The 139,036-nt window shown below is 52.2% G+C and overlaps 4 protein-coding genes, 1 long non-coding RNA gene and 1 pseudogene across 23 annotated transcripts in view; 3 read left to right on the top strand and 3 right to left on the bottom strand.

Moving 5' to 3' along the window:
• Positions 1-4,807, top strand: part of LOC105494611 (tubulointerstitial nephritis antigen like 1) — an 11,144-nt gene extending 6,337 nt beyond the window's left edge. For both annotated transcript variants that reach the window (XM_011763174.3, XM_011763175.3), the window contains 9 exons: positions 324-416; positions 629-743; positions 1,834-1,957; positions 2,042-2,192; positions 2,307-2,496; positions 2,596-2,641; positions 2,865-2,988; positions 3,826-3,871; positions 3,955-4,807. In XM_011763174.3, the coding sequence (XP_011761476.2) occupies positions 324-416; positions 629-743; positions 1,834-1,957; positions 2,042-2,192; positions 2,307-2,496; positions 2,596-2,641; positions 2,865-2,988; positions 3,826-3,871; positions 3,955-4,095 (1,030 nt within the window). In that variant the 3' untranslated portion in view covers positions 4,096-4,807. The remainder of the gene's footprint in view (positions 1-323; positions 417-628; positions 744-1,833; positions 1,958-2,041; positions 2,193-2,306; positions 2,497-2,595; positions 2,642-2,864; positions 2,989-3,825; positions 3,872-3,954) is intronic.
• A 14,226-nt stretch (positions 4,808-19,033) lies between these two features.
• Positions 19,034-20,024, bottom strand: LOC105495211 (dnaJ homolog subfamily C member 8 pseudogene; annotated as a pseudogene).
• Positions 20,025-37,936: 17,912 nt separating this feature from the next.
• Positions 37,937-50,295, top strand: LOC105494613 (hypocretin receptor 1). 3 transcript variants are annotated; one of them, XM_071097045.1, is made up of 11 exons: positions 37,937-38,129; positions 39,007-39,067; positions 39,300-39,640; positions 39,790-39,968; positions 41,099-41,342; positions 41,733-41,848; positions 43,760-43,986; positions 45,216-45,337; positions 47,004-48,092; positions 48,197-48,380; positions 48,521-50,295. In XM_071097045.1, exons 3-9 carry the CDS (start codon positions 39,442-39,444, stop codon positions 47,192-47,194), a joined length of 1,278 nt encoding a protein of 425 aa, XP_070953146.1. In that variant the 5' UTR covers positions 37,937-38,129; positions 39,007-39,067; positions 39,300-39,441; the 3' UTR covers positions 47,195-48,092; positions 48,197-48,380; positions 48,521-50,295. The 3 variants fall into 3 exon arrangements, with proteins under 3 accessions (XP_070953146.1, XP_011761479.2, XP_070953154.1); XM_011763177.3 differs by having other exon boundaries at positions 48,197-50,295; XM_071097053.1 differs by lacking the exons at positions 47,004-48,092; positions 48,197-48,380; positions 48,521-50,295 and adding an exon at positions 45,462-46,430 and having other exon boundaries at positions 37,993-38,129.
• On the bottom strand, positions 50,087-65,086 carry LOC105494616 (penta-EF-hand domain containing 1). Of its 9 annotated transcripts, XM_071097065.1 has the most exons (6): positions 63,798-64,246; positions 55,676-55,718; positions 55,028-55,142; positions 53,371-53,526; positions 52,714-52,857; positions 50,087-51,066 (listed from the first exon to the last, which is right to left on the bottom strand). In XM_071097065.1, exons 1-6 carry the CDS (start codon positions 63,974-63,976, stop codon positions 50,837-50,839), a joined length of 867 nt encoding a protein of 288 aa, XP_070953166.1. In that variant the 5' UTR covers positions 63,977-64,246; the 3' UTR covers positions 50,087-50,836. The 9 variants fall into 9 exon arrangements, 8 of the variants coding, with proteins under 8 accessions (XP_070953166.1, XP_011761488.1, XP_070953186.1 ...); XR_011623720.1 differs by lacking the exons at positions 55,028-55,142; positions 63,798-64,246 and having other exon boundaries at positions 50,087-50,446; positions 50,773-51,066; positions 55,421-55,718; XM_011763186.2 differs by lacking the exons at positions 55,028-55,142; positions 63,798-64,246 and adding an exon at positions 65,015-65,086 and having other exon boundaries at positions 55,421-55,718.
• Positions 64,313-73,762, top strand: LOC105494615 (uncharacterized). Of its 2 annotated transcripts, XR_011623731.1 has the most exons (4): positions 64,313-64,469; positions 64,886-65,020; positions 72,000-72,139; positions 73,588-73,762. It is a non-coding gene; the product is annotated as an uncharacterized lncRNA (long non-coding RNA). The 2 variants fall into 2 exon arrangements; XR_011623740.1 differs by lacking the exon at positions 64,886-65,020 and having other exon boundaries at positions 64,333-64,469.
• Positions 70,599-124,181, bottom strand: LOC105494614 (collagen type XVI alpha 1 chain). 7 transcript variants are annotated; one of them, XR_011623714.1, is made up of 73 exons: positions 123,879-124,181; positions 122,148-122,254; positions 120,084-120,158; positions 119,856-119,973; positions 118,566-118,689; positions 117,990-118,256; positions 117,307-117,387; positions 117,050-117,175; positions 116,176-116,229; positions 115,852-115,878; positions 115,277-115,312; positions 114,211-114,237; positions 113,163-113,225; positions 112,839-112,880; positions 112,669-112,713; positions 112,532-112,567; positions 112,085-112,147; positions 111,579-111,623; positions 111,398-111,493; positions 111,167-111,205; positions 110,518-110,562; positions 110,357-110,383; positions 109,730-109,840; positions 109,313-109,348; positions 109,034-109,069; positions 108,845-108,955; positions 108,450-108,485; positions 106,276-106,311; positions 106,123-106,167; positions 105,672-105,803; positions 104,855-104,890; positions 104,597-104,704; positions 104,183-104,305; positions 104,024-104,077; positions 103,780-103,821; positions 103,407-103,442; positions 103,267-103,320; positions 103,007-103,075; positions 101,102-101,146; positions 100,984-101,010; positions 100,154-100,213; positions 99,915-99,962; positions 99,743-99,796; positions 95,379-95,432; positions 95,128-95,160; positions 92,848-92,964; positions 92,721-92,762; positions 92,541-92,627; positions 91,768-91,812; positions 90,758-90,802; positions 88,960-89,013; positions 88,333-88,386; positions 87,743-87,796; positions 86,191-86,235; positions 86,036-86,089; positions 85,737-85,772; positions 85,327-85,389; positions 82,800-82,871; positions 82,550-82,603; positions 81,876-81,920; positions 81,631-81,675; positions 81,281-81,334; positions 80,800-80,853; positions 79,124-79,174; positions 78,700-78,789; positions 77,220-77,255; positions 76,565-76,609; positions 75,437-75,625; positions 74,923-74,989; positions 73,999-74,175; positions 73,746-73,823; positions 72,726-73,000; positions 70,599-71,560 (listed from the first exon to the last, which is right to left on the bottom strand). XR_011623714.1 is itself a non-coding variant. In XM_011763180.3 (72 exons), the coding sequence occupies exons 2-72, from the start codon at positions 122,218-122,220 to the stop codon at positions 72,798-72,800; spliced, it is 4,851 nt and encodes a 1,616-aa protein (XP_011761482.2). In that variant the 5' UTR covers positions 122,221-122,254; positions 123,879-124,181; the 3' UTR covers positions 72,651-72,797. The 7 variants fall into 7 exon arrangements, 6 of the variants coding, with proteins under 6 accessions (XP_011761482.2, XP_011761483.2, XP_070953134.1 ...); XM_011763180.3 differs by lacking the exon at positions 70,599-71,560 and having other exon boundaries at positions 72,651-73,000; XM_011763181.3 differs by lacking the exons at positions 70,599-71,560; positions 90,758-90,802 and having other exon boundaries at positions 72,651-73,000.
• Between the last annotated feature and the right edge of the window lie 14,855 nt (positions 124,182-139,036).

The raw sequence follows: 139,036 nt of genomic DNA, 5'->3' as shown, positions 1-139,036 counted from the left end.
CATTTTCTGAGAACTGTAGGGGGAATAGGTGTGGCAGATCAGGAATTCGGTTCAGGGTATGTTTCGGTTCAGGGTAGTGATGTTGAATAGCCACGAGATCCTTGACTCTGGAGTTCAGGCAGAGATCTGGGCCACAGATACAAACTTGAGAATCATGAACTAGACGTTGACATTTAAAGCCACCAGGCTGGATGGGATCACCTAGAGATTCTCCCATAGTCACTGCTACAGACTCCCTGGCCCATGTTAACCTCCGAGGCCATATTCCTTCAGAGGGTCCCCAGTCCCCCACTTACCCTTTCCTTCTCTCCTTTTCTCACCAGCACCTGCCAGGAGAACAGGCAGTGGCAGTGTGACCAAGAACCATGCCTGGTGGATCCAGACATGATCAAAGCCATCAACCAGGGCAACTATGGGTAAGACGCCCTAGAAGCACCGTCAGTGGGCACGCATGCACACACATGCATGTATACACACATGCTTTGCTGTGGGGCACATCCAGCAGGCCACTCCTACACCCAGATTTGATTGTGTGTGCACTCAGCCACTGTGCGTCTCTCCCACCTACATGCACCTACCCCAGGACCCCGAGCCTTGGCAGATCTTCCTTCCATCCCCTCTCCTTTAGCTGGCAGGCTGGGAACCACAGCGCCTTCTGGGGCATGACCCTGGATGAGGGCATTCGCTACCGCCTGGGAACCATCCGCCCATCTTCCTTGGTCATGAACATGCATGAAATTTATGTAAGTTCATCCTTTCCCACAATCCTGCCATCTCCCCATGGCTCAGAACCTCAGGGATGCTGGCCCTGTGCCCTGCTCCTCCAAGGGCCTGGACTATCCCCTACTACAAGGCTGTGTGTCCCTGGACAAGTTACTCCCCTTCTCTGGGCCTCTGTTTCCTGCTTCCACAGGATGTGCTGCACTGGAAGAACTGATGTTCAGATTGAGTTTTGTGGTCCTGGCATCAGCTCCCCGCTGATCTCTCCAGCCTGGGAAAAATGCTGTTGGTCTCAGTACAGCTGGGTCAGGGCCCAGGGGGACAGGGGGTCACCTTGGTATTTTGGGAAGGGAAGGACAGACACTCCTCCAGCTCTGGCCAGAGGGCAGCAGTTCTCGGAAATAAATGCCGATTTAGCCAAACCCCAAGGGAGGAGAGGGCTTCTCCCTTCCCACCAGTGGGACCCTCTGGGAGAGGAATGGGAACCAGGTCCAAAGTGAAAGGGTGACAAAGGGGAGCTTCAGCAGACCTGGACTGAGACACGTGCTGGAGCATTTGTCCATCAGTGGCAGGCAGTGGGGAGGCAGGGGCTGGCAGGAGTGGCCCTCCCTGCCGAGACTTCGTCCTGGGGTGACCAGACCCTGGCCCTGCCCTTATTCCCCTGGGCCTCTGGCTATTTTCTGCCTCCTGCTGTTTGTGTTGGCAGCCTGCCTGGTCACGGGACCCTACTGCCTCTTCCCTGCCCTTCCCTTTGGGGCCTGAAGCTAAGGCCTGAAGAAAGCTGAGGCCGATCAGAAGGTGCAGAGGAAAGAGGCAGGGGTTGAGAATGGAAAGCTGAGCGGCCTGGCCTGGCCACTTCCCTGTGCCTGGCCTCAGCTGCCTCATCTGGGAAGCAGGACTAGTCAACTCCACCTGATACCTGGGAGGCACTAAATGGTGCTTGGTTCTTCAGCACAAGTCAAAGTTGGAGGCAGCTGGAATCCTGCAGCAGCAGGAGGGCTCAAGATTAAACTGCAGAAGGCCCTGGACTTGGTGGCCCTCCAGTGCCAATGGGCACCTGAGGGGCAGGCCAGGGCAGAGCAGGAGGCAGACAGGGCAACCTTTATCTTGCAGACAGTGCTGAACCCAGGGGAGGTGCTTCCCACGGCCTTTGAGGCCTCTGAGAAGTGGCCCAACCTGATTCATGAGCCTCTTGACCAGGGCAACTGTGCAGGCTCCTGGGCCTTCTCCACAGCAGGTAAGCCAAGGGCAAGGGCTGGCGCCTGGGAGAGGAAGGCCAAATCCTGAGACTCCTGACAGCCCCTCTGCCTCACCCTACCAGCTGTGGCATCCGATCGTGTCTCAATCCATTCTCTGGGACACATGACGCCTGTCCTGTCACCCCAGAACCTGCTGTCTTGTGACACCCACCAGCAGCAGGGCTGCCGCGGTGGGCGTCTCGATGGTGCCTGGTGGTTCCTGCGTCGCCGAGGGTATGCAGCAACAGGGGATGTGGGCAGAGAAGAGGGCGAGGGGCTCCGTGGGCATGGCCTGGGCCATGATGCACTGAGTCTTTCTGCCTTTGCTCCCTCTTGCTGCCTCTGCAGGGTGGTGTCTGACCACTGCTACCCCTTCTCGGGCCGCGAGCGAGACGAGGCTGGCCCCGCGCCGCCCTGTATGATGCACAGCCGAGCCATGGGTCGGGGCAAGCGCCAGGCCACTGCCCGCTGCCCCAACAGCCATGTTAATAACAATGACATCTACCAGGTCACTCCTGTCTACCGTCTCGGCTCCAATGTAAGTCAGCACTTGGGTGAGGGCACCAAGGCAGGAGGGTTGTGAAAGCCTGTAGTCTCACCCCTGACAGATGCTGTCTGTCCATCCCCTGCCCTCCAGGACAAGGAGATCATGAAGGAGCTGATGGAGAATGGCCCTGTCCAAGGTAAACACCCCTCATCCAGCACCCTGGTTCCAGAAGCTTGTGCCTGCTTGAGACTGGGCACAATGGCACAGAAGGGACCTCCCCTCCCACAGGCAGCGCCTGGAGGGAGCACTTAGAGCTTTGGTACGGAGGGACCCTGGTGCCTGGGCACACCTCAATAGACTCAGGCACCAGTGCCTGTGCCAATGAGCTGAGCGGACCCAACCTTGACATCTGCCCACAGCCCTCATGGAGGTGCATGAAGACTTCTTCCTATACAAGGGAGGCATCTACAGCCACACGCCAGTGAGCCTTGGGAGGCCAGAGAGATACCGCCGACATGGGACCCACTCAGTCAAGATCACAGGGTGAGGGGCGTGTGGGCAGAGACGGCTGGGGACAGCAGGGTTTGTGCTAGGGGCTCTGGAGCCTGCCTTGGGTTCTTACAACCTCTCTAAAGAGCCAGGACTACTCATCATTTCAACAGGGGGAAAACTGAGACTCAGAAAGAGAAAGGACTTGCCCTGGGTCGAACTGGAGGTTGGGAGCCTCTGAAGGCTTTTTGGGAACTGTTCCTTCCTGACATTGGGATAAAATAACCCCAATGAAATATGAAGAGAGCCTCAAGAGTTTCTCAACCTCTCCCCACCTCAACACCTGTCCCAGCTCTGCCTGACCCACCGAGTGACCTGTGAGGTCGCTCCCCTGGCCTCAGTTTCCCTATCCAATTTAGGGAATATAGATGTCAGGGTCACTGACTTCAGTGAACTCAGTGAAATGTGCTTTACGGTGGGAGTTGGGGGTCTCTAAGATACTCATATATTCTCAGAGTGTCTTCCTTCTGGCCCTTGGCACCTACACCTTCCTGGATCCCCAAGTGAGGGAGGGCAGGTGGATATGTGGTTCCACAGAACTGGCCCCCAGGAGGTGGGTCTCTGGAGGACCCAGGTTCCCTCCTCTTCTGCTCACCTCGCCTCCACTTGTACCCTTGGTGCCCCACCCCCTCCCATGCTGGGCCTGGGTGCACCGACCTACAGATGTGAGAGTGAGGGAGATGCAGAGAGGTACAGAGACCTGCCTGAGCCCTAAGGGTGTACCCAACCCTCCAAAGGCAACTGGGGGCTGGATGGGGCAGGTTTCCGGGATTGGAGCTCCTGAGAGCAGGTAGACCCAGCGCCCTTCCCCTTCCGCTGCTCTGCCCACAGATGGGGAGAGGAGACGTTGCCAGATGGAAGGACGCTCAAATACTGGGTGAGGCCGCTGACCCTTTCCCCGCCCCCTCTTCCCCTCGCCCCACTCCCATTCCCCTTCTCACCACCCCTCCTTATTCCCAGACTGCGGCCAACTCCTGGGGCCCAGCCTGGGGCGAGAGAGGCCACTTCCGCATCGTGCGCGGCGTCAATGAGTGCGACATCGAGAGCTTCGTGCTGGGCGTCTGGGGCCGCGTGGGCATGGAGGACATGGGTCATCACTGAGGCTGTGGGCACCACGCGGGGTCTGGCCTGGGATCCAGGCTGAGAGCCGGCGGAAGAGGCCCCTATGGGGCGGTGACCCCAGCCTCCCCCAACAGAGCCGGGGCGCAGGCCGGCGCCAGGGCGCTAATCCCGGCGCGGGTTCCGCTGACGCAGCGCCCCGCCTGGGAGCCGCGGGCAGGCCAGGCTGGCGGAGCCCCCAGACCTCCCAGTGGGGACAGGGAAGGGCCTGGCCTGGGAAGAGCACAGCCGCAGATCCCAGGCCCCTGGCCCCCCACTCAAGACTACCAAAGCCAGGACACCTCAAGTCTCCAAGTCTCCAGCCCCACTACCTACCCCACCCCACTCCTGTATTCTTTTGTTTTTTAGACAGGGTTTTGCTTCCTTGCCCAGGCTGGAGTGCAGTGGCCCATCAGGGCTTACTGTAACCCCCTACTCCTGGGTTCAAGTGACCCTCCCACCTCAGCCTCCTGAGTAGCTGGGACTACAGGTGCACCACCACACCTGGCTAATTTTTGTATTTTTCATAAAGAGAGGGATCTCACTATGTTGCCCAGGCTGGTCTTGAACTCCTGGGCTCAAGCGATCCACCTGCCTCCGCCTCCCAAAGTGCTGGGATTGCAGGCATGAGCCACCGCACCCAGCCCTGTATTCTTATTCTTCAGATATTTATTTTTCTTTTCACTGTTTTGAAATAAAACCAAAGTATTGATAACTACAGTGTCATGGAACCTCTGGGAGTGGAAAGTCAAGCCAAAGTTGGGGTGGCTGTGGTTAGACAGCAGAAAGGGACTGCCTGAGGCATTGCTGGTTGACAGGGGTGGGGGGACTGGAAATCCTAACTGCCATTCAGCCCTAATTGTCGATGCCCTGGGCACTGACCCACTTGGGGGAGGGGCATGGATGGCATGGCCTTTGGCCCTAGAGAGAAACCTGAACCGTGGGAACCACCTTTCAGACGCTGAGTCAGCTGCTGCCTGAAGGGGGAGCCCTGCCCTCCTATCAGCTGAACCCGTGCCAGTGCCCAGCAGGCAAGGGGGGCACAGCCCACAGAAGCTGGAGCCTCTGTCTCTGTAGATCAGTCTCTCCAAGCCACCCAGACAAGGGGGGCCTCTCCTCCCCCTGCTCTTGGGCCAAGCTGAGCCTGCTTCTCATCCTACCTCCCCAGGTTCCCAGTGCCAGCACAATAAGCCAGGCCTCAGCCTGGCTCCAAGGCCATCAGAACCCACCCGCCCAACCTCGTCACCAGCTCCTTGCTGCCTCTCAAATGCCCGGTACACATGCAAACTGCCAGGCATTTGCTCATGCTGCTCCCCGGGCCAGATGCCCTTCCATGCCACCCACCCCTTGTCCCGCTCCAGGGTTCCTTCTCCCAGACAGTGCCTGTGAAGGGCCACTGATGTGCCAGAGGCTGTGCAAGGAGCCCAGGCCACCCCACCCCCATCTGGCGTGGGTTAGACCCTCCCTCAAATCGTCTGCACTCTGCCCTTCACCCAATATTTCAGGTATCTGGGATCTATTGACCTTCCCCATTGTGCTGGAAATTCCTAGAGGGCAGGGATGGTCTGTTTCATTAGTGGGTCCTGGTACCCACACCGAAACCCTGGTATAGGGTGACCCTCCAGTGTATGGAATGACTGAGTGGATAAGGCCCATTCTTTCACCTCCACGCCCCTCCCGAGCCTCCACTGCGTCCCTCTGGGCACAGATGCCAGGCTGGTTCTCCTTCCTTTTTGGGAGCCCAAGAGCCTGTGCCTGGGAGGGGGATCCCCGAGCGCAAGGAATCCTCCCTGCCGCCACCTCCAGCCAGCGGGGAGTCAGGGGCACCCTGAGTCGCCGAGGGACTGCGGCGGGGAGGTCCCCCGGGGCCCCTGGCAGCCCCTCAGGACCGCCGCGTTCCCCGGGCCTCACGGGCATCACCTGAAAGGAATGCGGGCGCCCGATAAGCAGCCGCCTTTGTCTCGCTTCCTGTTTGCCAGGACGTCCAGAGCCCAGCTCCCGCGGCCCTCCCGCGCGTCCCCAGGGAGCCAAGGCCGGCGGGGAGCCCCGAAGGGGCGGTGGCCCCTTCGCACCCACTCCGTGGTCCCCGGACCCGCCCCGTCGGAAAAACCCCGTTCGGAGGCCCCGCAAGGCTGGAATTTTCTATGGGGACCTTCCAAGGAAGCGCTGGGGCGCGGCCCGCCGGGTCTCAAGGCTGAGGCTAAGACTCTGGCTCCAGCTCCATCCGCCCTGGCGCTGCTGATCCGTGTTGTTACCAGAAAGGGGTCCAGATCCAGACCCCCAAGAGGAGAGTTCTTGGATCTCATGCAAGAAAGAATTAGAGGTGAATCCCTGCAGTAAAGTGAACACAAGTTTATTAGGAAAGTAAAGGCATAAAATAATAGCTACTCCGGCAGGGCGCGGTGGTTCACGCCTGTAATCCAAGCACTTTGGGAGGCTCAGGCAGGGTGCGGTGGTTCACGCCCGTAATGCAAGCACTTTGGGAGGCTGCACTCCAGCCTGGGCAACATAGCGAGACTCCATCTCAAAAAAAAAAAAAAAAAAGGAAGGAAGGAAGGAAAGAAAGAAAGAAAGGCTACTCCATAGAGCAGCCCCGAGGGCTGCTGGTGTCCCATATTTATGGTTATTTCTTGATTATCTGCTAAACAAGGGGTGGATTATTCATGCTTCCCCTTTTTAGAGCATATAGGGTCACTTACTGACATTGCCATGACGTTTGTAAACTGTCATGGCACTGGTGGGAGTGCAGCAGTGAGGACGACCAGAGGTCACTCTCGTGCCATCTTGTTTTTGGTGGGTTTTGGCCGACTTCTTTTTCTTTTTTTTTTTTTTGAGACGGAGTCTTGCTATGTTGCCCAGGCTGGAGTGCAGTGGCACGATTTCAGCTCACTGCAAGCTCCGCCTTCCGGGTTCACGCCATTCTCCTGCCTCAGCCTCCCTAGTAGCTGGGACTACAGGCGCCCGCCACCACGCCCGGCTAATTTTTTTGTGTTTTTAGTAGAGACAGGGTTTCACCGTGTTAACCAGGGTGGTCTCAATCTCCTCACCTCGTGATCCACCCGCCTCGGCCTCCCAAAGTGAGGTGTGAGCCACCGCACATGTTGGCCGGCTTCTTTCCACATCCTGTTTTATCAGCAAGATCTTTATGACTTGTATCTTTTGCTGACCTCCTATCTCATCCTGTGACTTAGAATGCCTAGCTGTCTGAGAATGCAGCCCAGTGGGTCTCAGCCTTATTTTATCCAGCCCCTATTCAAGATGGAATTGCTGTGGTTCAGACGTCTCTGACGGTGGGGGGTCAGCCTGGCCCATCCTTAGCCTTGTTCCTGGGGCCATCGAGCCCAGGCCCACCTGGGCCAGTCCTGCAGTGGACGAGGGTGCAGATGGGGCTGGAGATGCCCTAGCCAGGGCCTCAGCAACCTCCGCCAGCCACCCCTGCTCCTCCGATGTTGGGCATGGGTGTGTTGTTATAAAGAGCGAGGCTTACCTCAAGTGCCCCAAACCCGATTACTGCCCCTGAATCTGCCCCTAAAGAAACCCTGGCCCTGCAGCCCCTTGCTGTGTGTCCTGGGGCCAGTCTTTCCCTTTCCTAGGGCCAAGGGTGTGGGATATTAAGACAGAGCTGGGTTTGAACCTCTACTCTGTTCGGCTATGTGTATTATTGGACAGGTCTTTCCAACTTAAATGGGGGACAGTAGTACTCACCTACCTCCTGGAGTTGGTGGGAGGATTAAATGAGACAAACATGTTAAGCATTCAGCTCAGTGCTTGGAATTCATTAAGGGCTTAATAAATGGTAACAGCAACTGTGATGATCATTGTAAGAGATTAGACCTGATAATGTAAAGGCTTTTTATAATGAGCTAAACATTCATTGAGTGCTTAACCATAGGTTTCTGCCAGCGTGTTGTTCTCAATGCTTTACGTACATTGTCTCATTTAAGCCCCCCCAACCCAAAAAAACAAAACAAAACAAAAAACTATTTCCAGAAGCATAGAGAATAGCAAGTAAGTTGCTAAATGTCGTACAATTAATAATTGCGGCAGGATTCAAACCCAGGTCACCTAAATCCTCATACTCATTAGGTCTGTATTAAGATTAATAGTGATATTCCAGTGTCCTTCCCCAAGCCGTTTCCCTGTCTGGCAAGCTCTTATTCATCCTTCAAAACCCAGCTCAAACGTCCCCCTTCCGGAAAGCCTTTCCTGGCACCCATCCTCTGGATCTCCAGGGACCCCTCCATACACACCTGGCACAGAGGAAGCACCTGTCAACAACTTCTCCTCCTACAGAGGGATGGGGCGGCGATTTTTTTTCTTTTTCAGCTCCATCCTTTCCTGGCCACCAAATATTTCACTTGGGCATTCATTCTGGTCCCCCATGGGACTCTGCAGGGGTCCCTAGGCACCTGACTCTAATCTCTCAGGGGCTGCTAAGTTACATCCATTTCACAAGTGCTGATGCCTCACATCTTCTTGGGATCTTGCCAAACCCCCATGCCTGCCTGGTGCCCATTAAGGGAAAGGAATTCGTGCCTACCGAGCCTGCAGTGAGCCACGCTTTGGGCTATGTGCTTCACTCACTTTAGCTCCTTCGATCCTACCCACGTCCCTAGGAGGAAGTGTATCCCTAGACACCCAGTGCCAACCAGTGAGACAACTCCCAGGCTCCATGAGAGGGGTAAACCTCCAAATCGTGGGGAGGGCAAGTGGGTCCAGGCATAGCTGGAACCAGGGACCCAAAAACGGCCAGGACACACCCTCTCTGTCTCTGTCTCACTCTGCCTCTCTTTTCTCTGCTTTTCTAACTCTGCCATGAGGAAGGATTTGTGGCCAATGACAACTCCTGAGCCTCCCAACCCACAGCCATGTTCTCAGTTCTGATTCAAAATAGAGAAGTCTTTTGATTGGCCAGGCTCCAGTCAGGTGTCCACCTGTGGCCGAGGGACAAGGTCATGGAAATCATGACAGCCCTTGCCGAACCAGTGTTTAGGGGAGGAGATCCTCAAAGAAGGAGGATCCAAGGGAAAGGAGGAATGCCAAACAGATTGAGGTAGGAGGGGAGACTTAATTCCAGGGATGGGGCCTCAATGATTACTACCCCTTCCCTAGAAATTTCTGCATAAACTGCCCCTTAATCTTCATACAATTAAAGGTGGGCATAAATGTGACTGCAAAACTGCCCTGAACTGCTACTCTTTGCCTATGGGGTAGCCCTACTCTGCAGGAGCAGTCACGGAGCTGTGACACTGCCTCCTCAATAAAGCCATTTTCTTCTACCTCTGGCTTGCCCTTGAATTCTTTCCTGGGCAAAGCCAAGAACTCAGTGGGCTAAGCCCCACTTTGGGGCTTGCCTCCCCTGCATCAAAATGACAGAAATGGGTCCACAACAGCTAGGGACTATTCTTACCTCCATTCGACAGAGATGGAAGCTCAGGGAGGGGACGTGACTTGTCAAGTCACACTGCTGGTAGGCGCCGGAGCTAGATGCAGACCTCACTGCATGAAAATCCGGGGCTCTGACACCAACACTCGAGCCAGTATCTTCCCAAAGTAAAACAAGCCTGAGTCTGAAGAGGACTTCTAGGGAAGCGTCCTGCTTCCTACTCCAGGGGGCTACAGGCTGGTTCCCACCATGGGATGGGATGAGATGGTAAACCGAATATGCCAGTGGGCACAGCAGAGAGGTGGGTGCCAGGGGAGCCATACTGAAGATACTCACCGTAGGTAAGGGTTGCTATTACCTCCTTTTTACAGGGAGGAGACTGAGGCTGGGGTGGGGGAAGGTGAAGTGACGTGCCAGAGGACACATTGCTAGGAAGTCGTGGGGAACCTCATTTGTCAGACTCCAAAGCCCTTTTTCTAAGCCGTGTCTGGGTGTATACACAGTCACTCTTCATCTTGTACCCAAGCAGGCTCTTTGGCTTCCAGTTCTGTACACAAACGGCCTGGATCTGAAGTTTGGAGCTTGCAGAACTTGGTGATCAAGGTGCAACTGAGGGGAGGAGCAGTGGTGGAGGTTATGTAACACTCAGGTGGGCTTGGTCTGGGGCTGCAGGGACGTGCTAGGGTCTGCAGAGTGCAAGCCGAATCACTGCTCCTCATCTTGTCAAGTTCAAAAGCCTCCTCCTCTGAGAAGCTGGGGTTTTTTTGTTTGTTTGTTTGTTTGTTTTTAGAGAGAGAGTCTCGCTGTTGCCCAGGCTGGAGTACAGTGGCAGGATCATGGCTCACTGCAGCCTCGACTTCCTAGGCTCAAGCAATCCTCCCACCTCAGCCTCCCAAGTAGCTGGGACTACAGGCATACCACCACACCTGGCTAATTTAAACAATAAAAAAAAAATTTTTTTTAGAGATGGGGTCTCACTATGTTGCCCAGGCTGGTCTAGAGCTCCTGGCTCAAGTGATCTTCCTGCTTCTACCTCCCAAAGTGCTGGGATTGAGAAGCCTTTTTGACTCCCCAGGACAGCCCTCATCCATCACCCAGACTCCACTCTCACACCACTTCCTCCATCATAGTCCAGCATGGGAGCTGTCCACACCCTTCCTGACACGGGCCTCTGAGAGCAGGGCTGTGCCTCACCCTCTCTGCTCTCAGTGTGGCCTAAAACTATACTGGGCATGGAAGAAACACCAGACCCATTTGCTGGAGGATGGAGGAAGCCTGCGAATGTGGATGCCCACTCGGCGGCGCCTATCCCGGCAGTGTCAACCTCCACAGCAACCCTGCCCCCTGGTGGCTGAGTCCACACCTCCCCCTTGCTGCAGCCTAGAGAAGTAGTGGAGAGAAGCCACCTGTGCAGAATTTCAGACCTGAGCCCCTGCTATGAGTTCGTGTCTTACTCTTTGGAGCCAAAACTGTTCTGTGAGACCTGGAGACTGGCACAGGGGGACAAAGAAGGACTGGACAGAGCTGGGAATGGATCTCAGTCAGCCCGACTCCAGAGGCCAACTCATTGCTGTGGCCCCACGTGTCACCTCTCACCCAGATGTTGTGCTCCAGACTGTCCAGGAGAGAGTCTGAGTCTGGCTCTTTTTTTAAAAAGACAGGGCCTTGCTTTGTTGCCCAGGCTGGAGTGCTGGAATGCAGTAGCGTGATCATGGCTTGTTGCAACCTTGACCTTCCAGGCTCAAGCAGTCCTCCTGCCTCAGCCTCTCAAAGTGTTGAGATTACAGGCCATGTCACCATGCCCAGCCCCAGGTTAGACTTTGAGGCACCCTAACCTTGTGGCAGTGTCCTCCACTCGGGCCTCCTTTCAGGTTCCTCATCTCCCCCAGCACACATACCTCCCTCAGCCTCTCACTCAGAACCAGGCAGACCCAGATTCAAGTTCCGCTGGATTCCCTGGAGTTCATTTTCCACTCTAAACCTTTGAATCTCTGTTCCCCAGTCTTTCTTTGTTTACATATTTATTTATTTTTGAGACAGGGTCTTATTCTATTGCCTAGGCTGGAGTGCAGTGGTGCAATCACAGCTCACTGCAGCCTCAACCTCCCATGCTCTGGTGAGTCTCCCACCTTGGCCTTCCAGGTAGCTGGGACCACAGGTGTGAGCCACCACCCCTGGCTAATTTTTTGTATTTTTTGTAGAGACGGGTTTCACCATGTTGCCCAGGCTGGTCTCAAACTCCTGAGCTTAAGCAATATGCCCGCTTCGGTCTCCCAAAGTGCTGGAATTACAGTTGTGAGCCACTGCACCCTGCCCTGTTTCCCAGTCTTTAAAAGGAGAATAGTGATTTCCGTTATTTCTGTGTGGGAGCTGCCCTTGATTGGGAAATTTTAAGAATAAGGAAATGCGGGCCGGGCGTGGTGGCTCACACCTGTAATCCCAGCACTTTAGGAGGCTGAGGCGGGTGGATCACAAGGTCAGGTGTTCAAGACCAGCCTGATCAATATGGTGAAACCCTGTCTCTACGGAAAATACAAAAAATTAGCCGGGTGTGGTGGCAGGCACCTGTAATCCTAGCCACTTGAGGAGGCTGAGGCAGGAGAATTGCTTGAACCCGGGAGGCGGAGCTTGCAGTGAGCTAAGACCACCCCACAGCACTCCAGCCTGGACAACAGAGTGAGACTCTGTCTCAAAACTAAAAATAAAATAAAAATTAAAAAAATAAGAAAATGGGAGAAACAAGCTTGCCCACTGAGAGCTGGACTGAAGAAATCAGTATCTAGGCCGGGCGCAGCAGCTCATGCCTGTAATCCCAGCACTTTGGGAGGCCCAGGCAGGCGGATCACAAGGTCAGGAGTTCAAGACAAGCCTGGCCAATATGGCAAAACCCTGTCTCTACTGAAAATGCAAAAATTAGCCGGGCGTGGTGGTGGTCACCTGAAACCCCAGCTAGTCGGGAGGCTGAGGCAGGAGAATCGCTTGAACCCAGGAGGTGGAGGTTGCTGAGATCACACCACTGCCCTCCAGCCTGGGCAACAGAGTGACACTTTGTCTCACACACACACACAAAAAGAAAGAAATCGGTATCTAATGAATGACAACAGGGATGTGCAGAGTCACCTTAAAAGGCCAGGCTACCTCTAACTCCTGAGAAAGATTCTTTGCTTGGCCAAACTTATTCAGGCTCTTGAATCTTCTCCTAAACTCATCTGAGCATTTCCTTGTAAAATTGGGTTTTAGCTAAAGAACCCCACTTAATCCCTTTAGGCAGAATACCTCATCTTCTACACCTGATCATCCTTGATATCTGATCAGGTTCCTCGTCTTCCACCCTTCCGTAGGTGATGTCTGGTCACCCCGGCCTGTCTTCAGCAAGAATCCTGTTAGGTCAATTTACTCAGAATCCCCCTTAGTCCTGCTGTTTCTTCTTAGTAATTTTTCCATCCACTGGCCCCCACCGTCCTCCATGACTAAACTCCCACTTACCCATTCTGTATTCAGAATCGAACCCAGTCTCTCTCCCCCACTGCAAGACCCCTGTTGCCGTGGTCCCTAATACCTCTCAAAATGGTCCTGAATAAAATCTTCCTTATCATGTTTTCACAGGTATCACTGAATAATTTTTCCTTTAATGGTCCTACAGAAGTTGGCAGGCACCATGGTGGAAATATCGACTCAACTAAAATAGATGAGTCTCCGTGATCCCAAGATGCTGCGTGTTGTTCAGGGAGGGTCGGCTTGGCCATCGCACCAGTGACCAAGCTGAGCCTTGTGTTCGAATGGACGGGGGGTGTTCCTGATGGACTCTGAGGATGGTCCTTTCCCCATGGCAGGCTGGTGCTCTGGAGACCTAGGTGTGGTGGGTTTTCTTAGCCTGGGGCCATAAACTCAGGGTTTCAGCCTCTAATGCCGTTGGGACTTGGCAGATGCATGAGGAAGCCAGGAGTGTCAGAGAATAGGGAGTAACGGGGTCTGTGTCCAGCATGTATTGGAGAGTGTACGTGTGCCTAAATGCATTCAGAATCAATGACTTTTAAAAACATGATGCCATCCTGACTCACACAGGGTCTCCACAGGAAACAGATGGTGAACTCTAATTAGGAGAATCGGGGTAGAGTTTATTTTCAAAAGGATGAATGACAAAGAAGGGTCTAGGGAGGTCATCAGAGAGAGTGCAGAACTCTGGGTCTAGCGGTGACCTGGCTGTCACTTCCCCTAGGCCTACAGGGCCAAGGGGTAAGAGAGGTCACCAGAACTCTGAAGGAGTCATTTAAAGTAGAGGTGGCCTGCCAGCGAGGAAGCTGGGGAACAAACCCCTCAGCCTGGCTCTCCCCTCCCTCTCATCGGCTAGGCTCTGCACTTACCAAATCCCATGAGAAGCTAGAAGGCAAGGAATCACGGCTGTGGACTTTTACATGAACAAGAAATTAACTTCTGCCTTATTTAGACCTCTCTTTTCCAGGGTCTTTTGTAACATCAGCTGAACCCGTAACCTAACAAATATACTCATAACAGGAAACATCTGCCAAAAAGATATGATAATCATGAACTTACACATATCTCGCAGAACATGTTTATTTTGGTGAAACATATAAAGCAAATCTGGCAGAACTGCAAGAAGTTTATAGACAAAGTGGAATTGTAGACAAATTTATAGATAAAGTGGAAAATTTTAATTGAACTTTCTTAAAACCAATGGATCAAGTAGCAAAACATTAGTAAGGCTACAGAAGTTTGTACAATATAATTAAAGATCTCCAGCTACTAGATAAACAAGTTTTACACCCCCACCCACAGAATACCCATTGTTTTCAAGCTCATGTGGAACATTTTTCTAAAAATGCTGCCTACTTGGCAACAAAGAAAGTCTAAAATTTGTTCAAGGAATCAGTATCGTCAGTCACATTTTCTCATCCCAATATAATAAAATTAGAAATCAATAATAAAACGTTGGCCAAGAAAATCCAATATGTTCAGGAACTTAATGACTCATTTCTAAGTAATTCACAGGCTAGGAAGAAAATTATTAATATAATAGAAATTACAAGATATTTAAAACTGAATAACAATAAGCTAAAGTGAAACTTGGAGGGAAAACATGTTTATTAAAAACAGGAAGAATTGGTAACAAATGAATTAAGCATCCAACTCAAGACCCCAGGAAGAGATATCAGAAAACCCCAAGAGAATAAAATAAAGGAAATAATAAAGATAAAGCAGAAAAGGATGATACGGAAAACAACCTAAAGTTGAGATGAGACTTTTTAAAACCTTAATAAAATAAATAAATCATTAGCACAAAATACACAATATTAGGAACAAAAAGAAGGCTATGGCTAGAGACGCAATCAAGGTTTTAAAAAAATCACAAGATTTTTGGGGACCTCCAGTTCTGGCAAGATATCAGACTAAGTTAATATGGAAAATCTAGGAGATAAACTCAGAAGGAAGAAGTGGTTTGTAAGAAGAAGTAGAGAATTAAAAAAATCGTTAAGTGTTGACAATTCAAACAAGCAGAAACTTCAAAAAAAAATTTAAAAGACTGATTAAAAAGAAAAAGAAGGCGTGGCCAAAAAAAACCAAACAAACTGGGAAAACAATATAGTGACAGACAGGACACTATGATCAGAGTTCAAAAGCATTCTAAGGTTGTGCTAGAGGTGGAAATTGATTAACTTCAGACTTTAAAACTGAAGTATACATGTTAAAAATTTACGGATGACTGACCGGGCATGGTGGCTCATGCCTATAATCCCAACACTTTGGAAGGCTGAGTTGGGAGGATTGCTTGAGGCCAGGAGCTTGAGACCCACCTGGGCAACATTGCAAGGCCCCGTCTCTACAAAAACTAAGGAAGTTAGCCAGGCATGTGACGCACACCTGTATTCTTAGCTACTGGAGAGGCTGAGGCAGGAGGATCACTTGAGCCCAGCAGTTTGAGGTTGCAGTGAGCTACGATTGTGCCACCGCACTCCAGTCTTGATAGCAGAGTGAGATCCTGTCTCAAGAAAATAAAAATAAAAACAAAAACAAAACAACAACAAAAATACCTCAGCACCTCAGTTTGTTTCAGTCGCTGTAGTTGGCCTTTGTTTCTTGCAGCTAAATGCATCGGGCAAATACTAAGCAACAGAAAGCTGGTGTCACTTTATAAATATCAAACAACCTGAATACAAAGGTTTTTTTTTTTTTTCTTGAGACAGTCTTTCTCTGTTGCCAGGCTGGAGATCTCAGCTCACTGAAACTTCTGCCTTCCGGGTTCAAGCGATTCTCCTGCCTCAGCCTCCCGAGCAGCTAGGACTACAGGCTCACGTCACCCCTCACCAGCTAATTTTTGTATTTTTAGTAGAGATGGGGGTTTCACCATGTTGGCCAGGATACTCTCCATCTCTCGACCTTGTGATCTGCCTGCCTCGGCCTCCCAAAGTGCTGGATAAAGGTTTGAATATAGCTAAAGCAATCCTTGAGGGACTATGTGTGTTTACTCTTAAATACATACATTTGATAAGAATAAAGATGACACATTAATGATTCAGTATCCAATTTAGGAAATCAGAAAAAGACAACATAATAACAGCACCCCATCCCCCACCAAATAGCAGGAAATAATAAAGAGAGAAATCAATAAAACAGAAAACAAAGAAACAATAGAGATGGTCAAAACAAGTGACTAATAAAATAGATCTATTTCTAGCAAGTCTGAGAAAGAAAAAAAGAAGGCCCAAATAATATTGGAAATGAAAAGGGGAGGACATGTGCAGTAATGTCTGTAATCCCAGAACTTTGGGAGGCTGAGGTGGATCACTTGAGGCCAGGAGTTCAAGACCATCCTGGCCAACATGGTGAAACCCTATCTCTACTAAAAATACAAAAATTAGCCAGGCGTGGTGGTGCATGCCTGTAAGTCCAGTTACTAGGGAGGCTGAGGCAGGAGAATCTCTTCAACCCAGGAGGCAGAGGCTGCAGTGAGCTGAGACTGTGCCATTGCACTCCAGCCTGGGCAACAGAGAGAGACTCTGTCTCAAAAAATAAATAAATAAATAAATAAATAAATAAATAAATAAACAAACAAATAAATAAATAATAAAATAAAATAAAATAAAAGAAAGAAAAAAGAAATGAAAAGGGGAATTTAAGTACAGATAATTTCAATCATAAGAAACAATATCATGGCCGGGCTTGGTGGCTCACACCTGTTATCCCAGCCCTTTGGGAGGCTGAGGCGGGTGGATCCCAAGGTCAGGAGATCCAGACCACCCTGGCTAACACAGTGAAACCTCGTCTCTACTGAAAATACAAAAAATTAGCCAGGCGTGGTAGCGGGCGCCTGTAGTCCCAGCTACTCAGGAGGCTGAGGCAGGAGAATGGCGTGAACCTGGGAGGCGGAGTTTGCAGTGAGCCGAGATCGCGCCACTGCACTCCAGCCTGGGTGACAGAGTGAGACTCCATCTCAAAAAAAAAGAAGAAGAAGAAGAAAAAAGAAACAATATTACACAAATAAATTTGAAAATGCAATGTAATGGGTGTCTGTAAAATGTAACGTCAAACCTGACTTAAGAAATGGAAAAGTGGCCGGACATGGTGGCTCACACCTGTAATCCCAACACTTTGGGAGGTCAAGGTGGGCCGATCACTTGAGGTCAGGAGTTTGAGACCAGCCTGGCCGATATGATGAAACTCTGTCTCTACTAAAAATATAAAAATTAGCCCGGTGTGGTGGCATGCTCTTGTAGTCCCAGTTACTCCAGAGGCTGAGGCAGGAGAATCACTTGAACCCAAGAGGTGGAGGTTGCAGTGAGCCAAGATTGTGCCACTGCACTCCTGTCTGGGGAAAGAGCAAGACTCTGTCTCAAAAAATAAAAAGAATAAAGAAATGGAGGCCGGGCACGGTGACTCATGCCTGTAATCCCAGCACTTTGGGAGGCCGAGGCACATGGATCAAGACCAGCCTGACCAACATGGTGAAACCCTGTCTCTACTAAAAATACAAAAATTAGCCAGGCATGGTGGCGCACACCTATAATCCCAGCTACTCAGGAGGCTGAGGCAGGAGAATCACTTGAACCCGGGAGGCAGAGGTTGCAGTGAGTCAATATACCACCGCACTCCAGCCTGGGTGACAGAGCGAGACTCCACGTCAAAAAAAAAAAAAAAAAAAAAAAAAAAAAGAAAAAGAAAGAAATGGAAATGAGAAATAATAACATTAAAGAAATAGTTGTTCAGATCATTCTGTTTTTATCTTTTCAATCTCTCCTGGACCTGTAGTTATCATATCATTTGCATTCTTAGTATTTATTAATTTGTGCCTTTCCTTTTAGAAGAAATCAGCCTTGGACGTTTGACTATTTTTTTAAATCTTCTCAAAGAACCGACTTTTGGCTCATTAATCCTCTTTGTTTTCTGTTTTATTAATTTTTGCTCTGATCATTTCCTTTGTTCTGCTTTCACTAGGTTTATTCTGTTGTTCTTTTTTATTTCCTAAGTTAGAGCAATATATAGAATATTTTCATAATTCCAGTCATAACCTCCCCCATATCCCCCAGAGGTAACCACTACTCCAACTTCTATCTCCATAGATTAGTTCTGGTCCCTTTTGAATTTCATACAAATGGAATTAGAGGGTATCTGCTCTTTCTGGCTTCTTTCACTCAAAATTAGGTCTGTGAGGTTCATCCCTATTGTTGCCCGTTTCAGTGGTTGTGTGTGTGTGCTTGTGTGTGATGTGTTTTGGTGTATAGCATTCCATTGTACAAATATATTACAATTTATTTTTTATTTTTTATTTTATTTTTTGGGGGGTATAAAAATTTATTATACATGCCGGGCGCAGTGGCTCACGCCTGTAATCCCAGCACTTTGGGAGGCCGAGGCGGGCGGATCACAACGTCAGGAGATCGAGACCATGGTGAAACCCCGTTTCTACTAAAAATACAAAAAATTAGCCGGGCGCGGTGGCGGGCGCCTGTAGTCCCAGCTACTCAGGAGGCTGAGGCAGGAGAATGGCGTGAACCCGGGAGGCGGAGCTTGCAGTGAGCCGAGATTGCGCCACTGCACTCCAGCCTGGGCGACAGAGCGAGACTCTGTCTCAAAAAAAAAAAATAAATAAAAAATAAAGAATATTACCACTAACAAATGCAGACAGGCTAGGACATAGTACTGGGTGGAGGACGGCTAGCTCTTTGGAAAGTGAAAGGTTTGGGTGGCGTGGACCTCATGCCACGCTGATTGGTCAGTAGACGGGGGCACATGCCAAACACCACAGGGCATCAGGGCATCAGATGCCGCTCTGTGTGCCCTGTCTCATCTGGGCCTTCGAAGGGAGCACACCCAGAAGCGAGCAACTGAAGCGAAGGGGCATCCTAAGGTGCCCCTTCCAGGCTTGTCTCTGAAGTCACAGCAACACCATTTTAAGCAGTATGTTTAATGGATGATTTCCACAAACTATCCACGAAGTTTCTAACCATCACAATTCAGTGAAGTACAAAACACTGAGTGACAGGCTGTGGGAAGAGAAGGCAGCACCAGTGGTGGCACCTTCCAATCCTGGTTGTTCTAGGGGCAGGGAGAGGGGAAGGTCTTTTTTTTAACCAAGCCCTTCATTTCAATGTACAAAAGAATTACTCTGATCAATATTAAATTGTATTGAAAACAAAATGGACTAAAAAGCAAATTCTACTCTATGTTGGGGTGGAAGTGGGAGGAAAGAATGAGTCCTTCGAAGCAGGAAGGGAGATAGCAGGGGGAAGGTTCTGTGCCTGTGACCCCGGGTGGTCACTCACGCTGCTCCATTTTTACTTTTGGTGGTCTCAGGAAGGTCCGATTTTTCTTCTCTTTCTTCCCCTTTGTATTGGCTTGGAAGTTTCGCCAGCTGTCCACACGACCATCTCGACTTTCCTCAAAGTTTTTCTGCCACTCTCTTTCCCATTTGGCTTTTTCTTGAGCTTCAATCTCTTCTTCCCTTTGTTGTTTCCTTTCATGCATCTCTTTGGCTTCTCTCTCTTTCCTTTTAATTTCCAGCTCAGCAAAGAGTTTCATTGTCTGTTTATATACAGCTTGTTTGAACAGTTCAGGATCATCATATACAATTGTAGGTTTTCCTTCCTTCTTTAACTGTTTTTTTCGCTCTTTCTCAGTGTGTTCCACGTATTCTTTTCCTGCCTGAATTACATCCAGGGCCCTCTTCTTTTGCTCCTGATCCAGTAGCAACTTGTAAGCTTTGTCCACAGCTTCAAAATCCTTTTGTGCTCTGTCAGCATCATCTTGATTTTTGTCAGGATGCACCAAGATGGATAACTGCCGAAACCTCTTTTTTATTTCCTCATCTGTAACTTCAGGATCTATCTGAAGAACCTCAAATGGGTTCAAATTGAAGTAAGAGGAACCAGGACGGGTCAGTCTTTCAATCTGATTTTTCGATGTTAGAACCGAGTCTCTCTTCTCTATTTGTTTCACCTCACTGTAGAAGGTCATAAAGGCTTCCTCGGTGCTGTCTTCGCTGCCCGAAGTCCCGCTCTCTCCTGAAGCCGCCATTTCCCCCGCCCAGCCACCACGTCTATTTTTTTTTTTTTTTTTTTTTTGAGACGGAGTCTCGCTCTGTCACCCAGGCGGGAGTGCGGTGGCACAATCTCGGCTCACTGCAAGCTCCGCCTCCTGGGTTCACGCCATTCTCCTGCCTCAGCCTCCCGAGTAGCTGGAACTACAGGCGCCCGCCACCACACCCGGGTAATTTTTTGTATTTTTAGTAGAGACGGGGTTTCACCGTGTTAGCCAGGATGGTCTCGATCTTCTGACCTCGTGGTCCACCTGCCTTGGCCTCCCAAAGTGCTGGGATTACAGGCGTGAGCCACCACGCCCAGTCCTACAGTTTATTGATTTATTCAACTGTTGATATACATTTGGGTTGTTTCCAGAAGTGTGTTTTTAAATTTCCAAACATGTGGGTATTATTTCTCTCTTTGTCATCAACTCTTAATGGTATTTTGACCAGAGAATGTGATGTGTATCACTGTGACTCTTGAAATTAAGACTTGCTTTATGGCCTGGCATGTAGTCCACGTCTGTAAATGCCCCATGTGTACTTGAGAAAAATAAGCATTGGGTGTTGGGTTCTCTTGTGTCACTAAATCGAGCTTGTTAAATGTGTTGTCCAAATCTTATACCTTTACTAATTTTTTTTACTGATTAGTCAATCAATAATGAAAAGAGCTGTTTTGAAGCATCTCACTTCTAAGAGTGTATTGTCAGTGTGTTATTTTTGGCTTGTCTCTACCATGTTGCTTTTTTGTTTTCAATTTGTCCCACTTTGCGGTTGCCTTCTTGCCTTTTTGAAAAGCAGACTGAGCTTTTGTTTGTTTTCTTACTTCACTTTTCTGTCTACTGGTTTGGAAATTATTGACTCTATTCCTATTCCTAGAGTGGTTCCCCTTAAATTTTTGCACTGCACACTTAACAAAGCCTAAATTTAATATTTCAACCCTACTTCCAAATAATACAAGGACCTTGGAAAACTCCAACTCCAATGGCCATCCCCTTCCTCCTTACATTCAAATTTCGTTTTAGTCCTGGCCTTTTTGTTTTCAGCCCCCCAAATTGCCATCATGATTATCATTATACTATACAATGTTTGTTTAGATTTATCTCCATGTTCATCATTTTTATTTCCTCAAAACTTGTTCTTGTATCTCAGGCATTTTTTCGATCATTTTTTCCTTTCTGAAGTATATGTTTACACATTCTTTTACTGTAAGTCTGTTGGTAGATTTTATTATTATTTTTTTTTGAGATGGAATTTCGCTCTGTCACACAGACTAGAGTGCAGTGGCTCGATCTCGGCTCACTGCAAGCTCCGCCTCCTGGGTTCACGCCATTCTCCTACCTCGGCCTCCCGAGTAGCTGGGACTACAGGTGCCTGCTACCACGCCCAGCTAATTTTTTGTATTTTTAGTAGATACGGGGTTTCACCGTGTTAGCCAGGATGGTCTTGATCTCCTGCCCTTGTGATCCGCCTGCCTCGGCCTCCCAAAGGGCTGGGATTACAGGCGTGAGCCACCGCGCCAGGCCATCTGTTGGTAGTTTTTTTTAAAACTTCATTTTGAGATCATTGTAGATTGACATGCTGTTGTAAGAAATAATACAAAGATTCCTTATACCTCACATCCCCTTTCCCTCAATGGTAACATTTTGCATAAATATAGTGCAATAGCACAGCCAAGAAAATGACATTGATGCAATCTACTGATCTTATTTAGGTTTTACCAGTTTTATATGCATGTGTGTGTGTGTGTGTGTGTGTGTGTGTGTGTGTGTGTAGTTCCATGCAATTTTAGCAAATGTAAACTTGTGTGACTGTCATCACAGTCAAAATACAAACTGTTCCATCATCAGAACTGGTTACCCTTTTATAGCCACTACTACTTCCCTCCCTCCAACATCCCAACCCCTGGCAACCAGTAATCTGTTCTCTATCTCTACAATTTTTTTATAACGAGAATGTTATATTACTGGAATCATAGTACATATAACCTTTTGGGACTGTCTTTTGGCTTTTTCTCACCCCTGCACAATTCCCTTGAGATCCATCCACATTGTTATGTGTACTGACAGCTCTTTCTTTTTCATTGCTGAGTAGTATTCCGTGGTATGAATGTACGATAGTTTAACCATTCATATACTGAAACACTGGGTTGTTCCCAGTATTCCATGGTATGAATGTACCATAGTTTAACCATTCATATACTGAAACACTGGGTTGTTCCCAGTTTTTGGCTATTACAAAGAAGGCTGCTATGAACATTCATGTGCAAGTTTTATGTGAACAAAATGTTTCATTTCTCTGGAATAAGCACCCCAGACTGCACTCACTGGATCGTAGCCCTGTGCTTTCTAAATTTGCAAATGACTTTAATCCTCATTCTTGAATCATAGTCTTTACTGGGTTCATGTTTCTGAATCAACAGTTTTTTTCTCGAGGAATTTTGAAAAAATCATTCTTCTGACTTCTATCTTTAATGGCTATTGTTGCAAAATCTGCTGTCTGCCTAATTGCAGTTCCTTTGCACATAATCTATTTTTCCTCTCTGGCTGTCAATAGTTTTTATTCAGCTTTGGCATTTTCCAGTTTCAATTCAATATATCCAGGTAAAAATGTCTATTATTCTTGTCTTTCAGCAGTCCTCCATCCTTTCTATTCCCTCTTTCTGGAAATTTGCTTAGTAACATGTTAGATCCTATTATTTTTTTCCCCATATCACTTTCTTTTCTATTCTCCATCACCTTGTCTCTCTCTATTGAATTCTGGTTAATTTTTTCATATCTGTCTTTCAGCTTTCTCTTCAGCTATATCTAACCTACTGTGCTTTTCAAAACTTTTTTGTTTTGTTTTGTTTTGTTTTAAGGCAGACTCCCTCTTTCACCCAGGCTGGAGTGCAGTGGCACGATCTCAGCACGCCACAACTTCTGCCTCCCCGGTTCAAGTGATTATCTGCCTCAGCCTTCCGAGTAGCTGGGATTACAGATGCCTGCTACTACACGCGGCTAGTTTTTGTACTTTTAGTAGAGACTGAGTTTCACCATGTTGGCCAGGCTGATCTCAAACTCCCGACCTCAAGTGATCCACCCATCTCGGCCTCCCAAAGTGCTGGGATTACAGGCACGAGCCACCGTGCCCAGTCTCAAATTTTTTAAATTGTGAAATATAACACAATATGGAAAGGCATATCAAATACAATTGCACAGCTTAAACAATAATTATAAAGCAAACATCTACGTAATCCTCATGAAGTAGATGATGATAGGCAATCCTAAAAGCTCCCTGTATACATCCCATCACAATCCCTTACTTTCTCTCTTAAAGGAAACCATTACCCTCACCTTATGGTAATTATTGTCTTGCTTACTTTTTCTAGCTTTGTCCTCTCTGCATGCCTAAAGATGTGTTTTAACCTGTTTTTGGATTTTATATAAATGGAATCTTACAGTGTGTATTATTTTTGTCATGCTTTTTTATTCTACATTGTGTTTTTAAAGATTCATTCTTTTTGTTATGAATAGCTATCATATGTTTAGTTTCACCACTGTATACTATTCCATTATATGAATATACCACAACTTATACATACTTTTGTTGATAAATACCTGATTGTTTCCACCTTGTGGCTACTATAATGTTGTTTCTCACCTGATACCTAGCCCAGACATCAGGTTTTCTTTCTTTTTTTTAATGTCAGCATCTCGGCCGGGCGCGGTGGCTCAAGCCTGTAATCCCAGCACTTTGGGAGGCCGAGACGGGCGGATCACAAGGTCAGGAGATCGAGACCAGCCTGGCTAATATGGTGAAACCCCGTCTCTACTAAATTCTCCTCATTTTGTTAATTTTCTTCAAAATTACCTTGGCTACTCTTACCTATTTGTTCTTTCATATGACCTTAGGATAAGCTTGACATGTTTCCCAAGATATTAATTTTTAAAAACTCTTCTTTGAACCTCTTATTGAAGGTAAAATAAATTTATAGGTTAATTTAAAAATAACATTTTACAATTAAGTATTTTCTTCTATGAGCAAGTTATACTTCTCCATTTATCTGGGTCTCTTGAATGACCATCAAGAAAGTTTTAGACCAGGCATGGTGGCTCATGCCTGTAATCTCAGTACTTTGGGAGGCCAAGGTGGACAGATTGCTTGAAGTCAGGAGTTCGAGACCAGCCAGGCCAACATGGTGAAACCCCGTCTCTACTAAAAATACAAAAATTAGCTGGGTGTGGTGGCGGGCTCCTGTAGTCCCAGCTACTTGGAAGGCTGAGGCACAGGAATCTCTTGAACCTGGGAGGCGGAGGATGCAGTGAGCCTAGATCGCATCACTGCACTCCAGCCTGGGTGACAGAGCAAGACTCTGTCTCAAAAAGGAAAAGAAAAAGAAAGTATAATTTTCTCCATAAAAATTTTGCATATCTCTTAGGTTTATTCCTAGGCATCCCATAGTTTTTTTTATGCTTTTATAAATGGTGTCTTTTATAAATAGCATTTTATGTTTGTTGCTCAACAACTGGGATGTGTTCCGAGAGAGGATTTTATTTGTTGTGTGAACATCACAGAGCGTACTTACCCACACTTAGATGAGATAGCCTACTACATATACACCTAGACTATATGGTACAGCCTGTTGCTCCTAGGATACAAACCTGTACAGCATGTTATTATACTGGTTACTATAGGCAATGCAATGGTGAGTATCTGTGTATCTAAATATATTTAAACATAGAGAGGTTACAATAAAAATATATTATGAAGGATTTTTAAATGGTACACCTGTATAGGGCACTTGCTATGAGTGAAGGTTGCAGAACCGGAAGTTGCTTACTATACACTACTATAGACTTTATAAACTGTACACTTAGGCTACACTAAATATATCTTTAAATTTTTCTTTAAAAATAAATTAACCTTCACTTCAGTCACTTTTTAAATTTATTAAAACTTTTTAATTGCTAAAAACTTTTTGCCAAGCACGGTGGCTCATGCCTGTAATCCCAACACTTTGGGAGGCCGAGGTGGGAGGAGGCCAGCCCAGACCCTTAGCTGTCACAGTATTGTGGATGCTGGCAGAAGACTTGAGAGTCTTGGGTCAGAGACAAAGGACTTTATTACTCATGGCCCAGGAAGCAGCATCAGCTTCATGTCTGAGTCAATAGTTTCACTTGCCCCCAAGTCCCACAGTGATGTTGAGGGCAGTGGGGGTGGTATAGACGGATGACGCACATGCAATGAGTTTGCATAATAGCAGAGGAACCCTGAGTTTAGGAAACGGAAATCCCTGACCTTTGCAACTGTAAAAGTTATCAGAATCAAAATGGAGTCACTAATATGTTAAAAGTGACAAATAGAGCTGGAGAAGGTCATGAAGAGACAGCTCTCATGTACAAGTTGCCTGATCACAAGAACTATCCCAATTAGCCAGGCGTGATGGTGCATGCCTGTAGATCCAGATACCTGGGAGGCTGAGGTGAAAGGATCACTTGAGCTTGGGAAGCAGAGGTTGCAGTGAGCTGTGATGAAGCCACTGCACTCCAGCTTGGGCAACAGAGGGATACCCTGCCTAAAAAACAACAACAACAACAAACCCTATCCCAAAAGACTGCAACAACCATCACAATCTTACACACAAAATACTGCAAGGCTATCTGCCCAGAAATTGCCTGTCCATCCTCAGACTAGTGCCACCCTTATTATTGATCCTTGTAGCCAAGGATAATTATCTTGAACAATGATGGATTCCTCCTCATTTTCCCCTCAAAATCTTTTGCCTTTACCTTCATGAATATGCATATGGTTTACTATGGCACACATATTCCCATTGCAATGCCTATTCCCAAATGGATATCATTTTCTTTTAGAGAGCCTCTTTCTCTGTTTTTTAGGTTGACATCACAAAGGGAGACATTATTAGGCTGGACAGTAATCAGTCTCCTGTTCAAGAAGGAGACACTAACTATATGTTCCAAAGATGGTTAATACACCAACATCCTTGAAAAGACAGTCCAGAACAAAAGAGCAGTTGGTGCCTCTGTGTGCAGGGCATCCAGAAATGAACCAGATCCATGGAAAATTCTCTCTCAACATGAACCTTCTCAACAGTTTTAATAGTTTGCCTGTAGAATCTCTCAGATTTTCTATGTAGATGATCACATGATCTGTAAATATAGAATGACCATTTTATTTCTTTCTTTCCAGTGGTTTATACCATTTATTCCTTTTTTTTTTTTTTTTTTTTTAAGACGGAAGCTTGCTGTGTCACCCAGGCTGGAATGCAATGGCGTGATCTCAGCTCACTGCAATCTCCATCTCCTGGGTTCAAGCAATTCTCCCGCCTCAGCCTCCCTAGTAGCTGGGATTACAGATGCACGCCACCACATCCGGCTAATGTTGTATTTTTAGTAGAGATGGGGTTTCACCATGTTGGTCAGGCTGGTCTCAAACTTCTGACCTCAGGTGATCCACCCACCTCATCCTCCCAAAGTTCTGGGATTACAGGTGTGAGGCACCGTGCCCTTCTGATGACCAAGGTTTTCTGGGCCAAGCTCTCAGGTTCCTGCTCCTTGGTCCATAAGAAAAATTCTCTCTTCCAGTAGTCTCTTCAGCTCCTGCAAAAACTCAGGCCACTCTGCCAATGAGGTCAGACATACCGGGACTCCAGGAGTGGTCAGGAAAGGCATGACCGAGGCTGCGAGCCCATGACATGGGGCATGGAGTCAAGTCATGCTTGTTAGTAGGTAGTGAGGCTGTGATGAAGTTCAACTGGGAGGACTCTAGCTCTTGCCCTCCACTAAGGACCCCACTTTATATCATCAACAATAAAAGGGATATTGTTCTTCCATAATCAGTCTTTTGCTTTCTTTCCCAGCATGTCGGAATCTGGGTGAGGAGGAAAAGGACTATTTAAAGGAGACCCCCTTGAAAACTGGATATCCATATGCAGAAGAATGAAACTAGACCCTTATCTCTCACCATATACAAAAATCCAACCAAATGGGTTAAAAACTTAAATCTAAGACCTCAAACTATGAAACTGCTACAAGAAAATTCCCCAGGACATTGGACTAGGAAAAGATTTCTTGAATTAAATCCCACAAGCACTGGCAACCAAAGCAAAAACGGGCAAATGGGAATACATCAACTTAAAATGATTCTGCACAGCAAAGGAAACAATCAACAAAGTGAAGATACAACCCACAGAACAGGAGAAAATATCTGCAAACTATCCATCCAACAAGGGATTAATAAGAAGAATATATAAGGAGCTCAGCCTGGCGCGGTGGCTCACACCTATAGTCCTAGCACTTTAGGAGGCCGAGGCGGGTGGATCGCCTGAGCTCAGGAGTTCGAGACCAGCCTGGGCAACACGGTGAAACCCGCCTCTACTAAAATACAAAAGAAATTAGCCGAGTATGTCATCTTGCGCCTGTAGTCCCAGCTACTAGGGAGGCTGAGGCAGGAGAATAGTGTGAACCCAGGAGGCAGAGGTTGCAGTGAGCCAAGATCAGCCACTGCACTCCGCCTGGGTGACAGAGCGAGACTCCTTCTCTATTAAAAACAAACAAACAAACAAAAAGGAATATATAAGGAGCTCAAGCAACTCTATAAATCTAATAATCTGATTAAAAATGGGCAAAATATCTGAATAGACATTTCTCAAAAGAAGACATACAAATGGCAAACAGGCATATGAAAAGTTTCTCAACATCAGCAAACAAAGTAATCCCATCTTCATTCCACCTGCCTTGTTCTAGCTGCTGGCAGCCGACAGGATGGCGTTCACCCACACTGAGGGTGGGTCTTCCTCTCCAGTCCACCGATTCAAACATCAGTCTCCTCTGCCCACACCCTCACAAACACACCCAGAAACAACACCAGCCATCTAGGCATCCCTTTATCCAATCAAGTTGACATCTAATATTAACCATCATATCATACATAAGTACATAACAATAAAGTAGCAAGAAGATGCTACAAAAATTGAGATGTGGTATAAGATAACAAAAGTTTAGAAAATACTCAAGTAAAAGCCTATTTAGTGAGTAACAAACCAGTATTCGCCATCAACACCCCACCCCCTAACAAATGCAGACATCTGGAACATACAAGGAGGGGAGAGATTTTTAAAGAGAGGGAACTGCTTTCTGAAAAAAATTAAGTGATCTTCGACAGTCACGATGGTTCACACTTGTAATCCCAGCACTTTGGGAAGCCAAGACAGGCAGATCACCTGAGGTCAGTAGCTCAAGACCAGCCTGGCCAACATGACAAAACCTCGTCTCTACTAAAAATACAAAAATTAACCAGGCATGGTGGCACGTGCCTGTAGTCCCAGCTACTCAGGAGGCTGAGGCAGGAGAATCGCTTGAACCTGGGAGGTGGAGGTTGCAGTGAGCTGAGATCGCACCACTGCACTCCAGCCTGGGCGACAGAGTGAGACTCCGTCTCAAAAAAAGAAAAAAAAAGTGAGTGATATTTTTCATAAGGACTAGAGTGCCTACAGGGAGTGTTGATGTCTAGAGTAAATCCTTCCTTATGTGGCCCAGGGTGGAGGCTGGAGTGTCTGTTTGCGTGTCTGCCCCCCTGCCACGTACCCTAAGCCTGCTGGTTCATCCTCCCTTACTCAGTCCGTGAAAGGACAACCTAATGACATTTTCAGACATGCAAAGATTCAGAAAGCTTTCCTTCCATGTACCCCTTTTTAAAATGCTATTTGAAAATATACTTCAGATAAAGGGACATAATTCGAGAAAGAGAGACATAGTGGATTCACAAAACAGTGGAATTAACCCAGTAGCACAGTGAATAGAAATACCAGAGGTCCATAAAGCCATCCGTCAAAATTAGAACAGGAAGTCAGAAGGTTTGGAGAAGAACGTCTTTAGGAAGAAAATGGGCTCCATTCAACAAATAATGTAATTAAGAAGCTGGAAGATTTTAATGACTTGACTTAAAAGGCATATGTTTCTTGTCTCAAGGAGAAAAGAGGAAAGCAATTACAAACTCCACGAGAACAAGAAATTGTGTAAGAAAGTCATGGTCCAAATATGAAGTGAGTTAAAATGTCATATGACTCTGAATAGCTGAGGGCGTGGAGGAGAATAACTTCAGCTTGAAGCCTGGAGCGTTTCCCTTTGAGTAGCATTTAAACCATAAGATTATAGTTCCTTCTCTATGTGTCCCAGGATTCTATTTGGCTCTGTAGAGAATAATGTTTATAGAATCATCATATTATTTAAGAACACGTTATTGATTTTCAATATTTGAAATTCAGAGATAGACAATACACAAAACTAGAACATTTCAGTTATGGATATAGAACTACATGCAAATGTAGCGGTTTAGCAAAAGGAATTAGGAGAGAAAGCAAGAGTGATGTCTCATCTTACACAGTGGGGAGTTAACAGATAGCTCATGAAATTAACGGCACAAGGAAAAAGAGCTGGAAATACTTGTATCTAACCAAACTCTGGAGGAAGTTACCTTTGCTAAATTCATCTCATCTTTCTTTTCTTTCTTTTTCTTTTTCCTTTCTTTTTTTTTTTTTTTTTTTTTTCAGGCAGGGTCTTGCTCTGATGCCCAGGCTGGAGTGCAGTGGTGCAATCACAGCTCACTGCAGCCTCAATCTCCTGGGCTCAGATGATCCTCCCACCTCAGCCTCCCAAGTAGCTGGGACTACAGGCACCTGCCACCAAGTCCAGCTAATTTTTTGTATTTTTTGCAGAGATGGGGTTTTCCCATGTTGCCCAGGCTGGTCTTGAACTTCTAGGCTCAAGTGATCTGCCAGTCTTGGCCTCCCAAAGTGCTGGGATTACAGGCATGGGCATTACCGGTGGGAGCCACAACACCTGGCCATAAACTCATCTTTCATAGTAGGAATTGTTTCAGACGCTGTTAGTTCTTCAATAACCACCCCTTCCTCTACCTTTAGTCACAGAACCCTTACATCTCAGCTGGACACCACCTGACATGGCTACCCAGACAAAAATTATATTTCCCAGCCTCCATTGCAGCTACATGTGATCAGTTGACCAAATTCAGGTCAAGTTGATGTTAGCAGAAGTGATGCGCCTTTCCACTTAGTTGAATTATGGACGTGACCAGCCATCTCTGACCTAGGTCGAGAGTTTTTAAATTTTTGTGACAGAGTCTTGCTGTGTCACCTAGGCTGGAGTGCAGTGGCATGATCTTGGCTCACTGCAACCTCTGCCTCCCAAGATTCAAGTGATTCTTATGCCTCAGCCTCCTGAATAGCTGGTCTTACAGGTGTGTACCACCACACCTGGCTAATCTTTGCATTTTTAATAGAGACAGGGTTTCACCATGTTGGCCAGGCTGGTCTCAAACTCCTGACTTCAAGTGATCCACCCACCTTGGCCTCCCAAAGTACTGGGATTACAGGTGTCAGCCACTCCACCCAGCCTAGGCCAAGAGTTTTGTCATAAATATTATAGTAGCTAACAGTTACATACATGCTAAGTACCCATGGGGCACCTTTCAAAGTGTTTTGCATGTATTAACTCATTTAACTCAATGGGGATGTGTAGTCACTTCCTATTGCTGCTGTAACAAATTAACCACAAACTTAGTGGCTTAAAGCAACACAAAGTTATTCTCCTACAGTTCTGGAGGTCAGACATCTAAAATCAGTATTTCTTTCCTTCTGAACACACAGGAAAATCCATTTCCTTGCCTTCTTCATCTTCTACAGGTTACCTGCGTTCCTTGGCTTGTGGGCCTTTCCTCTTATCACCACAACCGCTTGCTTCCATCCTCACATCTCGTATCACTACTCTGACCTCTTGCCTCCTCTTATAAGGACCCTTGGATTTCATGGAGCCCACCCAGATAATCCAGGTTAACACCCCCAACTCAAAATATTTAGCGTAATCTCTTCTGCAAAGTCCTTTTTGCCGCATAAGGTAACATTCAAAGATTCTAGAGATTAGGACTCGGACATCTTTGGGGAAATATTATTCTCCCTACCACAGATGGGTGCTATATCATCCGCTTTTAGAGATTATGAAACTCAATGTTTCATGCCCAGGATCACATAGCTAGTAAGTGGCAGATCCATGGTTTAAACCCATACAATATGGTCCTAGAATCTGTTCATGTAACCACCATACTCTTCTATCCTGGCAGAATTCTGGCTTTCTGATGACCGTGGAGTCGCCCGAGCAGCCCTGGATATCCTGCAGAGAGAAAGACACTTTTTTTTTTTAAGACCAAGTCTCATTCTGTCGCCCAGCTGGAGTGCAATGGCACGATCTCGGCTCACTGCAACCTCCGTCCCCTAGGTTCAAGCGATTCTCCTGCCTCAGCCTCCCGAGTAGCTGGACTTACAGGCGCCCACCACCACACCTAGTTAATTTTTGTATTTTTAGTAGAAATTTTTTTAGTAGAAAAATTTAGAAGAATTTTTTTATTTTTGTACTTTTAGTTTCACCATGTCGAGACCAGGCTGGTCTCAAACTCCTGACCTCAAGTGATCGACCCGCCTTGGCCTCCCAGAGTGCTGGGATTACAGGTGTGAGACACCTCACCCAGCCAATAAAAACACTTTCAACTTTTGAAGCCACTGTCATTTGGTGGGGCTCTTTGTTACAGTCGCTATATTCAAATACAGGAGTTAATAGGTAATCCACAGAAATAAAAACAATGCTTTTCATTTTTTCTGAATGGTTTGAATATTTTACAAGGAAAATGTGTTATTAATTTCAAATAACACAAATTTTAAAATCAAATCTGCTTAAGTTGTGGGACAAAACTGCCGAACTGTCTACGTCGCACCTGGGTTAAACCCTCCCACCATCTTTGGGATAGATTGAGTTCAAGCACCTCAGCCTGCCCTGGAGGCCAGCGTTTCACCCATCTTTTTATTTCTCATTGCTCCTCTTCATGGGAAGACTCTCAGGCCAAACTAGTATTTGTTGCATACTAGTTTGCAACAGGCCTTTCACCATGCCCACTCCTTGCCTGTGCTCATGCTGTCCCCTCTACTGGGAATACTGCCCCTTCTTCCTCTCCCACTCCTGTCTAGCATGTCTCATTCAAAGCCTAGCTGTGAGCTCCTATTCATCCCTCAATACCTAGCCCAAATTGCCTCTGGAAATTTTTTCTGTTTATCTTGGTCTTTCTCTGCCCTGCTAAATATTTTCCTCAAATGTCTGGTGATCCAGGTTATAGTTTGAAACCCCAGCTCCCCACCTTTCCCACCATACATACAAACACACACACACACACACACACACACACACCCCTCCCAGGAAGAACCGGCCCCTCCTTCTTTGCCTTCCCCCACTTGTATGTCCCTGTGTCAAAATAATCACACCAGCACACATTTACTATGACCATTGTTTATTATTAATATTATTTATTATTTTAGGATTTAGATCTTTAGCAGCTCCCAGGACCAATACATGGCTCAAAACAATACCAAATGTCTACTTATGTCATGATGTCTGACAAATGATGACCACTCTGACTTCTTAAAATGTTAAATTATTTTTAAATATGTGCATGTGTATGATTATGTCTGTCTCTGCCCTGCTGGTGCCGCAGCTCCTGATGCCCTGCACACCTATCTGGTCTCAGAGAATCCTTACAAACTCTGTATGGCAAAGGTCCTTGTTAGTTTCCTCTTATAACCAGCAAAGTGAGGTACAGAGAAGCTGTTAGTTTTCTATTGCTGCTGTAACAGATTACTACAAATTTCGCAGTTTCAAACAACACAAAGCCGGGCACAATAGCTCACGCCTGTAATCACAACACTTTGGAAGGTCAAGGAAGGTGGATGGTTTGAGCTCAGGAGTTCGAGACCAGCCTGGGCAACATAGCGAAACCCTATCTCTACAAAGAATACAGAAATTAGCCAGGTGTGATGGTGTGTGCCTGTGGTCCTGGCTACTTGGGAGGCTGAAGCAGGAGGATGCTTGAGCTGGGGAAGTCGAGGCTGCAGTAAGCTCCACTGCTCTCCAGCCTGGGCGACAGAGTGAGGCTCTGTCTCAAAAAAAAAAAAAAAAAAAAAGGCCGGGCGCGGTGGCTCAAGCCTGTAATCCCAGCACTTTGGGAGGCCGAGACGGGCGGATCACGAGGTCAGGAGATCGAGACCATCCTGGCTAACACGGTGAAACCCCGTCTCTACTAAAAAAAATACAAAAAACTAGCCGGGCGAGGTGGCGGGCGCTTGCAGTCCCAGCTACTCGGGAGGCTGAGGCAGGAGAATGGCGTAAACCCGGGAGGCGGAGCTTGCAGTGAGCTGAGGTCCGGCCACTGCACTCCAGCCTGGGTGACAGAGCGACACTCCGTCACAAAAAAAAAAAAAAAATATATATATATATATATATATATATATACACACACACACACACACACACGTGTATACATTATATGTATATATATATGTGTATATATACACAAATAAAAACAACATAAGTTTATTCTCTTATGGCACTAGAAGTCAGAAGTCCAAAATGAGTCTTGTGGGGCTAAAATCCAGGGGTTGGCAGGGCTGCATTTCCTCTTCATCATCTTGTCTTCTCTTTTGGACCCTCCCGGCTCCCTCTTATAAGGACCATGTGATCACACTGGGCCCACCTGCATAATCCAGGATAAACTCCTCATCTCAAGACCCTTAATTTAGCCACATCTGCAAAGCCACTTTTGCCATGGAACATAGCCACAGGTTCTGGGGTTTAGGACGTGGACATCTTTGGGGGCCATTATTCAGCCTATCACAGAGATGAAGGAAGTGACCAGCCCAAGATCACCCAGTAGTAAGCAGCAGAGTGGCGGTCTAATCCCAGTCTTCCTGACCCCAAATCCTGGCTCCTGACCTCCCCTCAACACCAGGGGCGGGGTGGGGGCGGGTGGGTGGAGATGTATTTTCTGTGGTTTCCGCGCACTGTTGTTTGTGCTGTCCCATTCCGCCCCCACCCTGCCTCCACAAGCTCCATCCTGATGCATTTCACACCACCCCTGTCCACTCGTCTCCATGAGGGTCTCCCTAGCCTAACCAGGAGAGTCTCTGTATCTGCAGCCTACCCAGTCTCCGAGTTTGTTGAGTGAGTATGTGGGTAAGGGGACAGACAGAAGGCTGCCGGCTCCAGTCCCTTCTCCCTGGCTCCTGCCACTGACTTGAAGATGTTCTCTAGGCCGGGAGCGGTGGCTCACACCTGTAATCCCAGCACTTTGGGAGGCCAAAGCAGGAGAATCACTTGAGCCCAGGAGGTGGAGGTTGCAGTGAGTCATGATCATGCCATTGCACTCCAGCTTGGGTGACAGAGCAAGACTCTGTCTCAAAAAACAAAACAAAACAAAAAGGGAAAATGATCTCTAGCTTTGGGAGTCACAGAGAAAGCCTGACTCTGGGTCCCGGGCTCCTCCTCTCCTAGTGGCTGCCTGTCTCCTTCAAGTCACCCAGACCCTGAAGGAGGGGGCCCATCCAGAGGAGAAGAGGCACAAAGGCTGAGGACCTGGATATGGGGAACAGGAGGTCTCTGTGTCCCTTCCTGGGCATGAGCTCCCAGAGGCCACTGCTGTTGGCCAAAGACCAAAACACTGCAGCTGCTCAGTGGTCTCCCTAGGCTCCGCCCTCAGAATCCCCCTTTCCCACAGCACAGCCCATCTCTGCTGGCCTCCCCTCACCCACCCCACACCTCGGCCTGCGCCTGATCTCTGCTCTTCTACAAAGCACCTCTGCCTTCTCCAGAGTTTTCCTATCCACGTTCCCAGGTCTGTAGCGGCATTAGCAAGAGGAAACCCAATTACATTCCAATTACTCTAGTCTTAGCCAGACAGAGGTTACTGTAAGTCACAGCAGGATTGGGAAGGAGGAGGAGGTAGCACCTGGGGCCAGTGCCTAGGGTGACACTTGAAGATGGATATGACAGGGACCTGTGGCTCAGAGGCTCAGGATTAGATCAACAAGGCTGGGGCTGGCTGGTTCCAGGAAAGAGGTTGTGTGGGCCCCTGTTGACAGACAGCTCAAGCACAGCAAAGCCTTGAGGCCAGTCCTCCCTGGGCAGAGGAGGCGCCAGGGCTGGGAGCCCAGCCTGGACATGGAGGACCTGAGGTCCCTGGGGCCCTCCCTTAGACATGGGCATTTTGCCAGAGTTCCCAGAGCCCAGTGCTGTTGTGCTGAGGACCAAAATCCGGCAGCTTCTTGTAGGTCTTCTAGAGCACTGCTGGTTCCCACTGCCCTGCCCCCAGGATTTTCTCTGAGCATACACCCACTCTCTCTCATGCCCATCTAGGCCAAATAACTGGTCTCTCCCACCCTTAGGCTGTGGCGAAATAGGCCAGATTCAGGACCAGAGGGGCTGCGAGGCCTAGTGCCTCCAGGCCACAGCCCTGGCTCCTGCTGCGACTTGAAAATGCCTGGCCAGGGTCTGCTAGGGGAGACAGGGAGATCTGTTGCTTGTGATGGCAGGAATCTCTCAGGATCCCTTGACCTGGGGAGCAGCCATCTTCCGGGTACCAAGGGATAAAGGGTGGGGGAAGGTTAGCAATTGAGATCCCTCTTAAGTGGAGATGGGACTGACTCTGTGAAATTGTATATTGGGGGGAATTCCCAGCTATGATTTCCTCCCTACATAGACACGCACCACCCTGTATCATGACTTGGGAGAACCTGGCGAGCCCCTTGCCCACTCCAACCCGTGGTATCTGTGAAGCCCTGAAATATGGAGATCTGCACTCTGGGCTAGGTTCTAAGCCTGGGCTGTGCTGGGCTTGGCCGGTGCCTACCGCCCACACAGAAAAACATGAATCTGTACCTTCCACACCGCTGGCTGCACCTTGTTTGCCGCAGCTGTCATTGGAGTGTCCCCACACGATCTGCCTCCCATCCCCCCCACGTGCTGCAGCCCCCTCTTCAGCCCCTACATAGCAAACAGTCACAGCTCCAGGTTGGGGGGAGAATGTGGGGGATAAGATGAGTCACTGCTGTAGGAACAGATGTACCAAGTTCCACATACGCACACTCACATAGCCTTGCACACAAAGGCATGGCCACACTCACATTCCCTCACTCACAGGGAAACACACTGGGGGGCCAGTGCTAGTCAAAGCCACAGGTGAACATTCAGATCCACACTGAGAAACAGACATCTCCTCACACATACACATTCCTCACAGACACCAAAACACAGAGACAGATCAAGACCCAGACAGACACATCCCACCCAGGGTGACCTCCAGTCATCAACCCAGAGCCCATCCCCTGCTCATATGCACAGTCAGACACAAACACACTGGATTCCCTAGACACACACCACTGCCCTTACTTGAATTCAAGACTCAAACACAAACACACACGCATGCATACATATGCAGACATGCACGCACCCCCCCCCTCCACACACACACACACCCGCCCCTCTTCTGAGTCTCTTCACTCATTCTCCTACCTTGGCCAGCACCTAGGGCAGGCAGGATATCACCCACCATGCAGATGCCATACCTGCCCAAGGACAAAGTTCTGCCTTGAGTTTAGCTTCAGTCCATCCTCCTGTTCTGCAGAGGTGAAGGTCACTGGCCCCCTCCCTTAGGCTGCTCCAGTTCCTCTCCCACACCTCTTATGCCTAACAGTGCATCTCCAGAGCCTTTGAAAAGGGCTTTGGCTGCAACGGGAAAGATGGTGGTTACATCCCAGGAGTCACCTCCCAGGAGGGAAAGAGTGTGAGTTTCAGAGGGTGACGTGTTAGGAAGGTCCTATCCTGAGGTAAGGGATGGCCAAGGTGACTGCATGATGCTCAGGCAGTCACCCTTCACCTACCTGTGATTTCCAGAATCCCCAACCTTCAAACCTTTGCACCTGCTGTTTCCTGACCTTGAATACCTTCCTCAAATACCACGATCCCCCTTGCAGGGCTACCTTCTTATTCTTCAGGTCTCCATGGAGATGCCCCTGCTCCAGGAAGCCTGTTCTCATGCCCTGGCTGAGTCGGTCTGTCCTCCCGTGCCCCACAGTTCCCAGGGCCCTCACACTCTCCTCACACCACAGGTTAATTGCCTGGGTGTACACCTGCCTCCCCCAGCAGCCAGAGGGAGGGAGGGAGCCAGCAGGTGAGGGAGCCTCTGTCTGGTGAGAGAGGCTCATAGGCCTGAGAGGGGCAGAGGCTTGAAGCCCCGCTCTGCCTCTGCTGTGTGACCTTGGGCAAGTCATTGCCCCATGTGGGTCCAGTGTCCTCATCTCTAAAATGGGGACAATAACGACCACCTCACCAGGCTAATATGAAGATTAAATGAGATCAGGCATCATGTGCATTATACAAATGGTAGCTGTATTATTATAACTCATTGCCTGGCACACAGCTTAATAAATCGTTATTTGTGGAATTAACGAAACCCCACTTCTGTCCCCATCAGTGTCCTTGTTTTTTGGGGGCAACAGTAGGTATAACAAAAAGAAGAATTGGGGGCAGATAGGTTGGGGGATTGGGAGATGGGAGAGAAGGGCTCTCTGGCATCGTTGGGAGCTAGCTGTTCCAGCAGCATCTGGAGCTGGGCTGGAGGCGGTGCAGGCGTCCTCTCTGTCTCATCCCTGTGACCCACCTGTGCCATCCTCCTCCTCAGTTATGTCAGGCAGCAAGGAGAGGCGCGGCTGGGCTCCACCTCTGCACTGTGGCCCTCCGAAGCTGCCAGGCCCGCCGGCACACACTAAGTGCGCCCAGAATGCGGGGTGGCCAGGGGCATAAATGTTGAATGAATGAGGATGGAATGAATGAACGGATGGACGCATGAATGGAGGTGGGATGGAAGCGTGAAGTGGGAGACGAGAAGAAACGAGCGTCTCCCTCCGCCCTGCGGGTCTCGGGGCTGGAAGACACGGAGCCAAGACCGTCTGGGGGCTCCCACCCCGCCCTGCCCCTCCCGCCAGCCCTCCCTTCCCGCAGCGCGCAGCCCGGCGGAGCCCGCGCCGAACCACAGCCCGCGCAGTTGCCGGGGCTCGCGCTCAGCCCCGCGAGCCCAGGCAGCGCAGCCTAGGGAGGGGGCTGCCCCGGCCCCCTCCCGCAGCCCCGGCCCCCAGAGGCTCGGCCTTCCTCGTAGGAAGGCGAAGTCCCCGATGCCAGGTCCGGGTACCAGCAGCCGAGAACACCCGGGTCCCGGAGCCAACAGGTGCGGGGTGTGGGGGACCCCCAGGCCCGGGATGGGGGTTCCAAAGGACCCGCGGCGAGGGATGGGAGGAGCCAAGAGTCTCGGGGGGGGGTAACCTGGGTGCTGGGAGACTGGCTCCTCGGCCAGCGCTGCTCTCCTCCAGGCAGGCTCCGAGTGCCCTCACTCCTCGTGCCTTCCAGGAGTCCCCCGCAGCCCCCGAGGTGCAGGAAGGTCCCGTGGACGGGGCGGGCCTGCCGGAGTTCAGTGGGGTATGAAGGCGTCCCCTCACCCTCCCCAGGGGTCTCCAGGGATCCGCAACCCTCCGGCACCCGGCCGGGGTCGTCTTAGCCCAGCAGGGGGAAGGAGGGGCTGAGTGCGGGAGGAGGGAGGGGCGGGGAGCTGGGCTGGCTGGATTTATGAATGGAGAGCGGCCCGCGCGCCGGAACAGCGCCTCCTGGCGGCCGTCGGGGAGCGTCGCGGCCCTGGGGACCCAAAGGGGGCTTCTTAGCGGCCTGGACGCTCCCCTTGCTCCCCAGGGGTCATCAGTCCCTCCGCGCACCACCCACATTGTGTGTGTGTTGTATGTGTGCGTGTGCGCGCGTGCCCACCTGAGGGTCTGGCAGGTATGGCGGGTGGGGCTTGGGTCTCTTAACACCTCCTTTGGCCCGTTTTCCCAACCCAAAGTTAAAGCTTGTGAACTGGCTCAAGAAATATTTGCAATCAGGATGGCTTATCCTCTCAAATCTATGGTGTTTGATGGGTTCGAACAGACCTGGCTTAGGAGCTTTGTGACCTTGAGCAAGAGACTCAATCTCACTGAGCTTCCCTCTCATCTGCAAAGCAGGGTACCCTAATAATGGTAACCCGAAACGTCCCCTAAACTACCTTCTTGTACCAGGTTCTTGGTGAAGCACTTGGCACGCATCGGAGCTCATTACTCCTCATCCCGGCCCTGTAAGGTAAGTAGGGCTGTCACCCCATTAGACAGATGGGGAAGCCGAGGCTGAAAGAGGCCAGGTAAGCTACCCAAGGCAACTGATGTGGAATTGGGATGCAACTCAGGTCTGTCTTCTTCCACCAATTTCATGACTGTGAGAATTAAGAGGGAACTTATATGCAAAGCACCTGGCACACTCCCTAATTTCCTTCCTTCTCTCTTTCTCCACTCTCTCCTTTCCTTCCTCCCTTCAGGAAGTTTGGGGCTGAGATCCAAAAAGAACTGGGTGCAAGCCTCCAGGCACCCTGAGGGGAGTGGGCTGCGGGCTGGCCCAAGTTCCCTCCTCCCCCTCTGCAGAGCCTAGAATGCCCCTCCGCCGCAGCAGCTCCTGAGCTCATGGAGCCCTCAGCCACCCCAGGGGCCCAGATGCGGGTCCCCACCGGCAGCAGGGAGCCATCCCCTGTGCCTCCAGACTATGAAGACGAGTTTCTCCGCTACCTGTGGCGCGATTATCTGTACCCAAAACAGTACGAGTGGGTCCTCATCGCAGCCTATGTGGCTGTGTTCCTCGTGGCCCTGGTGGGCAACACGCTGGGTAGGTCCAGCGCTTGCCCTTCAGTGCTGCTGGCTTTCCCTGGGGATTGAAGGTGGGGGGTGTATGTGGGGAGGGGCTCGCTGATTGGGCAGAACTAGGATGGGTGTGGCTCTGCCATCAGCTTCACCTCACCCCGCTGCACCCTGCAGTCTGCCTGGCCGTGTGGCGGAACCACCACATGAGGACAGTCACCAACTACTTCATCGTCAACCTGTCCCTGGCTGACGTTCTGGTAACTGCCATCTGCCTGCCGGTCAGCCTGCTGGTGGACATCACTGAGTCCTGGCTGTTCGGCCATGCCCTCTGCAAGGTCATCCCCTATCTACAGGTGAGCTCTGCCCAGGCACCCCTCACCACTCCTTGTCACACCTGTACAAAAACGACGGCCTTGCGTAGGTCTCAGTGACCCTCAGACTTGCCTTTCAGACAGGTCAGTGGCTCGTGACCCCTGAAGTGTCATCCTCTGCTGCTAGCAAGGGCAAGCCACCAGATCGGACACTCCAGGACACAGACACAACCCCACACAATCACAGAGATCCCCTCCTGGTCACAGCCACAACGTATACATAGGCACGTGTGGACACATAGAGTCACCTCCAGGTACACAGGCACACAGTCAAGGAAAGAGGCATCAGCCCACAGTGACACATACACAACACCCTGGGCCTGCTCCCCAATCCCAAAGGGGCAGACGTGAGGAGCCTGATGGAAACAGCCTTCTCCTCTCCCTCCTGCACTGGCCAGGAAAGACCCCAGTGGCGGAAACCAGGATGTCCAGATGGGGTTAGTGGGGTGGAAGAAGGCTTCTCTCAGTTTGTATCCTGTGATCCACTTCCTGCACCCCAGAGGGCAGGGGGTACCCCTAGAGGCAATGCCTACACACCTGTGGCCCAGACTCATCTCCGTCTCCCAGAATGAGGGTTTTTTCCTAACAGCCTGGGGTAGGGATTGCATTCCATGGCAGAGATAAATGCCTCTTGGATTTCCCAGTTTTGAGGCTTCCCACTCAACCGGTTAACTCTGGTGACCCTGAGCATAAAGACAGATGGATGAGGGAATTCTGTGCCTGTTTCCTCATCTGTAACAGGGGGGCAAGAGCACTTACTTTGTGGGATTGCCATGAGGATGAAGAGAACAGTGCCCAGCACACAGTAAGTTACACAGGTACAAGTTATTATTCACCCGAGGGGTCCACCTACCATGTGCCAGCTCTGAAGCTGGACATTGTTTACACATGATTTCACTTACTCGCACAACAATCCTGCCAGGTAGATGGTATAAACCCATTCTGTAGACAAGGCTCAGAGACGGTGAGTGACTTGCCCACATTTACACAGCCAGTAAGTGGTGGAATCAGGATTTGCACTGCCCTGCACCTGCCGTCAGCCTCCTCACTCACCTACTCTCACATCTCTGGGTGGCCCCCAAAATGACTGACATTGTGTCCCCGTGGGGCAGGCCGTGTCCGTGTCAGTGGCAGTGCTGACTCTCAGCTTCATCGCCCTGGACCGCTGGTATGCCATCTGCCACCCACTATTGTTCAAGAGCACAGCCCGGCGGGCCCGTGGCTCCATCCTGGGCATCTGGGCTGTGTCGCTGACTGTCATGGTGCCCCAGGCTGCAGTCATGGAATGCAGCAGTGTGCTGCCCGAGCTAGCCAACCGCACACGGCTCTTCTCGGTCTGTGATGAACGCTGGGCAGGTAATGGTGGAAGCCTCAAGCAGGCATCCCCTCAGGTGGGCACTTCGGGAGCACGTACCCCAAGGACAAGCATCTAGCAGGGTCCCTTCCAAAGTGGGAAATCGCAGGGCAGGTATTTCCCCAGGGGACACCCTAGAGTGGCTCCTACCAGGGATACTCCCAGGGTGGGTGCCTCCCCTCATGCAGATATCTGCTCTAGTGTAGACATCCTTCCAGGAGGGATACCCCAAGTTGGACAACTCCAGGGTCTCTGTCTGTCATGGTGGCTGTATGGGGTCCAGCTGCTCCTAGGCCTTGCTTTGACCCTAGTCAGGACAGGGTGGCATTGCTAACCAGGGAAGGGTGGGGCTCGTGGATTGGGCCTGACTCTGCATCTCTTGACCCCTGCAGATGACCTATATCCCAAGATCTACCACAGTTGCTTCTTCATTGTCACCTACCTGGCCCCACTGGGCCTCATGGCCATGGCCTATTTCCAGATATTCCGCAAGCTCTGGGGCCGCCAGGTGAGGCCCACTCTGGTGTCACTGTGTGGGCTGGGGGTGGGGGTGCTACTGGTCTGAGTAGACAGTCCTCTGCCATCAGCACGTGCCATCTTGGCTGCAACCAAAGAGAGGGGAAGCCCAGAGACACGTCAAACTCAAGGCCAAAAGCACCAGTGGCTACCCTGGAATGGAATAGTAACACATCCTTCTAATATTAGTGGCTGCTGTTTATTGAAGTATCTACTCCCAGATAGTCTTGCATCCTCTTAGCCACCATATATTACCCACATTAAATATATGAGAAAACTGAGACCCAGAAGATCAACGTAACTTCCCCCAAACCACTCAGCTAGTGAGTAGATCAGGAACTAAAGCCCAGATCCGTGAGCTTCCACTGCTGAGTTTAGTACCACTGCAACAATAATAATAGCAAGTCCGTGTTGCTTGCCAAATTAGGCACTTTGCATCCAGTGTCTTAACAACTTCTAACAAAAGAAGCAACGTTACCCACGTCACAAATGCCAAATAAGGGCAACCAACTTGCCAGATTCAACAGCAGCAGAGCCTTCTGGTTCCAGGGCCTGTCTTCTTTCCTGCATTACAGACTGACCCTCGGTGGGTTTCCTCGGTTTTTTTGGGGCAGGGGTGCTCAGAGGCCCTTGGCCTAGTGAGTGGGAGTCCTGGACTGGTGTCTGGGCGGTAAGAAAAGGCAGGCCAGAACATGACCAGGCTCAGGAAGGGACTCTCACACCTGGGGACGTCACCTACATTCCACAGGAAGTACTGGCTTGCGCCCAGGCTATGCCGGGCAGTGGGTGGGGACACGGACTGGCTGTGACCCAGGTCCTGCCTTGGAGGAGCACCCAATCCAGCAGGGCCCTTCCTGGTTGGCCAGCCCTGCAGTCCACCAACACTCATCACCTGCTCCCCACAGAACCCCCAGCCAAGCAGGACACAGGCACGATCCTCCTCATTTGACAGACATGAAAGCAAGGCTTAGAAAGGAAAATGAGGTGGCCAAGGTCACATAGCTCACAAATGTCTGAGCTGGCTCTAGACCCACGTTTCCAGAACTCTAGCCCCATGCCCCTCTGTGGTGGGTGATTCGAGTGTCCGGTGGCAGGAGAGGCTTCTCCAGGAGCCCAGAACCACTCCAGGCTTATAGGCACTGGTCCAGGCCATTCCATGCTGCCCACCTGCCCACCCCTTGCCCAGAGCTCCTCACAGTCTGGTATGACCCAGAGGAGGCACAACTCACCCCCACCCCTACTCTCAAAGACAGTGTTGGAGATTTAGGGAGGATGGATGGGCAGTTGAGAGGATGTGGCCTGGGGCCTTGTCAAGGGTCCCCACCTCTTTGAGTCTTAGTTGCCTCATCTATCCCTAAGGACCAATAATATCTTTCCACAAGGCATGTTGTAGGGGGTTTCACAAAGAGCTAATGGAAAATGAAAGTCTAGGCTGGGCACAGTGGTTCACACTTGTAATCCCCGCACTTTGGGAGGCTGAGGCAGGCGGATCACCTGAGGTCAGGAGTTCAAGACCAGCCTGGCCAATGTGGTGAAACCCCGTTTCTACTAAAAATACAAAAATTAGCCCGGTGTGGTGGCACACACCTGTAACTCCAGCTACTCGGGAGGCTGAGGTTGAAGAGAGCCAAGATCGTACCATTGCACTCTAGCCTGGGTGACTAGAGTGAAATGCCATCTCAAAAAAAAAAAAAAGAAAAAGAAAATGAAAGTCTATCATTCACTCTCAAGTCCAGAGTGTTAGTCTTTATCATAAACATCAGATTCCTTCCTCTCGCAAAGGTTGTATCCCTTTGCCCATCTCCACCCTGCCCAGGGTCCAGCCTGGAGTGGGCCCCACAAAAGGCAACCACCCTCCCAAGGTGCTATACCCACCGCTGCTGTCTTTATGTGTGCTGGACAGATTCCCGGCACCACCTCAGCACTGGTGCGAAACTGGAAGCGCCCCTCAGACCAGCTGGGGGACCTGGAGCAGGGCCTGAGTGGACAGCCCCAGCCCCGGGCCCGCGCCTTCCTGGCTGAAGTGAAGCAGATGCGTGCGCGGAGGAAGACAGCCAAGATGCTGATGGTGGTGCTGCTGGTCTTTGCCCTCTGCTACCTGCCCATCAGTGTCCTCAATGTCCTTAAGAGGTGAGAGCCTGGGGTATGGTTGGGGTGGGGAGAAGTTTGAGGTTGGGGAAGGAGCTCTCCTTGCTTGGGAGAAAGACCTGGCTCCACCCCTTCTCCACTATGTGACCTTGGGCAGGCCATTTCTCTTCTCTGAGCCTGTCTCCTAGGGCTATTGTGAAAATTTATTCACTTAATCATCACATTTTAGGGGGTTGGAAATACAGTGAACAAGTGCACAAGACAGACAAAGTCCCTGCCTTCATGAAGGCTGCATTCTAGCGGGAGAGAAGGGAAGTAAATAGAAAAATCAATGTATATTATAATGTCAGGAAATGACAACTGCTGGGAAGAAAAATAAAATAGGACAGAGAGTGACAATGACAAGGGTTGGTGGGTTTTTGCTTTTGCTTTAGATATAATGGTTTAAAAAAGCAGGGGGCCAGGTGCATTGGCTCACGTCTGTAATTCCAACATGTTGGGAGGCCAAGGAGGGAGGATCGCTTGAGGCCATGAGTTCAAGATCAGCCCGAGCAATATAATGAGACTTCATCTCTACTAAAATTCAAAAAATTAGCCGGGCATGGTGGCATGTGCCTGTAGTTCTAGCTACACAGACCGAGGTGGAAGAATAGCCTGAGTCCAGGAGGTTGAGGCTGCAGTGAGCCATGATTGCACCGCTGCACTCTAGCCTGGGTGACAGAGCTGTCAAAAGAAAAAAAAAAAAAAGCTTTTCCAAGGAAATGACCTCTGAGCAGAGACTTGAAGGAAGTGAGAGAGCTAACCATGCATGTGTCTGGAGGGACAGCAAAAGAGGGTCACAGGGCGCCGGGGAGAGAATGCAGGCTATCGGACAGAAGACAGTCTCACTTTGAGACTGTGCTTGGCCACCTCCTGGTTGTGTGATCTTCGGCATGTCACTTTACTTCTCTGAGCCTCAGTTTCCCTAATAGAAAAATGGATGATGTCTATGACTCATCATGTTGCTGTGAGGATGGATGAGAAAGTGGATGGGAAGCCCTAGGGGATCCAATGGCCAGGAGGCTAGAGATGCCCATCGCGGTGCTTGATACCCTCCATGCTTGAGAACCCCAAAGCCTGGCCAAGACCTCAGGTACAGAAGGCAGGAAATGTGGACGGAAGTGGGCAGCAGGAACTCTTGCCCTTTACAGCTCAGGTTCTGTGAGCAGCACTCCCCCAATACACGCGCACACAGCTACTCCACTTCTGACGCTCCTCTACCCTGGGCCTAGGGTGTTCGGGATGTTCCGCCAAGCCAGTGACCGCGAAGCTGTCTACGCCTGCTTCACCTTCTCCCACTGGCTGGTGTACGCCAACAGTGCTGCCAACCCCATCATCTACAGCTTCCTCAGTGGTGAGCAGGCTGGGGATGCAAACTCACTGAGGGTGGCCAACAGTCCACATGACAAGTCTCCCCATCCCCAAGCCAGGGCCCAAATAAAGGACGGTGGGTGAGGATGTATCTGCTGTGGGCACAGTGATCCTGCTCTGGGAGGACCCACCCCGAGGAGCCCTGTCCTGAGTGGGAGACGGGCCACACTCCCCACGGTGGCTGGCACCCAGGATCCAGTTGTGCAGATTCTGCAGACCAGTGAGTGAGTGGAAGGGCAGGGGCTAGGTCAGTTCACCCCCCACTCCCACCACGGGTGCAGGCACAGCAAGACCTCCAATCAGCACAGGCAGAGGAGTCCACCCTCCCCAGAGGGAGTCAGATCTGTGGAAGGAGGGCCCTGGAGCCCCTGCCTGAGGAAGGATTGCACAGTCCAGGTGTCAGGGCTAAAGGAGGGTCACTGGCAGATAGGCCAGGCCCAGGAAAGGGCTTCCCCCGCTCAGCTAGACACACTGGCAGAGCGACCAGAATCTCAGGGGTTGTCCCCTCTGGAAGTCTTCCTCCCCTGCCGCTCCCACTCCCACTCCAGGCCTCTCCTCTCTGCTGTCCCAGTGCCCACTCCCTCCCTCTACCTCCCAGTCTCAGGGTGGTAATGGCCCTGAGGCTGAGCTCAGCAGAAGTGTGACTCACCAGCCCTCTGACTTTGGGACTAGACTTCTAAAGAACAGGTCCAGATGACTGTTCAAGCCTGGACAGAAATAATCTTTGAGGAACTATTAAAAGGTTAAAGAAGGGATCCGGAGTCAATAGTATAACCCTCATTGAGACTCAAGAATTACTCAACAAGGCTGGCTGCGGGTTTCCAGCTCAGAAAAGAGAACAGAAGATGAGCTCTGTGGGGAGGGGAGGGCAGACAGACTTACTGATACATATGCCTTTGTTTGGCCTATGTTTACTGAGCACCTACTGTGTGCCTGGCCCTGTGCTGGGCACCAGAGAGGCTGGCAGGCTAATGACACATGATCAAAGGGGCTTCAGCCTGACAAAATCTGTTTCCGTGGTATACTTGGGCTGAACAAGGTGGTGTGGCGGTCCCTCCTTCCTCCTCCCCCTTGAGAAGGGCTTTGGAATTAGAATTGGGTTCAGCTTCTGGCTGGGTGGCCTTGGGCAAGCCACTGTACCTATGTGCATCTCATCTGTGAAGTGAGGATAAAGGACTCCAGTCTTTCAGGGTGCTGGGATGCTCTGGGGAACAGAGGCTGAGGCGCCTGGCACAGCGTGACTACCAAATGCAAAAGGGCTGCTGCCACTGTCATTTTCATCATCAAAGGGCAGAGAGGGCACAAGCCTAGCAACAGATAGTGACCCCCATGTACACACCAAGGAGAGCAGAGGTGACCTGAGGCCCCTGAGCCAGACACCACGTTTTGAGCCAGCCTCTGAGCCAGAGCGCAGTCAAGGAATCAGATGGCAACTGCGTCTCTCCTTGGGAACCCGCTCCAGGGCCTCTGTCCTCTCTCCCTGGCGGTGCTGAGGTTGCCTCAGGGCTCTCCCTCCCAGCTCTATCCCTCCCTCCCTCCCCGCCTCCTCACAGGCAGCTTGGCTGGAGCTGCGTGGGTGTCCCTGGGCTCAAGGCCCCTTCCTGCTGCATCTGTCTCCTTATGGCTGTGTCTTTTGTCTCCCAACCAAGGCAAATTCCGGGAGCAGTTTAAGGCTGCCTTCTCCTGCTGCCTGCCTGGCCCGGGTCCCTGCGGCTCTCTGAAGGCCCCTAGTCCCCGCTCCTCTGCCAGCCACAAGTCCTTGTCCTTGCAGAGCCAATGCTCCGTCTCCAAACTCTCTGAGCATGTGGTGCTCACCAGCGTCACCACAGTGCTGCCCTGAGCGAGGGCTGCCCTGGAGGCTCCAGCTCGGGGGATCTGCCCCTACCCCTCATGGAAAGACAGCTGGATGTGGTAAAAGGCTGGGGCTTCAGTCCTGGGTTTCTGCCTGTGTGACTCTGGATAAGTCACTTGCCCTCTCTGAGCCTGTGTCCCCTAAGCAGGGTTGATGTGAGGATTAAGCATGCTGAAGCAAGTGGAAAGCTCCCTGTAAACTGTGAAGTGTTGTGGACACGATTATTGTTGTACTTCTCTCATTTGGCCATACCCCACAGTATAATCTGTCCCCATCATCCTTCCAGAGCTTGGCCATCCTCCTAAAGACCGCTTTCCTACCCAATTACCGGCCTTCCCTAGAGTCTGCCCTAAAGGTCCCAACAGGCATTTCCATCTGGTTCCGTGGCTCCCTGAAGCCCAGGGCTGCGCTTGGCCAGCTCTTCTGATGCCTGTGTGAACTAATCTGGGCCCAGCCTTTCTCCAGTGGGCCACGAGCGCAGCCCCACCCTAACCAGGTGCCAAGGGCACACACCACAGACCTGACCTTGTTGGCTTTGTGGTGTGATAAAACACTCTCCATGGCCACTTGGCACAGAGGCCAGCAGCCCGAAGCAACTGTAATTAAAGCCTGGCACTGAATGTTCCCTTTCCTTGTCATTGCACAAAATCTGTGCTGCTGAGGTTAGGAGCAGAAGAAGGTGGGGAAGCTAGGGGGAGGGAAGACAAGAAGGCACTAGAATGCTCTTATCTGCTGACCTCCCACCCCCACCACACGGGATCCAAGATGGACTCAGCCAGGCCTCGGCACACGTGGTGCTGCCTCCTCATGCAGTGCCAATCCTGTGACGCCAGAACCTCGCCCCTCGACACAACTGTCTGCTCACAGGCCCAATGGCCTGGGGAAGGTAAGGGGGGCCGGGTGGGCAGATAGCGGGTTAATGGGCTGATTTACTGTTATCCTCATCTTCTTGGAAACCAAGGCTTGCGTCTATTTTCTATGAACTCACAGGATAGAAAGAGAAAGCCACAGACTTGGCCAGACATGCTCCGTCTGCCACCGAGATGATTTTAAGGCTGCCAAAGGCTCTGAGCCTTGTTGCCAGAGCAGGACGTGGAGCGCAGTCTGAAGTGCTACTCTGCTGAGAGGAACAAGGACATCTGGCAGGGGCCAGCTCTGCTATGCACACCACCAGGTCTGCTTAACTTGATTAATGGAGCTGTGGGCTCCCTCTGACCTCAACCGTCAAGAAGGTGGGCAGAGCCTTGGTGCTGCCAGGGGCCTGGCCCAGGAGTGTTGAAGCACTGCTCATCCTAGGCACCCCGCTTTACCCAGAGCAGGTGGAATGTGTGGCCTAAGTATGCCACCTCCTCTCCACACGACTTACCAGCCCAGCTCTCTGTGGACGGCGCAGAGCTCCAGCTGCTGCCACGATGGGTTCTCCTGCCCATTCCACACTCCCGCTGGGCCATAGGATCCAAAGCGGTTGGCACAGTGCGTAGGCAGGCTTGGAGGTGAGTGTGCAGGATGAGGTGTGACAGCTGGCCCCCAAGCTCAGAACCAACCAACCATGCTCATAAGATCAATCCAGGTCTTGGGCTCCTCAGCCTCAGCTGAGCACAAAGGTGAGAGACTACAATTGGCACCATCGGGTTTCAGCAGACACTTGATTCAGTGGGAACAAAGAAACAACAGGCGCTGCTCCTAATGGCTGCAGTTCTACTCCACGCTCTGCTGGCTGAACCCAGCACCATGGGGGGCCTCAGCCCTCCACTCTGGGGGACTCAGATAAACTGAAGAAAATTCAGGGGAGGTGAACAGGATGCCGAGGGGAGAGATGCTCAGCGAGGGACTGCTCAAGAGCCCAGGGCTATCTGGCCTAGGGAAGGGAGGACTTGGGGAAAATGTGGTATATAGGGCAGGCTCCACTATGTAGAGGGTTGGCATGCAGAAAGGGTGATGTATGTCCTGAGTGGCCCACAGAGAAAACCACAGCCAATGGTGGTGTCTTCAAGATGGCAGGATTTAGAATCCACACCAGGAAGATGTTCTGCCAGTCATGGAGGAAATGGGCTGCCTGGAAAGGCACTGGGTTCTTTGCCTTTGGCGAAGCAGAGGCCAGACTCACATGGGGCCTATGAAGGGTATTATAGCTCTGGATAGGGGCTGGCCTCTGGGAACCGGATTTCATCTAATGCTGGGGTTCTAGCACTACAGCAGCCCAGAGGAGAATGCAGCTGACCTGGCTAAGCCCGACACACTGCTGGGCCTCACTGACCTGCAAAACAGTCATAGTTACTTCCAACTACCCACTGCAGGGAGGAGAGCCCTGCACAGGGCCTCAGAGCTCTTTATCTTAAAAAGCCAAAAGATAATCACCATTACCCAGAATAAAGCCCCCTGGCAAACTAGAATGTCTGGTGTCTTTGGCTTTTGATTGAAATGTGGTCAGCTCATTACAGACACTCGGTGTAGACTGGGTATTATGCTGATCTAAAGATCTGACTTGCAAGTACAGATGTCTGTGCTTAATAAAAATGGGGGGAAAGTTATGACTTAATAAATGGAGTTTGTCTGGAAGATAAAACTAGGGCCTGAGAAAATAGAAAGGCCAGGCTATGAAGTTTGAGGTAGCTGCTTTCAACCCAGAATGCCTGCCCTAAAACTGCTATGAAATAGCTTCCTGAATAGACCTTCAGGCCATACTGAACTGAACCCGGCAGGGCCCCCAGCTGGCTACCCTACAATTCACTTCCCTCTGGCAGTGGATAGGAGCCCCACATAGGCCATGTCCCCACAAGCTGCTGCTTTCCGCATGGCTGGTGTATAGGATGTACTTAAATAGTCAGTGAAAGAAGGAGTGGATGGACCTGTAGCTGAGAAATCACGGTGGAAAACATGGAACCCCAGAGTTTCATCCTTTTATTGAAGCTTACAATTTCACTGGACTTTTGGCCCCAAATGAAAAAAAATGCAAATTAAAAAAAGTATTGGCAGAGAGAGGTGCCCACTGTCCCCTAGAGACTGAAGCCGAGCAGGGCATGGCAGGCAAGTGAGGGGTCCCAGCCGCGGAGGCAGAGCCTGGCCAGAGGGGCCCAGGGAGCAGATTTGTCTGAGCAGGGCCAGCCCCAGGCAGTTAGAAGTTAACACACAAGGATTTATGGGTGTGGCGGAATCCAAGCCACTGGTCCCATGGGCAGATCTCTCTCATGCTTGGTCAGATTCCACCTTGGAGAAAATGGGCTCGTGTGACAGGATGGCCTGGTGAGGGAACACAGGTAGTAACGATAATGGGCCAATTAACACTCACCACTGGCATCAGGGTGGAGCTCAGCTGACTGGACACTAACTCCATTACAAGAACCTGCTCCTGGTGCCAGGCTGTGCCACTCAACTGCTCATGGCCATCAGGACGTTCAACTTCCATCCTCTCCTCCATCAGGCCCCTATCTGTGTGGCCTTAGCCCCGGTCCTCACTATTTGGTGGCTATGATGCAGGACTCTCAACCCTCTTTTGGAACAGTGTTGCATCAAGCAAGGGAGAATGTTCTTCTAAAGGGACAGGAAAAGAAGAGATGTCCACGTACTTCTCTCACTCTAAGAAGCCAGGAAAGGTCCCTGGTGCACTCCACTCTCCACAGATGGGTTGGGTCATAGCATCCGAGAAGCTGTCATGGTGACGAAGTCCTCGAAGCTGAGCCGAATGTTGCCTTGTACAGCTGTGTCCTTCTCCCGGAAGGCCTCTGTCAGCACCTGCAGCTGGGTGCACACCTGGATGAAGCGGTCCAGCTGCATGGCAGGATTGGCAGAGCGTGGGCAGTAGCGGGAGACCAGAAGCTGGGTGAACTGGGGGCTCAGGTTGTAGCCCATTTGGGACAGAGCTGGAGAAGAGGGGCACACAGACCAGACACACAAAAACCTGCCATGAGCACCTCCATCAATCAGCAATACTGGATCACAGCAGTTCAAGGAACTTCGAGAGGACGGGCACAGAAGCATAAAGAGGGCAGAGAAATCCCAAGGGTCTAAGATATCAGGAACACAACAGGGGCCCTGTCTGGATGCTACCCTTAGGTGGAAGGCCCTCATCCCTCTTTCTCCCAGTCTCCATTATTGTCTCTTCAACTGAGGCTCATGGGATTCCAGAGATGACAACGGACTATCCACAATCATCTCTGACTCATTTGCATTCCAAAAGGAAGCCTGAGCTCCCAGGACCACCCTGCTTGGGGCAGACATCAGAGGCAGCACAGCAGAGGTATGAGGACCCGCTCTGGAGTCAGCCCCTGGGCAAGTTGCTTAGCCTCACTATCCCTATCTTATCATCTCTAAAATGGGGATAATACTTAACTTGTAGGTTCTAGCAAGGATTAAAATGGGTAAAGCTACTTAGCACAGTGACTGGCACATAAAAAGCACTCAGTAAGTGCTATTTTAATAAAGTCACCGCCACTCCAAGGTCTCTTGGAGCATCCTGTCTCTTCACTGGGATGCTTGCTTCCTTCCTTCCTCTGTTCATAACTTACCAGGCCAGGCTAAAACCTCAACTCTCCATTTGTTATGCAGGCCCTTAGGCAGGTTACCCACACTAAACCTCAGTTTTCTCACCTGTAAAAGGGAGATAACAAGGGATTCTTAATTGAAGGGTGTGGAATTATAAATAGTACCTAGCACATGGGAAGAATGAATCACATAAGCCTATTAAAAATAGCAAGCATTCAGTAAATATCTGTTTTGCTGTGGTTACTATCACCCTTACTAATATCCATGGCAAAAGCTGGCAAGAGTAGGTCATTACTATAGGCCATCTCCCCTCCCTTCTGCTGGGGGCAGATGTGGTGCACTCACTCCTGTCCACAGACCTCCTTAGTCTGAATGAAATCCACAGCCTGGGCAAAGGACTAGACTCTCTGGGGAGCCCTTTCTCCCTCCTGGGTGGCAAAGCTCCCTCTTGGGTCCTCCCCCCCAACCTCTTACTAACCTGCCTGAGCCCAAACTGTGGCCTCCTGCCTTACAGAGTCAGTTTGGAACCAGACCTGGGGCTGTGGCCTCAGGTCATCTTCCCCAACTGCAACTTTTAGAGTGCTCGGGGTCCCAAAGTTGGGAGAGAAACTGCCCACTAGCAGGGGTGGCAACAGACCCATCTTTCTGAGCCCTGTTCAGGGCTCTTTCCATTCTACATGCTAGAAACTGGAGAGGAAGGAGTCACCTCAGCCACACACACTGGTCTCATAGCCCTTAAGGTGCCAATTTTCCATCCTTAAGGCTCCCTGTGGCTGGGCCCATCTCACCCAGCACTCCAGGGTCCAGCCCTGATTCTGGACCCAGGTGTTTCCTTGCCCTGGATCTTGGCTCAGTGCCCCAACTGGGTCACAGAAGGGGTGAGGGACGCAGGCCTGCACTGAGAACAGCATTCTGTAGTGCAGGTGGACATTCGGTAGCAAGAGGAAATCCCTTTGTGTATCTTAGGGTGTAAAGAGAAGAGTCTAGCTCTGTCCTGCCCATCGTGCCCCAGCCATGACCCGCACCTTGCTGCAGCTCTGTGTAGCTAATGGAGCCCGAGCGGTCCCGGTCATACTGCTGGAAGAGGTTCTTCCACTGCTGGATGAATTTCCACAGGGCTGAAAAGCCGTAGACATCGATGCGGCCTGACTTGGTCTTGTCAAACATGTCTGAAGGTGAGGAGGGAAAGGAGGGAAGGAAGGCTTCAAGACTGAAAGCCAAGGGTCCCCCTCAGGCCCCACTGAGGCAGCCCTTCTCCCCAGGCTGGAGTAGGCGACTTCACAGAACCAAGGCCTAGGGCCTAGATGCTTGCACCTGAGACACCCACATCAAGCGTTGCACCGTCCTCCTACTCTGGACACCTTTAGCCCCACCCCATCCAGAACTGCATTTTCTCTGCAGCCTTGGCACCTGACCCCTCCCTGCTGTTTCCTACCAGGGGAGGGAGTACCATTCTACAGAAGAGGAAACTGAGTTAGCCTGTAACTAGGCAGGGTCTAGAACTTAAGAAAGATCTCAGGAAAAGAGCTCTCAGTCTAGGGGATCTCACCCTGAACCTAGCTTCCTCCCCACAGTCCTCCCTGGTCAATGAATTTCTCTTCAGAATGTCTACCTACCCAACTACTGTACACTATCAGGTGGCTCTGCCCCAGCTCGGGCCCAAGGGCAAGGCGGAGACTCACTTATCATCATGAGGCAGGTCTCATCATTGAATGAGGACCAATTGCAGTTGACCAAGGCCTGCTTTAGCTCCTTCATGGAGATATAGCCACTGTGATCTGAGTCCACCGACTGGAACCAGGAGTAGGCCTCAGGATCCACATTGGGAGGGGCGCCACCTGGAGGAAGGGGTGTGAAGGCCATCAACAGAAATGCCAGGAAGGGCCAGCCTCAGTAACTTCCTGGCTACAGGTTTTTCCTACACACAAAGCCTCACAAATTCACCTTCCCTGTCTTCCACCAAGCTGACATTCTTACTCTGATGGAAGAGGACTTTCAGTGAAGATTCATGAGTATTTGCAGTTGATTTCTATTCCATGAGTCCTCTGGAGTTCTTGTATAATGTTCCAGACACTACTCTTAATTGATTTTATGTTTTTAAGGAACAGGGACCTATACTCCTGTAGCATTTCAAGAATTCTCTGGAAAAGGTGAACTGCGAGATGGGGGGGAATGGGTGGTAGATAAAAGTGTAGAAGTGGCCAGGCGCGGTGGCTCACGCCTGTAATCCCACCACTTTGGGAAGCCGAGGCAGGCATATCACCTGAGGTCGGGAGTTCGAGACCAGCCTGACCAACATGGAGAAACCCCGTCTCTACTAAAAATACAAAATTAGCCAGGCATGGTGGCGCATGCCTGTAATCCCAGCTACTGGGGAGATGGAGGCGGGAGAATCTCTTGAACCCGGGAGGTGGAGGTTGTGGTAAGCCAAGATCACGCCATTGCACTCCAGCCTGAACAACAAGAGCGAAACTCCATCTCAAAAAAAAAAAAAAAAAAGGTGTAGAAGCTGGTAAGTCTGTCTATCTTAGGACACTGAGTTAACTGGCCACAATAAGGGTCCCTTCACACAAAGACAGCCATGGGCAGTTGTGGAAGACAGAAACCACTGCCTAGTACCAAAGTTCAGTAAGGACAGACGGAAAAAGATCTGCTTGACTTAGGAATTAGTCTGACCTCCTTGGGAAAATCCAGGCAGGTTCTACCCATCATCCTAAAACATCGGTGTCATAGGGAAGCAAGGGCCACAGCCCTGGGGCAGGAGAGATTCTGTAACATGTTTGATCTGTGTAGTTTGTATAGAAGAGCTCAGGCTTTGGAATCAAAGCAGACCTGGATTCAAACCCTAGTTCTGATCTTTACTAGCTTATGTGACGTTAGGCAAAATGTTTAATTTTCTGAATAATGACTTGCACGTTTCTAAAACGAACCCATTTCCCCAGAATCGTTGTGATGATTAAATGAGATAACAGTAAAATAAAATCCTCAGCAAAGAGCCTGGAATGTGTGTATTCTGAGATATTTTCACAGAAAAACGGATATTTAAACTGAGTTTCTCCCCATGGTAGGCTATATTATCGTCTCCTGGCTAATAATCTCTAGCCAGGAGACACAGTCTGCACACCCACAGACATTGTACTAATATGGTACAATGGTTGAAAAGGCCAGTTCAATAATCTATTATTAGATTATTTGCTAATCTCCCCTTCCCTATAAGAGCATTGTACATCCTCTCCCACTGCCTGGTGGCTTGCAGAGGGGCATCCATTCCCATCCTACTGATGTCAGTCTTGATCAGGGGGTGCTCTGGCCAAAAGAATGCGAGTGGGCAAGACATACAGTACTTCAGAGACACTTTTAGAGGCATTGTGCATTCCTGCCAGCTCTCCTGCTCTTTCTCTCTGCCACAAAGATAACATATCCCAAACAGGAGCTGCTCCTTCAGCATGGATCCCTGAATGAAAACACACACGGAACAGAAACTTAACAGCCAACTAACAGTTGCTGACATATAAGCAAAAGAAAGTAAGCATGAGCAAGTAATACAAACAAATGCTTGCAACAAAACTAGCTGACAGACTTCTCATTTTAAGGACACACACTGAAGCTGGAAGCAAGGTGCTAAGGTGCCAGAGACCAGGCTGCCTGCACACCCACAGGAAGGACAAGGGCTGGCCATGGATAACTCAGAACCACATCAAGAGGTACCCAGAGTCCAAGATCACTACTTACCCTGTCCATAAGGCCCAGGCTGCTGGGCACCATAGGAACTTAGAGGTGGCTGACCATAGGGGCCCCCTGGAGCTGCACCGCCATATGGTCCTCCTGGAGTTCCAGAGGGGAACATGCCAGGACTGGGGTGTCCATAAGGCCCTCCACCAGCTGGTGGTCCATAAGGCCCTCCAGGGGCAGGACCCCCATAACCACCAGGGGGTAGCCCACTGCCATACTGCCCTCCACTATTGGGGGGTCCAGGGTAGTAGCTACCCGGAGGGGCTCCTGGTGCTTGTCCTGCAGCTCCTGGGCAGCCCTGTAGGAAGAGCAAGATTATCAGTCAGAATGATGAGGCCAGAAACTAGGCAGAGTATGGCACTTCACAGCCATAAAGCACTTCCACCACCATCCTTTCAACTGATCCTATAGGCAGGGTTGGAATTACGATCTCACTGCTCAGGTGGGTAAACTGAGGCTTCCAGAGGAGCAACGAGTTACCCAAAGTCACACTGCCAATGACTTGCAGAATCAGGGTTGAAATCCTCCTTTCCTAACTCTCCTTTCCTGCACACCAAAGGGTAGGATCCTGTCTAGTTTGTTACTTTATCCCCAGCTCCCAGTGTAGAATGGATGCTCAGTAAATATTTCCTGTATGAATGAATAGGCAAATGAATCAAACAGAATTCTAAATGTCCATCCTGTGGTACTCCCATCTCTATTTGCAGAACTCATGGGGCAAATGTAGTCTCTAACACACACCCCTGACCCTCATCAGGGACAAATGACATAGCTATAGCATGGATCCATCCACAGCATGTCTTCCTTACCCTAATGTAAAAACATTTCCCTATCCTCACTCACAACTCTGTGAGGCAGGCAGGGGAGACCCTATTTCTAAGGCAATATGATACAGTGGTTTAAACGGCCAGTTCAACAGCCAGGCGTGGAAGTTCACACCTGTGTAATCACAGCACTTTGGAAGTCTGAGGCAGGCAGACCGCTTGAGCCCAGGAGTTAGAGACCAGCCTGAGCAACACAGAAAAACTACATCTCTACTAAAAAAATACAAAAATTAGCCAGGTGTGGTGGTGTACACCTATAGTCCCAGTGACTCAGGAGGCTAAAGTGGGAGGCTCACCTGAGCCTGGGGAGATCGAGGCTACAGTGAGCCATGATCGCACCACTGTACTCCAGCCTGGGTGACAGAGTAAGACCCAGTCTCAAAACAAACAAACAAAAAACAACCAGTTCAAGAGTTCAAGTTCAGGTTCTGCCACTTACTAACTGGACTGACTTATCCTCTCTAAGCCTCAATATCTTCTGCTGTAAAATGGGAATAATAAAGCTACCTCTCAGGTTAGTTTGTGAATGAAATGAGGCCAGTCATGACACACGGCCTGGCACAGATTAAGCACTCAATAAACACTATTAATAATAGCCTCCTACAGAGGACAAGACTCAAGTCCAGGAAAGTCACACACAGGCTGTGTGGAGGGGCTGGGACCAGAACCTGGGTCTCTTGGCTCTATGTCCAGGGCATCTGTGCATTCGAACATACACGGGGGCATTCCCTCTCTCATCCATCTTCCCACACCAATAGCCAGGGATCCCTGAGGCTCGGAGTGTTCCACTCCATCTCCCTAAATGGCTAGCACAGGATGCAGCAGAGCACAGCCCCAACACATCTGCAGACAAGCTGAACTCAAGGGCACAGAGAGCAGCTAGGCCCAGCTCCGAGGATGGCACCATCTAGATATGTTCTAGATCAAGCTGTGAGTGCACCAGTGGCCAAGCTGCCGAGAGCCTGCGCTTTCTCTTTTTGTTGTGTTTGATAGCTTGAGATAATTACTCTTAAGGCTAAGGCCAAATTCATGAGGTTTTTTGTGGGGAGAGCAGGAAGCAGGCCCTGTCACCTCCCCAACTCAGCAATCCTTGGGAGCTTTTCCTCCCTAGAAGCTGTCAGAGCTACTATACTAGCAAGACTCCTTCACAGACAAGAATGGGTCAGACAGATCTCAATTTAAAACTCTGCTCCCATCAGCTGAGTTCATGACTGTGGGCCTGTGGCTTCATCTCTCTGAGCCTGCTTCCTCACAAATAGAACAATTCCTTCCTCATTGGACTGTTCTGCAGAGTATAAGAAATAAATGCAGCAAAATTCTGTTTAATTTTTAGCTAAAGAATCCTTTGATAACCAACCTGGGCAACATAGTAAGATCCCACCTCTACAAAAAAATTTTTTAAATCAGCCGGGCATGGTGGTACACCGGTAGTCCCTGTTACTCGGGAGGCTAAAGCGGGAGGATCACTTGAGCCTGAGTTGGAGGCTGCAGTGAGCTGTGACTGTGCCACAACACTCCAACCTGAGTAACAGAGAGAGACCCTGTCTCCAAAAAAGAAAAACGAAAAAAGAGAAAGAAAGAATCCTTTGATAAAATAAATAAAACTAATACAAGAAAGTTGCTCTGGCTGAAGTAAGGTAGGGGCTCCAGAGCCCTACCATATGGAACCCCCTTCCCTTGCTAGATTCTGAGGGGCTCTGAAGAACCCTCACAGCGACTGAAAAGACAGTCTGAAAACCACTCACATAAGAAAAATAGTTTTTACAACAGTGCCTGGCATAAAGCAAATGATCAATAAGTCATAGCTGCTATTGTTATATTAATTACTATTATCAGCAAAATCCTGGGCCAGGTGAACTGTGGGGGGTGGGGTATAAAGGAGAGTGAAGCAATCTGAAGGAGCTCACAGTTAACAGGACTTAATATGTAGACACTGTGTAATGTCTAACAAAACAGCATAAGGAAAATAGGTGTTTGAAATGGAGACATAAGTCATGTGCCACAGGGCTGCAAAGGAAGGAGAGCAAAATCAGGGAGTGTTTCCATGAGAGTGGCATTTGAGCTAGGGCTTAGAGAACGAACAAGATTCCCAAGGGGTTGGAGAGGTGTGATAAGAGAAATACCCAGAAGACAAGTCACTTAACCTAACCCCCTCATTTGACAGACAGGGAGGAGGGAGGGACTTGCCCAAGTCATGCTGTGAGCTGGAGGCAGAGACAAGGCTGGACCACTCCTCTGCACCCAAGGACTCCCCCTGCCTCCTGCTACAGTGCTCTTTCCTTAAGCAATAGGGCTCAGGATTCTAGCATAGGATGGAAAGGGAGTGGGGACTTTACAGAATCTGGGCACACCCAAAGAACAGGCCAGACACGAAGCCAGAAGTAGCTGCCCCACTATAAGCCCTGTGAACAAAGCTATAAACTGCATCTGGCACCTAGGAAACCACCTATAAACCACCCAAGAAACACCCCCAGGCCAACAAAGCAGGTGCGCCAGGCAGGTCTCCTGCCCTTCCGGCTACTGTAGTCTCGCAGCAATTAAACCCTTTCCTTTCCGTCCCGCATTAAAGACCTCCTCTGTAGTTTACAAAGTACTTTCACAAACACAAACACTACTGGCAGAATCTTGCCAATGACCTCCTAACAGAAAAAAGGAAGATGTTAGTTGGCCTCTTTTACAGATGAAGAAACTAAGCCACAGAGCTGTTAAAGGACTTCATTTGGCACACATTTTCAGAGTGACGATATCGTACTAGGCTCTGTGGTAGATCTGAGGACACAACTAAATGAAGTCCTGTCCTTAAGGAGCCCACAGAAAATTGTGATACAATCTGATCAGTGCTATTCAGAAAAATCTACTTATGTGCTATCAAGGAAGCTTAGATGGAGGACTTTGTGCTGTTTGAAGAATGAATAAATAAACAACGCATGAGGTGGATCAAGGAAAGCTTCCTGGAGGAAGTGGCAGTGATATTGGAATTGGTCCTTGAAGGATGCACAGGCATTCTCCAAAAGGCAGGCAGGGAAGGACACTCCAGACAGAAGGGAGAAGAAAGACAAAGGCACAGACTTCAGAGTGAGCATAGTGCATTCAGGGAATGAGTTAACCTGCAGAGCCAAGAATGCCTTGTGAACCCAGAAAGGCAGGCCCTTTATACACTCCTTGACCAAGCACCTCTCCCACTGCATTTCAGTTAGCTGTGAGGTATCAGTGTCTAAGAGTAGTTTCTGTCTGTCTAGCATCTCCCCCATCCAACAGTAAGCTCCCCAGGGACAGACACTGGGCCTCACTCATCATGGTACCCCAGGGCCCAGCACAGTGCCTGGCACCTGCAAGTCTCCACAAATATTTGAACAAATGAACACCACTCTAAAGAGTTTGGTTGGGGCTTTATGCCAGAGAAAACAGAGCACTATAGAAGGGTTTCCAATAGGAGAGGAACGTGATCAGAACCTTGGTTTAGGGAAGTAGCCAGCAGCGGTGTGGAGGATGAGCCAGCGAGGGAGGCAGTAGCCCAGGTGTTGGGCAGGCAGGGCATGAACCAGACAGCACACTGGGGGATGAAGAGAACGGAATGGATTCTGAAGCTATTTCAGAGATAGACCAGACATGACTTGGTGACTAATTAGATTAGGAAAGAGATGGAGGAGTGAGGAAAGTGTTTAGAATGACTCGGGTTTTTCTAGCTTGCACAAGATGAAGGAGGTGGAGCCGAGACAGAATCCAGGCTACACAGGAAGTTTGGGGAAGAAGATGAGGTGGTCCCTGCCTCACAGAGGGTCACCCAGTGTCACTGAGTTGTCAGCAAAGGTCTGAACCAGAAATGAAAAACAGCGTCCCTGACTCCATGTTCTTTTACACTACTCCATGCTCCCAGCCCTTTTCAGAGCTTTTCCAAGAGTTATTTCATACCGATAAACACAAGATTGTGAAGTGGGAGAAAAAAGACAGGAAGAGTTCAGTAACTGCAGCTTCTGAAGCAACACAGAAAAACTATCTCTAGGGCTCTGGCTGATTGCAAATAAGCTACATCTGACGCCCTGGGGGAGCGGGGGGCAATGAACATTTATTGAGGCTCTGCTAGGGGCTTCCAGTTCAATCAGCTCTCACTGATCCTCAGTCCTGTGAGGTAAACACTATCATCTCCATTTTGCAGATGAGAAAATTAAGGGGCAGAGAGTTTAATACCATACCTGAGATCATGTAGCTAGAATGGGTGAGTTGGGATTCCAGTCAGGGTCTGCATGACTCTACACTACCCCCTCCTGTTTGTTCACTCAATAAATGAGTGAGAGCCTAGCATGTGTCTGTGCGAGGGATTGTGCTAAATGTCTTTGTCAAATATAATGAATTTCTACCGCGGACAGAGGTAGAGGGGGAAGGCTGGATTAGGTGATCTCTCAGAGCCTTCAAGCCCAGAAATCAGGGAGTCTCAGGAAAATCTTATTCTTTCTCATCCCAGCACCTAGACCCAGTTCGAGAGCCACATTTTGTAACACCCCAAAGATTCTTCAGTCCAACCTCTCAGTTAATAATGGAATCTCTGCAGCACCACGTGGAATCTCTACTTGCACTCGTGCAAGCAGTAGGGAGCTTACCTCCTCCCAAATAACCACCTCAGAAAGTCCTAGGTTTTTTTTCTTTTTTCTTTCCAGTTCTGAGGACTCACTCTTCTAACCTCAAGACCCTGTAAAGCTCAAAGGTATCAAAGGCTGTTCCAAGCTGAGCCCTGACGACGAATGGAGGAGGGAGCATTGCAAAGACAGGTCTGCACCCCAGAGCTACTCTTCAAGTGCATGGGAGGAGGTGGGAAGCCCAAACTAAGGGGTTAAACAATCACTAGACAAAAGGAATGGTTCAAGCATTCACCAGCAGAGCCACTTGAAATAGGAGAGAAGTATGCAACCAATAAACAATGAGCCAAGAACCATCCCCAGACTTCAATTACCTCTGTGCTCACACTTTCAAATCTTTCCAGCTTCATCACTCCGGAGCTACAGACCAGCAGCCTCCTGGACCTTCCCTCCAAACCCATGCCTCCCTGTGTTCTCATCTCAGTGAATGGGGCCCCTTTCCGCCTAATCATACAAACCTAAAGCCTTAGTGCCCTCCTGGGAACCTCCTCCTTCTTCCTCTCTGTCACCTTACTTAGGCACCAAGTTTTCTCAACTCTACCTCCTACGTGCTTCTCAAATCTCCTCTACCAGGTCACAGTTCTCTTTAGCCTAGATTACCTCAATAGCGTCAAAACCGGTATCCCTGCTTCCTGTTTCTCCTGCTTCAATCCATTCTCACAGCACCCCACGGTGAGCGCTCTGAAGTACAAATGGGACAAAACACTTCACTGGCTCCCTCCCTACTCTTAGGATGAAGCCACACTCCCCCAAAACGCACACAAGTCCCTTTGGGATCTGGCCCTTGCTTACCTTTCTAGTCTAATTTCCTACCCCTTTCCCCCACATCACTACAACTACACTGAACTTCTTAAAGTTCCTCCAAAATCCTAGGCTGTCTTACTTGCTTCCTGGGCTTTGTGCAGCTATTTCCTCCACTGGAATATCATTCCTTTCTTCACTCAGCTAAGTTCTACCAGTGATTCAGTTTTTGGCTTAAATATCACCTCTTTTTAAAAAGGCTTGATGTACCCCTAGACTGAGTTAGGTATCTCACTCTCCGGTGCTGTACCTTACACTTACTCCCATTTAATACTTATCACATTGCCTCTTCAATCTGCATAACTGCATTACTCCTCCACTTGGGAGTATTCTACATGCCCAACACCATACCTGGCACTTTACATGGATTATCGTATTTAATCTTTAGAGTAATTCTGAGGAATATACTATTATGACTCCATTTTAAAGAAGGGAAAACTAGTCCAGGCATGGTGGCTCATGCCTGTAATCCCAGCACTTTGGGAGGCTGAGGCAGGTGGATCACCTGAGGTCAGGAGTTTGAGACCAACCTGGCCAACATGGCGAAACCCCATCTCTACTAAAAATACAAAAAAAATCAGCCAGGTGTGGTGGCGTGCGCCTGTAATTCCAGCTACTTGGGAAGCTGAGGCAGGAGAACTGCTTGAACCCAGGAGGCAGAGGTTGCAGTGAGCCAAGATTGTGCCACTGCACTCCAGCCTGGGCGACAAAGCGAGACTCTGTCTCAAAAATAAATAAATAAATAAATAAATTTTTTTTTAAAAAAGGGAAAACTGAGTCTCAGATTTTTGCAACAAACTTCTGCAAAGGAGTGGCAAAGCAGGGATTTGACACCAACTCTCTCTGGCTTCAGAAACTAAGCTCTTAAGCACTGAAATCCACCAAGGTGGTTCCCCTATAAGACCAAAGGGTGCCTGAATTTTACTACTCCAATACCCAGTCCCTGCTTGGGTACCCTGGACTGGAAGCAGTGGAAAATTACAGGAATTCTGACTCCTAACAATAGGCTGGAATCCTCCAAAGCTATGTAGTGGGTGGAGGGGAGGCAGCACTGACTGAGATGCTCTAAAACAACCGGTTTCCTTTCTTAGAACACCTGAGACCAGGAGGCGGACAAGGGTATGGTAGGAAAAAAAGCAACATTTCTTTTTCTATTCCAGACTCCTCTCTCTGTGCTCCTTTTCAGTATTTCACTCCAAGAATAGCCCAGGCAGCATAGCATCATGAGAGCAGTCACAGCAGCAAGAGCTGCCACCAGACACTGGCATGTACTAGGCACTAGCAACGTGCCAGGCTCCCTGCATTTCAACCTCATTTTAGCCCTTTTCACAGGTATTATTTCTCCCTTTATATAACAGGTGAGGAAGCAGAGGCTTAGAGCCCTTAGTTTGTCCAAGGGTATATAACTATTAACACAGCTAGAATTCTAGCACAGTTCTGTCTAACCTGTCACTGTTTTTAGGATGCACACAAATTGTCCCTAATGCTTATTAGTATGTAGATTCCTGGGTACAGAACAGGTCTGAAGCGGGACCCGAAAGCGTGCTTTCTTAAACAAGCTCTCAGGTGATTCTGTGGCAGAAGACCAGCCACTGGGAAACAAGGCACTATGAATGTTTTCTCAGCCTGTGTTGCTCAGAAATACTAGAGTCACAAAAAGTGACCAGACATCTGAAAAGAAAGAGGGAAGGGGGAGTTTCTATGGTTAAATGTGTTTAAGAAATACTGCATATTATATTCCTTTCTGGAAGATTTACCATGTACATTAGCAAATTAAGAATTTTGAAATTGTTTGTGGTCAACAAACTTATTCAGCTATACTTAAAGAAGAGTATTTCCAAAACTTTAGTTAACTACAGAATCCTCCTATATTAACAATATCTATTAACACCTCACAAGACTCAGCAAACGGAACGGACTTTAGGAAACAACTGCTATGTTACACTTTCTCCTAACTCCAGCCTGCAGTGGCCTCTTTCCTACCTCTCTCTACGGATGCAATAAGAGAAGTCCTAAGCTCTGGTCATGGCCTCACCCTCACTTACTACATGTGACTTCTGGGAAGCCACTTAACCTCTCTGGGTTTGTTCCTTAGCAGTTAATTAGGGGTAATAATACCTGCTTGCCGATAGAGCCTTCGTGATTAGGATAATGAAGGTCCGAATACCGTGTAACCCGTACAAGACTGCACTCTTTGGAAGGGCTGTTACATCTTTTGGCATGTGACTATACTCAGCTGAGCACTGTGTAATATACCAGTTGACCTTGTTTTCCCAAATTTCCCGCACGGGTTTCATCTCCTAAATAACTGTGCGATCGCAGGCCTCTGTGGGCTTCATTTCCTCCTCTGTAAAATGAGGGGTCTATTTTGAGGACCCTCCGGGCACTGGCCTTTTAGAAGTCTAGTAAAAATCAAAATGCTAAAGGGCAACACTTGTTACACCTCACTATGTACCAAACGCTTCGTAAGCATCACCTCCTGACTCTCCACAATAGCTTTATGAGGCAGATCCTATTATTCGGCCCTATTTTACAGGAGGATACTTGGACTCAGAAAGGCAAAACATCTTGCTCAAGGGCTCACAACTATTTAGGTAGTAGAGCTAAGGTATGAACCTACCTCTGACTCCAAAGTGCACTTCAACACCCTACTATCACCCAACAAACAATTCTGGCCACAGAATCACCTTGCTGTGGTATTCCTCACTGAATATACGCTGGGGAAGAGGAATCTGAAGGCAGCCCGGGTTCTGACCTCGGCCCTGCTGCCTAACTGCCTGGTGACTTCAGGTAAGTTCTGTGTCTTCTCGGGGTTCACTTTTCTACATGCGAAATGGCGGTGCTGAACTAAGTCAGTGGTCAAACCAGCTCACTTGTGGCGCCTGCTACGACCAAAGTTTCCTGATGACTCTGATGCAGTGTGGGGTGGGTCTGGAAGCCTGGATTTTTATCCGACGCCCCAAACTAGATCGACGGAACCAGAACTCTAAACGTCCGGTCATGGCTGATGCCCCCGCCCAAGGCCCCCGTGGGGACCTTGGGAGGCTGTGGAGCCCAGGCCAGCGCCAGCCTGGACCTGTGGGGTCCAAGGTCCCCAAATCCTCGCGTGAGCGACGTCAAAGGGGACGCGACACGACCTCGCGAATGTGCGGTCCTTCATGACGTGAGCCGGGCGCGACCGACGGTCTCTTTTCGGTTCTCTACAGCGCGAGGCCTCGCTGAAGCGAACCCATCGTGGGAAGGGCGCGGAGAAAGCGGGGGAAAAGAGCAGGAGGGCGCCGGGCCTGCGCTTGGCACGGCCGCTACCTGGATTCGCGGGTCCCTCACACACTCACCTGCCGGTACGGATAGCTGGCCATGGCGATTCTGACGTCACACGCAGGCAAGGGGTGGGGCTTTCCGCTCTCAAACCCGCCCCTCGCCTCGGTTTTGGGGCTGGGCCCGCATCTGACTGGACGTCCGCGCCTGTCAATCTTAGGCGCAATCGGCCGACGGAAGTGACGATCGGGCGGTGGGCGGATGCCTACCCGAGAGACCAGGGGAGCTAAGTGACTGATGGAGCTTCCGAAAGTCTTGGCCGCTGTGCCGGCGCTAATGTTCCTCCCTTTTCTGAGCTGGAGTGGGCCCAAGCGGTGGTCAGGTTGGGATATTTAGTGAGAAGCCTGGGTGGGATGTCGCTGCGGTAGCCATGTTATAACCTGGCAAGTGGGACGCATGATAGTGACGTAGTTGCTGGCGTAGCTCCTGAGTTTCCGCAGAGGAGCCGCGGGAAAGGAGAGGAGGGGGGCGGGCGGTTCCCCTGACAAGGTGGGAACCCACCGACTCTTCCCGGTAGGGAGAGGCAATGGCGGAATTGCTTTTCTAGTGTCAAAACACTGGGTACCAGTTAGTAGCCTTGTAGTGGGATACAGATCTGTGGTCTTTGGAGAAAAAAATCCCAGACCGTTAGAGTTGAAGGAAAATTGAATTATCTAGTGCCTCTTTCTTCATAAATGGGGAAACTGAGGTCCAGAGAGGCAATTGACTTGCCCTAGCTCACAGTGGGTGGCCTAGAACCGGGGTCAATGGATGTCCAGTTCTCAGCAGGGAAGTCTAGGTCGTTCCCCATCGCAGGTCAAATCCTGGTGACTGAGTGATCTCAGCACCATGTACTTGCCACTCAGTGGTTCCGGTTGTACAGTTATTTGTGTGCTTATTTGATTACTTTGTCAAGTTCTTCCAGGTGGGCTAGGGTTTTGTCTGTTTTTGCTTGTCATTATAACTCCAGTATCTAGTACAGCGACTGACACGATTATTACGAAGTGTTATCCAGCCTAGCCCATCTATCTAACCAAGTGCACTTTCCAAAATCACAGTGCTGATCATGCCACTTACCCATTGCACAGCCTACAACGGATGCTGTTCATCCACGCCTACAAAATAAGGCCCAGTCTCTTCATTCTGGCACTCCAGGCCCCTTCAGAATCTGGCCCAACCTCACCTTTCCAATCTTACCGCCCCTTCTGCTACTCTGTATTTCTGTGCTCAGTTCCACCATTCAGCACTTCTGCTTTGGAGGGAGGATCTTTGTTTTATCACTTTCTAACCGTATCACCTTTGGCAAGCTTTTTTTTTTTTTTTTTCAAATTTCCAACTTTTATTTTAAGATCAGGGGTATATATGCAGGATGTGGTTTGTTACATAGGTAAATGTGTGCCCTAGTGGTTTGTCGCACAGATCATCCCATCACGTAGGTATTAAGCCCAGCATCCATTAGCTATTCTTCCTGATGCTCTCCCTCCTCCCACCTCCCCCTACCCTCCGACAGACTCCCGTGTGTATATGTGCTCTCTTCATTCAGCTCCCACTTATAAGTGATAACATGCAGTGTTTGGTATTCTGTTTCTGTGTTAGTTTGCTGAGGATAATGGCTTCCAATTCCATCCATGTCCCTGCAAAGGACATGATCTCATTCCTTTTTGTGGCTGCATAGTATTCCTTGGTGTATATTTACCACATTTTATTTAGGCAAGTTATTTAACCTCTCTAAATTTCAGCTTTCTTAGCTGACAGGAACACATGTGTAAATTTGAAAATGAGCTTATTGTACCTGCTCATGCCCTAGACTTAGGTTCAAACCACTCCTTTCACCTGGACCAGCAGCCCTCCCATCTCCTGTCCTGCAAGTCTTAGTTCCAATTCCATTCTCCACCTAACCCTCCCACATTCCCCTTAGCTCCAGAGTTAGCCACTCTCTCTTGCCACTCCCCCTTTGCACTTGGTACTGTCACTGTGCCATATTCCAGCCTACCTTGTATAAGGGTTTTCTTTTGATGTTTTCCCCAAAACCCATTCCTCTCCATCTCAGAAAATCCACCCAGTCTCTCAGGCCAAAAACCTAAGATCATTCCTGTGTGTCCTTTTTTTCTCCATACAATCCCCCACCTCCCTCATCTCCATTAGCTCTAATTCAAACATGTACACATCTGCTCTTTTCTCCCTGTTCGTACTATCACTATAGTCCAAGACACTATCATCCGTGCCTGGATCACTACAATAGCCAATTGACTAATGTTCCTGCTCTCACTCTTCTCCGTACACTTCATTTTCTCCACAGGCAGCCAAAGTGGTTATCTTATTCCTTGACTTCAACTCCCTGGGGACTTCCCATCACTCTTACAACAAAAGCTAAACTCATCCTAATGACATTCATGGCCACACATACCAGCATCTCCAGCCTCATTTCTTGCTGTTGCTGTCCCCCTTGCCTCATTCCAGCCATGCTGGTCTGGTTGTGCCACTCCTGGAATGTACAGAGCTCATTCCTGGATGTTGGCTTTGGCTGATCTCTGACTGCCTGCTCATTCCTGCCTCCAGGTCTTTGGACTAGCTCTTCCCTCTGTCTGGGATATTCTTCCCTTGACTTTTCACCGGTTGGCTTTTCCTTATCGTTCAGGTCTCAGTTAAGATATCACCTGGGGTGGGGGGCATTTCTTGACACTGTACCCCACACATTCCCATCATCTATCTTATTTTTTCATAATATGTGTCACTAGTTGAATTGTCCAATTTGTTTACATGTATATTGTAGAACTGTCATTTTCTTATGTATTCCTTTAACCTCAGCACCTAGAATAGTGCCTAGCATGAATTCAGCGTTAGTAGTTATTATCATCATGTATTGAGTGCTTACTAGGTGCCAGACATTGTGCTAAGTACTATGTGTTGTTTAATTTTCACCACAGTCTTTTGAGATAGACACTATTACCCATTTATAATGAGGAGCTGAGGCTCAGAGAGGTTAAGTGACCTTCCTGTTATCAAAAAGGTAAATGGAACCCAGGCGCAGTGACTCACACCTATAATCCCAACACTTTGGGAGCAGAAGGGAGGACCACTTGAGCCTAGGAGTTCAAAACCAGCCTGGACAACATAGTGAGACGCTGTCTCTACAAAAAAATAGTTTTAAAAAATTAGCCAGGCATGGTGGCATGTGTCTGGAGTCCCAGCCACTCCAGAGGCCAAGATGGGAGGATTGCTTGAGCCCAGGAGGTCAAGGCTGCAATGAGCTGTGTTTGCATCACTGCACTCCAGCCTGGGCATCAGAGAGATTCTGTCTGGGGTGGGGTGGGGGGAAAGATAAATGGAGAAGTAGGACTTGATCCCAGGTCTGCATTTTTTTTTTTAACTACTCAGTATTTAATAGTAAGTCGTGTCTTCTTTACCTTTCTAACTCCCCAGTTCAAAAAATATTGGTGGAATTGAACTGCAAAACTTCAGAAGGGAAGAAGGTTGAAGGTCAAGGGGGTATATTTGCCTGAGAGAGAACAGTGACAAGCTGGCCTGCAAACTGGAGTCATGTGACACACACTCACTTATTCCATAAACATAGTATCCCATTGAGTTCCCACCTCTTGCCAGGCTCTGTTCTAGGTGATGAGAATCCAGCTCCTATGAGAATTATTTGCCCCCATTCCCCTATGCCCAGCAAAGGGCTTAGGAGAACTATCTGTGGGAGGTCTGCTATTTCATGGATGGGGCATCCACGTCTTCTCTTAGGGAGTCAGGGACCCGCCAAAGCCAACAGCCGGGGCTGTGCCCCTGAGGACCCACACAGGCCCAGGTATGTTTGTTTTGGAGGGGGCTGGATAAAAGAGAGATCAGGATCTTCCTAAGACTGAAAAACAATCAACTCGCTTCCAAAACCTCAACTACCTGAGGCAGACAGAGGTGGGTGGAGAAGTTCCTGTTATTGTTTCACTTGTAGCCCAAGGGGAAAGCATGGATTCCAGCCTTTTTTTAGAGCACAGAGCACTTTCCTGAGTTGGTGGAAGCCCTGCGGTTGACCCATTAGAGGTGAGGCAGAGCTTGGTAATGAAAGGCCCATCCACTGGAAAATATTGCCTCCCCTAGAGACACAGCCTCCCAAGAGCCACTTGGCTCTGCACCAAGCTTCTGTATGGCTTACTGAGAAGGAATACCAACACCCACCTAATTATTATGGAATTAATTCTCTTTGATTCCAACTAGATCCAGTTCTGAAATTTAAATTCCAGTTGGATGCTGTGGATCAGAGGATGATTTGCAACTTTCCACAGAAGCAACCGAGGAATGAGAACAGCAGACGTGGCAATTTGGCCACACTTCCCTTCCATTATGGGATCATAAGGAGAGTACATTGACATTGTCTATTCCCATAAACTATTCAGGACAGCCACAAAAAAGATCTAGTCCTTTGGGATCTCCAGCACCAAAAAAAAAAAAAAAAAAAAATCCAATGCTGGGCATGGTGGCTCACATCTATCTATAATCCCAGCACTTTGGGAGGCTGAGGCAGGCGGATCACCTGAGGTCAGGAGTTCAAGACCAGCCTAGCCAACATGGTGAAACTCTGTCTCTACTAATACAAAAATTAGCTGGGCATGGTGGCTTACACGTGTAGTCCCAGCTACTCCGGAGGCTGAGGCAGGAGAATCACTTGAACCCAGGAGGCGGAGGTTGAGTGAGCTGAGATCGCACCACTGCACTCCAGCCTGAGTGACAGAGTAAGACTCCGTCCCCCCACCTCCAAAAAAAGAAAAATCTATTCTTGTAAAGGGGTTAACAGACCCCAAATGAAGAAAGAGTCTAGATTCTGTTGAATTTGAGTGACAGAGGAAAATATTATGACAAAAAGGAAGATTTAAATTCCAGAAGCATCAAAGTTTAGATATTTCTCTGCAGAATAAATACACAGCAGCCTTTTCTCCATCTTATTGAGCAGAGGGTTTCTAACTAAGGACCCTCCAGTCCTATCCTTCACACTGCAATTGGCGTACTCGCCACTCGGCAAACCTGACTTGACACACCTTTGTGAGAAACTCACCAGTGGCTTCACACTGTGTCTCCCCTGCTCATGCTCCAAAATCCAACCACACTATTCTGTCTCCCATCACTCAGCCTGCTGCACCCAGTCATTTCTGGGCCTTGGCATGTGCTGTTCCCTCTGCCTGAATCCATCTCTTTGTCTAGACACATTTAGGTTCCCCAGCTGTGCACTCCCCTGGTACCTGGCACTGCCCTGTCATCCCACTTTATTGTAAGTGCTTGTTTAACTGTCTGCTCTCCCTGTGGACACTGTGGGGGCAGGGACCATATCTGTGTAGTTTGCCTTGGGATCCCCAGAGCCTTAGTACAGTCCCTGGGACAAAGTGGGAAAAGGAATGGACTCATCAAGTTAGACTTTTCCAATCTGAATGATCTGTGTGCTGCCTCGAAAGTCTGGAGTAGATTAAGAAGTGAAGACAGAAGGATAATGGGGTTGGAATGTGCAAAAGCTGCCTAAGAGGAATGGACGACACATGCCCCTCCTTGCTTTCTCTTCAACTTACCCAGCTCCCGAACTGATGAGCAAGATCCATGGATTTTTTGCTGACCACAGTAACAGAAGAGACTATAAAATTCAGCTTTCCATCTGTTTCTTCATGGTCCAAGAAAATACAGCAATTTCAAACTCCAGGGAGACATGCATTCAAATCGTGAAAGCTTAAACCTAGCCTGTCGTAGAATCCCTTAAGAGTAGCATGAATTTGACTCAGGAAGAAAAGTGAAGAAGGCATCATTTACTCTATAAGGATCGATTCCCTGGTGACCCTTAAAGGGGATGAGTTTGATATTTCCTCATAGCAGTTTTTCCCCTCTGGTCTTCAAAGCCAACCTGCTCAATTCCACAGCTGGTCCTTGCTTCTCTTTCTTTCTGCCGGCGCCAACATGCTCCTCATCATAAGGCCTATCATCAGCTAGTACTCGGCAGACTAGGCTGAAAGAGGAAGCTGGCCTTCCAATGGGAGTGCTTTAACATCTGTCCTCTTCCACTGTCCAAAACCTGGCCGCTACTTCAATGCAAAAATGATGCCTTTGCTTTTTAATGTTTTATGTTAGAACCAGGGTTAACTGAGAATAGCTGGGGAGAAATGAAAAAAGAATCAGCACCTCCTTTATCTAAAAACATCACATGAGACACTCGGGCGTGCTCAGGAGTCTGATTTCATTCTCCTGGCCACCAGCACACCTTTGCTCCTGGCAGGAAAAAAAAAAAAAAACAGGGCAGAGGTTCTGAAAAGCCATCAATAGGCTGGTCTCCTGTTATTTGGGACCCAACTAGAGAAGGGAATTTTCAGAAATGTGCTAGAAATACCAGCTCTGCAGAGATTTGACAGCCGGTTTGAAGGCTTCAGGCAGTTTGGATAAGCATCTAGACTTTGGGTACATTTCTGAGCCTGCTCTGTGAGTCCTTTGAAGTGTATCCAACTTGAATAAACCTTCCAGATAACTGGGGCCAGTGCAAAAGCTTTCTTTGGAAATCCCCCTGGAAGTGCCTTGTTGCTTTCTCGCAGGGCATCCAGCCCATCAGGACAAGCGATCTAAAAAGTAGAGAAGGAAGAAGCTCAAGAGAGAATGTTTCTATAATGTTCAGTTCACTGTCTTTTTTCCCCTTCCTAGCCTTTTTTACATAGGGAGAAGGAGACAACAGATAGATCACCAAACTCCCAGTGGACTTTGAGGAGCGTGAGCTTAGATCTGCTCGTGGCTTGCCCATGACCCCTTTGTACTGATACAACCTGGCTGTTTCTAAAGATCTAGGCTAAAATGTACAGGAAAAGTACCACATATGTTAGAATAATGAAGAATAACAGGAGATGTTATTTGCCCTCCAGAAAGTCATTGCTGGAAGCACTTATAGAGAGCTGGTGACGGGGCCATGCGTTGGTACAGGCAGAAGGTTCCATCTCATTTCCCAGAGAAGCATTCCCTGGCTGCCTAGGACAGAGCTGGAGCCTGTCTTCTCTCCTGTTTGCACAGGTTTTCTAATCACAGAATTACTGGAGCATCAAGAAGTGCCTGCATGCTTGGAAGGGCTTCCAGGCAGATGAACACACCTCAGCGCTGGGTAGCATTTTCCCAGGGTGCAAACCGGACCGGCTCTGGGTCACACTGACAAGGTGAAGTGGATGGGCAAAGAGTGGGTGGGGTACCGAACACTGGTTTCTTTAGGGAATCAAATAGGGAGGGACCTTTAAAGCCGGAAGTGGGGCCTTCCAGCATGCTTTGGTTCACTTGAGAGGAGGGGCTGAATGATGCTCCTTGTCTAACTTAAGAGACGTAGGCATGAAGGACAGGGCACAAGATCCCGAGGAGCAAAGGATCATCAGCTGCCCCTATCCAGCAATATCCCACAGCGCCACTGGCTGACCACAGGCAAGGAGAGAAATACCCTTTATTTTTTACTTTTTATTTTCCTAAGACTGAGTCTCATTATGTTGCCTAGACTGGTCTCAAACTCCTGGGCTCAGGCGATCCTCCCATCTCAGCCCCTTGAATAGCTGGGATTACAGGTGTGTGCCCCTGTACCCAAAATGCTCTTTTTTGATCCTGGGGCTAAATGAGAAAAGGAGGGCAACAGGGAGCTCTGGCTGCAGCACCAGAGGAACCCACTGGAAGGGAAAGGGCAGATAGTTTTGTTTCTTTATTATTTAAAAAATATTAACAGCAATTAAAAATAACACCAACAACAAAAACATTCACAACCTGTCACAGAGTCCTATAAGCTTTGGCCGTTTATTCCCAACGGAGTCCTTCATCCAAAGGCAGGTGGTGATTTCAGCCAAAAGGCCCCTTCATGGTTTTCATGGGTGGGTACTGCTGCTCCATCGGCATGGCCCCAAAGCAGTCAGAGGGGCTACAGTGGCCAGCCTTGCCTGGCTGGCCCATGGGACCCGGGGGCCCAGGAATGCCAGGGATGCCTTGCTGGCCCATTGGTCCTGTTGCGCCCATCTTGCCATAGCCTGGAGGACCTTGAGGACCTAGGGAGGGAAGGGCCACAGAGGGAAAATCAGAAGACCCAGATCATAAGGGGAAAAAAAGCCATAATGGCATCAAATAATAACTTACATTTGATGACTGTTTCTCAAGTTACCACATGTTTTCATGAAGACCTAGTCTGATCCTCACATTGATTCAACAATAACAATACTGCTGGCAAGTTTTATTTAGAACTTCCATGTGCCAGGCACAGGGCTGAGTGCTTTTGATGCATTATTCATTGAATCTGCACAATTTCCTGAGAAAGAAGCTATTTTCTAATTTTGTAGATGAGGATACAGGCTCAGAGAGGTTGCACCTCTGCTAAGTTGTGATGCTGGGTCTCAGAGCCAGGTCATCAGGCTTTGGCCATTTTCCTTCAGGCTATACAGCTAAGCATGCATCTTAGAGAGCACTTCCAGAGGGTTTCAATGGCCTCTTCAAGGTGTACAGCCAGTGAGGTGCTGAGTAGAACTTGAACTCGAGTTCCTCGGCCCCAACTCCATGCAGGTCTTTCCTACTGCGTCACGCTAGCCCAGTTTAAGACTTAAGAACGGGCACTGAGTCTTCCGCCCCCACATCCCCACAGGCCCTGGCAGAGTGTCTTGCACACAGCGGCATTACTATAAATGTGGTTGACTGGCCTGTCGTTGTTTGGACTTTGACACAGCTGTGTCATAGAAGAAACGGAAAGAAAAGGGGTCTCTGCTGCTCTGGATTCATGGTCTCAAATGGTGGTTTTCCTACCTGGGGGGCCGGGAAGACCGTTTTCTCCTGCAATGCCAACACCAATGTCCCCCTTTTCACCTTTGGTACCAGGCAGTCCTGGAACAAAAGAAATAAAACAAGTCCTATCCCTGAGCAGAAAAATGACGCAGCCAGTCAGATTACTTGAAACACACACACACACACATATCCCATATTCACAACAGACCTCATGGAATACTTAGGTCTGCCCCAAAGGACTACATGTGTCCCTTGGAAACTAGGGCAGAGCTACCTCTCATTCCTGGCAAGCCCTGCCGTCCTTCTCTGCCAATCTGACCAGGGAGCCCAGGTGACCCTGGAGCGCCTGGCCTGCCGGGAGCACCATCCTTCCCTGGGGGCCCTGGTCGTCCCGGAGCCGCCGCCATCTCCATGGGGAACTGCATCCTGGAGGTGTAGTAAGCCATTCTCTCTGTAAAAAAAAGGACAAGGACAGGGACAGGTCAGAGGGTCCCCCGGGGACTCAGAATGACTGCAGATGCCGCATATAGGTCAGCAGCATGGAGTCCACAGCAGCCTTCCTTCACAGGGATGTCAGGGCAAGGAGTATGGCAGTCAGTCTCCCAAGGGGGGTCCCATGTCCTGGCCTCCACATCGCTCCCCATGGAGATCCTTCCAAAGCACAGATCTGACTGTGGCATCTCTGCTCCAACAGCCCTCATTAGTTCACCGCCGGCTTCAGAATAAAGCCTGGATCCCTTGCTTGGCATTCAAGGTCTGCTTCCCAAGCAAGACGTTCAGCCCCTTCAGGACAGGGCCTGTGTTTCCCCCAGTCCCTGGCACATCAATGTTGGATGAACAAATGAACAGAAAAAACACTTCAAATAAACCACCCCAGCCATCTTCCAGTGCCACTCGCCCCTGTATTTAGAGCTCACTTCAGGCAGACTCGTTTGATACCAATTTTCTTGTCTGTCTCCTTTGCTCAAGTAGGGGCTTGGGGAACGCGGGAGGGAATCATTTTATCTCTGAACAGAGCAGGTGACAAGGAAGGTCTGAAGGATAATTGAACATCTGCCTGTCAACCCCAGGCCTGTGAGTGTGTGGAGGGTGAGAGCAGGAGGACATTGAGCTTTAAGGAAAAGGAGGCCAAAGCAGGGCAGAGAAGTCTCAGGAAGGGCAGGCAGCACCCACTGCCACCCAGCTGGCTGCCAGTTACCATCAAACATTTTAATGATCTCTTGTCTGATGAACCTCTTGATTTCATCATAATTCACCATGTCTCCCTGAAGAAAGAGAAGAAAACCTGCCTCAATTATACTTCCAAGCCTGGCACTTTCCCCTATGGAAATAAAGGATGGGGAGGAAGGCAAAGGTCCCAGAAGCCTCCCACAGATTCTTTTTTTTTTTTTTTTTTTTTTTTGAGACAGTCTCACTTTGTCACCCAGACTGGAGTGCAGTGGCGCGATCTCGGCTCACAGCAACCTCCATAAGTCCTTAATCCAAAATCCTAACCACCCAGAAATGGTACAAAACATTTTGTGCTTAAGTGCATTTTTCTGGGGTGAGGGTCCTGTCTTCCCCACCCTTCCGCACACAGTTAAGAGCCGCCCTCTGTGGGAGCCATGCTCTTTCCCACAGAATGTCAGCAGGAGCTTGGAAGATGATCTGTGCTCCACCCCACATGCCTGCTCTATGGGACAGTGCCCACAGCCGCCAGCCTTCCCCCTTACCATGGAGCCAGGCACACCAGGCAAGCCAGGGCTCCCTGAAGGCCCTGGAGCTCCAGGGTGGCCTCTCTCTCCTGCAGGGCCTGGTGGCCCAACAGGCCCCATGGAACCACTCTTGCCAGGCCCACCAGGCATGCCGGCTCTCCCCTTCTCTCCTGCCTGGCCCTTCTGTCCTGCGGCTCCCGGATCACCCTACAAAGACAGATACTTAGTGCTGTCAAATTTACATCATGATGTCTCACCAATCTGCCCTTTTCTCTCCATCCTCCCACCAGGCCCCCAGTGTCTCCCTCTAGACTGTGGCCACAGCATCCTGACAGGTCACTCCGCCTCACTGCCCCAGAGTGGTCCTTCTAGAAGAGTTCTCCTGGCATTACTCCCTTTACTCTCTGCTTAGAAATTCTGATGGCTCCCAAATGTCCTCAGGATAAAGCGCTCATTCGTTGGCTGGGCATGCAAGGCCATTCATGATGTGGTCCTGATCTTTCCTTCCTCAGCCTCCTCTCCCCACCCTCCACCTCCCGCCAGACCTCACTGGTGATAATTCTCTGCTTCTGCCGTGTTGTTGTGGTCCTCCTGGCCTGAAATCCCTTTCTCCTCATCTCCCTCTACCCAGTGCACCCCTCCAGAGCTGAAGCTCCCGTTCCCGTTCTCTCCATAGCCTCTCCGACTCCCCAGGCTGGGTTAGGTGCTCCTCCCTCTCATCCCACAGCACTATGTCTCATCATCTTCTGGAAAACTTGTCAATCCCTAGTGTAAGTGTGACTGGTCTATTGTGAGCACCTATTGTTCAGGGACCTCTGTTTACCTGAGGCCAGGACAAGAGCCTGGAATGTGAGCAGGAGCAAGGGGGTACTCGGGAAATGGAAGCAATGAATGAATGAATCAGTCAATCACTGTATAAATGAATTGGAGATTTCCTTCCTCACAACCAATAAAAACCTACCCGGGGGGCCGGGTAATGACCCCATAGGAGAAATTTTCAGACATTATGCTGCTCCAAGTTCTGCAATTTTTTACCTTGCCCAGTGGCCTTCCTGTGTCTCCTCTCTGTGGCTAAAGTCATAACTTGGAGCTGGGCTACATCCACTCATGAGCTTCTCCTCTCAAACCCAGCCAGTGCCCACTCACCTTGGGACCAGGAGGTCCATAGAGTCCCTGCTTTCCAGGGGGTCCCTAGAGGAAAGCAAAAGTCAGAGCTGAAGTCCGGGCAGCATCTCTGAGGCTCCCTGGGGAGGGAGGAGCGGTGAAGAGGCCCTTTCCACAGCCCGAGGCCCCCAAGTGTGTCCAACCAGGCTCTGTGTGAGCAAGGACTGCAGCCTCCCTGCCCGCAGAAGGGCTGACAGCTGGAAGGGAGAGTAATGTCTTCTGGAGCATGGCCTTGTTGAAGCGTGTTGGTTGGGCCCCCATCACAGATGAAGAGAGTCCAGAAGAAGTCAGAATGAGAGGGCCAGTCTGTGGCATACTGGGGGGCCTGGAAAGACCTGGTGCCCAGGAGATGTTTGTTTGGAATTTATTATTATCATTATTGTTGTTGTTGTTGTTGTTTTCTTTTTGACCAGGTACAGAGTTTTAAAAAATGGTAAAACAAATCTCACTCCCATCCTTGGCCTCAAGTCTCTAATTCCTCTCCCCAGGACAACAAGGGTTAACAATTTCCTGTATATCTGTCCAGAGATAGTCCGTACATAGACGGAATGTTTACTGAATAAATGAAGAGGAGTCAGGGCAAGGTGAGGAGGGAGAAGCATCCCCAAGGAAACAGAGAAGACCAGTACAACCGTACCTCTTTGCCAGCTGCACCATCCGTACCAGGTTCACCCTGGGGAGTAGACAGCAATGGAGACGTGATGAGCTCCATCCCAGTTTGGTGTCAGATGCCTCGCCGTGTACACAGGGCATGCCCAGCCCCCTGTTCCACCCAGAGGCCACGATCCTCCAGCCCTCACCCTCTGACACTCTGGGCCATGGAAACTCAGACCCCCACCCCCTACTCCAGCCTGATCCCAGAGCCTCAACAGCTCCCAGCTCCCAGCCCCCATCTACAAGAGCTTTACAAGGGAAGAACAGACCGTGCCTGCCTTGCTGTGTGCTTGGATCCTGGCACCTTACACACTCCCTGGCTCTGAGTCTATGTTAAACGTTTGCTGAATGAACACATGAGCAGCCTCAGCCAGCCCCCTCCCCGAGACCAGCAAGGCTGCCTCCTTTGGCCAGCCCCCTTCTGATGGCTGCTGGGGAAGAGGACTCTGATTGCTAGGTAAGTGGGAGATTCATCCAGGGGCCATGGAGGCTCCTGAGCCTGCAAAAAGGGAGGCAGGGTCCTTGGCACGAATCAGGGCGAATAGGTGTGGTGAGACTGGGCCCTCCTGGCAGATGGGCTAACTAGAGTCAGACACCCCAGCCCAGGCCACCAGCCGCACAGTCACTGCTGCTGCCCCCCAGAAAAAGTCTGTGTTGACGGAACGCATCCTGATGGGTCCCAGGAGACCTGGGTCCCTGCCTCTGCTCTCCCAGGAGACTTTTCATCCCTGACCCTGGCAATCAGTTGCACCTGATGGGGTTCACCTGTCTGGAACTTTTAAGAGAGGTAGATTTTCAGAGTGGCTAAGGACCAAGTTCTGGAGTCAGGCAGGCTGGGGTCAAGTCAGAGCTCTTCCACTCACTAGCTATGTGACTCCGAGCAACCTGCCTCTAAGGAAACCTTGCAGAGCCCCCGTTTCCTCATCTGTAAAACGGGGACAATCAGATCCACTAAATGGGGCTGCAGCACAGATTAAGACAAAATGCACAGCAAGCACTTAGTCCACCATTCGGCACACATCGATGACCGATATATCAGCGCTCTTAGTGTTAAACGTGAGCTGAGACCAAGTCCTGGTTTCCGAGGACCTCGGGAAGTTACAGTAACAGCACTGCATTTCTGCTTCCTGACATTTAGCAAGATTTTCTGTGGTTACCGACAAGCTGCCCCGGGGAAGGGGCAGGGGCAGAACAGGGACACATAGCCGAGGGGTCTGCAGAAGGTTGATGCTGTGGCACCGTCACAGGCAGTGACCTCGTGTGCAGCCTGGCACAGCACTGCCTTGCAGGGCCTGTTCTTCCAAACTCAGCATGATCCTCAGGCCTGAGCACCACGCTGCCATCCTGCCATGCTGACAGCCTCTCTTTCCTTGGAGACCCCAGATATATTGTGCTGTGCTCAACGGGCCTTAAGCCAACTGACTCTTTCCCCCTGGGCTATGCTGTGGGATGTGGGATCTTACCGGGGGGCCAGGGTGTCCAGGGGGGCCGGGCTGGCCTGGGAGGCCTGCAAGGCCCCTTTCTCCGGTGGCTCCTCGGTCTCCTTTTAGACCCTAGAGAATAGGAAGGGGGACAGTGAGAGGGGAGGGAAGCAGGCAAAATGGACCCCCATGTAGACAGAGACAGACACCCCATCCTGTGCCAGGGACTACAGGGAGAGGTGGCACTGCCTGAACTTGCAACGGGACTCTGAGATGACCTCCAGCCCTCTCCAAAGCCCTCTACCACATCCTGGAAGGCGAGATCTTTGGAGGCCGGAGGGGCTGACGCCAGGGAAGTAGGGGATGAGACAAAGTGTTCTGCATCCCCACACTTGCTCTGAATGGTGCCACAGCCAAGCAGGGCAAAACTCCTGGGAGGGAGGAAGGAGCGGAGTGTGCTACTCACCACTGCAGAGATCCCAGCGGGTCCTGGCTGGCCTGGAGGCCCTGGTGGCCCCTAAAGAGAGATGAGTCAGTGGGATAGAAACAGGTTCTAACAGTAAGAACCCTGGGAGGCAGAGGGCCTGACAGCAGGAGCCAGCTCTGAACTGCAGCGCCTCCATTTCCTCTGGAAACCTTCCTTCGCTCTGGTCTTGCACTTGAGCTTCTGACAAGATTTGCGCCCAGAGCTGAGGCCTGGGGGTCCTGGGCACACAGGACCCTCCCTCCAATGCAGGCTGGGTGGAGCATCTGGGGCTGTGCTGAGGGAGATGATCTGAAAGCCATGGCCAGAGGCCAAGTGCAGAGGAGAAAGGCCTGGGGGAGTTACTCCATGGCCTAGGTGGCTACTGAGACCCCTGCTTCCCTAAAGGCAGCCCACTTCCTGCTGGTCTATGGAGAAGGGAAGACCAGGAGCTGGGGGTCTGTGTAGCAGGGGGGGGAGGGGCAGGGCTTGGCACTGACCCCGCCATCCACAGTGACAAGGAGCCAACGCTCGCTGGCCAACACTGGGGTGCACAGGACTCCAATACCCAGACAGACCCGGCTGCTGCACTAGGGCGGCATCTAAAATGCCCTCCTCTAGCTCTGATGCCTACATCCATGCCTCTGCGGTGTAAAAGGTCACCTCCCTGGTCAGAGTGACAACTTCTCTGAACCCCCCGGGCACTTGGGTCTCTCTCAGAGCGCTTCCCTTCACACGCCCAGGTGGCACGTTCCAGAGGCCATAGCCTGTGTTCTATTCATCTCCAGTCTCCTGGGGTGGAAGTGTCCAGCATGGAGACTGCCACACTGCAAGACGACGGGGCCAGACGGACAGAAGTGAGAGGCAGAACCCTGCACCCCCTTGGCCCCAGCCCCACTGAGTCTCCAACGGGGCCACGCTTCTGAGCGCGCCTCCCCCTGTCATCTGCAATGTGAGGGGGAACCAGGCTCAATATGGCGTTCCCAATCCAGGGCCTCTGGACCCCTTGAGATGCATAAAAATAGTGATGGGGGCCTGAGAGTTCTTTTTTTTTTTTTTTGGTCGTGAACTATTTTTAACATTTCCAAGAGCCTCCTGGAAATTATGATGCAGCCAGCCACAACAGGGCTGCAACAAAATGCCAGTATCTTCGCTTTTCTCTGGAGTCCCATCAGCTCAGTGCCGTCACACTGATCAAAGGCACTGCCTGGCAGTCGTCTATGTTAGTGATGAGTCAAGTAGACAGGAAATTCATTATTGCTTGATAAATGTCCTCTCCAAGTCACCTCATCTTGGGAAACACACCACCTATTTACCCAGTTGCCCAAGCCAAATGCAGAAGTCACCCCTGGTTCCTCTCTTTCTGTCACTCTGTCTCCCCAGCCCCAATCCAGCTCATCAGCAAATCCCCCGAGCCTGGCATGGCGCAGGGGCTCCACGATTATTTGTTGACTGAATGACCTTCATCTGATAAGTGAACTTGAATGTGCCCAGAAAATAAGAAAATAACAAAAAGCCTGGAAACCACAGAAAGAGTGGCCCCAGTGCCCCGTCTAGCTCCCATGGCTGGGGCAGCCCCTATGGCAAGTTCTCTCAGGTCATGACAGCCTACGCGCCACCACCCACCCCGCCAAAATGCTAATTCTTATGGAGACAGAGACAAAAGTGGTTCAACTCACAATGTGGCCGGGGGGACCAGGTCTTCCCTGGGGTCCCATGGCACCAGGTTCACCCTGCAGGAGCCAGAAAAAGGAAAAAATGACACTGAAACTGACTGGCTTGCACCATGTGGCTGTCGGGTGGGAGGGGGCTAGGCAGAATAGGTGGTAATGCCAATGGCCAAAGGAGCCGGGCCAATTCCCAGCCTCCAGACCCAAGTCTCCCAGAGAGTTAGGTAGAGAAGGCGGACCCTCAGCCTGAGCAGGCCAGGCCCTGCCTTTTTAGGTTGGCGACCCAGCAACCTCCAGGGAGCAGAACCAGTTACAATCCTTAAGAGGAGAGAGAAAGTTCAAGACGTGCAGTGTTGGGTGACACCCCTCCCAGAAGGCTGAGGACGGAAAGCAGCCAATTTGCCAGTGAGCAGGAAGAAGCAGCTACATCCCAGACTCCTCAGAGTCCAAAGGCAAACTGAAGGCAGCCGTGTGGATCCCTGGTCCTCACCTCTGCGCCAGGCCGGCCAGTGCTGCCAGGGGGACCTGGTTTGCCACAGTCACCCTAGAAGAGAGAGGAACAGCTGGAGCTCACCAGACCTTCACTTGACGTCCCTACCCCAAGTCAACCTCACATCAGAGGGGCCCTGCCACCTGCCCCAGCTTTGGCCAGAGGCCCTCTGATGCCCTCCAGCTGGTAGACAGAGAAACCCTGACCCAGTCTGCTGCCAGGCACCGGTGGCCCCAGAGGCTCTGATGCTGGGATGGCCTCTCTGCCCAGGATAGGCTGCCATGTCCGCCTGGGGGCAGGCCTTCAGGAAAGCAGACACAACCTGCTTGGCAGAGGTCACCAGCCCTTACCTTAGGTCCTGGGAGGCCAGGATGTCCTGTTTTCCCCTTGAAGCCCTGAAAGAAAAGGCAGGGAGTTCTCCTGTCCCTCATGTCAGCTGGGGCCTCTTCCCACTCCTCCTTCCTCAGTTCAAACCATTCAAACCAATCCAAAGTCATAACACGGTCCATGGAAGATCTGGATTTGAGCTGTTGCAGCCACCCAGACAGAAGCTGCAACTTCGCAGCTTCCAACTCCTTCCTCCAGCTCAACTTACCGGTGGTCCCATGAGTCCAGGGGGGCCAGCAGGACCAGGGTCCCCCTAGGAAAAGAGACGAGGAGGATTGAGACAAGAATTTTGCTCAGCTTGTATCCAACTCATACCACTGTCCTCCCCTCTCTCAAGCCCTCCTCAGCTATCCCAGGATGGAGGGAAGAATCCAAACCTGGCTCAGCCTCTGACTGGCTGTGGATCCTCAGTGACTTCCAGCCCCTCTCCGGGCCTTAGCTTTCCTTCTTTGGAATATATAAGGGGGCTGACTTTGATATTCTACCCTGTCCCATGGCCCCAGCCCTTTCAGATTCCCCAGCAAAACCCAAGGAGCCAGGGCTTGCTCAAGTCCTTCCATGTCCACACCCTGATTCTTCCTTAAGCCCAGCCTGGTTTCCTCGGCTGTCTGAGTTTCTGCATACATAGTGCCTTCACCATCTGCCTTTGGTGAGACCTAGCTCGCCTAACCTGCTTAAGGCCACTAGGAGAACTGGGAAGCCAAGGGGCTGTGATGCCATCGGGGAGCTGGAGTGCAGAGAAAGACAGACCAAGGGAGGGCATGGGTGCCTCCTGACAAAGACAGGGATACGTTGGTTCTTTCCATCAAGGTTACCTTGACTTTGGCTCCCTTGGCAAAAAGGAGGGGAAGGGATGCTTGCCCTCCCAGCCCATCATCTCACCCTCAAGCCAGGCTTGCCGTCCTTCCCATCCAGACCATCCAGACCGGCGGGGCCCTGGAAACAGGAAAGAGGCATTTCTGCATGCTGGTGCGGGAGCCCTAGGAGGTGGGAGACCTGGCCCAGCCCCTCAGTTCTCTCCACCCCTCCCCTGACTCCCATCCCAGCACACACACACGTGCACCACACACGTGCACCACACACATGTGCACACACCCCACACACCTGCCACGCTAAAAGGGCACACACTCACCTGAATCCCAGGAGGTCCCGGTGGCCCAGGGGAACCAGGCATGCCTGATGGGCCTCGAATCCCTTCACTGCCCTGGAAACCATCCCCCCCCACCAATAAAGTCATCAGGGCTTTGCCCTCCCTGTGGAGACCAGGCCCTGGGTCAAGGGTCCTGGTGACTGCTGGAATCAGGACAGCTGGCTTCTGGGCCCAGTCTGTCCCTGTCTAACTGCATATGTGCCACTCATTGCCTCCCCAGGAGGATCTGTCTTCATCTGCAAAGCATCCCCTTTCCTTGCTGCCCCATGAGGAAGGGACAGGGCATCTTCTCCAGTGCTGACCCAGGGGCTGGCATGGCAGGGGCTCAGTAGCATGTGCTGAACTGAAAGCACAGCTTCAATCCACTGCGAATTCTGCCTGTTGCATTCTACTCCTCCATCAGACCCTCTGCCTCCTCCCCACCTACCTCCCTGCCTTTCCCCCCACCCCAATAGACATGGGCCGGGGCTGCACAAAGGCCTCAACAGCGCACCCAGTGCCATGTGGGCTCTGATTCCCCAAGATGAAAAAGTGGGTGCCCCTGTCCTCAAGGAGCTCACAATCCAGTGAGGGTCACGGGCCCAACACAACCAGGGGCAATACAGCAGTCCATGTGTTCTGTGTGGAAAGGAGCTGAGGGAGCCCAGAATGGGGAGCAGTTCCCTCTGGCTGGGGATCAGGGAAAGTGTCACAGAAGTGTCACCAGATGCTAGACTCTGGGATTGGGCAGGTGGAAGAGAAAAGCACATGCCAAAGGGAACCTAAGAGAAGGATAAAGATTTGCAAGTGGTCACATGCCTGGCCTGGCCAGGGTGTCTGGGGGAGCCTGTGGGACGGGCCAGCAGGCAGAAGAGGCTGGAAGAGTCACCTTAATGAGTGGGGGCCCTGAACGCTGTGCTAAACTTTATTGAACAGTCAGTGGTTTTTAAGCTGTACTTCTCAGAGCGCTGGGGCTCCTGTGGGAGTCTCGAAGCTGGGGGCATGAAGTGGGGACTGAAGAGGGGGACTCCAGGACCCCCACCGTTGTCTCAGCCAGGGAACTCCACTTGTGTTTGTTTTGTAGATTGAGGTTTTTACATTTGCTTTTATGTGATAAAAAGGCTCTGGGACTACAAAATAAAGTCTAAAAACCCCTGCTACAGGCACTGGGGAGCCACTGAAGGTTCAAAGCAGAAGAGTGATGAGAACTGATGCATGGATTGGAGTTTACTAGAAAAGGCAGGGGGAGGCAAGCAGCATAGCAGGGGAGGCTGCTGCATTCTCCCAGTGTGGAGAGGGTGGCTGCCCTGGATCAGTGGCTGTAGGGTGGTCAAGGGAAGGGATCCCACTAGAGAGACTCAGCAAAGGGGAAAAAGAACTTGGGGGGGGGGGGGCATTGCAATGCCACCAGCCACCAGGAGGGGTCAGCACAGCCCCAACCAATGTTGGCCCCCACTGGGAGTTGGGATGAAGAACCACTGGCCAGAGGTTTGGGATTCTCTGCAATGACCAGCCTAAGGAGAGCAGGGGCTGCCACTCAGGTCCTCTGCAGGGAAGGCAAGTGAAGAGAGCTAGCAACCACCACTGTCCCAACCATGGCTGATCAGCTTGGGCTCTGGGGAGGTAGTGAGGGTCCCAGGTCCTCCTGGAGCTGGGAAGGAAGTCTCAGCTCTGCTGCTAACACCACTGTGTGCCTCTGGGCTGCCCCAAGCCTTATGGGCATCAGTTTCCTCACCTGCACAGTGAGACGTTCATGTGTGTGCTCTCAGGGGAAAGAGGCTCTCCACAAGGCTGTAGGCTCCTACCTGTCCCTCTAGACCCAGATGCCCCCGACCCCCAGCTCAGAAGTCAATCTTGGGGCTTCTTATACCACCCACTCAGCACATCTAGGGAGCCCAGAGGTTGGGCCGAGACAGGGATGTCAGCCCCAAACCAAGGCAGAGCCATGTCTCCAGCATTTATCAAGCCAAAGTCAAGAGCAGCCAGCATAGGAGCTCCCCCAACTGCTGCTCCCCCAACCCTTGCCACCAGGCAGGACACAGGCCACCCCTGCCCTCTCTGGGCCCTTGGGGACAACTGGAGCATGGCTACCCAGGAGCCCATTCCCCTTCCACGTTGGTGTCCTCCTTCAGGACGTGCTTCCCCTTCTCTCAGCTCCTTGCTCGTCCTCCCGCCCAGGAGACGAAGGTGGCCTGGGCTGCCTGTCGCATTCTAGTCCTCCATCAGACCGCCGCCTCCTCCCCACCTACCTCCCTGCCTTCCCCCCCATCCCAGCAGACAAGGACCTGGGCTGAACAGAGGCCGCAGGCATCCTGGGCCAAGCAGACATCCCGAGGAGCCCACTGGTCTGCTGCAGGCCGTGTCAGCCTCCAGTAGTCACTGGGCCCATCCTGGAGGCCTCTTTTTCCAGCCTTGATGCAACTGGGTCAGTCTTGGAATTTCCTGAAAGCCTGATGCTAGGGGTGGGACAAGGGCATGGGAGCTGCATGGCTCAGATCTGTGACTTTGGCCAGCCCGGGGTCCTGCTCACCTTCTCTGCTTGAGGGCCAGGTGGGCCAGGTGCTCCAACTTTGCCTGGGAATCCAGGGGGACCCTGTATCAACAAAGGGGCAGGCAGGAATGAAAGTGGGGCTGGAGGGGGAGCTCCCCTTCTTTCTTCTTCCTGTGTGTGATGCACTGTTGTTAATGCAATTCATTTCGACTTCCTAGAAGCACCACCCGGGAGCATGACATCTGCCGGGCCTGCCGGGCTGGGGCCCACCCAAGAGGCTGGGCTCTCAGGTCCTGGTTCCTGGAATCAGGCCTGGCCACCCAGGCCGTTCTCCCCTGCCTCTCCCCTCTTCTCCCCAGGACCATCCTCCCCTAGCCTGGCCTGGTCAGGCCTGCCCCTCCCGATGAGACCACATCAGACAGAGCCGGCTTTGTGTCTTCTTCACTCACCGGTGGGCCCGGAAAGCCTGGCTGGCCTTGAAATCCCTAGGGTGAGAAGCAAGGGACAGTGTACTGTGCCACCCCCTCTCTCCTGCCTGGCTGCCCAGGAGGAAAGAGTGACAGGTGGGGCACCCTCAAACCCACGGGCGTTGCTCTCCCCTCGGCCCACCATGGCTGGCAGGTAAGGCTCTGGGCATGAGGTAGGTAACAGCCCAAGGACAGGTAGGGTGGGGAGACTAGAGCTGGTGATCATCAGGGACCCAGCCCCTTCTCTGCCTCCCTGCAGCCGGGTCCCAATCGTCACTCACCTGGTCGCCCTTCTCACCCGAGTTCCCTTGGGGTCCTCGCTCTCCTCTGGGACCCTGTCACCCACAGAGAACAATGCAGCCGAAACCTAATCTTCCTGCCCTCAGATCCCAGGACAAGATCAGGACTACGTCTCCCCATGCCCTCCTTCACTCACCGCTGGGCCTGGGGGGCCCGGGAGGCCTTCAGATCCTGGGGGGCCCTAAAGACACAAAGGAACAGAATCAGTCACTCCTCCTGGGGAGGTGAAGGATGAGGTAGGGGGATGTGACAGGGGACTGCCTAGAACAGAGGCGGCACATGCTGGGAGGCCCCTGAGCTGGCAGGCCCCCTCTGCCTGGTCTGCTCAGGCTTCCCTGCTCTTGCCTGAGCTGCTGAACCAGCCTCCTAACTTGTCCTGCCACCTCCTGGTTCACTCCAAGTCAGGCAGCAAATGGCTGCCCTCTTCTCCTCCGACACAGCTCTGATTATGTCACTCTCTTGCTCAAACACCTTGTGCGGCTCCCTCTGCCTCTGAGTGGGGTGCACACTTCCCAACAACGTTGGTCTTTGAGGCAGCCTGTGATCTGGCACCAGCCACCCTTTCCCACTTCTCCTCCCTCTCTCCTTCTCATCTTCCGCCTTGCTCAGTCAGACTGCTGTTCTCTGACACACTCTATACCCTCCCACCCCCAGGTCTTTGCACCCTTGGCACAGCTTTCCCTCCTACCTAGAATGCCCCCTTCTCCCCGTTCTAGGTCTCCTGAACTCTTGCCAAATCATTTGATGGCTGGAAGCTGTTCCTGCAGTGCCCCGCCCAGCCTCTCCCTCTGGAATTCCCCAGTACAGACAGCCACAGGGATCCCTCCCTCCTGCTAGTCAGCTCTAAGCTCAAATGCCACCTGCTCAGAGAGGCCTTCCTGCCCCTCCGCTTCGATGGTGCCCAAACACCTCTCCAGCCCCTTCCGCCGTCCCACTTCCTCCAGGAGTCCCAGCCCTCATCGTTCCTAGGCACTTGTTTATTCATCTGGCAGCTGCCTCCCCCATGGCAGGGCAAGAGGGCAACTGCCTGCTCTGTTCACGGAGACATCCTCAGAGGGGAGCCCGGCACCCCGCAGGCCCCTGAGAAATATCTGTTACTGAGTAAATGCCTGATGGGGTTTGCTGAATTCTACTGGGGCCTCACTGAAATTGGTGACTCTGTAAGGCTGCAGTCCCAGTTTGACTGATCCTAGATCTGAGGTTTGTGAGGTTTGTCACCAGATAGATGTGGGTTCAAGTCCAGGTTCCACCACTGACTCACTCACTAGCTTCGGGACCCTGGGTGAGTCTCAGCTTTGTCACTCTGGGGGCCCCAGTGTCCTCATCTGGTCACAGCCCAACTCCCGTGCTCAACATGGGGCCTGGCAGGCCTTGGCTCTGGAGGGTGGTTCTGGGGGGCCTGGGGACCACTGGGGGTCTACAGTCCCAGGTCCTCCTTTGCGTGAGGCAGAGGAATGCTTCTGCAGCTGCCTCCTGGCCCCCTCCCCTTGGCAGCCCTGCGGGGATTCTCCTCACAGCCTCCACCTCCGCAGGGCCCAGCCTGTGCTGCAGGCTCGGGGGCGGGGGCGGGGGCGGGGGGCAGCAGGGGTCACAGTCCTCCCCTTCACAGGCTGCTGCCAAGTCTCTAGCCGGAGGCTGTGCGGCTCCACGTGCAGCCCTGCACCCGCCCCCGCGCTGCTGGGACTCACCGGCTCTCCTTTCTCTCCCGCTGACCCGGTGTAGCCACGTTCCCCCTTGATGCCCTGACAAGTGGCAAAGAGACAGTGGAATTAGCCCCGCAGAATTAGCCCGTCACAGCGCTAATGCGAGGAGTGGAGACTGTAGCTGGCACCCAGACCGGCTCTGGGGGGATGGCACTGGGAGGACTGCTGGGGGCTCCAAAGCTGCCGTGCCTCCCACCAGCCACCGTGCCCCCCAAGCCCCCATTGGAAAAGGAGGACACACCCACCCAGCAGCTTCTGTGGGGGTGGCACCTCTAAGCTGTCTCTCCAATCTCCCAAACCCCCCATCCCCAGGAGGCAGATCTCAGTTCTTGCCGTGTCTGGGCCTGGCAGAGTGTTCTGAGAGTCAGGCCTGAGCAGAGTGGTGGGACCAAGCCACGCTGCAAGGGGGCCTACAATGGGGACAGGAGGCTGCATGGACTTTAGGCAAAGGAAGAGGCTGAAATGCCCGTGAATGGGGAGCCCGCCGAGGGTTGCCCAGCCTGGCTCTGTCCTGACCACCAGCCCAAGCCTCTGGTATCCAGCACCCACTCCCCAGCAAGAGTCCCCTTACTCACAGGCAGTCCTGGGGGGCCCATGGCACCTGGGTAACCTGGTTGCCCTGGAGGACCCTACGAAGAAAGGCAGACATGATGGATACCCCCCCAACATTTCTGTTCTCCCCTCGCTGGGTAAGAGGGTAGCCAAAGCTAAAACCTCTGGGGCTGCCATCTAGCAGGTGCCAGCCTGCCCCAGCACTGCACACTGGGCCATCTCCCCAAGCCCCAGGTCCCCTTGGTCGTGACCTCCACCACAGACCTGGGCTGGGGGTGCGAACCCCAGCCTGGCCCAGACCCTGACAGCTGAGCCGGAACAGGGATCCCAGAGCAGGCGTGAGGACCAGGGAAGAGGGGGTGAGCAGGGATGCTGAGTGACGAAGGCAGAGGGCGGGAGGGGAGCCCTCAGGGACGCTGCTGAAGGACAGGGGCTATGCATGCTTCTGGCAGGGAGTCAGGGCACATGGAGATCGGCCTCCTTTGCTCCTGGGGGAGTGTGGAAACCTCACACTGAGGGAATCCTGGCAGAAGGGCAGAGAGTCATAAGGAGTCCACCTCCCAGCTTCCACTCGGCAGCCACCCCTCGGAGCCCAAGCTCTGCCTCCCCAGCTCTTCCTCCTTTTCCAGCCCCTGCCAGCTTCCTCTTACCGGCTCCCCCTTGTCTCCAGTCAGGCCTGTGAGGCCTCGCTCTCCTTGAAGGCCCTTGGAGAGAAAAATCATGAGAAACTGCAGGAGCGGGCTGTCCCCACCCAGCCCCTGACTCCTTCCCCCTGCCCCACTGCCTTCTGTTCCCACTCCAGGCAAATGTGGAGGCCAAAGTGGCTCTCTAGTGTCCCTAGCAAGGTGACCCGTAAGGGTGTGCTCCAGCAGGATGAGTGGTAGAGGTGTGAACCCCCACATATGGGTGCCTTTCAGGAGGATACTCTGCAAGACAGGTAACTGTAGAGATATGCCCTCCAGTGGGGGTGACTCTGGGAGGGTACCTCTCAGGTGCCCGTCACTGGTATGCCCTGCCATGGTAACTGACTGGGGTACACCTTTAGGAAGCTGACAGATCAGATGTGTGCTCATTCTGAGGGGCAACCATCAGGAGAGGTACCCCAGATGGATGCTGCCACCAAAGTGTATCACATCATCAGACACCCAACACTTACCTGTCCAAGTCCCCCACCCCAAGCCAAAGATCACTTTCTTGGAGGGAGGCAGGGGAGAGACACAGGAAGGCTGCCTCCAGAGCAGTCCGTCATTTTGTAGGGTGAGAGGGCATGTCACTTTCCACGAGAGCTACAGCCCCCACCCCTAATTCCTTACCCCGGCCTTTGCGGGTGCCGCGCCATTACGGGCATCTTTTGTGCCCCCTTCTCCCTCATCCCCTCAAGAGACGGCGCCCAAACCTTTCCACGACACAAGACAGATGGCTAGACGGACAGATGGCCCCTTCACCCAAGCAAGCAGAAACAGACAAGGCCCGGCCACAGATGAGGAGGTGGGGACAGATGGAACTGTGACGAGGAGGGGCCCTGCTCCCTGAGCCTCCATCACCAGGCCTGGGAGGAGAGGAGCCAGGACCCAGGAACACGCAACCTGACAAACAGGAGGTTAGTTTCCGTGACCCAGGAGGGAGCAACAGTGAGGCTGGGGGTGATGTAAACACACCTGTGACGATGACGAAGGCAGAGCAATTAACGACACCTGGCAGAAGGAGCCGGCCAAGGTGCCGGGCACAGAGGGGCAGGGCCGCACGACACCCAGAAACCCAACTGGCTGGTATCACATGCCCCGCCTTGGAGCAGACTGGGACTGGAGCCAAGGAAGAGGAAGGGAAGAGGAGGCAGCTGAGAGTTTCCTCTAGGACGATGGAAAAGGTGCAGGAAGGGCTGCCTTTAAATCCCTGGGTGCCTCTGGACAGCCCTGCCAAGCAGCAGGGCAGCAAACCTGTGCCAGCCTGCAATGTGAAGCCCTAAAGCTTTGGCATCTCTGCTGGGCTCTGAGCCAGGTGCCTGGCAGGGTCCCAAGAACTACTTTCAGCAAATCTTCAGGCAACACCGAAGGTGGTGAGAAGCAGGAGGCAGAGTGAGAAGGCAGGAATGGAGGAGCCCCCTAGAGGCACCAGCTTAAGAGGGAGGTTCACAAGCTCAGGAGGACTTGCGGGAGTGCTGCAGGATGGTGGGAGAAATGGAGAAGGAAGACAGAACGTGGTAAGAGAGAGAAGAAGAGAGAAAGAACACAGGAGAGGAGGGAGAGGAGAAAATGAAAAGGAGTCAGAGACTGGGAGGATGTCCAAGCTGCTGTGACCTCAGAGAACCCGTGTCGTTAGCTACCGTGCCTGAAGGGGGACAACAAACACGGAGGACGGAGGTGAAGGCACGACAGGAGGGAGACAAGCAAAAGCCACAGAGACCTGGCTGATGGGGGGAGGGGAGGTCGAGCAGCGCTAGGTTCTTACAGGCAATCCGGGGGAGCCAACAGCACCAGGAAAACCTGGGGGGCCCTGGTGGGAGAAACAGGCAGGTCACATCTCGTAGGCACAGTAACCCTGGACAGCCTGGAGGGCACAGTCTGGGGCTTGGGGGTCATGGGGAGAGGAGGTCATGGGAGTATTTTCAAGGCAACTGGAAAAGAGACTCCTTGAAAGTCTTGGCTCAAAAGACAACTGTTCCTCCCTTGGCTCCGGGAAGATGGGCTCCTCCGTTGACAGAGATGCGGAACCGCTCCAGAGTCAGAGTGCTTCCTGAGTCTTCCGGAGTCTAACTGAAGACCCGGTTGCCGCAGAAGCCCGTTTCTTTCAGCCTTGCCCACCATGCCTGCCACCCGACCTCCAACTGTCCCCCGAGTGGGGGCTCCCTGGCTCTAAGACAGCTCCCACCAGCCATTTTCTTCTCCAAAGAAAGCATTTTCAGTTCTTTCAATCTTTCCTAGTCACTTCTATTTTCCTGCCATGTCGACATCACAGAGGACTCCAGAATAGATGCCCTGGTCTGGTTTTTGTAGATTTACCCTAGAGATGGCCCTACAGAGCAATGGAGGACAGCTCCATCTAAGCCCCGAGCCCTTGTGGGGACTGGCATCACAGGGGCATGGAGAGGTCTGGCCGGCATGCCGCGTGCTTCCCTGGCTGGGAGGCTGGGAGCCTGAAGCCTAGGCCCCCTGCTGAGGGCAGCCTGGGGCCACTGTGGAAAGCGCAGCAGGGGGTGGGGACAGGGAAGCAAAGATGTGCCTCTGAGGACCTCCCCTAAGCAGGACCATAGGCAGTGGGCAGAGCAGGGTGGTTCCAGGGCATTTGGTGGTAGGAGAGCACAGTTCCTGCAGATGTTCTGTGGAGGGACGGGGAGGGCAGTGGAAGTTCCCTCTTCCTGCCTTGCCCAGCCTTTTGGGGACAAGGTCGCAGGATGGTGTCTGAGCGTAACGACCCCTTTGAGAGCCTCTCAAGCAGGCCAGGCCACCACAGATACTTACAATAGGGCCTGGAGGACCCGGGGAGCCCCTCATGCCAGGCGGACCCTGCAAAGGAAGCCAAGGGAAATGGATGAAGAGGCCCAGGCCCCATAGAGCCCCCGGGGTTCCAGCAGCTTTCCTCCCAGCTTGCCAGGGCCAAGGTCAACAGAGGGCAGCTGTTGTCCAAGCAGAACAATCTTTCATTTGGCTCATTCAATCATCCTACAAACATTTATTGAGCAACTATTATGTACCAGGCATTAGTCCAGGGGCTAGGATCACAGCATAAACAAAATAAATAAAAACCCTTGCCTCAAAGCAGTTACATTCTAGGGGAGACATGGACACTAACAAATAGAATAGGAGCTGGCACATAGTGGTGTTGAGTTGACACCTGTGGAATGTTCCTGAATGAAGTAAATAGGCAGGATGCTGGAGGGTGATTAGTATGATGCAGGCCAAGGGGACTGGAGGCTCTGGGGTTGGTGTGGTGTTCAATTTTAAAGAGGGTGGTCAGGGGAAGTCTGAGAAGGAGACACTTGGACAGAGCTGAAGGAGTGCAGGAATGAGCCCCAAAGAGTGTTGCAGGCAGAGGACACAGCTGGGCACTGGGAAGGAAGAATGTGTCCTACCCTGGGTCCTGTGTATCCCAGAGGAGCCATGTGCCAGGAGAGCAGATGAGTCCAGAGTGGTAAAGGGCATCAGTCACGTGAGGCCTCAGAGGCCCCCAGAAGGTCTCAAAGGCAGACAGGGCCCCAGCCCCTTTAAGGATGAAGCCTCATCCCTAGTCTTACCTCTTCTCCTCTCTGGCCTGGCAATCCCGGAGGACCAGGCAGGCCTGGGCTCCCAATGCATCCGGGATCTCCCTCATTGTTGTCGCCCTGGAAAAGGATGGAGATGGTGACAGTGGGCAATCAGGGCCTCTTTCTGTGGGGCATGGGGCATGGTCAGGGGAGATAAGGCGAGGCACTCACCCGGGCCTCCTCGGCTCTTGGGCGCTCCAGCGACAAAAAGCACTGCAAGGGACAATGAGAGGCACTCTGTCTGATGAGGCAGCCAGGGAGCCCTCCCACACGGGGCGGCCTCAAGCCCGGTCCCTACCTGGGCGCAGTTGTCGAGGCCTAGCACACCAGGGATGCCCTGGTCTCCCTTCTCTCCCTTCTCCACGAGGTATGCTGGGTGGGCCCTCTGCCCCTGGACACAGTCCCCGCAGATACTCTGATCAGGGAGTGGGGAGAGGAGTGGGGTCTGGGTCAGAGAAGGCCAGGATGGGCCAACTGGGGAGCCCACCTGAGAACCCAGAGCCGGGGCTCCCTGCCCCGCAGTCTTCCCTCTTCCCACACTCCCTCTCTCCCCAGCCACATCCCTACGGCAGCTTTGCTCCATCCTCGGGGGACCCACTCCCATCAATTGGCTTTGAGTTTCCTCCAGGAAGAAGCTCTGGTAGAGCTAAGCCAAAGCCACTTTCCAGACAGGCGTGTGGGCGGAGGCGAGGGGCCCGCAGAGGGACCATCTGTCCCGGCTGTTCCTGCAACCTGCACCCACTGCGAGGACAAGCCACGAGGAGCGAGGCTGGAAAGGCTGGCTCCGAATGCCAGCTTCTCTGCCCAAGGGAGCAAAGGAACAGCTGCAGGAGGAGCCAGGCCCTTCCCAGGAGCCCCTGGGACAGATCTCGGATTGCTCACAGGCTCCTGGCTCAGATTGTGCCACCAGAATTGTCTTCCCCACAGGAAGGGGTTTAACCTTCTTTAGGTCACAGACCCCTTTGAGAGTTTGATGGAAGCTGTGGGTCCTTTTCCCAGAAAAATCAAACCCACTAGTGAAAACCAGCCTGTAGTTTCTGAGGACTCAGGAGCCTGGAGCCTGTCTGTGGCCAGTGTGGCGTCCACAGACGCCCAGGCAGGAGCCCCTGCTCACTTTCACTGCTCACCACCAAGCCCAGTGATCATGGCTGGCATTTACTCAGCACCCATGACGCTGGGCACTGTAGATAATAAGCCCTGCACATGATCACATCCCATCGTGACGGTGCAGTGAGGCAGGGAATCTATAAGCAGTGTGGAGATGGGAAAGCCAGCACTCAAGACAGGCGGCGTGACTTGTCTGAGGAAAGTGGGAGTCTGGATTGGCGTGGGCCTGTCCTAGGCCACAGTCAGCACTCTCTCCCCAGGCTTCCTGGACTGTGGGTGCAGGTGGTGCTGGGGCTGGGTCAGCATGCCCCGGGGTGCCATCTGACCCCTTCTCCACACTATGCAGAGTTTCTATTTGGGATCCTCTGAAGAGCACCTGATGAAGATGCCAGCAGATGAAATGTTACAGGAGAAATGTCAAATCCTGGATTTGGAGTCACACGATCACTGCCCAGTCATTGACAGAAGCAGAGGGGAGAAGAGCTTGGGGTTTTGTTGCCACAACCCCACTGTAATCCAACATGTAACTATTCCCTAGAGATTACCCGGACCTCCTCTGGCTGCTTCTGGAGAAATCTGCCATTCAGAGCAGGGGAGGGATAGAGAGTCCCCACGCTCTGCCCTGACCAAGGCCCATCAGGGTCACAGGATGTCCAGGGCACTGACTAGCCAGTGTCAGAAGAGGGTGGCCAGGATGAGGGGGGCTCTGGAGGCCAACACATGGGAAGGACTCCTGAGGATGCTGAGTCAGAGGAGAGAAAGTCCAGGAACATAAGGGCCTCCTTCAAAAACCTGAAGGCAACCTGGGGAATTACTGTGCTCTCGTTTCTAGAGGTGACTAAGCAAAGATGGGCTATGCAACCCTTAATTCCAGTCGGAACTTCTGCTCAGTTTGGGAAGCCGGACCAGGCCCCAGCCCTCTGGTAGGGTATTAAGGCTGTGTACAGGCCCTGGCACAGGCCGACCCTCTGACCAGGTCCGAAGTCCCCTTTCTTGGACTACCAGAAGGGCTTCTCAAATCCATCTCCTCCCTGGATTCCTTCTGGATTGACTAGAGAACGGCTGAAGCTTTCTTCCAGGCCACACCCAATCTCACAGCCCCCTACCACTGCACTTTCCCCCCCTCTGCTTTGCTTTGGAAGCTGCTGGGCTCTGCCGCGGTGTGACCCGGGTGCCACGCGGTCTCATTGCCAGCTGCTGCGGGCAGGCTTCAGGGCTGGGTTCTGCCGACAGCATCTGCCATGTGGGCACCATCACAGGATTCCTTTAAGCACTCATTCAGCAAATGTTGCCTGGGGGCCTGTTACAAGCCAGGCATCAGCTAGGCCCTCATAGACAGATGCTTGGAACGCGTATTCCCTGCAAACTGCTGCTCTCTCTGCGAGGTGCCACACAGCTGAGCACTTACTGAGAGAATCCCCTTAGGAGACACCCCCGCCAGCTCACACTTCTCTCCTGGGTACCCTCTTACCTTAAGGAGGTGCTGTTCAATTGGTAAGGATCCCTGCAAGAGACAGATGTGTGGGCTCAAGCAGGTGAGGGGAAGGGACATGGAGACTTATGGGATCAGGTAGAGCCTTGGCACATGCCATGCACCTTCCAGCCTCAGAAGGGGGAGAGAAGAGGGACCCCCACTGCAGCTACCGGGCCAGCTTCATAGCTTGAGCAGCCCTGGGAGGGGCAGGGAAGGGGCATGGACAGGGAGTCCTGGCTGGTACCCACCAGTTCCGCAGTGAGCCCAGGCTGTCCTGGCAAACCGTTGTTTCCAGGCACTCCCTGTAGCCAAGAAGAGACACGAGTGAGTGGGCTCCATCTCTCTAGCCTGCTGGTCAGCCTGTTTCCTTCTCATCACCCCGCCTCCTCTTCCCCTTGTCCTGCAGGGCTGAGAGCCCTGGTTGGCACAAGGCTGACATCTATTCTTGGCTCAAAAGCCTCTCGACCCTCTTTATAGGGAAAGCCAAGGAGGCCCAGAAGAGTGACCCCCCCAAACCAGTCCAACAGCGAGTGTTTTCCCCACACACCAGAGGAAGGTCAGAAATTGAGTAGAGGGTCTTCCATGGAACTACTGTTTATTTCTGTGCTAAGTCATTTTTCTATATTTTCTCTTTCTCTTTCTTTTTCCTTTCTTTTTTCTTTTCTTTTTTTTTTTTAGAGACGGGGTCTCACTCTGTCACCCAGGCTGGAGTGCAATGGCATAATTATAGCTCACTTAGCCTCGAACTCAGCTCAAGCGATTCTCCCACCTCAGCCTCCTGAGTAGCTGGGACTAGAGGCGCTCACCACCACGCCCAGCTAATTCTTTTGTATTTATTGTAGAGATCAGGTCTCACTGGTAGGCTGGTCTCAAAGTTCTGGGCTTAAGTGATCCTCCCACCTTGGCCTCTCAAAATGTTGGAATTATAGGCATGAGCCACCACACCCAGCCTACTTTCTCATTTAATCATCACAGTTATCTTGTTGAACTAGGTGCTGTTATCTCCATCTTAAAAATAGCACAAAGAATCCAGAGGAGGCCCGGTGCGGCGGCTCACACCTGCAATCCTAGCACTTTGGGAGGCTGAGGCGGGCGGATCACCTGAGGCCAGGAGTTCAAGACTAGCCTGGCCAACATGGCGAAACTCTGTCTCTACTAAAAATACAAAAATTAGCAGGGCTTGGTGGTGTGTACCTGTGGTCCCAGATACACGGGAGGCTGAGGCAGGAGAATCACTTGAACCTGGGAGATGGAGGTTGCAGTGAGCCAAGATCATACCACTAAACTTTAGTCTGGGCAATCTCAAAAAGAAAAAAGAGAACCCAGAGTAAGTACTTGCCAAAGGTCACAAGTTGAGCAAGGCACAGAGCTGAGGTCCAGAGCGAGGATCACTGGCTTCTAATCCCTCTCTTAACCACGATTCCAGCATCAGTCCTCAACAGACATCCTCAGAACATTCACGGACACAGCAAGGGTGGGTGCTTGCCAGTCAGATTCATCTAGATACAAAATTCTGACTACCTGTGTAACTTTTGGCAATTTATTTGGGGGAAGAAATTCTATGCCTCAGTTTGTAAAACAGGGATAGTTTATGGTGAGGCTTCAAGGAGACAATGGCTGCAAGGATGGTTATGTTAGATGCATGTCATCCGGACACTGTTCCCCTTACAGATTCCTGAGGCACATTTGCATATTAAACACTCCATGGAGGCAGGGAGTATGTTCCATTTTGAATCCCCAGTGCCCGACATGGAGGAGGTGTGCATTAAGTACGTGTTGAGTGAATGCACTGCTGCTCAGCCTGCTCCTCCCTGCACAGGATTTCCTTGGCGCACTCTGAGATATGGCCTCCCTTCAAGTCCCAGCTCCCAGCAATGGAACATATCACCAGCCCCCGAGCAATTTCCAGGCAGACTCTACCAAGCCTGGGTCAGACCTGGAGCCAGCCACTATCCAGCCCTGCTGGCATCTCCGTGCACCATCAGGGCTTAGAGCAGTGCCTGGCACAGGGAAAATGCCTTGAACATGTGAACTATTTTTTTTTTTTTTTTTTTTTTATTTATTTATTTATTTATTTTGAGATGTATCACTCTGTCTCCCAGGCTGGAGTGCAGTGGTGCAATCTCAGCTCGTCGAAACCTCCGCTTCCTGGGTTCAAGTAATTCTCCTGCCTCAGCCTCCCGAGTAGCTGGGATTACAGGCATGTGCCACAAAACCTGGTTAATTCTTTTTGTATTTTTAGTAGAGATGGGGTTTTGCCATGCTGGCCAGGCTGGTCTCGAACTCCTGACCTCAAATGATCCGCTGACCTCGGCCTCCCAAAGTGCTGGGATTACAGGCATGAGCCACCATGATGGCCCAAACATGTTGATTATTATGCCCTAAATCATTATTCATCCCCTGCTCCCCTCTCCATGGCCAGTGTGTTAGTTCAGGCCTGATGTTTTGTAATTGTTTACCCAACCTCCCAGAACTAAATGTTCTACCTGCTGTCCTACTGTGGAAGCGAAGTGCAGCCAGAATTGAAACCTATAGGCTCAATGACCTACTAGTTGCCTCAGGCAACTTTCTTGACCTCAGTGCCTCAGCTTCCTCCTCTGTGAAATGGATTGAGATGAAATGAGATAACTAAGCACTGGGACTATACGGCCTTGGATGAGTAAGTGCTGTACATCCCTGAGCCTGTGTCTATACTTCAATAAAGGAGCTGCTCGGCCCTTCTGGATCCCACCTGGCATGGGGCAGGTGCCTGTCAGCAGCAGCCTCGGCTTGGTCTCACGCGCTGGCACTAGGCGAGGACTCTGGTGCCTGGGACCAGACTCAGCAGTCACTCTTTTCTGCCTCATTCCCCAGCATGTCTTGGCAGGGTTCACGCTACATCAGCTCTCACTTATTAATGGGTCACTTTGAAATGACTCTTATGCTTCCCCAAGGAAACTGCAAGCCCTCTGCAGACAGAATCCTGTTTCCTGGCAGTGTGGCAGGAAGCCCCAGACACTCGGCAAATGTGTGGCTGCAAATCTGTGGCCTGGGCTCTAGTTCAGCACTTCCACTGGGGTAGAGAGAATTGGGATCCTGGCAGAGACTCCCATCAGCAACAGTGGCTCACTAGAGCAGACTCCCAGCCCACAGTGGCAGGGGAGGTGTGCCAAGGTAGCGGGAGCAGGGAGGGAAGATACGAAATGTATCAAATCATTGGGGCAAGGAGGAGTAGCTTGTAAAAAGCTTCCCTGTGATGCTGCCCTGCTTCTTCAGGTGAGAATCACTCTCTTAGGAGCTGGGAGCCAGACACACAGACGGTGGTGTCTATGCCACCTAGAACCTCTGGAAAACATGGCTTGGTATGCAAACCACTGGGAATTGTCCTGAAAGGCATCAGAAGAAGGCAAAAAGGGCCTTGCATGGGGAAGCCCTAGTCCAGCATTGTCAATTCCTAATTCGGTGGCCTTAGACAAGATACTTCGTCTCTCAGAGCCTCAGCTTGTCCAGCTGTGACTTAGGAATAATAACACTGCCTTCCTGTTGGGGCTTTTTATGTAAGGCTCAAATGAATGAAAGAATGGATGTAAAATAATAATAGTACTCGTCATCATAATAATGATAGCTAATGCTTTCTAAGCATTTGTCATATAAATAATATATAACAGTCATGGGCACAATTCTATACACTTCACATGCATTAACTTGTTTAATACTCACAAAAGCCCTATGAGTTAGGTGCACTTAGCAGAAGAGGGCAGTGAGACACAGAGAGGTTAAGGAACTTGCCTACCATCACACAGCTAGCACAAGGCAGAGCCGGGATTCAAGTTCAGGCTGCCTGGCTCTGGAATGTACCCTTTATTCACAGCGTCACACAGATCTTGGCTCCTAATGCTCTCCCCTCACTATCTCTGGCTTCCTTGCAATTCCCCAAACACATCAGGCACATTCCCACCTCTGGGCCTTTGCACTGGCTGCTTTCTCTGCCACAAAGCCTCTCCCTCACAGCTTCTCTCCTCATCTCCTTTCAGTTTTGATTCAAACGTTACCTTCTTTTCAGTACATTAATCTGATAGAGGGTTAGAGGATAAGGAGGGTGTAGGGAGTTCTAAGGAGATAGGGGGTCTCCTTCGTACATATCACTTTCTAACACACTATATTTTATTTATTTATCTTGCTTATTGTCTGTCTTTCCTACTGAATATAAGCTCCAAGAGGGCAGGGGCTTTTATTTTTAGCCACTACTGTATTCACAGCACTTAAAACAGTGCTGGAAAAATAGCAAATGTGCAAAAACACGTGTTGCATGAATGAGTGTTGAATGCTGCTCCAAAACAGTGGGCCGGGCTCTGTACCAGGGTAAGGGATTTTTATCTGACCCAGATTGTGGATTCCTGACAGCTGATGCAACAGGGCATTCCTTGAAACCGTGCTGGGAGTGCAGAGCCTGGCCGAGAGGCTCAGTGGGCCCTCCTTGCCACCCTGGTAGGCAGCTGAATAGAGGAGTGAGAAATGGCATGTCTGTGTTTTTGGGGTGGGGGAGAAGCGTCCTTGGGGTCCAGCCTGGAGCAGCCACCCTGACCGCATGAGCTCTGCCACCCAAACTCCTCCTTCTCTTCTCCCCCTTTACCTGCAGCCCGGGCACTCCAGGGGGGCCTGGTGGTCCAGGAATACCTGGTGGACCCTGAGGGAGAGAGGGAAGAGTCAGAGCCAGCAAAGAGCTCTGCCCCATGGCTGAGAGCAGCTGTTTAGGGTGGACAAGCCGTGGGGTGCTGGCGGACAAGAGGAGACAAGCGACACACCTGCGGGCCCGGCTGCCAGGAGCTGCCCATCCAAAGTCCCGGAGCACCCTGGGTGGGAGTGGGGGTCGCAAAAGAAGGGGAGAGGTTATAGGCAACGTCTACACCAAGCGCGGGGCTGCGTGGGGAGGCGGATGGCTGGGGTGTGCGGCCCTGCAGAGCCCTTGCACACTGGGCACCAGACGAGGCTGAAGCTGCTCCTCTCCCCCGGGCTGGGGGAAGGCTCTCACAGTGCCACTTACCGGCATGCCAGAGAAGACGAGGTCTCCTCGAGAGGGGCAGGAGCACTCCCCTGGCTCACCCTGAAAAGACAAGAGCCTTTGTGAGACATGGACGAAGACAAAGGGCCTCTTGAAATGGACATCCGAGAGGCATGGGGCTCTAGAGATGGAGAGGCCAGGGTTTCAATCCAGGATCGGCCTCTTATGATGTTGCCCTTGGGCAACCTGTTCAACCTCTCTGCACCTCAGCCTCCTCGCCTGTAAAATGGGAACAGTCATTGCAGGCGCACGGAGTCTCAGGAAGACAAAATGGATTCGTGTATACAGGGGTCCTGTCGCATGGAGATTATTCAGCAAACCATGGTCCTGCTGTTACAGTCATCAGTTATAACCTTGTCTGCTGCCATGCAGGTAATCTCATCTTCAGTACAACTGCAGCCCCGCTCCCCTGGCTTCCATGCCCTTCTCTCAGGGGCCCCTCACCTCTCTGCCCTCTCACCACTAGTCCTTCCCAGCTCACTTCCTGCCCCATCCTCTGACTCAGCCCCCATTTGAAAATGCAGCTGCCCTCCTAAGGGGACCTTGGAGTTTTCCAGTCTCCCATAATCCTGGTTGAGTCTCAGGCCAGCAACCAGGTGAAGTTAGGGATATGTGGAGCCCCTGGAACCAGGGAGCTTAAAATTGAGTTCCTCAGTCACACTAGCTGCATTTCAGGAGTCCAGGATGCCTCCTCCACCCCCATCCTCCAGTCCAAGGCAGCTTCATGTGCACAGGCTCCCCTGATTCGTGGTGGGAAGGCTGGAGGGGCTGCTAACCCCCCAGCGTATGGGTCACAGGCCCTTGGAACTCACCTTCTCTCCTCGTGGTCCCTTTTCACCCTGCAGGGAAGAAACACAGAAAGGTGAGCAGATATGGGTGCCGAGGCAGGGCCAGCCATGGCTTCCTGCTGTCCCGAGACACTGTACTCACTGGTGTCCCTCTGGGTCCCGTCTGTCCTTGCTGCCCATCACGGCCCTGAAGGGAGAGAGCCCAGAGTCAGAGGGTGAGACTGGGCAGCGGCCAGCCATCTGGCCTGCTGCAGAAAGGGGCTGTAGGACAAACAGAAGCAGCGCCAGGCTCCTCTGGCACCCAGGGCCCAGGACCCACGTTCCAGAGGAGCAGACTGAGGTGCCGGACAAGGAAGAAGACTGGCATTTCCTGAGCACATCTGGGTGCCAGCCACCAGGCCAAGTACCCGTCAGGGAACATTGAATGGAATCCCCTCTCCCAGTCCAGCAGGACGGTATTGTTCTGGTTTTCAGGTGAGGAAACTGAGCCTTAAAGAAACTTCATGATAGACCCAGCAGCCAGCTGCAGCCAGGCGTGTGTAGCCTGAAGTCTCTGCTCTCTCCTCTCTCTCTTTAGTGCTTGATACACTTTCTCCCTATCACAAAAGTTGTGTCTGTTGACCTAACTGGGAGAAGGGGATTTCAGCCCCTTTTTTATCCACAAAAAACTGGAGACTTTGAGAAGCTGTCACTTGCCTAAGGTCACACCCCTAGCAAGTGTGCGGCTGAGGACGAGAAGCCTGCTGGATGGAATTCAGCATGAGGAGAGGTCTGGAACATTCTCCTGGAAAGGCAAGCAGCTTGGACAATGGCATGGAGTCTGCTCAGGCCAGGAGAGGCCAGCCTGGCCACACAGGGCGTTCCCATAGCTCCTTCATGTGGGCTCCTCCACCTTCACACTTGGGACTTGAAGCTCCCTGAGGACCTGGCCCACGTCTTTCATTCTGCCCTGGGGCTCCCTGGGACAGGCAGGAATCCTGGCTGTCCAGCTCTGCGGGGCAATAGAGACTGGCTGTGTGGACTTGGGCGAGTCCCCGCCCGCTTTGGACGTTGGTGCACTCTCCTATCAGTGAATCCCAAACTGGAACTAGAATTTCTCCAGGGATCCGCAAAGATAGAAGAGGATACAGTTCACTGGGCTATTTTTAACATTAACAAAAGCCCAAGACAAATTATGCATTTGCCCACCACCTGGCATGGAACAGACTGGCTGAAAGGTAGCATGCCTTTGATTTAGGCTGCAATTAGATTATCTGGTAAAATTCTAGCAGGTTCATGTGGAGTAGAAGCTGACGACTACACAGGTCTTTGATGACTAAAAATGAGAAAATGCACTTATGATTACTTAATCCGTGCAATTTGTTCAATAGACACGTCTTTTAAAACACGGGAGCCACTGGGGGAATAGTACAAAGGGAAGGCCTTTCCAATTACACTGGAAGTAGTTGCTGGTCTGGATCTGTGCTGTCTGATACCGTAGTCCATAGCCACATGGGGCTATTTAAATTTAAATTAATTAAAATTAAATGTCACTTAAAATTGAGTTCCTCAGTCACACTAGCTGCATTTCAGGTGCGCTCAACAGCCACCTGTGGTTGTGCCGAACACAGCGTTTCCATCCTCATAGACAGTTGTACTGGGCAGCACCGGTTCACATGTCCCTAATGACTAGGGATGGGCTTTGAGTCAGACAGGCCTAGGTTGAAGTCCGTGGCTCTGCCTCCTCACCCTCTGACCTTCAATTTCCTGATCTATGAAGTGAGTTCCCTTACAGGGCTGATGTGAGGATGACATGAATTTCTGTGTTTAGAGCTTAGCACAGGACCTCAGCATGATCACTGCTCAAAAAATGGTGGTGAACATTATTGTATTATTCAAGCATTCCCTTAAAGGAGTGAGGTCTTCCTTGTCTGAGGCTGGGCTGAGGCCTCTCTCCTCCCATGCCCTGTGCTGCTGGGATGGGCAGGGTCAGCTCCATGCCCTCTTCCCAGCAGAAACATCCTTGGTTCCAGCAACACCACCAGAATGGAGCACAGAGAAGACTTACTGGAGGCCCAGAGACACTGGTCCCAGGAGGTCCCACGGGTCCGGTGGCTCCTTTCACCCCTGGAGATCCCTGTGTAAGAGAGGGTACAAAGGTTGCAGGGGCAGAATTGGAAGCCAGCTCCAACTCAGCAGGTAAGACACATCCCGACAGGTCTTAGGCAGCCCTCTGATAGGCAGCACTTGGCCCCTGTGTCCCCTGTGCCTGCTGCTGGGACACTCTGGAATACTGCAGGCCCAATGCCCATGGAGGCAGAAGCTCACCTGGGCACCCTTCTCTCCAGTGGGGCCAGGTGGTCCCCGAGGTCCCGGAAGTCCCTGCAGATGGAAGCACAGTTAGTTAACCCATATCCTAGAATGGCCCTCTCGCCTGCTATCCTCCTCCAGGACTCAGGCAGACGTACCTGAATGCCAGGCAAACCCGGGGCTCCAGGCTCCCCCTGCAAGTCAGAAAGGGCAGATTAGCACACAGCAGCCACAGCCAACCTGTTCCTCTGGCCCTGCCACACCGGCAGACCTGGTCTGGGTGGGGCATCTACCAGCCCAAATTCAGAAGAGCTCCCCAAGGAGACCCTGAGGGTCAGAGAGGCTGGGGTCAAAGGCAAGTCCCTGACAGAAGCAACAGCAGGCCAGGGTTATGGCCTGACTCCTGGTCCCAGAACTAAGTCCTGTGCATCTGGGGGCAGGCAGAGCCCTGCAGTTTGGGAGTGGATGGAATTAGGTAGTTGGCTAATAGAAGTGTTGAGGGGACAGGCAAAGGCAAGGCTAGAGACTCACCTGGGGTCCCTGGACTCCCCTTCCTGGAGGCCCTGGCTCTCCCTGAAGAGGCAGAAGGACAGTCCCTGGCTCGAGGTTCCCCAGTCACCCTTCACCCTTCTCCCCAGCCCCTTCTCCCCCAGCTTCTCCCTGCCCTGCACCCTGCCTCCATTTCCCACTCCAGGCCCACTGCCCCCATGGATCGGTCTATCCCACCCCTTGCCCTCACATAGCTGCAGCCCAGGGCCCCAAGACTCACACATACCTGCATGCCCTTCAGACCTGGGGGCCCTTGAACTCCTGGTAGACCGGGTTGGCCCTAAAAGGCACAAGGTGGCCCATGGAGTCCCTGCAGGGGAAAGGGGGACAGAAGGGAGAGGAGGCAAAGCCCAGGCAGGGAAGGGCCAGAGGGCAGGCAACTCACGGGTTTACCAGGTCGGCCCACGCCTTCGGGACCCGGTTCTCCTTTGGGGCCGGGCTGCCCAGGCCGTCCTGCCACATCTGTCACTGTCCCCTGCAGGCTGGGGCAGGCAGTGCAGCCATCACCCTGGTCAAAGATGGGTACAGCCTGGAGCCCATGAGCCAGCGCTGGCACCCAGGCCAGGATACCCTGCACCCCTCTGAACACTCTGCCCCTTGAATGCTCCCACCTCAGCCTGGGAAATCAAAACAGGCCCCTGACACTCCTAGCAGAGGAGAAGCCCCGAGGAGCCTCCACTCAGTGACTCTGACAGCCGTTAAGGCCCCACCTGGCCCTGCAGTCCTTCCCTCACTGGTGCGCCACCTGATTTTTTTATGCAGCAAACTCCCCTGACCCCAACCACCCCACCTGACTAACCTTTTCTCCTTTTGGCCCCGCAGGGCCTCGAACTCCAGGTTCTCCTGACAGTCCTGGCCGCCCTGTGGTTCCCGGCGTTCCAGGGTCTCCGGGATTCCCAGCATCACCCTGTAAGGAGCGGAGTTCAAGGAAGGCAAGGCTGACTCACGGTCCTTTGCTGGGGCTGAGGGTTTAGGGCTAGGGAAGGAGGAAAAGGAGGCAAGGAGGGGATCTGAGAGGATGCTGTGCCCACCCCCATGCCCACAGAGGCCCTCTCACCTTCTGCCCCTTCAGTCCACGCTCTCCAGCCTTGCCCTGAAGAGAAAGAATTTCCAGCACCCGCTCACTCATACCAGCCACCCTGAAGTGCCTGGCACCACATCAGTTTGGGGCATACAACAGTAAATAAACAAAACCAAATCTCTGCTTTCGTGCTAGTGAAGCATTATTGCCCAGGGTCAGAGGAGAGATTTGTGCCAGACTCCTTGCCTGGGTGACATGGGCAAATTAGCTCATCTATCTCTGTACCTCAGTTTCTTCAGCTGTCAAATGGGGATGATAAAAATAGTATAGGCTTCTGCCCTATAAGGATCCTGTGAGGTTAGACAAGCGAATATGTCGTGTGCAGCAGTGCCTGGCACATAGTGTCCACTGTGGCAGTGCTGGCCATTACTATGAAAGCAGTAACAGTGATAATAACCACAGTGGTAACTGCCATTTCCCCAGTGCCCATGGTGTGCTGCTAAGCACTTCACACATGTCATTACTAGGCTTTACTCTGTGCAAGAAACAGAGGTGGAGAGAAGTGACTTGCTCAAGTCAAAGACTTAGTAAGAGGCAAAGCTAAGATTGGAACCCAGGTCTCTCTGGTCCTAGGATGGCGCTCTTTCTGCCCACTCTGACATACTCTGTCCCAGGATAAAGGGCAGAGACCTGTGAGGGCAGCTCCTTCTGGAGACAGAGGCTCTGACCCCGCCACACCCTCCCCACTACCCCCAACTGCCCAGGGAGTCAAGAGACCCAGGCAGGACCCCTCCCCTGTCCTAAGCCCTGCCTGCATCCCCCTCCAGAGGCCCCTGCCTATATCCCACCTCACCTGTTTTCCTGGCAAGCCAAAGCCTGGAGGCCCAGGTTCCCCCTTCTCTCCGGATGGGCCAGGCAAGGCCACCACACGGACATCCCCATCCTGAAGGTTGGACAGGGCTGGACACGGCTCACAGGGCTCCCCCTGCCAGGCAAGGACATTGGGTTAGGGGGTCCTCCAGGCCCTAGTGCATTTGAGCCAGGTTTGGAATCTAGGGCTGGGGAATGTCACTGGGTCTGACACTGCACCTCTGCTGGGTAAGGGGTTATCTCAGGAAAGATGAAGGGAAAACAGGAAAGAAACAAAGGTGGAGCTGAGTGATCAGGGGTCTCGTGCTTTGCCAAGGAGTCAGACTCTGCCTAACAGACAGCAAGGAGCCCCAGAGGGTTTGAAGTCGAGCAAGATGAGTGTCTGTCTAGGAAGCTCACCCAGGCTGCAGCACAGAGAATGTCCCCAGACTCACCTTCGCCCCTTTGATGCCTACTGGTCCCACCGGTCCTGGCGGCCCCTGCATGTTAAGACGCTCCAGGTAATGCCCAGCAGCTGCCGGGGCCATGCCTGTCAGCCCCTCCCACCTTGTCCTCTCCCAAGCTGTTGCCATCCCAAACATACTTACTGGACTGCCAGCTGGCCCTGCCTCCCCGAAGTTACCCTGAGAGAAAGCACAAAAGCCATGATTGAAGAGGGGATGCAGTCTAGGTGCCAGAGCAATTGCAAACCCAAAACTATAAAAGCAGCCCCTTTGGATGTCCAGACTACCCTCTCACGTCCAGAGAGGAAGAGGGCTTTCTCCAAGGTCCCCAAGGGAGTCTGTGACCAGCCAGGGGCTAGAAGCCCTATTTCTGCTCCCAGCCTCACCTCATGGAATCCAGTCCACCCTCAGCCCTGGCTCAGAACACAAAAATCATGAATGCATTTTTCCAACAGCCTTTCATTGGACACCTTTATACACGGAGCACTGGGCTGAGGCAGTGGGTAGACAGCAGTGAGCAGCACAAACAGTAATGCCTGTTGAGCTTGCACATGCAGAACTTTCTAAATCATTTTAAACAATGGTGAGTACTATGAAGGAAATCAACAAGGTGATGAGACAGAGTAAGTGGAGGTGGTCAGAGAGGTGTTAACCCTGATTATTACCAGAAGAATGAGAATAAGGTCATCCAATGAAAGGATAGGGGGAGGGTAGAAAGGAAAAACATTCTAGATGTTTCTAGTGGGAACCACAAGTACAAAATCTGACAGGTGGGAGTAGTCCAGACATATTCCATAATGGAAAGAAGGTTCACATGGCTGAAGCACGGTAAACCAGAAGAGAAGGGGAAGAAGTGGATGAATGTGGGAAGGATGGGGGCTGGGGCATCCGGGGTCCTGTGAGGCACAGCAGAGCTATGGTAGAAAGTAAGTCACAGAGGGACTGTAAGGAGGGAAATACTGATTCTTCTACAAAGCCACATTAAACTACTGGATGAAGGCCAGGCACGATGGCTCACACCTGTAATCCCAGCACTTTGGGAGGCCAAGGAGGGTAGATCACTTGAGGTCAGGAGTTTGAGACCAGCGTGGCCAACATGGCAAAACCCCGTCTCTACGAAAACTACAAAAATTAGCTGAGTGTGGTGGTGCACGGCTGTAATCCCAGCAAATCGGGAGGCTGAGGCAGGAGAATCGCTTGAACCTGGGAGACGAAGGTTGCAGTGAGCAGCGATCATGCCACTGCACTCCAGCCTGGGCAACAGAGTGAGACTCCGTCTCAGAAAAAAACTACCAGATGAAAACTGGACTGCTGCAGGGCTGCAGTGGCCACGGGCAGGCCCGAGGAGGTTCCACCATGCAGGAGAGAGGCCATGGGAACGCAGATTACCATGGCAGTGGTGGGCATGGAGAGAAGTGGAGGAGTGAGAGAACCCTCATGGGCAGAACTGTCAGGGCTCGCTGGGGGGCTAGAGGCAGGAGGGGACAGTGTCAGGAGTGGAGGACCTGAGGACGACCATAAGGCTGGGCTTTGAGGGGCTGGCTGTGAGCTGATGACTGAGATGGAGAAGCTGGGAAGAGGCGGCAGGCGGGGTGGGGGTGCAAAGGCCCCACATGCGATGTGACACGTGGGCTTCCCCTGTTAGGGTTGAGTCTGCACACATACTTCAGTGTTTCTCACACTTGAACATTCGTACACCCACAGAACCCCTCATTTGGGTAACACTGCATTAGAAGTTAAAGCCTGCCGTTTGTCTCCAATGCAATCATAAATAGATACGTTAACACAGGCACTGAAATTGACCCAGCGGCATAATGAAGATTACAGTCTCTGGAGCCAGGCTTCCTGGGCTCAATCCCAGCTCTGCATCCAATCACCTGTGTAACTTTGGGCAATTTACTTGGCCTTTCTGTGCCTCCGTTTCCTCATCTGTGAAACGGGAATAAGGGAGCACCTACCCCATAAAAACTGGGAGGACAAAACAAGTGAACACACTTACAAGATTTGGAATAGTGCCCGGCACATAATAAGCAATAAAGAAGTGTTACATATTGTCAATATTATAAAGTAATCTTGAATGTGCTTAATAGTTTTAGAATATCATCACACCTACACTAAGGAATTATCTTACAGAACATGAGGGCTCTCAGAAATACATTCTTTGACTCCAGTCTGCAAAGCACTAGTAAATTAATTTTACTGTGAATTTACCGTCTGAATCTCTTGTTTATATTACCCTTATTCCCCGCCCGCGCCGCTCCTCCCCTGCCTCCCTGCCTAGAAACCCCAGTGTCCCTGACATCTAACCCAGGTCTCACCTTCTCTCCTTTCAGCCCTGGCAACCCAGCTTTCCCCTGAAAAACAACCAAGACAGAGTCTCAACATCTCCCCACTCCCACCTCTCCAAGGCTCCCCGGGTCCCAGTGTCCAACCGGAAAGAGAAACATAAGATAGGAATTGTGTCCTTCAGGTAGCTGGACAGTTTCTTCAGTTAGACAACTGAAGCCAGAGGTGCTAAGAGGAAGTTCCAGGGCAAGGAGCCTGGGGCAGCACAGGGACGGAGGGAGGGACGAGGAGACAGGCCTGGGACACCTGCCTCTTCCGCTCCCTCCTGATCCCTGCCCTGAGACTTGGGATCTGAAAAGCCAAGGAGATCACCAGTATGGCAAGGATGGGCTGAACTGGGCTGGACTGGGAGAAAGTAGTCACTCACCGGAAGGCCAGGCAGACCAAAGCCAGGGGAGCCCACATCTCCACTGGCCCCTGTGGAGGATGCAAGATGCTGGGCCCCTACAACCGAGCTGCAGGACAAGCAGGACTCCCCCTGTGTAAAGAAGAGGAAGGATCAGAAATACTCCCAGGTAGGCAGAGGAGGGCAACCAGGAGAGCGGGGTTCCCTCACCTTCTCTCCTTTGATGCCTTGGATGCCAGGGTCTCCCTGCAGGGAAAAAAAAGGTTTGTGGGCTGAGACAGGGCACGATGGGGCACCCCCAAACTCCCTGGCAATATGCGAGGACAGCAATGTCACACACGCAAACCATCCAAACACCTAGGGGTCCCATAGGGTTCAAGGCCAGCACCCCAGAGGCAGAGTTCATCAACCCACATAACAAGCAGGAGCATGGCGGGGGAGGGAATGAGGCCAGGTTAAGTTACCCCAGTGGAAAGTTCCCGCACGTACCCTGTCGCCTTTTTGTCCGACAGTTTTCGGGTGGTCCTGAAAGAAGGGGTCTGTGAGAGAGGGGGCTCACCCAGTCCTGCTCACTCCTTTCCTCCACCCCCAAAACACACCCAATCCTAGGACACAGCCTCACTCACAATAAGGGTGGACTCCCTCCCAGCTTGCCCAAAAGGCATCCTAGAGTCTCCTGGAAAGTCCTGGGAGGTTGCCATGGAGACCTGAGGTGGCACTCTAGCCCAGCCCTGAGCTCTGTGGTTCAGACCCCTTAATACCATAAGAGCCTAGACTCTCTGCCCATAATCTCTCTGTAGCCATGAGAAGTACACAGTCCCTCTGTCCAACTCCTCTCTATGATCATGCCCCCAGGTTTCTTTGTGTGCTGGGGGAGGTCCCTCAGTGGTCACCCTGGGCACTCACCCTGGCTGATACAGGATCACCAGGCTCCCCTTTGGGCCCTGGCTTTCCAGGGAGTCCGACAAAGCTCTGGAACCCTTCAGGCAGTGTTGGGCACACTTCACAGGGGTCACCCTAGCAGAACGGAAAGGCAATAAGTGGACAGGGTGGGGCTGAGACCCCGGGGAAGGCAAGGGGCCTCTTGCACATACTAGCCTTAGACGTTGGGTCTGCCAGAGCCCCACCCCCAACATCAAAGTGGACAGCAGGAATGCCGCTGGGGCTTCCTGTTCAACTGACTCATTCATTCACCACAAGATTCCAGGGCGGCACAGAACTACATCCTCACTGTAAGCCTTGAAACATGACTGTGTCCCACTGACAGACATGGAAACTTGGGCTAAGAGACAAGCTAATTGACTCAGACCTTTCATAACCATGTGTGTGGTGGAGGCAGGGTTTGAACCCAGCTCACCCCCAAGCCAGGTTCTTTATGTCCTCATTGCACATGGACATCAGAGGAAGAAAGGGTGGGGGGCCCCTGAGGAAGGTCCAGCACCTCTAGGCCTAGGGCCCTTGATGGTCACTGTCGTTTGCAGAGAGGGGGGTCCCATTCCCACCCCGATCTGGGCAGCCAGGCCTGGGACTCACCTTCTCTCCCTTCACACCTGGTTTCCCCTGTTAGAAAAGAGGCAATGGGCATCAGTGCCAGGGCAGAGGGCTGGTGTGCCAACTGAGGGCTGGAGGACCTAGCCCCTCCCTCCAGAGGCCTTGGAAGAGCAACCCTCCCCCACTGGATTGAAGTCACTCACAGGTTTCCCACCAGGGCCTTCCTTTCCTGGGATCCCAGAGCTGCCCTGTGGTCAGAAGAAAGGATAAGGGGGTTGCCTCCTGGCCAATGCGACCTCGGTGCATTCCCCTTTCCCCACCCGTGCCCCTCTGTGATGGCAGAACATTCTTTGCCAAATCACCCCATCCCATTTGGTCGGTTCCTGTTGCCTGCCCTCCATGTCTAACCCACGTCATTTCAAAGGAAGAGAGAAAATGAGGCGTCTGTGTGCCCCTTCACTGTGCACAGGTTAGGAGGTGATCCGTGCGACCCCAGGGAAACCACAGCATCACAGACAGAAATTTCCAGAGCTTTCTGCACATCCAGGCACAAGGCCCTAAAATGAGCTCGGGCCCTCCAGCAAAGTCCACTTTGGTCTTTACAACACTTAGACCTGCCCATCCCTATACCTGGAACACAGGCTAAGGTTTCAACCTCAATGAGCACCGGGATGGGGACAGGACACTCCCCGCCAAGGGGCCTGGCCAAGCCGAGCCCAGCCTCCTCCTCCAAAGGCCTGGCCTCCTCCCTGGGACTTGTTTCCCCTGTGGGAAGCTGCCCCGGCCCCTTCTCCTGTCTCCTCCTGTCAAGCATGGAGCTCCCCATGTGACTGCATTCCCATCTATGCTTACCTTGTCTCCCTTAGGGCCTGGTGGACCACCTGGATCCCCCTGAGGGCAGAAACAGAGTCAAGTGGAAGTTTCCAGGGACCTCTCACCACAGCGAGATCATCTACCCTCACCCTCTCCTCCAGCCAGGACTCCTGGGACAGAGCCTTATCTTCCCCGCTTCTTTCCCTGGCCAGAGTGGGAGAGGGGTCTCTGAGAAAAACACAGCAGCAGGAGAAGCAAGGAGGTACTCACCGGGGTCCCAGGCAGTCCTATCCCAGGGGGTCCAGGGAGGCCAGGGGGTCCGGGCTCTCCTGCCAGCCCCTCAGGCCCAACAAAGCCAGGGTCTCCCTGGCACAGACATAAGGTGGGCATCAGAGACCTGCTACCCCAGCCCTGCCACCTCATCTCCACCCCACAAACATCCACAACTCACCTTCTGCCCTTTGGGCCCAATGACACAGATTTCTCCTGGCCGGCCCTGTCGGGGGATAAGGGGGGAGGGTGTACAAACAGCCCTGAGGCCTGGCTATCATGCACGCTAATCATGTGAGATTACGGGATCAGGCTGTCATTAGTTTTTGGGCTATGAGTGTTAGTAGTACTATGTTTAGTGAGTATTATGTTTCAGTGTACCCACTGGGAGAGGTGAATGCCCACCTGTCCCACCCTTCCCGCCCCTCCCCCAAACCAGAGCCCACCCTGGTGCCCTGAGGTCAGCACATTGTCAACCTTAGGGTGTTAGAGGTTCGGGGCTCTGAGGCTGGGAGTAAGGAGGCCTGGGCTCAGGTCCTTTTCTGTCCCTGCTTGTGCCTCCTGGGGCACAGCCCCTCCCCACCCTGTGTGAGCAAGGGGAGGAGGCTGGATTCCGAAGGTTAAATCCCAGCATTCTCAGACCCCGTGCTGGGGGTTGTGGTGGGGAAGGGGGTCCCAGGCACCTACGTCCCGGCCTGGCTTTCCCGGCACACCCTTGAGGCCTCCGTCGCCCTTCTCGCCTTTCTGGCCCTGGGGAAGGAAGAAGCACAGTGACCAGGATGAGGGAAAGGCCTGGGACAGCTGGGCAGCTCCATCTGGGGGAGGGACAACTGCCTTCTAGACCCCTGGTCTCTGTCTCCCCTGAGAGTGAATGGCTTCAATCACCACGGGAGGGTAGACAACAGGAAGAACTTCCAGACCAGCCAGGCCACTCACTGGGGGAATCTGTGGCATTTCCCTCCAGGTCGGTTGGGTATTTGGACAAGGCAGGATGACTAGGGCGGGGGAGGAGGGTCCTGCCAGCTCTGTGCCCACTGACATCCTCTCCTAAGAGAACCCCAATTCCTCCTTGCTCATGGCTGTAGAGCCTGCAGACCTCCCTAGAACCCGCCCCTCCAAATCCAGGCTTGTTACCTTCTCGCCTGTTGAGCCTGGGAGTCCTGAGGGTCCCTGAGATGAGGAGGGGAGACAAAAGAAGGGAGGGAAGGAAGGGAGGGTAAGGCTGGACCCTGGACCCAGCACCCCTGCCCTATCCCTGATCCCACACTCACCAGAGCTCCTGACTGCCCCTTCTCTCCCTTTGGGCCTTCTGCACACTGAACAGGGGAACATGGTGTTGAGCGGGGGCAGAGGGTCACCTGATGGGCTGCCAAGCCCACAGCCCCTCCCCAGGGGCTGGCCCCATATTGGCCCTGAAGCAGGCATCACCTCCAAGTCTTACCTGAAGTGGGGCATCCGGGGAGATTCGAACACAGTCATTGCCCTGAGGGTAGGCAACAAGGGATCAGGGGTGGGAACTCTGGGGAAGTCCCCTAGACGTGTTGTGAGGAGGATCGGCCTGGGAACCCCATAGTCCTAAGTATCCCTAGAAAAGAGGGGCTTCCACACCTGAACCCCTAGAAAGACCCTGGCCCTCACCCCACTCCCCTGATCTGGGCCAGGCTGCAGGCTTTCTGCTGGGATGATGAGATGATGGCTCACATCCCACCTCACCCCAGGGCACAGCTGGCAAAGGTCCTGCCACGGGCAGGGCTGAGACACTTACCCGTGCTCCCTTCTCTCCCTTGGAGCCTGGTGGACCAGGCAGGCCCCGCTCACCTTTCCCTCCCTGAGAGAGAAACCAGAATGGAAGCTAGGACCAGAGGGGGCACATGGGAGCCTCGAGGAAGCTCTCCCCACCCCTGTCCCCCTCCACCCATCCCCCACACATGGGTACAAAAATACGCACACATGTGAGCAGTGTCCTGCCCCGCCCCTCCCCCCACCACACACAAGCATGTGGATTCCACACCCATTCATCCACATGCTCTCCTACCCCAAGAGACTATATATGGCAAATCTACAGTCTCAAGGGGGGTATCCCATCCCCCACACCCGTACCCAAGCACATCAGCTCACACACAGCACAGCTGGAGGCGTATGGACACACACACGCACGGTGGCAGAAACCCACGCTGGCTGAGTGTCAGGCTGCCGGACTTCAAACCCTGTACTTGTTAGCATGTCACTCAGAGCAGGTCATGTCACCTTTCTGAGCCTCAGTTTCTTCATCAATAAAACGGTATTGACCAGCACATACAAGCCTAATTCACAGTTGCATAGCTTCCCTCCCCGTCACTCACAAGCTCTGTGGCCTCGTTAGGCCCACAGGTACACGGGTTCAACTCCAGCCTTTGTGTACCATACATATGCAAACATGTGTCCCAAAGATGCATGTAGCCACACCCATACACAATCATTCTAACACATCTAGTCAGACATATGTGGGCACAGCTGGGCCTCAGTTTCCCCTGAAGTAAAATGATAGCACCCACGCTGCAGGCTGAGTATTGAGAGGGTTCAGAAGGGTAACAAATGTGCACAGCTCTGGCCCAGGGCCTGGTGCACAGAAGGGTCTCAGAAAAGGGCAGCTCTTAGCATCTTTGTACACACACAACTCCCTGCTTTCTCTACCACGCATACACCTAATCACCCTACACACATACAGGCTTAGGTGGCCCTGATATAAACACACAGCCACAGGGTCACATGCTGTGGGAATGGCTGGGGTTGCCAAAGAGGACAGGAATGTCCTGTTCTCCATTAGGACTCACCTTGGGGCCAGAGGGAGCAAGTGTCACCTGAAGGGACAGAGGAGAGGGCATCACACTTCCAGTAGAGAGAGAAAACCAGGGGCCCAGAGAAGTCAAGCAATTTAGACAGGGTCACACAGCATGATAGCAGGACCAGCAGCCTGTATCCCAGTCCCTGCTCTGCCTCCCAGGCAAACTAGCGAGCGGACTCCATTTCCTCAGCCTGTAACATTTGCAGAGAGTCTAACCTACCTCCTCTAACCTGCCTGGCTTTGGTTAGCTCTGCCTCCCAGTTGCTGGGATAACATGGCTGCTTGGTTTCCATGGTAACCCCTGCACATCTGGGGACCATCAGCCTTACCAGATTTGGTGGGGGACTGGATTGAAAGAGGGGTTGGGGAGCAGAGGAGGTACTCCTGATATCCCTCAAAGTCAGGGGGCCTTGGAGCTGAGGGGAGCCAGGGTTGTGCCCTTGGTGGACCAATGTGGGAGGTCAACTCAGAATGTTAGACCACAGAAAAATGGTGACTCTTGCTGCCTATGGAAGAGGCACAGTTGGGTGCCAGGTGGCCTCACACTGAGCCCCTCTCCTTGCCCTTCTGGACCCCCAGAGGAAGGCTGGACCAGGGCCAGCTAGAAAGGGATAGCAGGCCCTGAACCAATGCTGTGGGAGCCCTTGCCGCGTGCTGAGCCAGCTCTTCCCCTTCTCTAGGCCTCTAGGAGAACGCAGGAAGCCTCCACCAGAGCAGGGGGAGACCTTGTGGGGAGTGCAAAGCTGGAATCAGCAACCAAGGCCCTGGTCCTGCCAGCCACCACCCCAGTCCTGCCGGCCACCACCCCCTGCCCAGGCCCTGAACCCGAACACACTGCAGATGACAAGGCAGGTCACCGGCTTTCTTCTACACAGCCCTGGCTTGGTGGGGATGGCAGTGGGGGTCAAGTCCGGCTCTGGGAAATGGGCAGGGAGTGAGAATGAAAGTGTACAAAGACCCCCTTGTCCTCACCCAGGAGGCTGCCAAGCCAGCTCTAGGCAACGTCCACTCCCGGCTCTTGCCCGCTCCACCCTGCACACCCTCCATTCACTCACATTGCTGTCCTGGGCACCATGGACACAGGGTGGACACTGAAAGGGAAAAGCAGGCCAAGAGGTCAATTCTGAGCCCCTGGAGTGAGCCCTCCCCACCTCCATCACCATCAGGCCCACAGAACATCACACATGTCTTGAGTGGAATCTGAGGGGACCCTGAAAATACGAATCCTATAAAACAAGCCTCACTCCTCATTTCCCACCCACCCAGCCCCACAGTCGTTTTTCAGAAGGGGAAACTGAGGCCCAGAGAGGAATAGCAATACACTCTAGGTCACACAGCATGCTGGGGCAGAGTATGGCCCAGAATCCAAGGGCACCGTGACTGAAGGCTGGGCTCTCCCCATGATGCCTGTGGCCCTTTGCTGCCAACTCAGCAGGAGTGTCCTCCAGGGCTACCTACCCCCCAACCCAAGGAGAGGCAGTGGGCAGACAGGGCCCAGCATCAGGCCCCCAAGGAATGCCAGGAGCTGTGTAGTCAGCCAGCACCCCTATGCTGAGGCTCCGTGCCCAAAGCCTGGTCCAAAGGGTTCACGCTGGCACCTCCCCTGCTGCCAGTCCCTTGGGAGGCTTACCTCATCGGCTGCTGTCTCCCGATGGACCTGAGGGAAGGGTGGGGGGCGTGGGAATGGGCAGGGAGCTCAGGAGGCCGAGCACTGTTTCCAACACCCCTACCCCCAAACCAACAGGAGTGGGCACTCTAGAGAGTGCCAGGCACTGCATCTGTCTCACCCCCATCCGTCCTTCTTGATCAGAGCTGGCACCTACATGTCCTAAGCTCTGTCCAGGAGGTGGGAAAGGCGGGAGGAGAGTGGGAGTGGAGCACCTTATCCCTGGGGTTTACAGGGGCACAGAGGGCAGACTGATGGCATGTGGGGTCCTCCACACCCCACCTCTACCTTTGCTCCCCTTTCTGCCTTCTGGTTGATTCTTCCCGTTAGCTGGGCATCCACCTGGGCAGACAGAGCGAAGAGAAATCCTTGAGGAGGGGGAAGTTCTGGGGCCCATGCTGGAAAGGGGTACCCAGGCAGGGGGCATGGACCCCAGGTATGCCCTCAGCCTGGCATCTGGCACCTCCTGGGGCATCGAGGGCCCACTCAGGCCCCTGCGGCTGCCCCAACAGGTCCCCTTCCTTCTCCCCCACCCACCCATGTGATGTCAGAGCAAACAGGACCATGCATCAATGGCATCCTGTGTTCCTGCAGCCCAAGGCTGGGCAGGATGCCCAGGCGGGCAGGGAGACTGCCAGCCAGGGGGTGGGGCTAAGGGAGGAACCAGGTTTCCGTGCCACCTCTAAAGAACCTGAGAGTGGGCAGGGCAGCTGGCCACGGTGCTGGGTGTAAAACCAGTCTGGCACTGGCTGGCCCTGGGCCCAGGAGATTGAGCCATCCCTGTGGGGAAGCAGTATGACCTGACCTCTGATCCCAGGTACCTCTGTCCTGGAGAAACTGCCTTTGAGGGACAAGCTTAGTCCTGCCCTCATCAGAAGAGTCTGGATGGCATCCATGAGGGTCTAGGCAGTGCCAGAGGTAGATGGTACCACTCTCAACACCCATAGGTAGGTGGGCACAGGGCCACCCAGTGGTGGCCAGTGGGCTGTCTCTGCCTCCTTGAATCATTTAGGGGTGGTGTACAAATAGGGAGGGCTTCCAGTGCCCCTCCTGCCATGGGCCCATGGCCAACTGACCCTGGTGGCAGACGTCAGTCAGCTCAGGGGAGGGGTATCTCACGTATACCTGCCTGTGCTGGCATCTTCCTGTCCTGCCCACCCACCTGGCTATTTTGAGGTTCCTCCAGGCAGAAACAGCGGGTGTAGACCTTGCCTTCAGACTGTGGATTGATCTCAATGAGCTCATTGCTCTGGGTATCCCGGCGGGCCTTGGAGGTCTCTGGGGGGCACTGTTCAGTGGAAGAGCAGGGCTAGGGTCAGTACAGGAGCAAACTCCTCCTAAGACCTCCAGGCATCACCTTCCAGACCCTCATCTCCAGCACAGTGTGTCCCTGGGCAGTCCAAGGGCCGGGCCACTCACCCCTGCCGGTAAAATCTCACAGCAGCCCTCCTCCAGCACGAGCTCCGGGTCACAGTAGATGTGCACCTGCTGAAGGTCAAACTGCAGGGGACACGTACATCAATTTCACTTCATTTTATCAAATAGCTCTGTGTCCTGGCCCCCCAGGAGGCACAGAGACGTCTCCGCCCCAGGATGTGACCTCAGGGTGTTTCCAGGCTGGCCTGGGAGACATCAAAAATAGAGCTGTCACCAAAGGCAGAACAAAACTGCGCGCACAGGAGCGAGGGAGAGGAGGCCCAGAGGAACAAAAGAGGAGGAGGTTCCATTCATGCTGGGCTTTGAAGGGCTGGTAGCTACTCAGCAGATGAGTATGCAAGGAAAGGCATTCCAGGTGGAGGTAACAGTGTAGGCAAAGGCACAGCAGTGTGAAAGTACTCGGTGAGCTGGTTGGCTAGGATGGAATTGATCAGAGCAGAGCTGCATGGAGAGAGGTAAAGGAAGACAATGCTGCAGACACTTACAAGGACCAGATCATGAAGGACCTTGAATGCCGGGTGAATATGTTTACGCTGCATTTGGAGGGCAACAGGAAAGCAGGGGAAGATTCTAAGCAGAAGGACTTGCTCCAATACAGATTCCAGGAAGCTCACTCAGGTTCCCAGAAGGCAGGAACAGAGGTCAGGGCCTGACCTAGCACTTACCGAGACAGGCTTGCCCTGCTCAGCGTCCAAGCCTAGAAATACATGGCCCACAGGCCTCAGGGGTCGCCGGGGCCCCAGAGGCTGGGAGGAGGCTGAGCTGCAGTCCACGTGCACAGAGGCCACACGTCCAGCCACACTCAGCATCAGCTTGTGCCAACGCAGGTCGAAGAGCTGGGGCACTGGGAAGATGCAGGACACAAAGTCGCCATCCTGGCCCTGGGCCCTGAGCTCCAGGCTCCGCTCTTGGTTGTTGACTTCCAGGGAAATCTGGGTAGAATTTGGAAGGGGAAAGGACAGAGATTCAGAGCTCCAGAGTCAGCACAGGCACATTCAGGGACCTCGAGTTCATTTCACAGGAGGGGAAACTGAGGCCCAGGAAGAGAAGAAAGCTGGCTGGGGTCAAGGAGCTATACATCCTGAAAGAATGAGGCAGGTATTGTTGGGCTGGGGGCAGGCTTGAGGGTAGGCACAGGATGAAGCAGGGAGATCCCAGAAATCACAAGCCGGGATGAAAGCTGGGCTGGCCTGGTACTACCCAATGCCCTAAGAAGCAATCAGGGCACGGGGGAAGTTCACCTGTGGATACCCATCTGCATCGGTCACTTGAAACAGATACCACGTCTTCTGGTGGGTGTGTTTCTTCAGCAGTAGTGTCAGCACCAGGGCAAACTCCTCCGGGAGGCCCCGAGGGAATACTCGTCTGGAGATGGAGCAGGGAGGGTGCCCCGAGGCTCCAGTGAGGACCCAACTGCTGCCCACTATGGGCCCTCAGGACTGCTGAGCCTACCCAAGACATCCACAGGCACACACCTTCCATCATATATATTCATTCACTCTCCACACCTTTACTGAGTGCCTTCCGTGAGCTAGGTATGGGTCTGGCTGCTGGGAATAACAGTGGTGAAGGCCGGGCACAGTGGCTCACACCTGTAATCCCAGCACTGTGGGAGGCCGAGGCGGGCGGATCACTTGAGGCCAAGAGTTGGAGACCAGCCTGGGCAACATGGTGAAACCCCATCTCTACTAAAAATACAAAAATTAGGCAGGTGTAGTGGCAGGCTCCTGTAATCCCAGTTACTTGGGAGGCTGAGGCAGGAGAATCGCTTGAACCCAGGAGGTGGAGGTTATGGTGAGCCAAGATCATGCCACTGCACTCCAGCCTGGGCAACAGAGCAAGACTTGGTCTCAAAAAAAAATACACAGTTGTGAAAATACAGAGGCAGTGCTTGCCTTCATGGAGCCTTCAAGTCTGATGGGGGCAGGGAAGCCATGAGCAAAGAACCCCCAGAATGACGATTTCGCTATTGCATTGCAATTTGAATAAGTACTTCCAATGAACCCAGAATACTCTGGGTGAATAACTGAGCCTAGGGTGGAAGGAGAGATGCTGAAAAAAAGATGGAAAGGGTTCAGCATGACTAGAGCAGCAAGAGATAAAAAAGAGCCTTTTGAGAGCTGAGGTTGAAGAGGCAAGCAGGGGCCAGACCACCCAGGGGCTTGTGGGAGTTTGGACTTCACACACATGGTGCACACACTCACATGCATGTGCGCGCGCACACACACACACGCACATGACTCTTGCCAGGTTCCCGCCCACATCCTGTGTTCTCACAGTGCCCATAGGATGCAGACATGTTCCCACCCACTGCTGGCCAGAGACAAGGGAAAGACAGAAGGTAGGTCTGCCAGGTACCGCCTCTCAGCACACCCCGCAAGCCCAGGGGTGGAGACCAGGTTGACTCCTGGCAGGGGGTGGGATGAAATGACCCACAGAGAGGCCCCTGGGTTTAACCCCCACATCCAGAGTTGCTGAGGAGTGTGGCTGAGGTCAGTGTTGATTCTCAGTGGTCGCATGGATGCCTTTACCGCGTAGGCTGGGTCACGGAGGCCGCCCCCAGGCGCAGGATGAGAGGCCCCTTGGGGTTGCGGATCTTCTTGATGGCAGACATCTTCATGAGGCTGAGTCGACGGATGAGGTTGAAGCCTTTGGGGGAGACATCAGGTGAAGAGCTCAGCTGAGCAGGCGGAGCGGGGTACAGATCACTCCCAGAGGAAGGTCGTGGGGACGGCGGGATGAGATGGATGGGCGCTCACCAGTCACATTGGCTGGCAGGCTACTACTGTGTTCCAATTTGAGTCCTTCCTGCTGTGAAGGTGGGCAATGTGCACCTGGAAGAGAAGGGGCAGGGGGGCATTAGGTGCGCTCAGGCCAAGGTTGCTGCATGGCTGGACGCTTGGGGAACCTGGGAGGGAGCAAGTTTATAGTCCTCACTCTGGACCATCAGCTAGATCCTGCCTTCACCACCTGCCTTCTGACCCTGGCTCCCCAGGGAGCCTGGAGGCCCAGCAACCCAGCAAACAGTTGGGAAGACTGAGGCCCAGAGACTGAGGCCCAGGCCAAGCTCACTAAGTGAGCCAACAACAGAGCAGGCCCAGAACTCCAGGAACCCAAATCTCCCAACACTCCCAAGTCAGGAGCTAGGCCGGCAAGGGAGAGAATACACGAAACTCTAGGTGGCTCTCGAGCACAGATGGAGTGGGGGGCTGTGTGTTTATACATGTGCCCCTCCATGACGCACACCCAGGTAGGGGACAGAGGAGCTCTTCAGGGGTAAGGAAACGTCAGAATCATGCACACTGTGTGTTATGTGCAATTATATGTACATGTCTGTACCTGTGGGAGTTGTAGGTGCCCATGCCACAAGGGATGACATGTGCAGCTGGCACATGTGCTCTCAGCAATGGGAACTTCCTACGTCCAAATCAGACAAGCAGGCCAGACACAAGTATGAGCCAACAGAATGAATATTTACCTGAATAACCACCTTGTGAAACAGTGAGAAGAGACTGAGGGTCTGAGGGCACCACAAGCTTAAGGGTACCACCAGGGCCTTGGAGCTCCAGGAAGGGCATATTAATGGGTAAGGGCTCCCAGAGAAGGAGATAGCGTAATTCAGGTTTCCAAAGCCCTGAAAGAACAGGTGGGCAGCCACGGGCCTCCATCTCCCTGGGGTTGACTGAGCAGAAGTGTTGGGGGAGGTGCTACAACAGGAAAGAGGCCAGAATCAAAAAGGCCTTCTCATCAATGCAGAGGGATAGGTGGGAGAAGACAGTGCAGACAGCTCCTAGAAGCTGGCCTTGCACTCCCTGGCTAGACTGGCTGGAAGAAGAAATCCTGGGGCCCAGGGGCCCGGTCCCAGTGACCCCACCGGACTCTCCCTCCCCCAGGTCTGGTCAGAAAGACCATCACTGTCTTCAGCATCACAGCAGCAATGGGTGACTCACCCCTTGGCAATGGGCCCAGATTCCTACAGATGTTGAAATTCTCTGTCCCATCCCCCCAAGGGACCCAGTGAGGGAGAGGGAGCAAAGCTCACGCACACACAAGCAGAAGCACATGTGTGCACATACAAGGGGCAGGCAGCCGCACTCACCCGGGTCCACAATCCCTTTCACCTCAGCTTCTTGGTTTTTTTGCTTTTCCTAGCTGGATTTGGGTCCTAGGAGTTCTGTTCTTGCTTGGCTAGGCAGCTGAGCTACTGAGCCCAGAGGGCACCCAGCAAGGCCAGGCAAGTTGCCCGGTCAACTTCCCCTGGCTTTGGGCCCTGGAAAGCTGCACCCTCTGTCTCATCCAGAGTCTGGGCCTCGGGGCGGGCCTTTTATTAGAAATTCGGGGCCAGCCGTGGAGGAGAAGAAGCACGTGAGCTAAAGGGATGGAGTCTCCACCATGAAAAGGATCAGCGGGACTTGGGGTTCTCTGGGGAGGCGGCGTCCTTGTGCAGGGAGAGTTCACCGCCTGTTCCTCCCCACCCCACTGGTCCTACCAGCAACGTGTCCACAGGATTGGCTTACGTATTGGGGTGGGGGATTGTCCTGTTACACACACAGACACAGGAATACATACGAATGCACAGAGCCAGTCTAAGAGACAAACAGAGAGATGCTCAGAGACATAAACATATGAAGACACACGTGCACACACTCTCCAGCTCACCGCACGTAGGCTCGAAGGCGCCAACACCTCAGACCACCCTGAGCCCAGACTGTTATAATTGCCCACATGACCACACATACATGGTCACATATGTGCAAGGACCCCAGCACCCCAGGAAACCAGTTGCAGGCCTGTGATACTCTGACTTTCCTGTGTAATCTCACCTGTATTTGCCCCATGGCTGAAGGTAGCCCAAAGACCGAGCAGCCACAGGCCAGGAGCCCAGGATACCCACATCCTGGTCCAAAGAGGTCGGCTACAGCCACAGCACCTGAAAACCACAGACACCGGGAAGGCGGATTTCTGAGTTCACACAGCACAACTCCACACGTGGGCAAGTCGTGGCCCGCCCGTGGGGCCCAGGCACTGGTATTGGGGTGGCAGGAGGTCTGGCCAGGCAACGGTCTCTCTCAGAGGCCCAACCACAGGCCCTGGGCTAGGATTTGAGCAGAGGTGATATTCAAAATATTTAACCACCGGTATGGCACGGATACCAGCTTTCAGGCAATGCAGAAACTGCCTACTGCACTGAAATAGTGTCCAGGCAGCATCCGGCTGCGCCAGTGGACACTTGCTGGATTGAGAAGAGGTCTAGAAGGTCTTAAAAGGCCAGAGAAGTTGGAATAGTGATGGGGACTTAAAGCAGAGGCTATTTATCAAGACGCATGGAAGTATTTCAATAGTCTAACACCTTGTGCACTGTCCTGGTATTTATACCAGCCTGATACTTTACTAGTTGCACCTAGCTCAGGCCGGGAAGCCCTGCCAGGCACCCACAGGGTCAGGGGCTGGTGACTGGGCTGAGATTGTGGGCCACAGGCTTCCACAGGGCTGTGGGGGGGCCAAGGAAGCTTTCCCCATGGGGACAATGGGCAGGAGAGCAGGTCTCTAGGGCTCAGGACCTCATTGCCAACCTCCTCCTGCCCACCCCCCCCCCACCCACTGATGGATGCATGTCTTTTAGTTTTATTAAACCCTGATGGATCGGCCCAGATAAATCAATGCAGGCTCAGCAAGCGGCCAGCAGAGCCATACATCATCTGGCCTCCCCCAGGACAGGCAGCTCACGTGCACAAACACAGAGCCATGCATGTGTCAGCGCAGCACACGCAGATGCACAGGTACACGTACATAAGGACACACATATGTGGTACCAGTGTGCATACAAAGCTATCTGCCCACAGGCATGCTCACAGAAACATATGTTCGCTGATATACCCAGACACACCAGCTTGCACATACCCACATGCGCACAGCCAGCCTATGACCACCCCTCCTGTAGGTCTCCCTGTTGGAAAGTTCTAATGCAAGTCTGACTGCATTCCTTCCAACTCTAATGGAATCCAATTTTCCTTCCCTCAATCATGGATAGGAAATGAAAACAGAAAGGGCCCCTTACCCCAATATATTTGGGATAGGACTCCAGCCCCCTTCTCCCTGGGACAGAACTGTGCCCCCAACCTATTCATCCCCCATCCTAGTGATATACACATCCCAGCTCTCAAACCCTATCCTGGCCTTCCTCCTGCCAGCCAATAGAAGAGCTGCCAGTTGTGGCGCCATGTGGGTGCATGTGGAGGCGTGAGGATGGATGTGATCCTGTCCCCTTCTGGCTCCTAGTCTCTGGTCGCCACTCCTCAGGCTCCAGCCAGAGTAGAGGGCTACAAGGACACAGCCAGAGAAGCTTCCAAGGAGATGGCTCACCCCAATACAGAGGCGTAGATTTGGGCACAGGGACAGTCAGAACCAGGATGGAGTTTAGAGCTCATCTCGCTCTAGAGAAGATGACCAAGGCCCAGAGAGGGAATACCACTTTCCCCAGGTCACACAGCAAGTCTGGCAGAAAGGGCCTCTCAGCCCAGAGCCCTGAGGCCACCCACTGTATCCCCACTTACCGGTGGCCGGGGATCCCCCCACCTCGCTGAGCAGTGCAGGCAGCAGCCGGAGGAAGCAGAGGCTGGGTTCCTCAGGCCCGCTGGGGGTTCTCCATCTCTCCCTGACAGTCACAGGTCCCCAGCTTCCTGACACTCTCTGGAGCTCTCCCGGCTGTCTGCGGCCCGGCGCACGCCTGCCGGGGACTGCCGGCCACTCCGGGTGGGGGAAGAGGGGCGGTTCCAGGGGGCTGGGGACCTGCCAGGGACACTAATGGAACACAGCTGGACTGGCCCGCCAGGGAGGAGGAGGAGGAGGGCCGAGAGGGGGCTCCAGCAGCAGCAGAGGCGGCTGGACTGCGGGGTGCACAGCCCCGCCCCGGGTCTGGCCGAGCTCCCAGGCCCGCCCCTCCTGCCTCACCGCCAGGTGAGCGAGCCTCGAGCTAGGCGGGACCCTGCGTGTCCAGAGCTGCCCTGGAAGGGGGTTCCTGCGGGCCCTTTAAGAGCCAGGCCTGGAGTTTGAAGTGCCCCCCTTTCCATGTCCCTGGCTGGGCCCCCAGAAGGCTGCGGGGCGGGGGGTGCGGGGGAGGGACAGGGGTGGAGTGAGAAGGGTAGAGACCCTCCTCCCAAGTGCGTGGCACCCATGATGTGGCTGCCACCCAAGCCTTGGTGGTCAGCTTTTTCCAGTTCCTCTGCCTAACATTCCCAGTCAGTCAGTCCCTAAGTCTGTCTGTACTGGGAGGAGGGGGGGAATCCCCTCCCCCCCAACCCCCCCCCCCCCCGTGCTAAATTAACCCCTTCTGCTCTGGCCTGACTCCCAGAGAAGCGAGACTGAGGGAGTCCCCTTATTCCTCCTTACTCCATGAGGTTGGAAGGGCTCAAATCCCTGGCCCCTACTCTGGCTTTGCAGTTCCAAATGTGCTATGTAACCATACTCCTTTTTCTCATCTGGAAGATGGGATCGTGAGAGTATGTGCCTCATAGACCTTTGCTGTAAGCAGGAAATGGGCCAAAGGCTGTAAGCGTTTAGCACATGGTCTGGCACATAAGAGGAGCTCAGTAAATATTTGCTGCTATTATCGTTATTACTGTGATCCCCGGCAGGGGACGGGACTGAATTTCAAGCCTTTATACCAGAACTGTGGAGGGGCCTGCTTTATATTCACGGTCCAAGGACGCAAGAGGAATTGAGCTGGGCTGAAAGATTGGAGCTCTGAGGCGGAAGGAGCTGGTAATGTTTCCAGTTCTGTCCAGAGGCAGGGCCGTTGACCAAGGTGAATCCCCCACCAAGGGTCTCCTCCCCCTGTAGACCAAAAGCAAATTTACTGGCACCAAGGCTGAGGATCCACAGAGTAGGTTCAAGAGGCCATGAGATGCTGGGCTGAAGAGGGAGAAACTAAGCGTCCCCAATTAAAGGGGGCCCTGTGGAAGCAAGGCACCCAGCCCTGTGGCCCCAGCTAACGCTAATGCAGGGGGAGGTTGTGGGGGGCCGGCCTGGGATTTCCCGTCTCCAGACCCAGAGGCGCTGAGTCAGCGGAAACCCCAACCAGGCCACAGAGGCGCCCCACTGTGGTCCCAGTGAGGAGCTGGCCCAGATGTGGCGGTGGCAGTGGTGGGGCCTGGGAAGTGCTGAGCTCAGCAGGCGGGAAGCGGAGGGGGTGGGGCCTTCTGAGCACTCTGGCTTGAGGGGTGGGTGGGCACAAGCCCCGCCTGCCCTGCCAGAGGGTGCTGCCCCAGCAGTGGGCACTCGGGAGAGGTGGGAAACACACATAGGTCAGGCTCTGTGCTGAGAACTTCACATATGCTAACTCTTTCGATCTTTGCAACAACACCTTAAGGCAGAATTCCACTTTTATTCCCAAATCTGCAGCACAGGAAAAACACAACTTGCCCAGGATCCCACAGCTAGTCAGTGGTGGAGCAGGACTCATGTCCAGCCAGCCTAGACTCAGCACATGCTCTTAACCACCGTGCCATCCCGACAGCTCCCACCCGCGCCCCAGACAGGGCAGGTGACTGGGCCGGGGATGGAGGAACCTGAGAAGGGAGAGCCAGATGCCTTCCCACAGCACCCCAAGGGTGCTCACAGGAACAGCCAAGCCTGGGACACACCTGACGCCTAGAAACACTATCATAGACACAGTCTAGGAATGTGCCCGTGCCCCTTCCTCCCTTCCACACATACGTGAGCACATCCAGAAACACGCAGTCAGGTAAAGTTCTAGCACAGCACTTGGGTATGCAGACTCCATATGCGCGTATAGGCACTCATGTTCACACAGACACACCCTGGTCCTAGAAACAGTTACACACAGACGTGTAGACACACAGGATGCGCCTCCACATGAAAGATACACAGAGACACATGTAAGAGCCCAGATTACCCCACAGAAATATATCCCTGGACATATCCAAACACAGGTGCGTAATTCTCAGAATGCGTGCAAACAGCACTGCATGTACTTGAATGTGCACAGACAGACACATGCATGTACACACAGACATGTGTGCATGCAAACATACATGTGCCCACAGGCATAATTACTCAAATATGCAAGCAGAGAAGCCTGCAGACCTGCAGCACATACATGTGTGCACACAGACATAGATGGCCACACAGACTTGGCTCCCAGAGAAACACCAGCTGGGACATGCACACAATGACACATGTACACATATACATACATGCAGCTATGCTGACACTTTTACACGCATTCAGTGCCAGAAAGCCCTGCACGCCAGCAATCTGGGTATCCCATGGGGCTGGGCTCAGTGCCCTCACCTCAGATGGCATCACCACGAGGTAATCAATGCTGCTAATCACCACCAGCTGCCCTGGAGCCTGCGTGCTGCTGCTGGGTGGGGCTACCAAGGCCTTCTGGTAGCATGCCCAGATGCTGGCAGTGCCCAAGGGCCCTCTGCCCCCCACTGGGGAATCCCCGTATGGCAGGGGTAGCCCCTGAGGCTGGGACAGGGCGAAGAGCCAACCCAGGGCCTGGTCCCAGGACAGGCCCAGGAGCCCCCATGCGTTCAGGCAGAGATGGTGTAAAGGTCTGAGGCTTGAACAGTGGACCAGAACCCCCACATGTACATGTGCACACCTGGGCCCTGGCATATGCGCATATGGGCTCACACGCAGACACATCACACATGATTGATTACTCTTCCACAGATATGCCCTTCCTGACTTCCTCATCCCTTTAAATGCCACCATAATTCATTCTGTTGCTCAGGTGAAAACCTGTAAACCTTGGCTCCTTCCTTTTCCCCACCACCCCCATCCAATCCTGTCAATTCTACCCCACAAATACAGCCCACATCCATCTACTCCTCCCCACCTCCACAGCTGCAACCCTCACCCAGGCCACGATCATCTTCTGCTGGGCTGTTTGTTGCAAGAGCTCCCAACTGATCTGCCTGCTGCCATGGGGCCCCACCACCCACTTACTTCCCATCCGTCAGCCAGTAAGACTTTTCTTTCTTTCTTTTTTTTTTTTGAGACAGAGTTTTGCTCTTGTCGCCCAGGCTGGAGTGCAATGGCACAATCTCGGCTCACTGCAACCTCTGCCTCCCTGGTTCAAGCAGTTCTCCTGTCAGCCTCCCAAGTAGCTGGGATTACAGGCCCCCGCCACGACGTCTGGCTAATTTTTGTATTTTTAGTAGAGACAGGGTTTCACCATGTTGGCCAGGCTGGTCCCGAACTCCTGACCTCAGGTAATCCACCCGCCTTGGCCTCCCAAAGAGCTGGGATTATAGACATGAACCACCGCACCCGGCCAGGAAGACCTTTTCAAACCCATATCCGTTGGCTTCACTCTGTTTTATCAGTCTTCTTAGAATAAAGCCCCAAATCTTTCCCTTGGCCTTGCCAAGTCCTTCATGATCTCGCCTCTGCCTTCCTGTCCAGCCACCTCACCCCAAAAGCTATAGCCACCCACTCACTTCCTTTCTCATTCCTGAATTCACTAAGTTCACTTTCCCCTCAGCCCTTGTGCACCAACTCTTCTCTCTGCCGGCAAGGATTTGCCCCTTGTCTTTGCCAGGGTGGCTTTTTGATATCCAGGTCTCACCTCCTAAGTCAACTCCTCAGAGTGGCCTTCCCTGATCACCAGATATGAGGAGCCCCTAGTTGCTCCCCATCACATGATCCCGGTTTGGGGTTCGTTTTCTTGGTTGGTTTGGTTTGGTTTTTTTGAGACAGGGACTCATTCTGTCGCCCAGGCTGGAGTGCAGTGGTGTGATCACAGCTCACTGCAGCCTTGAACTCCTGGGTTCAAGTGATCCTCCCTCCTCAGCCTCCTGAGTAGCTAGGACTACAGGCTGGCACCACCACTCCTGGCTATTTTAAAAATATTTTTGTAGAGGCAGGGTCTTGCTATGTTGCCTAGGCTGGTCTTGAATTCCTGGCCTCAAGTGATCCTTCTGCCTCTATCTCCCAAAGTGCTGGGAATACAGGCGTGAGTCACTACGCCCAGCCTGACCCTGTTTTAAATCTCTACATAGCTCTGGTATTTGTTTGTTGTCTTTCTCCGATAATAAGCATGAAAGCTCCATGAGTGTCCCTGTCCACCATTAATACCGTCCTTCAGCTGAGCCTGGCACCCTGCAGGCACCCACTATTGAATGAGTGGCTAAATGCATGCAAGCAGCGTCCAAGCGCACAGACACAGCCATGCATTGCAGGAGGTATGGCATAAGCACACATGATTATGCACCTGCATCCTCATATGCAGACACACAGGTGCAGCTTCGGGGTCACAGAGGAGAGACTGAGACCAGAGGACCAGGACTCTCTCTGGCTGCTTTGGTTTCTCGGAGTGTGTCTCTCATTGTCTCTATCCTCTGTCTGTGTGAAATTGCTGTGGCTCTTTCTTCCTTCTCAGCGAGTCTGTCCCCGTCTCTAGCTCTCTCTCGTAGGTCCCTCTGTTTTCCTCTGTGTTTGGGATCCTGTGTATCTAACTTGGCATCTCTATGTCTTTGTGTCTCTGGTCTCTTTTTCTCACACTTTCTGCATCTTTACGTTTCTGTCTTCTGTCTCTCTTTGTCTCTGTCTTCCCTGTCACTATCTCTCTGCGCGTTTGCATCTCTCTTCACCCTGTCTCTGTCTCTCCGTGTGTGTCTCATTCTCCATCTGCCCGTCTCTGTTTCTGGGTCTGGTCTCCATCTTGCTGGCTTTAGATCTCTGCCTCTCTGCCTTTCCTTCTTCCTTCCTCTTGTCCTAAATCAGCTCGGCCACCACGTCTTCACGGCTGTCCGCGTCCCTGTGGCAGGGAGACCCATCTTTCACCTCTGACTGGCAGCTTGGTGGTCGCAGTGGGAAGGCCAGCGCTCCTCTCTGATAATGCCCCACCTCCGCTACGGGCCATGGCAAACTCCTCACTGAGACCTGGGTCCTGGCAACCTTCCCCAGCAACCAGGCCCAGACAGGGCATCTTACTTCAAGTAGCTCATGTTACCAGACACCTGCTTGGTTTGACCACCCCGGAGCTGCAAGAGAGGTGAGCCCAGAGCCTGATGGGCACTGGTGTGGATGTGGCAATGGCCAGGGAAGGTGGACACGGGAGGAGGGAGACACTCCAGGTATCGTGGCCTCAGCTTGGCTGCCCCTGGACTCGGCCCACCTGTTCTGAATGACTCACAGAGAGTTGTGGCAGGCACAAAAGCCCTGGATTCCAGTCTTACCTCTAGCCACTGTGTGGCCCTGGGCCCTGGTCCCCATGTGTCATACAATCCCAGCTTAAACTACCTAGCCTGGTGTGTTACAGCATCTAAAAGAAACAGGCCTAGGCTGGGCGTGGTGGCTCACACCTGTAATCCAAGCACTTTGGGAGGCCGAGGCAGGTGGATCACGAGGTCAAGAGTTAGAGGCCAGCCTGGCCAACACAGTGAAACCCCATCTCTAAATATAAAAATTAGCTGGATGTGGTGGTGCACCCCTTTAGTCCCAGCTACTTGGGAGGCTGAGGCAGGAGAATCGTTTGAACCCGGGAGGTGGAGGTTGCAGTGAGCTGAGATTGTGGCATTGCACTCTAGCCTGGGCAACAAAAGTGTAACTCTGTTTCAAAAAAGAAAGGAAGGAAGGAAGAAGGAAGGAAGGAAGGAAGGAAGGAAGGAAGGAAGGAAGGAAGGAAGGAAGGAAGGAAGGAAGGAGGGAGGGAGGGAAGGAGGGAGGGAGGGAAGGAGGAAGGAAGGAAGGAGGAAGGAAGGAAGGAAGGAAGGAAGGAAGGAAGGAAGGAAGGAAGGAAGGAAGGAAGGAAGGAAGGAAGGAGAGAAAAAAAGAAACTAGCCTAATTATTCTACCCCAGTGGTTCTCCACAGGGGGCAACTTTGCTCCCAGGGGACATCTGGCAATGTTTGGAGCCATTTCTGATTGTCATAATGGGGGAGGGGTTGCCACTGGCATCTAGAGGACAGAGGTCAATGATATGCCAACCATCCTACAATACCCAGGACAGTCCCTCACAATCAGAATTATCTGGCCCCAAATCTCAGTAGTGCTGAAGGGGAGAAATCCTGTTCTGGGCCGGGCACGATGGCTCACGCCTGTAATCCCAACATTCTGGGAGGTGGAGGTAGGTGGATCACTTGAGGTCAGGAGTTCGAGACCAGCCTGGCCAACATGGTGCAATCCCATCTCTACTAAAAGTACAAAAATTAGCCAGGCATGGTGGCGCACACCTGTGATCCCAGCTACTTGGGAGGCTGAGGCAGAAGAATCACTTGAACCTGGGAGGCGGAGGTTGCAGTGAGCTGAGATCACACCACTGCACTCCTGCCTGGGCAACGGAGCGAGACTCCATCTCAAAAAAAAAAAAAAAAAAAATTTAAGGCTAGAAAGTCAGGTGGGCCAGAGATTGGAACTTTACTCTACCTAACCCCAGGACCCATGAGTTTACTCAGGTCACCTGCAGTCCCCCAAGTTCTGTAAAGCAGGAGGATAGGCGTACTCAAGCTTGGAGGACTTGTTAAACACAGGTCGGCAGATCCCACTCTCGGAGTTTCTGATTCAGTAGTTTGCTTTCCTAACAAGTTCCCAGGTGATGCTGATGTTGTGGACCCAGGGACCACATTTGAGAACCCCTGCAGGAGAGTATGATGTTTGATTATCTGCACATGGGTTCAAATCCTGACTCCAGCCCTTACTGAGTCTATGACTTGGGGATATCATTTAACCTCTTCCTCTGCAAGCAGAGAAAACAGCAGTGCCTATCACTTAGGGTTGCTGGAAGGATTAAGGGAGATAGTGACAAAGAGAAAGCCCCTCACAGGATGCTGGCACCTAGTGAACTCTCAGAAGTGCTCACCAGCATTAGGATCCCCAACCCAGGCAATGCTCACCCTCTCCAAACGGAAGCTCCCAGAGAGCAGAGAACTAAAACATCCTCTTCTCCTGCCTATCAGATATTTCTCCAGGCCTAAGCAGAGCAAGGCACGAGATGCCATCTGAGATAAGCCTGAGGTAATCCCAGCATTTTGGGAGGTCGTGGCAGGTGGATCACAGGTCAGGAGTTCAAGACTAGCCCGGCCAAGATCGTGAAACCCTGTCTCTACTAAAAATACAAAAATTGCCAGGCGCGGTGGCAGGCGCCTGTAATCCCAGCTACTCGGGAGGCTGAGGCAGGAAAATTGCTTGAACCTGGGAGGCGGAGGTTGCAGTGAGCTGAGATTGCGCCCTTGCACTCCAGCCTGGGCAACAGAGCAAGACTCCCTCTAAAAAAAAAAAAAAAAAAAAAAAAAAAAAAAAAAAAAAAAAAAAAAACCTCAGCATAGTGGCTAAAGGAAGGGGTGAAGGAACTCTAGTTCCAGGGGAACTGGGTTCAAATCCCGCCTGTACCACTTACTAGCTGTGTGGCTTTTGACAAACTATCCTATCTTTCTGGAGTAAGCCTCAGTTTTCTCGTTGGTGAACCAGAATTGTCCCTACCTCACAAGGATGCTGTGAGGGTTACCTGTGACAGGACATTTAAAGTGCTGAGCTTGCTTCCTGGAACTCAGTGAATGCCAGCCATTCTAGACGTACAATGAGAGTGTGTAACTCTCATTGCCACCACAAAGAGAGTGTGTAATCTTCACCACCACAACACATGCAGTGCCTTGGCGGGCTTCCCTCCCCTCAACGTTTAACTTTGAGGCTATCTTCGCTTTCCTTCCCACTTGGAGGTGGAGAAGGAAATTGGGAACAGGCCCCCAGAGGGGGTAGATCTGGGCAGAAGCTTGGAGGAGGGAGGAGGATCATCAATTATGGGCCATTGATTTGCTTGAGCGTCTTTGTGTCCTGCGAAACCGGAAGCCACAGAAGGAGCTGCTTTTGTTACCATTTCTCCCTAGAGCCTGTGACAGAGACTAGGTGTTTTATAAATAGTTGCTGCATGAATGAAAGAGGGTGTCGAGCTCCTTCTGAGGACAAACTCCCCTCCATGAAGTACAAACCAAGGAGTCTCCTGGGGGATACTTGGTGATGAGGGGAGTATTCAGGGACTCCCAGATTCTTTCTTTGCATGCAAGAAACTCAGACAGTTGGTTTCATAAATTCTTCGAATCCTGGAATCTCTGGGTGGAGAGAAGCTCTGGCAGCTGCCCAGCTCCTCCTCCTCCCAGCAGTGCCTGGACTGGGGCTGGGTGGGAGAGGCCTGATGACCTGGCTAGAAAGGAGGCTAAGGGAGTGATCAGGCTAAGGGAAAGTTCAGGGAGAAACCCCCACTGTTTCACCAAAGCAGAAAATAAATCGGAGAACAAGAAAGGGTGCGATCCTGGCTCTGCTACTTCCTGGCTTTGTTATCTTGGGCAAATTCCTTCACCTCTGTGAGGCATAGTTTCCATATCTGTAAAAGCGGGTGATAGTAATAACACTAACCACATGGAATTGTGAGGAGTCAATGAGATAATGCATGAGACTACGCCAAGTCCATAGTGAACATTCAACAATGCTCATTCTTATGTACCTTATTTTTATGGGAGCGGACTCTTGTCCTGCATCTTACACCCATGTTCATCTCTGACATTTCCCCCTGATCCCCCATTTTATTATTTACATAGCTGGTTTCATGTAGCTTTAAGAGCTCAATGACATTTCTGACAGACATAAGACCTTTTTCCATGAAGCGGTCTAAACAATAATATGTAAAGAAAGAAAACCAACTGGAGTATTTGTTTGTCAGCCTTGACCATTCAGAAAAGGCCCGACACTGGTGTGTTTGAACAAAATAGGACAGCTGGTGGGAGGATGGGAGAAAGAGCCTGGGACTGGGGGCCTGGGGGCCTAGGTTCAAGGCCGAGGTCTACCTTGATGCATTGTTTGGCTTTAGGAGGCTTCTTCCCCTTGGGAAACAAGGGAAGGCTGAACTTGGAGACTCTTGAGCCCACTCCATTCCTCCCAAGTCTGAGGGTCTTAAACCTGTAATGATCCAAACATGTCCCCTCTTTGGGATGGGGAAGGGGAACGGGAGTAGGGTGAAGTGAGACAGACCTGTGTGAGGGCCAGGGTGCCACCCTCTCCCTCACCCCCAATTCAGGCCTCTTACATGCCTCAGTTTACCAGGTGTTCCAGATCCATCCAAGTACCCTGTGACCATTCCCCATAACACCTCAGCTAAGTCCTTCCAGGGAAAGGAGCTCACCACACCACACCCATTAATCTTCCTCTGGAAGAGGAGAAAAATAGGTGTCAGAGATGGTAACTTGCTGAGCGGAACTGAAGCCAGATTTGTGTGATTCTCAATATGCCACCACTGCTTTTTAAAAAATTATTTCGGCCAGGCGCAGTCGCTCACGTCTGTAATGCCAACACTTTTGGGAGGCGGGTGGATCACCTGAGGTCAGGAGTTTAAGACCAGCCTGACCAACATGGTGAAACCCCGTCTCTACTAAATACAAAAAAATTAGCCTCGCGTGTTGGCGGGCACCTGTAATCCAAGCTATTTGGGAGGCTGAGACAGGAGAATCGCTTGAACCCAGGAGGTGGAGGTTGCAGTGAGCTGAGATTACGCCATTGCACTCCAGCCTGGGTGACAGAGCGAGACTCTGTCTCAAAAAAAAAAAATTATTTCAATCATTAGGACAATCTCAAGTATGTCTCATTCCCAATTGACAGGGGAATGGGCCATAAACCTGGGTGTCATCCTCGGGTGGAGCACCTACAGTAGGAAACAGCCCCTAGGAAGTGGAGTGAAATCCAGAGCTGTCACAGGGTACTCCGCTGTGCCATAGGCCTCTTCCTGTCTTTGGAACTCGGTTTTCTCATCTACAGAATAGCAGTGTTTGCTCCAGAACCTCTAATATCCAGGTCGGGACTTTGTGTTGCTGTGAGCCCAGGTCCCCACCCTGAAGTCTAGGACAGCCCCATGAGCTTGGGTGGGAGAGAAGGGCAATGCAGACGTGACTGTCCTGCCAGGCGGGGGCGCCGCCGCCAGACGCACGAAAACAACCAAATAAATCAGACCCAGGAACTCCTAATCCTTCCCGGCTGTGGCTGCTACCGCTTGCCCCGCCTGGGAGGGGGGCACCGCCCTGCCAAGGGTGCAGAGTCGGGCCAGCAGAGCCGGATTGATGCCTGGCCATCCAGGAGTCCTCAGCCCCCGAGTTGGGAGGTTGCGGGGTTGGAGAAGAAGAAGGCTCTCCCGACACGGTGACTCAGGCCCTCCTGGGTGGGCACGTCCCTGCGCCCTTGTCTACTTTTAGAGCCGGCTCTGGGCCTGAGCGCAGACTGGAGGGAAGGGGGCCCTCATGGGAGGCGCAAGGGCCTGACCAGCTCCTCCAGCTCGGGGTTCAAGCCCCAGGACCTCCAGTTGTCTACCTGGAAAAGGATGAAAGCACATGGAGGGTGGGTGTCACGGGGTGCGGCGCAGGCCCAGAGAATGCGCCCCCCTTCCCCACAAGGCCTGGCAGTTCCAGAGAACTGGGCGCGGCCTCCCAAATAACGACCTCTGTTAAGTGGGACCAGGAGCCTCCTGATGGTCGCTCTGTCTGCCTATTGGACCAGGGGCCAGGGCGGGCGGGGCGTTGGGCGACAGAACTGGCCAGGATGGGAGAGGAGAGGAAGCTGCCAGGTTCTGGGGATCCCGACCCCACCCCGCCGACGGCCACGCCTCCAGCCCACTCTGGCCACGCCCCCGGTCTGCCTTTGGGTCACACTCGTGGCCGGGGTGCCTTCCCTGACTCCGCCCTAGGCCCTGCCTCCTATCTGGCTCCGCCCAGCCCTGGCCAACCTTAGATCCTGTCCCAAGGTCCAGAGAGGCCTAGATGAGGGGTAGTCTGCCTCTGAGAGGCATGGAGCCCTCCTCCCGCGTGGGGTCAGGGAGAAGGGGGGCGTTGAGGGTGAGAAGAAGGGGTGAGGAAACGTTCCTGGCGCCGCGAACGGGAAGCCTCCAGGCGGCAGGACGTAGCTGCGGGGACCCGGCAGTCTGCGAGGCTGGAGTGGCCGAGGCCGTCCCGAGCATAGAAACAACTTTGTATACGTGGGAACAGAAAGGCCCAGGGAGGCGCCTGGGCAGAAGTGTCTATCTAGGACGATGCCCCTGCCACGGAACCCTGGAGTGGGGGCAGCTGATGGCTTAAGACACATGAGCTCTGGTGGCGAGTACAGGGATGCAGGGTTTGGGGAGGCCCATGTCAAGGTCCATCCTTCTGGGGTGAGGGGCGGAGGGTGGGAGGCGGAGCCCGGTCTCCGGGGCACCAGCCCTCCACCTAGCGGGAAGCTTGGGAATCGCGGAGTGCAGAGGTGGGGTGCGGGAAAGAGTTCCACCGCCGCGCCGGGCTCCTTTTTCTCCCTGGAGGTCCCACTGGCGCCTACCCACCACCATCCTGCCCAGTCTGCTCCATCCCCGGGATTCGCCCCAGATAGAAAGGGGAGTCATTCTAACATTTGTCTTCCCTTCTTCCTCCCACCTCCAGGTCCCATCCCCTTCCCTTCTTCCTTGCAGTTATCCCTGGGAGCTGCCTCTGTCCGTTCCAGGCCCTGGAACACCTGAAAACTGCTCTTCCGGCCACCAGTTTTACCCTCTCCCCCTTCCGTTTTTCATTGCCATGTGGCATTTCTAAACAGGAATCTGGTTGTGTCACTTTCTTGATTAGAATCATTCAATGGCATCTCATGATCCAAAGAGACTCCAAACACTTGGAGCTTGAGCTCTTCACCATCCAGCTCCACCTCCCTCAGCCCCAGTCCCTCTCTGGGGCTTTCTACGTTCCACCCATACGGGGGAACTGTCAGCTCCTCATCCCTTTTCCAGGAACGCCCTCCCTGGCCTAATCCTTGCTGTCTTCAGGGCTTAGTCTGGCAGACTCCCCTTCTTGGGAGGCCTTTCCTGAACCCCAGGTCTAAGTTAGGTGCCCCTTGTCTAAGCTCCCACAGCCCCCAGTATGTGCCTGCCTCTCTCAGAGCAGTCACTGCCTGGGTCTCTAATGGCTTATTCATTCCCGTGGCAGGACAATTGATTGAGATATTAATTGCTTTGCTCTCCTGTAGTTTCCCCTCCCACTTGCAAGCTGGTAGCGAAGCCCTTTGATTTTTCTAGCCTCGGGGAACTGTGCAGGCCTGAATGCAAAGAGCTGCTTGAAGTCTGATGGCTCATCCTGCGTTTGGAAAGAGCTAAACTTCTGGAAGCAGGCGTGCCAGGTGTTCCCAAGGGATGGGGAGAAGAGGACAGAGAAATGAGGGACGAAAGCTAGCTGCAGAGGGTGCAGAAGCTGGGGGTCCTTTGGGTGGTAGGGACCTGTGTCTAGCTCCCCTGACAGGTGGTAGCTCCCTTGACAGGTGACAGGAGCTGTGGGGATGTGTGGTAACGCACCTGGGGTGGCTGGAGTGCGAACACTGGGGAACCAGCCTTAGTGCCCCAAAGTAGCAGGGGAACACCTTAGTCACTGAGCCTCAAGAGACCATATGGACTACTAGGACAATGGACATATCTGTGTAATCAATGTAGACTGAATACAGGAGGCACTTCTTCTGTGCCCATGTTCAGGGGGGCCAGCAGCTCCTTGCACACGTCAGTGGGAGAGGTGGTAGGGAGCCTCAGTGATGGTTGAGATTAAATTTTTTGCCAACTCATAGGAAAACGTTTAGAGTGAGTCAGACTGGAGTTGGTTTAAAGTGAACACAGAAATGGGGTATTTCTTATTTGTGTGCCAAGCTTCCTCCCTACTACACCTGTGTGTCTCTTAATACACTGCAGAGCTGAGACTGTATGTACCTCATTCAGAATTGTATCCTCAGCACCCAGCGTGGTACCTGGCATATATTGAGAGCTCAAAATATATCGGTTGAATTCACTTTTCTTCTGTAACTACAGAAATCCTTCTAAAACCCAAGTCTGCTTCAGTGGTTCCTCTCTGGCCCTCAGAATAAAATCCAAACCCTGATGATGGCCCACAAAGCCACTGTGATCTCACCGCCCCGTATCCGCAGCCCATCCTCTCCAGCTGAACTGCACTATTTGCAATTCCCCAAACTTGCCAAGTTGTTTCATGCCTCGTGCCTTTGCTTATGAGGCACCCTCTGCCTGGAGTGCCCTTTCCCCTTTCTCTGCCTGCTGAGCTTTCAATTAGTCTTCAGAGCTCAGTGCAAGTGTTTCCTTGTCTTCCCTGACACCCTCTTCTGAAGGCAGAGGAAACCCCTCCTGCTCTGCAGCCTAATGCTCAGGCCCATGTCTGTCTCTCTCTTCCCCAAGCCTGGTTTCCTGGACTGTGGGCTTCTCTAGTAGAGTGAGTGCCCCGTGCCCAGCATGGTGTCAGGTACACGACAGGCTCTCAATAAATGCTCACTATTCACTGGGCTTTAGCCTTGATCCTCCAAGGACTCATGGTGTGACCTCGAGCAACCTCTCCCTTCTGAGCCTCAGATTTCCTTTCTGCACAATGGGAGGAGTGGAACGGAATGTTCTCTAAGGGCCCTTTCTTCCCTCAATTGAACTTGGAAATGAGAGCATGTAAAACACAACTCACCTGTGTGCAAAGCAGACCAGCTAAGAGCAGAACATGCTCAGACATAGAGCTGCCCATAGCATCCATGCATGGCCACCTGGGAGCAAGCCCTTACCTAAACAGCTGCACATGACACTGTCACACAAAAGTGCATGTGACCCTCTGGACATGAATGTGCTGTCCTCCCAATCCCCATCCCCCATGAACTACTGGCTCTGACAGTGAAAAATTCAGCAGCAGTCAGGGATGCCAGTCTGGCAGTGAGTTAATATTCAAGGAATGAGCCTTCTGCAATATGCATGCTCTGAGGCTGGTGTCCTATGGGGCTCTCCCCTTCCCAGACCTGCACAGGCAAAGCCCTCCCCACCCCACCACAGGCACAGACATAGATAGTCTGCCTGCGGCAGGGTACTGAAAACTAGACCTTCGGCTCTAATTGCTTCCTGGACAGCCCCCTCCCAATGTCTCCTCATTCATTCATTCAGCAATATCTATGCAGTTCCTATCCTGTCCCAGCAACAGTATGAAGGTATGACCCTGTTCTGCCCTCAGGGGCTCACAGTCCGGTGGGGGAGACAGACAATAAATAGGAAACAAGTGATATAAACTCAGATCAGGAGAAATGATACTGTGGAAAGCATTAGGTGATGTGATTTTTAAAACATGACTTGGTGGGGGAAAGGGGTAGTCAAGGAAGGCGTTTCTGAGGAGGTGGCATTGGAGGAGTTATCAAAAGATGAGAGCCAGCAAAGCAGACAGCCAGGGAAGAGACTTTCAAATTGAGGACACAGCAAACACAAAGGCCCTGGGAAGGGAGAAGCCATGAAATGTGTTTGAGGAGCAGAGAGGAGGCCATGGAACTGCTCAGTCAGTGACAGCAAGTGGCAGGACATTCAGACAGGGTAATGGGCAGGGACCAGAGTGTGCTGAGCCTCCTGGGCCACAGTGAGAGACTTTGTTTTAGTCAAAGAGCAATGCGAAGCCCCTGGAAACAATATCCATCCCTTCCCCCAGTTCCCCCATCTTGGGAGCCTTCTTAAGAGATTATGCCTTCCTCATCTTCACGTTGTTGGTGCCCACCCCAAGGCCCAGCATGGGGTTGACATCAGACACCGTTTACTGATAAATAAATGACCAAATCAAGTTCTCCTGGCTTAAGGCTTGACTCAGTGGCTCAGAGTAGGTCAACGGGGCCAGATTAAGACATTTACATGCCATCCATTGGGAAAAGTCTGGCACTCCCATACATCATTCATAACAGAAAT

The sequence above is a fragment of the Macaca nemestrina genome, chromosome 1, assembly GCF_043159975.1.
Source record: "Macaca nemestrina isolate mMacNem1 chromosome 1, mMacNem.hap1, whole genome shotgun sequence".
Classification (NCBI taxonomy): domain Eukaryota; kingdom Metazoa; phylum Chordata; class Mammalia; order Primates; family Cercopithecidae; genus Macaca; species Macaca nemestrina.
Note: the sequence above shows the minus strand (reverse complement) of the source record. Positions and strands in the feature narration are given on the sequence as shown.

Coding starts and splice junctions, on each gene's coding strand:
- LOC105494616 (XM_071097065.1), bottom strand. CDS start 63,976: ATGAAACCCGTGCGGGAAATTTGGGAAAACAAGGTCAACTGGTATATT. Junction 53,527..55,027: donor AAAAGTGTCTCTGAAGTACT/GTATGTCTTGCC, acceptor CCCTTCCTCCAG/GTGGCGCCCCTCCCAATGTG. Junction 51,067..52,713: donor CTACACAGAGCTGCAGCAAG/GTGCGGGTCATG, acceptor CCTCTTCTCCAG/CTCTGTCCCAAATGGGCTAC.
- LOC105494613 (XM_071097045.1), top strand. CDS start 39,442: ATGGAGCCCTCAGCCACCCCAGGGGCCCAGATGCGGGTCCCCACCGGC. Junction 39,641..39,789: donor CCTGGTGGGCAACACGCTGG/GTAGGTCCAGCG, acceptor TGCACCCTGCAG/TCTGCCTGGCCGTGTGGCGG. Junction 39,969..41,098: donor AGGTCATCCCCTATCTACAG/GTGAGCTCTGCC, acceptor CCCGTGGGGCAG/GCCGTGTCCGTGTCAGTGGC.
- LOC105494614 (XM_011763180.3), bottom strand. CDS start 122,220: ATGTGGGTATCCTGGGCTCCTGGCCTGTGGCTGCTCGGTCTTTGGGCT. Junction 111,206..111,397: donor TAGGACTGCCTGGGACCCCG/GTGAGTACCTCC, acceptor TTCTGCCCTCAG/GGGGATCCAGGTGGTCCACC. Junction 86,236..87,742: donor CGGGAGAGAAAGGAGAGCCG/GTGAGTCCCAGC, acceptor TTGTGTCTTTAG/GGCCCCCCAGGATCTGAAGG.